Source organism: Entelurus aequoreus, linkage group LG11, assembly GCF_033978785.1.
Source record: "Entelurus aequoreus isolate RoL-2023_Sb linkage group LG11, RoL_Eaeq_v1.1, whole genome shotgun sequence".
Taxonomy (NCBI): Eukaryota; Metazoa; Chordata; class Actinopteri; order Syngnathiformes; family Syngnathidae; genus Entelurus; species Entelurus aequoreus.
In genome coordinates this window covers 34,504,334-34,648,512 of record NC_084741.1, presented here as the reverse complement: position 1 = coordinate 34,648,512, position 144,179 = coordinate 34,504,334, and the positions used below count along the sequence as shown (strand labels likewise).

At 39.8% G+C, this 144,179-nt stretch overlaps 2 protein-coding genes across 5 annotated transcripts in view; both read right to left on the bottom strand.

The window, feature by feature from the left end:
- limd1a (LIM domains containing 1a) overlaps window positions 1–1,286 on the bottom strand; it is a 69,747-nt gene extending 68,461 nt beyond the window's left edge. Inside the window, exon 1 of one of the 2 annotated variants that reach the window (XM_062063070.1) lies at window positions 1–1,286. This exon is cut by the window's left edge and continues 186 nt beyond it. In XM_062063070.1, coding sequence (XP_061919054.1) covers window positions 1–814 — 814 coding nt within the window. In that variant the 5' untranslated portion in view covers window positions 815–1,286. The other variant, XM_062063071.1, reaches the window with a different exon arrangement.
- A 22,804-nt stretch (window positions 1,287–24,090) lies between these two features.
- On the bottom strand, window positions 24,091–132,514 carry lars2 (leucyl-tRNA synthetase 2, mitochondrial). Of its 3 annotated transcripts, XR_009827757.1 has the most exons (22): window positions 132,376–132,514; window positions 115,380–115,614; window positions 111,563–111,694; window positions 99,293–99,384; window positions 99,159–99,219; window positions 98,993–99,082; window positions 98,606–98,749; window positions 86,556–86,663; window positions 80,595–80,754; window positions 77,936–78,040; window positions 77,533–77,648; window positions 77,163–77,446; window positions 59,304–59,402; window positions 50,382–50,519; window positions 49,529–49,632; window positions 46,479–46,658; window positions 46,213–46,382; window positions 45,541–45,618; window positions 45,334–45,445; window positions 37,229–37,356; window positions 32,735–32,819; window positions 27,312–27,457 (listed from the first exon to the last, which is right to left on the bottom strand). XR_009827757.1 is itself a non-coding variant. In XM_062063068.1 (21 exons), the coding sequence occupies exons 2-21, from the start codon at window positions 115,608–115,610 to the stop codon at window positions 27,278–27,280; spliced, it is 2,712 nt and encodes a 903-aa protein (XP_061919052.1). In that variant the 5' UTR covers window positions 115,611–115,614; window positions 132,376–132,514; the 3' UTR covers window positions 24,091–27,277. The 3 variants fall into 3 exon arrangements, 2 of the variants coding, with proteins under 2 accessions (XP_061919052.1, XP_061919053.1); XM_062063068.1 differs by lacking the exon at window positions 32,735–32,819 and having other exon boundaries at window positions 24,091–27,457; XM_062063069.1 differs by lacking the exon at window positions 27,312–27,457 and having other exon boundaries at window positions 32,585–32,819.
- Between the last annotated feature and the right edge of the window lie 11,665 nt (window positions 132,515–144,179).

The window sequence follows — 144,179 nt, the reverse complement described above, 5'->3', positions numbered from 1 at the left end:
CATTACTGGGGTTTATGGCCGCAGATGTGACCTGGACTTTGGTCTGAGGTGTTTCACAAGCGACCACAGGACCATTCTGGCTGGTTCTTGAAGATGGAGAAGGTGGCGCTGCATAGTGAGTAGAAGACTGAATGGCGGTTCCAGTGAAGGCGCTGAGAGGCAGCGAGGGAATCAGGTCTGGTGGACTCCTGTTAATGGACAGGGGGACATCCTGGCTCTGCAGAAGACTGATCATGGTCGGAGATGGAGACCGGCGCCGGTGTGAAGACGCACCACTGCCCTCAGACAAAGATGGGGAACCTTCTCTGGATGAGGCCCAAGGAGCACTATGAAAATGGTTTCCTGGGCTGACAGCAGGAGGGGAGTTGTTCTGGTACGAATGTGGCTCCGAGCGCTCCTTGGTATCGTAATTGTTTCCGTAGCCATATGGCCTGCAGGCTGGAGGTTCAGACTGGTTCCTCTGACTCTCAAGCGGCGGTGGCGAAGGCAAAGGAGCAGACAACATAGGCGGCTTTGCAGCAGCTTCCCCAGGCTGCCTGGAGCTATTGATAGGAGGCCTGTCTTTGGTGTAGTACGTGTTGTTTAGACCCCCGTTCATTCTTAGAGCCTGGCTGGTTTTAGCCATTTCCTCTTGGTGCTTCTGCATGTGGATTTTAGTCATTTTGGAAGCAAAAACTTTCCTGGTCTCCTCAAAGTCAGGGTTGTTCCCTGCATCCCTCCTCATCCTGAATAAACCATCCCTGGATGCTTCATACATGTTTAAATCCTCGATGAACTTACTTGCCTCCAGTCCTAAATCCTCGTATTTATCCATTTTGAAGAGGGAAAAAAAAGTTAGTTTTTTTTTTTTTTTTAAGTCCGATTGAAGTCCAGCAGCTAGCGGTCCACGTTCAAACTTTTCATTCGTTATATCCAATTCCTCTTGTTTCGGGAATGAACCAACAAGCTTGCTCCTCTTTCGGCGAGTCCAACTGAGGTCTGCCGCCAACAAGCCGCCGTCCGTCTGCTGGGAGATAAGATTTGATCCTTGTTCTTTCTGGAAGTCCAGGACCGTGAAGTCCACTCATGTCCCGCCTCCCGCCTCGCGCTTCCCGCTGCACTCACTCCAAGCCTCCTCCTCCTCCTCCAAAGTCCTCCAAAGTACTTGAAACCGCAGTAAAGTTGCGACAAAGTGGTTATATTTGGCTAAAAGAAGCAATACCGGTAGCTAGTCGCCTCCCGTACGTGGCTGCCGGTGAACGGTTAGGACTGGACACAGGAGCAGATTGCTTTTTAAAGGGGCAGTACTGCTTTTTACTGGCGACCGCAAACGCAGCATATGTGCAATGTGTCTGCGCGGGCGCATGTCAGTTATAGGAAAATAGCAACAATATTAATATATTTTCCTCTATTCTGTCAAAACTGTCTAACTGTGTTCACAACTGAAGCGAGCACATCACCAGTGACAATTTCATGTTTACTCCAAAACAACACGTTTAAAGTGTTTATTCAAACCATATTTACCATGTTGGATTAAAAAAAATTTTTTTAAACATTTACAGTCCGGTAAAATGGCCATTATACACAGAATTCTAACCAATTTTAACTTAAACTAATAATTATATATTATATTATAATTATATATATAATATATTTTAAATAATTAGCTTACTTTTTATATAGTATATTACGTTTCTCTACATTTTAAGTAGACATATATAAATTAGAAATGCCGATAAATGCTTTAAAATCTAATATCGGAAATTATCGGTATCAGGTTTTTTTATTATCGGTATCGGTTTTTATTTTGTATTTTTAATTTTTTTATTAAATCAACATAAAAAACACAAGATACACTTACAATTAGTGCACCAACCCAAAAAACCTCCCTCCCCCATTTACACTCATTCACACAAAAGGGTTGTTTCTTTCTGTTATTAATATTCTGGTTCCTTCATTACATATCAATATATATCAATACAGTCTGCAAGGGATACAGTCCATAAGCACACACGATTGTGCGTGCTGCTGGTCCACTAATAGTACTAACCTTTAACAGTTAATTTTACTCATTTTCATTAATTACTTGTTTCTATGTAACTGTTTGTATATTGTTTTACTTTCTTTTTTATTCAAGAACATGTTTTTAATTTATTTATCTTATTTTTTTTTTTTTTAAAGGACCTTATCTTCACCATACCTGGTTGTCCAAATTATGCATAATAATGTGTTAATTCCACAACTGTATATATCAGTCTCGGTTGATATCGGTATCGGTAATTAACGAGTTGGACAATATCGGATATCGGCAAAAAGCCATTATCGGACATCCCTATTATAAATTGATATAAATGGTAAATCTGAATAATGTTACATCTGAATTTCAAATCTAAATTTTGCATCTAAATGTTAAATACAAATGTTTAAGTGTATATAGCAACAGTATTTGGAAAATAAGCTAACACCCCACTGTTCCACACCATTCAGAGTAGTTTGATCTTAGATTTATAATTTTGATTTAACATATAGATTAAACATGTAACATTCAGATTTAAATTAAAATTTAACATTGAGATTTAAATTCAACATTGATATTTAGTTCTTAAATTCAACATTTAGATTTAACATGTACTGTATATTTAGCAATGAGATTTATATTAAACAATATTTTTTAACATTTAATATTTATATTTTGCATTAATATTTTGATTTAGCTTTAACATTTAAATTAGATATAACATTTATATCTAGCATTCATATTTAAATTCAACATTTAGAGTTAACATGAGATAGGCTCCAGCACCCCCGCGACCTCCAACGGGACAAGCGGTAGAAAATGGATGGATAGATGTATATAAAACATTTAACATTTAGATTTAGATTTGATATTTATTGTTTAGATTTGGCATTAACATTTAGACTTAGCTTTAACATTTAGATTAGGTTTAACACTTATTTACATTCATATTTAACATTTAAAATTAATATTTAAAATGTATATTTAGATTTACCATTTAATGTCTACCTCAAATATGCTAAATGTAAGAAAAGTGAGACATATAGTCAAAATATATCAGCTAGAGAAGCATAGTTGAATTTTAACATTCGGCACCCCAAAGCTGGGGTCATTTTCGGCCTAACTTTTCTTTTTTTTTTTTTACACGAAATGTACGAAAATGGCCTCCATATCCAAAAACTTTCTGTGTGACAATATATAAGCATAATTATTATTCAATTTGTGGATCACTTCCTTTCATAATAATTAAATAATTTCCTCTACTTTTAACATTATTTTGTGTTCTTATGGTAACTTTGATGAGGTGGCGACTTGTCCAGGGTGTACCCTGCCTTCTGCCCGAATGCAGCTAAGATAGGCTCCAGCACGCCCCGCGATACCGAAAGGGACAAGCGGTAGTAAATGGATGGATGGATGGTAACTTTTGGAAGTGGTTTAATGGCGCAATCTATCTACAGCGAAAAAAAGTGATGCAGCTATGAAACCAGCAGAGGGTGCTGTTTCTCAAGTCAATTCACCCAACATACTCCAGCAGGAAGATGCTTGATGTTACGCAACTACACTTTCTGTAAGTACAATGCTTTATACTGTATGTCTAAAATTGTTTCCTAATGTGTAAACAGAATATAAAATGCATTTACATAACACTCCACTGTACTGGCTTTCAATCTTTCATTTTATATTTGTCCACCAGATGGTGCCACATTTTCCTATTCCAAGCATGCAGCACAGTTTTCTTGCTCTCTTGCTTCTGAAAGGATAGGTGTGTCTTGACTGATGGATGGAAAAAAGGGCGTTTATGTGATGTTTTTCTTTAGCTTATTTTTATTTTTTTAAACCTAGTAGAGTTGGTATGTGGGCTTGTATTAAGCCTCAGGGAGTTGAACGCCCCTGCCTTACATAGTTCCGGGTCACCCTTGGGCAAGGTGTAGCACCCGAATGCCCCCCCCATCAGGGTTACGATACCCCCCATGAACTACCCTAAAAGAGGATGCGTTACCCGGCCCGGAGGAAGCCCGGGGCCCTCCTCCGGAGCTAGGCCCGGAGGTAGGGCTCGTCAGCGAGCGCCTGGTGGCCGGGCTTGCCACGGAGCCCGGCCGGGCACAGCCCGAAGAAGCTACGTGGACACACCATCTTCTCTGCCACGTGGGCCCACCACCCGCGGTCGGAACCAGTGGGGTCGGGTGCGCTGCCAAGTGGATGGCGGTGAAAGTGGAGGCTCCGGACGGACCAATTCAGGGCAGCAGAGGCTGACTTTCGGGACGTGGAACGTCTCTACGCTGGTGGGGAAGGAGCCTGAGCTGGTGCGAGAGGTGGAGCGCTACCGGTTGGATCTGGTGGGGCTTACCTCTACGCATAGCAAGGGCTCTGAAACCACACTCCTGGACAAGGGATGGACCTTGTTCACTTCTGGAGTTGCTCAGGGTGTGAGGGCACAGGCGGGTGTGGGGATACTCACGAGTCCCCGGCTGAGTGCCTGTACGTTGGAGTTCACCCCAGTGGACAAGAGGGTCGCCTCCCTTCGCCTTAGGGTTGGAGGGGGGAAAACTCTGACTGTTGTTTGTGCATACGCACCAAACAGGAGTTCAGAGTATTCAGCCTTCTTGGATACCTTGCATGGGGTCCTGTATGGGGCGCCGGCAGGGGATTCCATAGTCTTGCTGGGGGACTTCAACGCGCACGTGGGCAATGACAGTGATACTTGGACTGGCGTGATTGGGAGGAACGGTCTCCCTGATCTGAACCTGAGTGGTGGATTGTTATTGGACTTCTGTGCTAGTCACGGACTTGCGATAACAAACACCATGTTCAAGCATAAGGATGCTCATAGGTGTACCTGGTACCAGAGCACCCTAGGCCAAAGATCAATGATCGATTTTGTAATCGTATCAGCTGATCTGAGGCCGTATGTTTTGGACACTCGGGTGAAGAGAGGGGCTGAACTGTCAACTGATCACCATCTGGTGGTGAGTTGGGTTAGATGGCGGGGGAAACCTCTGGACAGACCTGGCAAACCCAAGCGTGTAGTGCGGGTGAACTGGGAACGTTTGGAGGAGTCCTCTGTCCGGAAGGACTTCAACTCCCACCTCCGGCGGGACTTCTCTGCCATCCCTGTGGAGGTTGGGGACATTGAACAGGAATGGGCAATGTTCAAAGCCTCTATTGCTAAAGCTGCAGATGCGAGCTGTGGCCAGAAGGTCTTAGGTGCCTCAAGGGGCGGTAACCCTCGAACACCCTGGTGGACAGTGGTGGTCAGGGAAGCCGTCCGACTGAAGAAGGAGTCCTACCGGGGTATGTTATCCCAGGGGACTCCGGAGGCAGTTGCAAGGTACCGACGGGCCCGAAGGGCAGCGGCCGTGGCTGTGGACGAGGCTAAGCAGAGGGTGTGGGAGCAGTTCGGGGAATCCATGGAGAAGGACTATCGGGCGGCACCAAAGCTGTTCTGGAAGACCATACGGCACCTCAGGAGGGGGAAGCAGGGAACCATCCAAGCTGTGTACGGCAAGGATGGGACTTTGCTGACTTCAAGTGAGGAAGTCGTGGGGCGTTGGAAAGAGCACTTTGAGGAACTCCTGAACCCAAATACATCAGACACACCCTCCCTGATAGGAGCAGGGCCTGAGGATGATGGGGGATCGACGTCGATCTCTCGGAGTGAAGTCACTGAGGTAGTTAGACAACTCCACAGTGGCAAAGCTCCGGGGGTTGACGAGATCCGTCCAGAAATGCTGAAGGCTCTGGGTGTTGATGGGCTGTCTTGGTTGATACGCCTTTTCAACATTGCGTGGAAGTCTGGGACAGTGCCGAGGGAGTGGCAGACTGGGGTGGTGGTTCCCCTTTTCAAAAAGGGGGACCAGAGGGTGTGTGCTAATTACAGGGGTATCACACTACTCAGCCTCCCTGGGAAAGTTTACGCCAAGGTACTGGAAAGGAGGGTCCGGCCGATAGTGGAACCTCAGATTCAAGAGGAGCAATGTGGATTCCGTCCTGGTCGTGGAACAACTGACCAACTCTTTACGCTTGCGGGAATCCTGGAGAGGGCCTGGGAGTATGCCTATCCAGTCTACATGTGTTTTGTGGATTTGGAGAAGGCGTATGACCGCGTCCCTCGGGAGATCTTGTGGGAGGTGCTGAGGGAGTACGGAGTGAGGGGAACCCTGCTGAGGGCCATCCAATCTCTGTACAACCAAAGCGAGAGTTGTGTCCGGGTGCTTGGATGTAAGTCGGATCCGTTTCCAGTGGGGGTTGGTCTCCGCCAGGGCTGCGCTCTGTCACCTATCCTGTTTGTGATTTTCATGGACAGGATTTCTAGGCGGAGTCGTGGCCATGGCGGAGAGGGTATACGTCTCGGGGGGCTAAAGGTTGCGTCACTGCTGTTTGCAGATGATGTGGTCCTGATGGCACCTTCGGTTCGTGACCTTCAGCTCTCACTGGATCGGTTCGCAGCCGAGTGTTCAGCGGCTGGAATGAGGATCAGCATCTCCAAATCTGAGGCCATGGTTCTCAGCAGGAAACCGATGGTTTGTACAGTCCGGGTAGGGGACAGGACTCTGTCGCAGGTGGAGGAGTTTAAGTATCTCGGGGTCTTGTTCACGAGTGAGGGAAAGATGGAGAAGGAAATCAGCCGGAGAATCGGAGCAGCTGGGGCAGTATTGCAGTCTCTCTGCCGCACTGTTGTGACGAAACGGGAGCTGAGCCAGAAGGCAAAGCTCTCGGTCTACCGAGCTATCTACATTCCTACTCTCACCTATGGTCATGAAGTGTGGGTAATGACCGAAAGAATAAGATCGCGGATACAAGCGGCCGAAATGAGTTTCCTCAGAAGGGTGGCTGGCATCTCCCTTAGAGATAGGGTGAGAAGTGCAGTCACCCGAGAGAGACTCGGAGTAGAGCCGCTGCTCCTTCGCTTGGAAAGGAGCCAGCTTAGGTGGTTCGGGCATCTCGTGCGGATGCCTCACGAGCGTCTCCCTAGGGAGGTCCTCGTTGCACGTCCCACTGGGAGGAGGCCCCGCGGCAGGCCAAGGACCAGATGGGGGGATTACATCTCCTCTCTGGCCTGGGAACGCTTCGGGATTCCCCAGGAGGAAGTCGCAAATGTTGCTCTGGAGAGGGAAGTCTGGGGGTCTCTGCTGGAGCTGCTGTCCCCGCGACCCGATTCCGGATAAGCGGTTGAAGATGGATGGATGGATAGTAGAGTTGTGCAAATATTCTGACCTTTAAAGGGTTGCATCTCCAAAATCTAATAAGGGATACTTTATGTATGTCTTGGTCATAAACAGATTTAAAAAAAAAAAAAAATGTGTATAATAATTTTACAGCAGTTTTGTGAAGCTGACTTTTTATGTCATTCAAATGCCAAACAAATGTTACTAACAAATGTTGATTTTAAGTGTTGGATCAGTTTACTAAATCTTTAAAGACAGACAGTATAGTGTTTGGATTAAAATGTTAAACTTTACTGTACAATATACAATACAATTCAAATACTTATGCAAAATTCTGCCACAAAAGTAAAAAAAATAAATATATTTAGCTTTTTTTAGTGATGCCACCACAGAAGTGTACCAGTGGGAGAAAAGTGTGATGATAACCATAGAACCAGAAAAGTGAACTCACCGTGAAATACACTATCAGGACACCACTTGCATTTTGCCATCAATTGTTGCTACAGTACAAACAGTAAATTCTCAAGTAACAAAACTTTGATACGCTTCAGAGTAGTCAGTGTACAGCTATCAGTGGATTTACTATATCCACTGAAAATACACAGCCTATTGTCTAAAGAGCTGGTTAAACAAGTGAATACTGAGATAAATGTGTCTTCGAACATGGTGGTAGTGATGTCGAGGTCTAAGGGTGCATGAGTGCTCCTCAGCACCAAGGAGCTGTGGTTCATTGAGGGAAACACAATGTTTCATTTCTGTTGTATTGTCCCCTAAGACGATATAAAGTGGGTTGCACTTGTGAGATTGTGTAGATATTGTGTAATTGTGTCTGCATCATTTACCAGCATTGCTGTACATAATGATGCATGGGCGGGGTTGACATGTGGCGGAGTTGGGCTATTAACTCTATTAAGTCTGTTTTGGTCGAGTGATGTCATACATTCCATGCCCCAGAACCCCTGGTGGACTCTTTGTCCGCAAACTAAACCATGTTGGTGTCATACCTTGGAATATTCCAGCTGATATTATGATATGCATGAGCTTGAATTAAAACAAGGTTTATGTTTTTATGGAGGGGAAGCAAGCAGCACTGTGCAACTTCACCTTCCAGCTACAAACTAACGTCAACAAGGAAGGACGTGGATATAAAAGCAGAGTTATTAGCCAAGACAAGATGTATTTTATACCATCCGAACAAAAATATAGAAGTTATGTATTTATCATAAAAAGGTGTAATAACTGAAAATTATTTTATATTCTAGTTTCTTCAAAATAGCCACCCTTTGCTCTGATTACTGTTTTGCACACTCTTGGCATTCTCTCAATGAGCTTCAAGAGGTAGTCCCCTGAAATGGTTTTCACTTCACAGGTGTCATAGTTTTGTTGCCTTCAGTGACAATCTACAATAAGTTAAAAGTTAAAGTACCAATAATTGTCACACACACACGCATTAGGTGTGGCGAAATTATTCTCTGCATTTGACCCATCACCCTTGATCACCCCCTGGGAGGTGAGGGGAGCAGTGGGCAGCAGCGGTGGCCACGCCCGGGAATCATTTTTGGTGATTTAACCCCCAATTCCAACCCTTGATGCTGAGTGCCAAGCAGGGAGGTAATGGGTCACATTTTTATAGTCTTTGGTATGACTCGGCCGGGGTTTGAACTCACAACCTACCGATCTCAGGGCAGACACTCTAACCACTAGGCCACTGAGTAGGTATAGTATATGTAAACTTTTGGCCTGTACTGTACACCACATTATATATATATATATATATATATATATATACACTGTATACACATGTATACTATATATATATATATATATATATATATGTATATATATATATATATATATATATATATACTGTATACACATGTATACTATATATATATATATATATATATATATATATATATATATATATATATATATATATATATATATATATATATATATATACACACACACACACATACATACATACATACATAATATTATATAATAATACTGTATAATATAAAATTATATAACTTCGAGTGAACATTTTTTTCAGCGGGGTCAAACATATCTTTAAATGACTATTTTATTTTCACATGAAATAACAGTGGTACCTGCAATTTGGTTCCAAATAATCCCACTGAAAACTAAATACATTTCCCCCCCACAAAGATATCATGTAAATCCAATTACTCAACTCAAAAATATGAACACAAAACACATTATACAGAGAATAACTGAAGTATAGTTTCACATGCCGAAAACAATGTGAAAAACCTATAAATGAGGATTTAAATGGATCCATGAACATTTAACATAATTTTTTAGATTAATCGAAGACTCTTGTTGGATAAGACAGTGAGTGATGTGTTTCTCACCTTCTTTATCAAAGTGCTGTCACAACTTTCTTTCAACCCCATCAATTAAAAAATGTTGGATTCTTTGGGCACCCGATTCTGCACAATGTTTGCCCGTACTATAACTGAGTCAGTAAACTTGTTGAAAACTTTGTTGAAAAGTGAATCCTACAAAAAGTGGGGCAAACGAAAACAGTTGCAAGCAAAACATTTGAGTTCCAAACATCACCGGCAATAGTTTGGGTAGCAACTTTCACAGTCAGCCCCTATGAGATCATACCAAAACACCTGGTCTTACTCGCTAGCATTAGCTTACAGTTAGAGAAGGACATGACTTTGTTTGTCCAACCACAAAAATGAGAGAAAGTGTGAAGGACAGTGCTAAATAAATAAATGATAAATGGGTTATACTTGTATAGCGCTTTTCTACCTTCAAGGTACTCAAAGCGCTTTGACGGTATTTCCACATTCACCCATTCACACACACATTCACACACTGATGGCGGGAGCTGCCATGCAAGAAGCTAACCAGCAGCCATCAGAGGCAAAGGGTGAAGTGTCTTGCCCAAGGACACAACGGACGTGACTAGGAAGGTAGAAGGTGGGAATTGAACCCCAGTAACCAGTGAGAACAAGAAGTTATCCATCCATCCATTTTCTACCGCTTGTCCTTTTCGGGGTCGCGGGGGGTGCTGGAGCCTATCTCAGCTGCATTCGGGCGGTAGGCGGGGTACACCCTGGACAAGTTGCCACTTCATCGCAGGGCCAACACAGATATACAGACAACATTCCCACTCACATTCACACACTAGGGACCATTTAGTGTTGCCAATCATCCTATCCCCAGGTGCATGTCTGCAGAGGTGGGAGAAAGCCAGAGGACCCACGCAGTGACGGGGAGAACATGCAAACTCCACACAGAAAGACCCCCGATCCTGAGGATCGAACCCAGGACCTTCCTATTGCGAGGCACACGCACTAACCCGTGTTCCACTGTGCTGCCAGAAGAAGTAATTCATTGAATTAATGAAAGAAATCACCCAACAACATGACAATGTGTCACAAACTTGGCAAAGCAATTGGAGCGTCTGCACCCTACTGAAGCAGAATGAGTCTACAGCCAGCCAAGAATGTTAAAACAGTATTTAAATGGTGGACATTTATCCATGAAAATACATAGAAGCTGCTGATGGTGTGTTTGACAGAGAAGCAGCTGGAAGGAGGTACATGGTAAATGGGTTATACTTGTATAGCGCTTTTCTACCTTCAAGGTACTCAAAGACCTTTGACACTATTTCCACATTCACACACTGATGGCGGGAGCTGCCATGCAAGGCCCTAACCACGACCCATCAGGAGCAAGGGTGAAGTGTCTTGCTCAAGGACACAACGGACCTGACTCGGTTGGTAGAAGCTGGGGATCGAACCAGGAACCCCCAGGTTGCTGGCACGGCCACTCTCCCAACCGCGCCACGCCGTCCCCATGAAGTCTGCCCCACAGAAGTCTGCTCTCCAAAGTAAATGCTGTACACTTTAATTACATCATGCTTCAAAAACCACTGTAGTTATAGTTTTTATACAATAATTCTTATTTAAACATTTTAAGTTTTTTTTTTTTTAAAGGCATGTTACATGTCCAAATTGTGCTGTTTTGGTGGGACAAGAACCAATATAAATCTATTTCAATTGATTTCAATGGTAGACAGTGATTTGAGGTACAAGTGTTTTGAGTTAAGAGCTCCGTCACAGACACAACCAAGCTCACAAACTGAGGAGCTAGAGTACGGTGATATATTGTATTTGTAAGCTCACTTTAGATCAGGGGTGTCCAAAGTGCGGCCCGGGGGCCATTTGCGGCCCGCAGGTAATTTTTTAACGGCTCCACGGCACATTCTAAAAATACGATGAAAAAAAAATAAAAAACATAAAAAGTAGTATAAAAGAGCAAACAGGTGAAATGTAACAAGAAAATGTTGCATTATTTACTCTAATAACACAAAGCTGCCATGCAGGCTGTTTCTTTCTTTAAAAAATAATAATGAATCAAAATCAATGTCATTATGAATTATTGACCTATTCAAGGCTCCATTTACTTCACATTAAATATTCCACTTTGAGATATTTTGGGGGGAAAATGTTGCATATTTTTTGGTTGCCATTTAAAAAACAAAGTTTTTTAAAGAAGGACCTAAAACAAACAAACAAAAAACATAAACAACAATAAAACTTATAATTGACAGATAGATCTGAAGTTGATCTTGAGACTATTGTGGTAAAAGTTAAAAAAAAAAAGATTTATTTTTTTAAACTTTACTGAGCAGTACCCTTTTTTTTTTTCAGTGTCATTGCTCAAAAAAAATAATGAATTAAAATCAATGTTGTTATGAGTTATTGACCTTTCTAAGACTCCAATTATTATAATCTCCAATATTGCACTTTAAAATTTTATTGGGGGAAAATATTGCATATTTTGTTTTTTTCCATAAAAAAACACGGTTTTCCTTGACAAAAATGGCATACAACTTAAATCTTTAAAAGCGTTATATTGACAGATAGACCTAATGTTGATCTAGAGATTTAAACCTTGAATATTAATAATAGCAGCTGACCTCGAAGTACACTGGAGGAGGTGCGACAGGCAGAGTTGCCAAGCAGTTAGGTCTGTACTTATTAATTGACACTTCTGGGGAACCAAAGACTAGTGTGAAAGAGCAGTTGGCAGCCAGGAAAGTCTGGTGGGCAACCGGGAAAGACCGGTGGACGACGGGAGAGACCGTACCAGGAGTGGGCGGTTAGTCACCTTACCCACTTGCTTCCTCATGAGGAAGCACCTACAAACTGACTACGAAAAGGCATAAGAAAAAACAACCCGAAGGCCCTCCGAGAGGCGGGATGGAAGATGGGCCTATTCTGACGGATCAAACGGTGACAAACGGAACGGAAAACGACAATGAGAAGGTTCTCCGGAAGTGTAAATGCGGGTGGCAGAAGGTGACTTCTTTTAAAGGACTGCGGATTCATCAAGGGAGAATGAAGTGTGGGAGTACTCCCGACCAGCATAACCGGGCTGCTTCGGCAGGTCAGACGGAAGAGACCCAATGCCAGGTGACAAACCACAGTGCAGAGGGTCCCAGCAATGCTGAGGGGGAAACGGCAGTGGAAGCAGGAGGGGAGATGAATGCAGCACCCGAGAGAGTTGCACAGTCAGAGAGCCAACGCAAACATCCAGAAAGGCGCAAGAAGATCAAGTGGCCGAAGGCAAGCAACCAAGCAGAATGGCGCAAGCTTGACGATCACCTGAGAGGGGTACTGGAGCATTCCCTGCGAGGGACGGTTGAGCGTAAACTAACCTCGCTGAGTAACATCATTTATGAGGAGTGCAGAGAGAAGTTCGGAGAGAGCGCGACCAAGCGAGCCACAGCCCAGAGGCACAAAGAACGGAGGGAGAGGGACATCAAGGGGCTTATAACCAACAGGCGCCAGTTGCGTAAGAGGTGGAGGAAAGCAGCTGCGGAGGAAAAAGAAGGGCTCAAAGTGCTATGGGATGATCTCAAGCATCGTCTTGCCAAGCTGCGTCGGGCAGAGAGACTCAGAAGGCGCCGGAAACGAAAGGAGAAGGAAAGAAAATACTTCTTCAAGGATCCTTTCCGGTTTGCCCGTCAGCTCCTGGACGAAAAGCGAAGTGGCAAGCTGTCCATCGCGAAAGAGGATCTGGAACAACACATCAAGGACCAGTATACGGATACAGCCAAAGATACACCACTTGGTTCACCAGGCCATGTGCCACGTCCAGAGCCCCCAGAGACCCCATTCGACACTTCCCCACCTAGGCTGAGCGAGATTAAAGAAGTCCTTAAGAAAGCCAGATCAGCCTCTGCACCAGGACCAAACGGACTTCGTTACAAGGTGTATAAAAACTGTCCGCAAGTGACCACAATCTTGTGGAAGCTCATGAGTGTTGTGTGGAAGAAGCAATCCATTCCAGCGGAGTGGCAAGAGGCAGTTGGAATATTCATCCCCAAGGAGCAAAATTCAACCAACATCAGCCAGTTCAGGTCAATCGCTTTACTGAACGTGGAGGGAAAAGTATTTTTCTCTGTCCTGGCAAAAAGGATATCCAGCTTCCTCAGCAACAACTGCTACATCGATACAAGCTGTCAAAAAGCCGGACTGCCAGGCTTTCCGGGGTGCATAGAGCATGCATCCGTGATTTGGGATCAGATACAGCGTGCCAAAAGAGAGAGGAGCAACCTCCACGTGGTATGGCTCGACCTGGCAAATGCCTATGGCTCAGTACCACACAAGCTGGTTGAGTTTGCCCTGAATTTCTTCCACGTTCCTGTGTGTGTCAGTAACATTATAGCCAAGTATTTCAACAACCTACACATGTGCTTCTCAGTAGATGACTACATGACAGGATGGCAGCGGTTGGAAGTGGGAATTGCCATGGGCTGCTCCATATCACCAATCCTCTTTGTGGCTGCATTTGAAGTGTTACTCATTGGAGCAAGGCAAATGGTCAGAGGCCTGAAAACACAGTCAGGAGGAAGACTCCCCGCTCTGAGAGGTTTCATGGATGATGTGACAAGCATCCTACAGACCGCCCCATGCACAGCACGACTCCTCAAGCGTTTCGACGAACTGACCGTCTGGGCGAGGATGAAGATAAAGCCTGCTAAGTCCAGGAGCCTGTCCATCAGGAAGGGTGTGAGAGATGACAGGACAGTCTTCACAGCAGGAGGTGAGAAGATTCCACTCCTGGCAGAGCAGCCCATCCGAAGCCTCGGGAGGGAGTATACAGCAGAGCTTTCGGACAGGCAGATGGGGAGGGTGGTCCAGAAACAACTAAAAGAGGGGCTCGTAAGGATCGACGGAAGCCAACTTCCTGGGAAGCTGAAGGTTTGGTGTTACCACTTCACACTTTTCCACCGCGTAATGTGGCCGCTGAAAGTAGCCGAAATTCCATCTTCTCAGGCCAGCAAGATGGACAGCATCGCCAACGGTTATATCAGGAAGTGGCTGGGCCTCCCCCGCTGTTTCTCGGACACAGGTCTTTTCGGCAAGAACATTCTGCAACTTCCTCTGAAGTCAATCAATCTGGGTTACAGGCAGGAGAAGACTCGCCTTGTACTGGAGTTGAGGGAATCAAGAGACGAAGCTGTGAAGAGTGCAGCGGTGACTGTCCGCACAGGACGAAAGTGGAAGGCTCAGGTGGAAGTGGACCAAGCTGTCTCAAGGCTGAAGTACAAGGAGATTCTGGGAAGAGTCCAAGACAGCCGGGCAGGACTGGGATGGGGGCAACCAGTCTAGTTCTGGTCCAAAGCCACGAGACAGCAGAGGAAGGCCATGGTGGTGGAAGAGGTCACACAAGTGGCGCAAGACCAGTATTGGATCAAGGCCGTATCCCAGGGAAAACAGGGGGCATGGACTCGCTGGGAGGATACCATCAAAAGAGTCATAACCTGGGCCGACATCTGGCGAACTCCTCAATCTCGGCTTAGCTTCCTCGTGAGGGCAGCGTATGACACCCTGCCATGCCCTCGAAACCTCGCCCAATGGTTCGGAAGCGAGGGCAAGTGCTCCCTGTGCAGCAAAGACAATGCAGGACTGAAACATATCCTTTCAGGTTGCAACGTCGCGCTGACGCAGGGGCGCTTCCGGTGGCGACACAATCAGGTGCTGAGGAAGTTGGCAGAGCTGTTGGAGAGATGCAGAGTCGGGGCAAACAACGCCACAGATCGCCATCGGCCAAACATCAATTTCATCAAACCAGGAGAGGTAGGACAGAAGACAGAGGCGGGAAGATCATCACTTCTGCTTACCCCTGGTAAGGGCTGGGAGATGCGCGTTGACCTGGACAAGCTGCTAGTCTTCCCAACTGAGGTAATACAGACAACGCTAAGACCAGACGTTGTGATGTAGTCCTCAGCTGCTAAGAAAGTCCTCATCATTGAACTAACCGTGCCATGGGAGGAGGGAATACCAGTAGCACATGAGTTCAAACGGTCAAAGTACAGCGACCTGGCAGAGGACTGCAAGGGGGGAGGCTGGTCTGCGTCCATTCACCCCGTGGAGATCGGATGCAGGGGCTTCGTAGGAGGTTCTGCGACCCGGCTCCTGCGTGCGTCGGGAATGACCGGTTACAGCCTGAGGAGGGCCATTAAGGAGTTGGCAGAGGAGGCAGAGAAGGCAAGTTTCTGGATGTGGCTAAGAAGGAGGGACAACACTTGGGGCTCAACACCCCATTGAGGTCAGTTGCAGGGAGTGGCGCGGGGAGACGTCCCCGCTTAGCCACTGCCCCCCCACCGCGAGGTGTCCTGGCTTGGGGGCGAAACATCAGTGAACGGTGGCACCAGCTGACGACGCTGCAGCTGACCTCGAAGTGCACTGGAGGAGGTGCGACAGGCAGAGATGCCAAGCAGTTAGGTCTGTACTTATTAAAATAATACTACTACTAATAATAATAATAATAAATAATGACACATTTGTAATATTTTTTGGACCAAAACCTTTTGGGGTCCCCGGGATCAAGTCTGAGTAGAGGCCTAAATGTATCTTTTTTATACATATATTGTATTGGTTTTTAAAATAAAAAATATCAAAATGGCCCTGCTTGCTTTGATTTTTCAGTGTGCGGCCCTCAGTGGAATAAGTTTGGACAACCCTGCTTTAGACCATTGATTCTCAAACTGTGGTATGTGTACCACTAGTGGTACACGGGGTACATCAAGAGGTTCGCCAAATAATTAAATATTCAAACATTCATCTTCTACCGCTTGTCCCTCTCAGGGTCACGGGGGTAGCTGGAGCCTATCCCAGTAGCACTCGGGTGGAAGGCGGGGTACACCCTGGACAAGTCGCCACCTCATCACAGGGCCAACACAGATAGACAGACAACATTCACACACTACAGTGTTACTGTTCAAACTGCGTATAATGTTACAGTGGCCAAAATATTAAATGTAATTGTTTAATAAAACCTCGGCCTTGTTTTTAATGAATATTTAGCCCTACTACGCTGCTGTATTTTAATGTTGGTCATTATGCTGGCACTTGCAGAGCCAAGTGTTTTCAGAACCACTTATTTAAACAATAAAAATAATCACAATAGAGAATTCACAAGAAAATAAACCACAAATCAAACACAAAGACAATGCTAATTGAAGACAAACTAGTAGTTTTACAAGCGTGTTTTGAGTTGTGATTTAAAAATGTAGGACCGGTTTCAGAAGGACAGAAAATATGAATTAAAGGACAAATTGTTTGCTACGGACGGTATGCAAAATGTTATCAGTTTCCCTACTAGGGAAATAAAAATTCTATTAGTCCTTTCATAAAAGGGTACATATTAAAAAGTCAAGGTTGATAAAAGGTATTTATAACATTTGTACCTTTCAAACATTGCAAATTTGATTTTTTTATACATCAATATACCGTATTTGAAACTGGATTGGTTTGATGAAGGACACACTTTTTGCTCTGTGTTTCCTCCGCCGGAAGACTTTAAGAGGAAATGAAAAGATTTTGCAATTCATCATGGACAATTCATGCTGCACATTGCAAGAATAAGCAGAACTGAACGAGTCACACCGCGTGCTGTATACTGTAGAGTTGTTAGCTTATGATGCTGGTCGTCATGGCAACTGCAGAGCTGACAAAAATGAGTAAAAAAAAAAAAAGACAAATGTGAAGCAGTGTCCACCCTCTCTCCCCAAAAAAATCATTATTCGAAAACAAGTTTTACGTATTAAGAAACTATATTCACATAGTAGAACATGTTTTTATCATTCCATGTCTAAGAGAGGTCAAGTGCAGTTTTTAAATCATGTTGCTTGCATTAAGAGAAGTAACCGCAAGATACGAGTTATGGCCCCGGATTTACTACTGATGGGTCAGATGATACTGAAACTTCGATGCACTATGAAACACAAGGAGTGACACTGTTGCCTCGATGGATGTATCACTTTAAGAAAACTGCATGTGACCGATACAGCTGCTGTATCATTTGACTGCGAAGTATCATACAAAACTACTTATTAGAATACCTATTTATTTATTTTTTCCCCCAATGTCGTATGTTATTTTGTGCTGTCTTTTCTTTTGTTGTATTATTTTTGTCTGTTTTGGTGGAAAAAATGCATATATACATATATAACTATATACTGTATATAACTAAATATATATATATATATATATATATATATATATATATATATATATATACATATATATATATATATATATATATATATACATATATATATATATATATATATATATATATATATATATATATATATATATATATATATATATATACATATACACATACACACATACATACATGGTCAAAAGTTAACACTTACACTTGTAAAAAACATAATGTCATGGCTGTATTGAGTTTCCAATAACTTACACAACTATTTTTTTGTGATAGAGTGATTGGAGCACATACTTGTGACAAAATCATTCATGAACTTTGTTTTTTTATGAATTTATTATGGGTCTACTGAAAATGTGACCAAATGTGCTGGGTCAAAAGTATACATACAGCAATGTTAATATTTGGTTACATGTTCCTTGGCAAGTTTCACTGCAATACTGCACTTTTGGTAGCCACCCACAAGCTTCTGGCAAGTTTCTGGTTGAATTTTTGACCACCCTTCTTGACAAAATTGTTGCAGTTCAGCTAAATGTGTTAGTTTTCTGACATGGACTTGTTTCTTCAGTATTGTCCACACGTTCAAGTCAGGACTTTTGGAAGGCCATTCTAAAACTTTATTCTATCCTGATTTAGCCATTCATTTACCACTTTTGATGTGTGTTTGGGGTCATTGTCCTGTTGGAACACACAACTGTGCCCAAGACCCGACCTCCTACAATACATATTGTATTTTACATACATTTATGTAATTACTGTGGAGACGTTTTATTTTTAATGTGGTGTTATTGTCATATATGAATGTGTGTATTCCCTTTTGCCTTAACGTTACAATCACGACTGTCAAAATTAACAAGTTAACTCATGTGACTAATCACAAAAAATTATCACATTAATCATGTACCCACTTTTAAAAAATCATGCAGTTTATTTTGACCGTGCAACCTCTTTTACCTTGATCATGATCAGGTCAATGCACACATTAGTACAAAAATGTTTTGTGCAAATAAATTACATTCAATTAAAACGTATAAAAAATGTTCCTGGATGACATTCTGACAATAAAATTGCATTTGCGTACAAATACTTTCCTCAGCAAATTTTAATTATGCAAGTGAGTAATGACCTGTCATTTAGTCATGATTAATTCAAATTCCAAAATGTGATTAATCTGATTAAAATGTTTTATCATTTGATAGGCCTTGTTATAATGTATCAGAGCATTGTTACTATGTTAAACCCCATATAGCCACTGCTATTGCAGCAGATAACATTATAAACAAGCCAACTATTAGTTTTATTTGCAGGTCAAATGTAGTGACCAGCGTCTTCTACAGTAGACATTTGATTTTGGTCTATTTATTTTCTCAGAGATACAGCAGGAATGTCTGCATAAAAGCTAGTCAAAGATCATCTCTATGACAGCACTCGAGTGTTTTTAGGAATCTGTTGCAAAAATGTGAGTCTCTCACGTTTTGTTTTTTTAGGTGAACCAGTTGAATAACTCACATAATGAAAACGAGAGGACCTAAAATGGAACCTTGAGGAAGACCTCAAGTATAACTGAAGAAGTTCAACAAATGACTACTGACTGCAACTGAAGTAAACAAGCTAAAGCAACACCTTCTTCATATAAATCACTTTACTTTAAACTTTACCCTCCTGCACTTTTAACCAAACCAGCACCCAAGGAAAGTAACACCACATTGCTGGCGTTTCGTCCTGTTATTTCCTCCTGTCTGCTTTTTCCCGTCACTCACAGATACAACTCGGACATATGAGGAAAAAGTTCACATGCAGGATCTCTGAGGAATGTTTAGTTTCTCCTCCTGTGTGCACTTTTTTTTAATTCCCCATGACTTCCTAAGCAAAACAAGCTTTCTGTATAAAATGCTGATACAGCGCGACAGAAAATAGAAGCACGTCCTCATTGAAGAGCTGCTTGACGACCATTTCTGACCGCAAGGCAGCTAAAAGTTCACCTTCACAGATTGATGTAAAAAAAAAAAAAAAAACGACCTTGGGTTGTTCAGGAAGTGCTTACACGTAATCAGCTGGCTATTTAAAGATGAGCTAGTGGGAGTACACATGAACACACTTTAGTGCTGCTGCCTGCGTCACATTTTGAAAAAGGAGCTGGTGAGTAATGCTATTGAGCTACAAACTCTTCTCACTGTAAGCGAGAGGCCTCGTGCCCTTCAAGTCTAAACAGCGGTGAGCGGAGACGACAACTAGATCATCTGTGATGAGGCGGCATCACACTTGACTCAGTGGGCGCTAAGTGGAGAAACCATGACTGGAATCTAAAGCGGTGTTTGGTGGGCGAGAGGTTGACAACAAAAAAAATCCCCTAAAAACAAAAACCATTACATAACTCCATTTACTAATTCCGATAGGAATTGCATGTGAATGCCCTATTTGCGCAAGTCCCCAAACCGCCAATACGCATGAGTGGAAGTGAAATGCTTGCATATCCAGGGCGAGTGGAGTGTGTGGATGTTGGAACGGTTCGAATCGGTTGAGAAATGTGGGCTATAGAGAGGTTTGTATATTGCCCATTCATTTTCAATGGAGGGAAATTCCTGGTAATTCCGGGTAATCAAGGAATTTTCGGAACCAGGAAGCTGGCTTGAATGTCCAGGGTGAGTGGGGTGTGTGGATGTTGGAACGGTTCGAATCGGTTGAGAAATGTGGGCTATAGAGAGGCTTGTATATTGCCCATTCATTTTCAATGGAGGGAAATTCCTGGTAATTCCGGGTAATCAAGGAATTTTCGGAACCAGGAAGCTGGCTTGAATGTCCAGGGTGAGTGGAGTGTGTGGATGTTGGAACGGTTCAAATTTGATAAGAAATGTGGGATATTTAGTAGATTGTATAATGGCAATTCATTGTAATGGAGGAGAAAATTCCAGGAATTTTGGGAAAGGTAAAACTTGTTTTGCGTTCGATATATCAGAAGAGTAGTGTGGGTGGATGGTTGAAATGTCGGAAGCGGGTTTAAAAATGGCACAAAATTTCATTTAAATGGGAATTTCCTGGAAATTTCGGGAATAACGGAAGTTTTTGAAAATATTGATACTAGCACAATTGTCCGAGACGATATGAATAGGTTGGTGTTGGAATATTTCTAAATGGTGATGAAGTAACAGTTTGAATTTAAATTGGTATTTCGGAATGCCTAAAATTTCGGGAAAACTGGGAATTTGTGTAGAAAAAAAAGGAACATTTGTTGTCTCAACTAAGAGGAATGTTTTGAAGGTGGAATGGTGAACAGTTGAAAAATGTGGACTGTGAAACTTTCCAGGAAGTGGTGACAATAGGGCTTTGGAAAACCGGGAATTCCTGGAATTTTTTTGAACTTGGAAAATGGTTTGATTGTTCAAGTTGAGTGGAGTGTGTGGATGGTGAAACAGTTTGAATCGGTTGAGAAATGTGGGCTATAGAGAGGTTTGTATATAGCCCATTCATTTTCAATGGAGGGAAATTCCTGGTCATTCCGGGTAATCAAGGAATTTTCGGAACTAGGAAGCTGGCTTGAATGTCCAGGGTGAGTGGAGTGTGTGGATGTTGGAACGGTTCAAATCGGATAAGAAATGTGGGATATTTAGTAGATTGTATAATGGCAATTCATTGTAATGGAGGAGAAAATTCCAGGAATTTGGGGAAAGGTAAAACTTGTTTTGCGTTTGATATATCAGAAAAGTAGTGTGGGTGGATGGTTGAAATGTCGGAAGCGGGTCTAAAAATGGCACAAAATTTCATTTGAATGGGAATTTCCTGGAAATTTCGGGAATAACGGAAGTTTTTGAAAATATTGATACTAGCACAATTGTCCGAGACGATATGAATAGGTTGGTGTTGGAATTTTTCTAAATGGTGATGAAGTAACAGTTTGAATTTAAATTGGTATTTCGGAATGCCTGAAATTTCGGGAAAACTGGGAATTTGTGTAGAAAAAAAAGGAACATTTGTTGTCCCAACTAAGAGGAATGTTTTGAAGGTGGAATGGTGAACAGTTGAAAAATGTGGACTGTGAAACTTTCCAGGAAGTGGTGACAATAGGGCTTTTGAAAAATGGGAATTCCTGGAATTTTTTTGAACTTGGAAAATGGTTTGATTGTTCAAGGTGAGTGGAGTGTGTGGATGGTGAAACAGTTTGAATCGGTTGACAAATGTGGGAATTGTGCAAGTGCAAAAAAACTGCCCATTCATTTTCAATTGGAAAAAATGTCCCGGACAACCAAGAATTCTGGGTAACCTACAATTTTTTTTTTTTTAAATTTGTTTGGGGATCTTACGATTTCCGGTCGGACCGAACGTTCCCATTGGAAAAAAACAGTGGGCTGTGGCCTCCGGCAAACTTTTGCAGCGGGATAATAAGAATAATAGAGGATTTTTTGGTGACCAAAAAAAAAAAGCTAAAGAAAAAGTTAACCACATCTGTGAAGTTAAAAAAAACTAAGAAAATCTGAAAAAGACATCTTATATTCAGGGTCCAGAGATTTATACATGCAAATTATCAGGTGACACCAAATGTATTTTACCTTAAGCAAGTCAGAGGTTTTCTTCCTGTCACTCTCTCACTTACACACCAGTAGTGTAAACTGTTGAGATAAAAGCGTCTCGAAGGTTGTTAGCATGCTAGCAAACAACAGGCGAGTTATGATGCCAATTGTCAGATAATGCTAATCAATCAAGCTGTCAGGCTTTCGATCAGCTAAGAAATATGATGAATAAAATATGCCAAACATTGATTTCACTGCCACCGAAGACGTGATTTAAAAAACAAGATTTATTTTACAAAAAACTGAATTGTTTTCACAGATTCAGTAACAGGTCTTAAAAAAAGAAGCTTTGCCTTATATTCACGTCAATATTGTATATCAATCAATGTTTACTTATATAGCCCTAAATCACGAGTGTCTCAAAGGGCTGTATATGACAGCTTATGCAATTTTATAAATATAAACACATTGGAAATGGATAAGTCACATCTGAAGATCCTGTAATAGACTTTCACACAGAACCCAACCCACATTGTGCAACAAGGCATCCTGCAATTAGACATTATATGTATGGCGTAGACCAGGGGTCCCCAAACTTTTTGACTCCGGGGCCGAATTGGGTTAAAAAAAATTGGCCGGGGGCCGGGCTGTATATATATACACTACCGTTCAAAAGTTTGGGGTCACCCAAACAATTTTGTGGAATAGCCTTCATTTCTAAGAACAAGAATAGACTGTCGAGTTTCAGATGAAAGTTCTCTTTTTCTGGCCATTTTGAGCGTTTAATTGACCCCACAAATGTGATGCTCCAGAAACTCAATCTGCTCAAAGGAAGGTCAGTTTTGTAGCTTCTGTAACGAGCTAAACTGTTTTCAGATGTGTGAACATGATTGCACAAGGGTTTTCTAATCATCAATTAGCCTTCTGAGCCAATGAGCAAACACATTGTACCATTAGAACACTGGAGTGATAGTTGATGGAAATGGGCCTCTATACACCTATGTAGATATTGCACCAAAAACCAGACATTTGCAGCTAGAATAGTCATTTACCACATTAGAAATGTATAGAGTGTATTTCTTTAAAGTTAAGACTAGTTTAAAGTTATCTTCATTGAAAAGTACAGTGCTTTTCCTTAAAAAATAAGGACATTTCAATGTGACCCCAAACTTTTGAACGGTAGTATATATTCAAAAGATTTCCGAGCGCGATGATGTCACGTTATCGATGGGAAAATGCATTTTGAGACAATATGATTTGCCTGAGCGGCTAGGAGACCCCGAGAGTAACAAGCGGTAGAAAATGTATTAGAAAGGACAGATTTAAAAAAATAAAAAATAAAAATAAAATAATAATAATAATTATTTGTTCATTTTTTTACTTGGGACTTTTCGCGGGCCGGATTTTGGATGCTGGCGGGCCGGAGTTTGGGGACCCCTGGCGTAGACATACTGTACATTTTTCCCTCGCCACACTACACTTCACATACTGTTGTTTCACCACATTGCAGATTTTTGGGGATATTTTTCAAAGCATATTTCACAATTGGATTAAATAAACCTAAGCCTTCTTCCTACCCTTTTTCGGACGTGCTGTAATGAAACTGGAAATATGTGATGCATTACATTGTATCGTATGCATGTTCGAAATAAACTGAAACTGAACTGAACAACTTATTATTCGTAAATTGAATCTCTAATATTACCTCCTAAAGGGGAGAGTTGTCAGGTCAGTTCTGGTCCTCCTTATACAAGTTCTGCTCCAAGAGGCATTGTGAAAGGGCTTCTGTAACTGAAGATGTGGAAATATGTCTTCTTGCACAAAAAGCATACAAAATAAATGAAGAAATGCAATAATTTAATACAAAAATAAAAAGGGTTTTGTAATAATAGTTGCATAATAGCGGTCTGATTTGACGCTGTTTTTTATTTCAGAAGTGAGAAAAACCTGATTTACAACTAACCAGGGTAGAAATTTCACAGCGGCCTTGGCTCTCGTTGCACCTCTGTTTGGCCACGTGGCCCTCGAAAAATGACGGATGCATCTCTTTTCATTCTCATGTCATCACAGCTTCTTTGACCAGGGGGGTTTAATTCTTCCCCACGCGCAGCACAGTGCTATACAACATGAGGCATCACTGGGCCAAACATGAGTTCAATCCAACGCACTCCTCAAAGCCCAGTGCACTGAATGAATAAATCGGATAAGCTAAGCTAAGGTAAGAAAGTGTGATACATTTGTGAAAGCATTAGAAGACAATAAACTCTCAACATATGAAACACACTTTATATTTAGTGACGCGACATGACAATTTGTGCAAGTTCTGCGGTTTTATATCACCCACTAGACCACGCTAGTTTAACTTGAATGAAAACTGCATGGAGAATACACTCCTGGGCCTGGCTGTGCACTAAATGATATAAAGCCCCAACATGTTATCGCCATTGTGGGCAAAAGGAACACCCAGCATAAGCATGGGTTCTATTTTGAATGCACTGTAGGCTATTTCAGACTTTGTTGTTGTGGTGTGACTTGACTCATTGAATCGAGTTTGACTGGAGAACTGAAGACAGGCAACAGTACCAAAGTTAAATATAAATACTTTCCCCATTAGCAGCTGGAAATGTAGTAGTTAGTGATGGGTAAAATATGTCTCAGTGAGTGTGTGGCACAGTCATTAGCTGTATTGACACTGCACTGATACTGTTGTTGTTGTTGTTTCATAAAAGTCATCCAAAATCAATAGCTAGAAAATATATTTGTTTTTGTAATTTACTTTTTTAATGCATAGTCACCCAGAAAGGAAAATGATATGCACAACTCTGAATTACATTGTAAATTAGAACATTTCTTTCGACTCGTACTAAATAAAGTCGGAGAAGTGGTGTGCCATGTTGGGTTTTTGTCACCATCATCAATTTATTGGAACTAAGAAAAAAGACAAATGGTGGGATCATGTTGATCTTATGGTGTTTCATATTCCTATTTGTTTAAAAATACCAAAAAAATATAATTATATTTGCTAACATTTTATTTTCAGTTAAAATGTAGTTACTTTTTTTTAACCCGGTAGATGACCATTATGAAACACCAACAAGGTATCAGTGCAGTGTCAATACAGCCAGTGAGTGGGCCACACACTCACTCAGGCGTCATTTACCAATCACTACTGTTTACTCTCTCACTGTACTGGACTTAAACCCAATTGAATTTAGGTTAGCAAGGTTGAAACAGGTCTTTCTTTGTTTTTTCTCAAGCTGCTACCACCTTCCCGAAACTCCCTAAAGGCCCACCTCACACTGCAAAAACTGAAATCTAAGTAGGATAAAACATCTCAAATAAGGGTGATATTTGCTTATTTTCTGTCTGATTAGATAATTCTTCTCACTAAGCAGATTTTATAGAGTGTTTTACTTGTTTTAAGGCAGTGGTTCTTAACCTGGGTTCGATCGAACCCTAGGGGTTCGGTGAGTCGGGCTCAGGGGTTCGGTGGAGGTCAAAACACACCCGACTCATCATGTAAATAAAAACTTCTCCCTGTCGGCGTATTACGGATACGGCAACAGCAGAAGTCACACTGATTTGCAGGTGCATGTGTAATTTGTTGTGAGTTTATGCACTGTGTTGGTTTTGTTGTTTGAACAAGGTGATGTTCATGCACGGTTCATTTTGTCCACCAGTAAAAAAAACATGGTAACACTTTAGTATGGGGAACATATTCACCATTAATTAGTTGCTTATTAACATGCAAGTTAGTAAAATATTGGCTCTTAACTAGTCATTATTAAGTACTTATTAATGCTTTATTCGGCATGGCCTTATTATAACCCTAACCCTCTAACCCTGGCCCTAACCCTAACCCTAACCAAATAACTCTAAATTAAGTCTTTGTTACTTAGAATATGTTCCCCAAACTAAAGTGTTACCAAAAACATATCACTTTGTCTTGAATTTGAAAAAAAAAAAACATTTTATTTTTCACTAAAGAAGGGTTCGGTGAATGCGCATATGAAACTGGTGGGGTTCGGTACCTCCAACAAGGTTGGGAACCACTGTTTTAAGGGTTTTGGTCTGAAATGATCTCAGTAAGATATTACAGCTTGTAGCTGAGATTTTATGACCTATATTGAATAAAACATGCTTGGAACTGGAATATCAACTGTTGCAAAGCTGTGTCATTAACACTCACAAGTATAAAACTACTTTTTTTTAAAGTAATAATTTCTTATTTCAATCATGGAAAAAAAAAATCATGATGCCGAGCGCATATCATTATGTCAAGATAATGGCACTAGCATTTACTTATTTAAGAATATAATTCAACATATTGAGCAAAAAGGTCTAATTTTTTTTTTCTACCAAGAAATGCGCACTTGTTATTTGTAAGAATATACTTATTTTAAGGTATTTTTGGGTTCATTGAGGTTAGCTAATTTTACTTGTTTTGGAAAGTCTTGACAAGCCAAATGTTCTTGTTCTATTGGCAGATAATTTTGCTTACGGGTAGTTCAAGTAAAATACCCCTAATTTATTTTGATTTTTTTTTCTTGTTTTTGAACACTGACTTTTTGCAGTGCACACTTTGAAAAGTTTGTATGTGGAACTTTTTTTCTTTAACAAACTTTTTGTGTTCATTTGATCAAAATATAACTACAAATTTAACAAAAAATTGTTAGCCTGATTTTGTTTTGTTTTTAATGATAGCCAGCCCAGTAGAAAGACACGTTATTATAAAGGTTATGATATTCTCAATACATTTTTTTTTACATTGAAAACAGAATAATATTCATGATTTTGACTTGCGTGTATAAGTCACACTATGTTTGTTCAGCAACTTTTGAAGATTATTAAGTTGTTATTAAAACGTGCCTGTTGATCGGGTCTGTGTTGTCAAAACAAGATGAAAGGAGCGTCGAGCAGCCAAATAAAAGTAACACGTAATGAAACATGATCTGACACACGGAAATTCACATACAATTAAATATGATCGCACTTCCTGCTGATATTGGATGCTGGCGTATTGACACTCTACTGTACATGCCGCAGACAAAAATACAAGAGACAATACCAAAGCGGCGTTGAAAGGTGAAAGGTCACTCCCCAACTAGGAAATTGATGAGGGCAGTCCTTGGAGAGAGGATGACTCTCTTGATGCTTGCCTCTCTGAGGACTGTCTGTCCCAGGGGACTCTCCATGACCAGCTTCTCCACTTCATCACAGTCCTTGGACACCTGCAGAGGCACCGTTATCCTCCCGCAGGCTTTGTTGTTAATCTGAGAGTGAGAATCCAGAGGCAAATGAAAACGTCAAGATATAAAAACTATAGCAAAGATGGAATGAAAATAAACACATGCGGTGGAGCCACAGAAGCTGTAGTTAGTGGTAGTTATGGGGAGTGTGCTCAGGGTGACAGCTTTAGAAGCAAGTGTACACAATGAAGGGGGATGTCAAGACTTCCTGTGTGTGATGGTGACTTTGGAAGCGATTAGGAACGGTGGTGTGTGTGCGTGTGTGTCAAAGACGTCTCAGGCACCTCATGGGACAAACGTGATTAGCGAACGGATAAGGAAGCTCCTGTGAGTCAAATCATCATCAGCCAGCTTGTAAGCTCCAATAGATGTACAGCACAGGCTAGCACGCCAGAAAGTAAACATGAAGTATACACACTGCAGTGAAGATATGTCAAGGCAGATTATTTTCAGGTAAAACACAAACAACTTTAAAAACACCAAAAAGTAAACATATATTGGTGCCTCTGTTGTTGTGCATTACATATTTTTTATGAATTGATTAACAAACAATTCTGCCATGGGTTTTTGTACACAACATCACATGTAACTACAAACCCTGTTTCCATATAAGTTGGGAAATTGTGTTAGATGTAAATATAAACGGAATACAATGATTTGCAAATCCTTTTCAACCCATATTCAATAGAATGCACTACAAAGACAAGATATTTGATGTTCAAACTCATAAACTTTATTTTTTGTGTGCAAATAATAATTAACTTAGAATTTCACGGCTGCAACATGTGCCAAAGTAGTTGGGAAAGGGCATGTTCACCACTGTGTTACATTGCCTTTCCTTTTAACAACACTCAGTAAACGTTTGGGAACTGAGGAGACACATTTTTTAAGCTTCTCAGGTGGAATGCTTTCCCATTCTTGCTTGATGTACAGCTTAAGTTGTTCAACAGTCCGGGGGTCTCCGTTGTGGTATTTTAGGCTTCATAATGCGCCACACATTTTCAATGGGAGACAGGTCTGGACTACAGGCAGGCCAGTCTAGTACCCGCACTCTTTTACTATGAAGCCACGTTGATGTAACACGTGGCTTGGCATTGTCTTGCTGAAATAAGCAGGGGCGTCCATGGTAACGTTGCTTGGATGGCAACATTTGTTGCTCCAAAACCTGTATGTACCTTTCAGCATTAATGGCGCCCTCACAGATGTGTAAGTTACCCTTGTCTTGGGCACTAATACACTCCCATACCATCACAGATGCTGGCTTTTCAACTTTGCGCCTATAACAATCCGGATGGTTCTTTTCCTCTTTGTTCCGGAGGATACGACGTCCACAGTTTCCAAAAACAATTTGAAATGTGGACTCGTCAGACCACAGAACACTTACCCACTTTGTATCAGTCCATCTTGAATGAGCTCAGGCCCAGCGAAGCCGACGGCATTTCTGGGTGTTGTTGATAAACGGTTTTCACCTTGCATAAGACAGTTTTAACTTGCACTTACAGATGTAGCGACCAACTGTAGTTACTGACAGTGGGTTTCTGAAGTGTTCCTGAGCCCATTTGGTGATATCCTTTACACACTGATGTCGCTTGTTGATGCAGTACAGCCTGAGGGATCGAAGGTCACGGGCTTAGCTGCTTACGTGCAGTGATTTCTCCAGATTCTATAAACCCTTTGATGATATTACAGACCATAGATGGTGAAATCCCTAAATTCCTTGCAATAGCTGGTTGAGAAAGGTTTTTCTTAAACTGTTCAACCATTTGCTCACGCATTTGTTGACAAAGTGGTGACCCTCGCCCCATCCTTGTTTGTGAATGACTGAGCATTTCATGGAATCTACTTTTATACCCAATCATGGCACCCACCTGTTCCCAATTTGCCTGTTCACCTGTGGGATGTTCCAAATAAGTGTTTGATGAGCATTCCTCAACTTTATCAGTATTTATTGCCACCTTTCCCAACTTCTTTGTCACGTGTTGCTGGCATCAAATTCTAAAGTTAATGATTATTTGAAAAAAAAAATTGTTTATCAGTTTGAACATCAAATATGTTGTCTTTGTAGCATATTCAACTGAATATGGGTTTTTGATTGAGACTTTTATTAGTAGGTTGCACAGTGAAGTACATATTCCGTACAATTGACCACTAAATGGTAACACCCGAATAAGTTTTTCAACTTGTTTAAGTCGGGGTCCACTTAAATTGATTCATGATACAGATATATACTATCATATATACTATCATCATAATACAGTCATCACACAAGATAATCACATTGAATTATTTACATTATTTACAATCAGGAGTGTGGAGGGGGGGTGGGGTGGGGGGGGGGTATGGACATCAAGTAGTGGACATAGAGAGAGAGAGAGAGAGAGAGAGAGAGAGAGAGAGAGAGATCAGAAGGCATAAGAAAAAGAATCTGCATTTGATTGTTTACATTTGATTATTAGCAATCCGGGGAGGGTGTTAGTTTAGGGTTGTAGCTGCCTGGAGGTGAACTTTTATAGCGGTTTTGAAGGAGGATAGAGATGCCCTTTCTTTTATACCTGTTGGGAGCGCATTCCACATTGATGTGGCATAGAAAGAGAATGAGTTAAGACCTTTGTTAGTTCGGAATCTGGGTTTAACGTGGTTAGTGGAGCACCCCCTGGTGTTGTGGTTATGGCGGTCATTTACGTTAAGGAAGTAGTTTGACATGTACTTCGGTATCAGGGAGGTGTAGCGGATTTTATAGACTAGGCTCAGTGCAAGTTGTTTAACTCTGTCCTCCACCTTGAGCCAGCCCACTTTAGAGAAGTGGGTAGGAGTGAGGTGGGATCTGGGGTGGAGGTCTAGAAGTAACCTGACTAGCTTGTTCTGAGATGTTTGGAGTTTAGATTTGAGGGTTTTGGAGGTGCTAGGGTACCAGGAGGTGCATGCGTAATCGAAAAAGGGTTGAACGAGAGTTCCCGCCAGAATCCTCAAGGTGCTTTTGTTGACCAGAGAGGAAATTCTGTAGAGAAATCTCGTTCGTTGGTTAACCTTTTTGATTACCTTGGTTGCCATTTTATCACAGGAAAGGTTAGCCTCTAGAATGGAACCTAGGTAGGTGACCTCATCTTTCCTGGTGATGACACTGTCACCTACTTTTATGGTGAAGTGATTGACTCTCTTAAGTTTGATGTGGGACCCAAACAGGATGGATTCTGTTTTACCCAAGTGGATGGATAGCTTGTTGTCAGCGAGCCAGGTGCAAATTCTACAGAGCTCAGCACTGAGGATTTTCTCCACCTGTGACTTGTCCTTGCCGGATACCAGCAGGGCAGAGTCATCCGCAAACAAAAACAATTCACAGTCACATGCCGATGACATGTCGTTTATGTATATTAGGAACAGTAAAGGTCCCAATATACTGCCTTGGGGGACTCCACAGTTCACCGAGAGGGGGGGGGACACGGTGCCGTTCACCTCTACCACCTGCTCCCTCCCCTCCAAGTAAGACTGCATCCAGCTCCAAGAGGTTTTGTTAAATCCGATTGCTCTGAGCTTATCCAACAGTATAGCGTGGTTAACGGTGTCAAAGGCCTTCTGAAGGTCCAGCATGACCATGCCGCAGTATTTGCCCGCGTCCACCTCATGTTTGATGTGGTCGGTCAGATAGAGAAGGCATGTGTCAGTGGAGTGGTTAGTTCTGAAGCCGGATTGGAATTTGTACATGAGTTTATTAGTGGCAAGGTAACTATCGACCTGTTCATAAACTATTTTCTCCATTACTTTCGAAATGGAGCTGAGAATAGAAACAGGTCGGTAGTTGCCAGGTTCCAATTTGCTTCCTTTTTTAAAGAGGGGAGTTACTCTTGCTATCTTAAAATCTTTTGGTACTTGGCCTTGTGTAATTGATAGGTTTATTATGTGCGTGATGATCGGGGCAATGATGGAGGCAGAGTCCCTGAGGAATCTGGAGGGAATATTATCAAGACCGGTGGCCTTGTTAGGGTGGAGCGCGCTCAATTTTTTAAACACCTCATCAGCTGTGACCATTTCTAATTTGAAATCATTGTTGGATACTCCTAGCTTTCTGTAGAAGGCTTTAATGTGTTCTACACCAAAGCGACCAGAGTGGTGGGACAGCTTGTTGACAAGAGTTGCAGCTATGCTGGTGAAAAAGGCGTTAAGTCTGCTAGCTACCTCCATTTTGTCTGTAATGAGGGAGTCACCCTCCTTGATGCTGATGTTGGTGAGTCTTGTTTTAAGTTTCTGGCTGCAACCAGGAAGCTGGTTGTTGAGAATTTTCCAGAGCTCACGTGGCTTATTCGTGTTTTCCTCTATTTTGTCGTTAATGTAATTTTTTTTTAAGGATTTAGTCAGGTTGGTTGACTTATTTCTTAATTTATTGCATTGCTTTTTGAGAGTTGAAAGGAGTAATTTGAGGTTGATATTATTGGGTTGTTTATCTACTTCTGTTTTACATTTTTGGTATTCAGAGTATTTCCTGTCTCTGTCTTTTATGGCAGCTAATAGGTCCGGATTCATCCATGGTTCCGAGCGGGCTTTGATCCTGACTGTTTTCACGGGAGCCATGTCATTTAGTATCTTTAGGAACGCCGTTTTGAAGCGATCCCAAGCGACATCGACCAGGTTGCTCGCGAGCACAGGGGACCAGTCCCACTCATCTAATTTTAAATTGAAATTGTCATTGGAGTATTTTTTGAGTGATCTGGATTGGGCTGTTATGTGGCCATTGGCTTTAGGTTTAGCTATTTTACGGGTGCAGAAGGTTAGATAGTGGTCGCTAAGACCACAGATCATGACCCCACTATTTTTTATTTTAGGCCGGTCTGAAGTGAGAATGAGATCTATGGTTGATTGGGTGGAATCACACACCCTTGTGGGTAGCGCTATTAGCTGGGAAAGACCGTGGAGATTACAAAACTTGCTGAAGGATCTGAAGACAGGCGCATCTTTGCGTTGAATATCTGTGTTCAGATCCCCAGTTATAATTTTCTCCATGTTGTCTGTCCCCGCCAAGCATTCTTCCAAAGCCCCATAGAAATCACTCTGATTAGGGGGTCTATAAACAGTCCCTATTAGTACCGGCTTAGCATTTTTAAATTTGATTTCCGCCCACACAGATTCCAGGTTATTTTGGTTAAGATCAGTGCGAGTTATGTATTTAATATCTTGGTGAATATACATACAAACGCCCCCACCGTGTTTATTCCTATCCTTTCTGATAACCGAAAAGTTTTGTATTTCTATCTCTGAATCAGAAATACTTTGATCAAATTTGGTTTCAGAGAAACACAAGATTTTTACCTTCGTGTTGAGGAACATTTCTCTGATTTGGTCGAGTTTGGCTCCAGAGAGGCTGTTCACATTAAGGTGGATGATGTGTAGTCCACTGGAACCAAAAAGAGCATCAGAGTCCGCTGTGTTGTGGTACTGACCAGAAAAATTGTTGGTTATTATTGCTGTTGCAGTTGAAGAGCAAGGAGAGAGAGGAGAGAGAGGCATATTGATCGTCCTCCAGGTGAAGGGGGAGGGAGAGAAAGGGGGAGGGGAGGGAGAGGGAGGAGGAGGCCAGGTAGGGTTGCTGGGGGATGGGTTGGGTTTCCTTTTGGCGGGCTTTTTTGAAGACAAAGAGAAAGAGAATAACGATTGAAAAGGATTTGCAAATCATTGTATTCCGTTTATATTTACATCTAACACAATTTCCCAACTCATATGGAAACGGGGTTTGTATTATGGTTGTTGCCTCTCAAAGTCTGCAGTGAGCAGTAATCAGTGATAAAAAAAAAAGCAAACGTGATGCGTTTTTTAAATTAATGTGCCGCGTATGCTTAAAATTATCAAAATACGTAAATACTAAATGTTACATCATGTTAAACTTACATCATGTATATAAAACCCTAATAGAGGTGTTAGGATGTTTTTTTAAGGGCTTTATAGGCAGAATTGAACGACTCCCATAAGCTCCATTGTAAACGTTGATCGCATTTATTTAATATTTAGAATGCATAAAATAAATAACATCCATAGTCATGTCTCTCATAATGATTGTGAACGATAGGCATGGGGTAGTGGGTAAAGCAGCCGTGCCAGAAACTTGAGGGTTGCAGGTTCGCTCCCCTCCTCTTGCCATCCAAATCACTGCCGTTGTGTCCTTGGGCAGGGCAGTTCCCCCTTGCACCCTTGTCAGTCTAGCCCAGGGCAGCTGTGGCTACAAATGTAGCTTACCACCACCAGGTGTGAATGAATGATGGGTTCTCACTTCTCTGTAAAGTGCTTTGAGTGTAGAGAAAAGCGCTATATAAAACATCTAGTCCATTATTATTATTATTATTATTCAAATTCCCAAAAAAGTACCCCTTTAAATACTTTGTAACTGGAACTGGTAGCAAACAGCTATTTAACAGATATGGAGCATTTAAGGCCCATTTTGAATAGCTCACTTGAAGGAAAATGTTGCGGAAGAATATTTGTGAGTTGTCCAGTAAAAGGTTGTACAAATACTTTCAAGTTAAAATCTTCATGTACTGCTCAGATGTCACAAAAACACAGGCATTTTGCAGATACGAGTATTGGTGACAGGGCAGCACAGTGGTACTTGTACTTCACAGTGAGAAGGTCCTAGGTTATTTCTGTGTGGAGTTTGCATGTTCTTCCTATGACTGCGTGGGTTCTCTGGGTACTCCGATTTCCTATCACCTTCAAAGACATGCACCTGGGGATAGGCGGATTGGCAACACTAAAATGGTCCCTAATTTGTTTTAAAGGCCTACTGAAACCCACTACTACCGACCACGCAGTCTGATAGTTTATATATCAATGATGAAATCTTAACATTGAAACACATGCCAATACGGCCGGGTTAACTTATAAAGTGCAATTTTAAATTTCCCGCCACACTTCCGGTTGAAAAACTCCTTTGGATATGATTTATGCGCGTGACTTCACAAAATCCACGGAAGTGGTTGGACCCCGTCGAACCCGATACAGAAACATTTTGTTTTCTTTGACAAAATTCCACAGTATTCTGGACATCTGTGTTGGTGAATCTTTTGCAATTTGTTTAATGAACAATGGAGGCTGCAAAGAAGAACGTTGTAGGTGGGATCGATCGGTGTATTAGCGGCTAAGTACAATACTTACAGCAACACAACAAGGACTAGCAGACGCCTAGCCGATGCTTGCCGCCAAACCCAAGGATGAAGTCCTTCGTCGCGCCGTTGATCGCTGGAATGCAGGTGAGCACGGCTGTTGATGGGAAGATGAGCGCTAATGTTTTTATCATAGCTCTGTGAGGTTTCAGGCACAACACCGGTTGCTAAGTTGCTAAATTAGCCTTAGCGTCGTTAGCAACAGCATTGTTAAGCCTTACCAGGCTGAGAATTTTTAACCGTGTAGTTACATGTACATGGTTTAATATTAGTGTTGATTTTCTGTCTATCCTTCCAGTCAGGGATTTATTTATTTTGTTTCTATCTTCATTTGAGAACAATGCTATCACGTTAGCTCAGTAGCTAAGTGTGTCACCGATGTATTGTCATGGAGATAAAAGTCACTTTAAATGTCCATTTCGCGTGCTCAACTCTCATTTTCAAGAGGATATAGTATCTGAGGTGATTTAAAATACAAATCCGTGATCCACAATAGAAAAAGGAGAGAGTGTGGAATCCAATGAGCCAGCTTGTACCTAAGTTACGGTCAGAGCGAAAAAAGATACGTCCATCACTGCTTCTCTAATACTTCACTGTAACGTTCCTCATCTACGAATCTTTCATCCTCGCTCAAATTAATGGGGTAATCGTCGCTTTCTCGGTCCGAATCTCTCTCGCTCCAGTGTAAACAAAGGAAAATTGTGAGGAATATTGCCTCCTGTGACGTCACGCTACTTCCGGTACAGACAAGGCTTTTTTTATCAGCGAGCAAAAGTTGAGAACTTTATCGTCGATTTTCTCTACTAAATCCTTTCAGCAAAAATATGGCAATATCGTGAAATGATCAAGTATGACACATAGAATGGATCTGCTATTCCCGTTTAAATACATTTTTTTTATTTCAGTAGGCCTTTAAGGTGAATTCCTGGATACCACGGCTGCCAGTATTTTGCCTTAAATTATATAATTTTATTGCGGAAGTTGCAGTTGGGATAGGCTCCAGCACTCCCCGCGACCCAGTAAGGGACAAGCGGTAAAAAATTGATGGATGGATATTGCGAAAGTGATATTTTGACGTGGCGATGAATGTTCGCCAAAACAGTTTAAACAGTAACACTGTGTTTGAATATTGGAAAAAAAACACTAATCACTTAATGAAGTGATTATTTGGCTAGATGAAGTCTGCGTACCATAGTTTGAGAATCACTGAATTAGTCCATTTACTGCGTATCATAGAGCAGAATCAGTGGCCAAATAAAGAATCCCATGCGTTGGTGACTCAGTCTCTTCACCTTTTTTTTATTGAGTACGACTGCAAAATAAGCTCACATGGGACTTAATAAAGTTATGATTAATAATTGCAGTTACCGATTATTTTAATAATCAAGTAATCTATGGATTAGTTTGTTCGATCAATCGAGTAATCGGATAAAACACATTTTTAGCCTCAATTGTTGAAATGAACAAAGATTTTTCTGCTTGCCATAACTTTCAATCATTTTTTCCAATACATACACATAATAAACATTAAAATTGCATGTGTGCAATAATATAATTATTAGCGGTGCTAAATTTTTTTATTCAAAACCAAATCGCGATTTTTATTCATTACGATTCTAAATCGATTCCTATATTTCAAGAGAATATTTTCATTTTACATATTTTTCCCTTAAGATTTTTTTTAATGAATACATTTAAACAACTATTATTGTTATTATTAATATTTTTGATACTGTTGCTTTTTCAAATTTTTGGTTACCTTTTTTTTTAGTATTTTATCTGATAAGTATTGTATTCGTATACAGTTTCTTCTCAATTGCATTGTACATTTATATCTTAAGTATTTTAAAGCTGAGATTGGGTTGGAGTTTTTGTATTTTCTTTTACAAGACTGATTAACATTCTGTTGTTTTTGCAAATGAAAATACATTTATAAAAACAATGTGTTTTGGCTAATAAAAGTTGTACATCAGCAGCCAAGAGGAGCTTTTGCAAAACTAAATCAGATTTAAAAACAATTTAAACTGTGATCCTTTTTTATCAGTAATCAAACACTGTAAAAGCGGATACTTGTGTATGTGTGTCTGTACTTGTCATTGTGTGTCAGCTAATCCACATTTATTGTGTGATTATCTGATGAGATAAATTAGTAATGTGCAGGAAATGCCTTTGAAAGCAATCAGACAAAGAAAAACACCCCTTTCTCACTGCCAAAAAGACTAGTTAGTACTTGTGTTTTTTAAATGTAAGTTATTTTACATTCATATGTATTTATTTATTTTTGTTTAAAAACAAAATAGGGATATATATTTTTTTCTTTTAAATTTGTGTGGATTTGAACATGACATGCAGACGCATAATACACACACACTCGCAGACGTGGGCACGTACTGACTAATCATAGGCTCTCTTCAAAATTACAGCGCATGGATGTATTCATGGACTCTGACTTTAAGAATGGAAATGCTGCTGGATTAGAGAACAAATGTTCTATGTTAACAAAGGAAACAATGCCTTCATCTCCAGGATGAAAACAATTAAGATGTGGTGTTTAGTTGGGCGTTTATCCATTTTGTCTTTTGGAAACGAGACAGAAGGCGATGTTAACAGTAGTCTGAGGGTGTGTGCGTGTGTATTGGTGTGAGCCTACCAGCACAGAAATGTCCACAAAGTCGGGGGTCTCCAAGTACTTGGGATCCACAGTGGGCCAGGACTCTGACAGGACGTCTCCTCCCCGCTGGAGAGTGCTGCTGATGGGGTTGTTCACCTTACAAAGACCTGAGCATTAGAAGGAAAGATGGAAAAATACCAGTTTTGTCACACACTATTGTCTTTACCAAATAGTGGGCTGGGGCGTTTATTTACTCAACTGCAGACAATACCAGGTGTTTTTTGTGTATTTGGCATCTATTTGAGAGGCAGCCTGGCTGTTTGCATATTACCCATACTGTAGGTGTGAGTGTGAATGATTGTCTACACCAGGGGTGTCAAACGTACGGCCCGAGGTCCGGATCAGGCCCCCGAAAAGGTTTTATCCGGCCCGCGGGATGAGTTTGCTAAGTATAAAAATGTACCTGAAATTTTTGAATGAAAGAAAAAGCTGTTCTAAATGTGTCCACTGGATGTCGCAATAGCAATTATTTGTATCTTTGTAGATGATGCTACATATGTACAAAATAAACCACATGATGTTATAGTACATCAGCCGAGGAAAATGATCAAACTACATAAATAACATCCTGTAATTTGATTTTGATATAATTTTTTTATCTTGATAGATTGAAAATTAACACCAATGTGTTGACTCATGAACATTATCACATAATTTATTCAGAAAATATAAATAGCGACAAATAAAGTATATATACTATTAACCGCAACTGATAACTAAAAAAAAAAACAACATTATAATTTGTACAATTTCAGAATGTGCTTATTCTATTTTTAAACAACAAAAAACAAATCATTGATACAGTTATAGCAATGTGTCCCAACTTAAGAATGGATGGAAATTACAGCTGTCTCTCGACTAATTGTTACGCTTTAAGTTGCAAGCAAACATTTAAGTTACAAGCATCCCCGCCATCAGTTGGTGTAGTAAATGTCACAGTAAACCCTGTAAAGCCTGGTGTATACTCTTGCGTCACGTACCTTGCGTAAGCGACTGCGTTTTGCCCACTGCCCCTGTGTACCTTCCCGCAAGACTTGGGTGCACTTCCCAAAAACCCTAGCTTTGCGACAATGGCGACGCGGATCACAGAACTGTGATTGGTCAGCTTTTGAAAAGGAGGGTCCCTGACCACAGGAGAGCAGACTTTTGTGATTGAAATGCACAAATTATTGTAAGAATAAAGCAACAGTGAATAAACATTTGCATGCAAACTGATATTAATATATTGGTGCGCCATAAAGATATATTTATATAGCTAGCTCAATCGTCCAATGTCCAGAACGGCCCAATAGTATTGCAAATGTGCCCGTTCTCGTTCAGGGGTTACACAGTCCATCTCCACCAATGTATTTTCTTCTGTAAATATAATTCACTTCACACTTCTGGCTTATGAGTAAAACGTCCATTAAAGTAAATTAATGTTTCTGAATGATAAGTTTTAGTGTCAACAAAAATGTCGATGTTGTGGTTGTCTTTCGCTCGTCACAAGATGGTAAATATCTTGCCAATGACAGCAGCTGTCACGCTTTCTGGAGACACTCTGGTTGGGCGATATTATAAATCTACTTTGGCCTATTTTTTGTATTATCCGTTCTCAATTACCGTAGTATCACAATTTTATTTGTATTATTATTTTAGCGGATTGTCCCATGCAGGATTATACTGAGGACCGCATCCCTACTGTTTACTTTTGCAGTATCTTGTAACAGACATTTCCGCCATGTTTGATTGAGGTGATATATGCTAACAGCTGACCACTGTCATTTTGTTCATACAGTCGTGGTCAAAAGTTTACATACACTTGTAAAGAACATAATGTCATGGCTGTCTTGAGTTTCCAATAATTTCGACAACTCTTATTTTTTTGTGATAGAGTGATTGGAGCACATACTTGTTGGTCACAAAAACATTCATGAAGTTTGGTTCTTTTATGAATGTATTATGGGTCTACTGAAAATGTGACCAAATCTGTTGGGTCAAAAAAATATACACAGCAATGTTAATATTTGGTTACATGTCCCTTGGCAAGTTTCACTGCAATAAGGTGCTTTTGGTAGCCATCCACATCACGATGAAGCAGAATGAATCAAACGCCAGTCAAGGACGACAAAATAATATCTAAATGACAGATATTTATCCATGAAAATATGGAGAAGCTGCTGATGGTGTGTTTGACGGACAAGCAGCTGGGTAGAAGTGAGATACTGTAGAGGTCCACTCTCCAAGGTAAATGTTGTACGTTATTATTACATTACTTTGCAAAACTATTGTGGTTGTAAGTAGCACATTTATTGCATAAAAAATAGCTTTTCTTTTTAAAAGGCATGTTACATGTTAAAATTGTGCTGTTTTGGGGGTGGGGGGGGCAAGCACCAATTAAATTGATATTAATTCATATCAATGAGCGATTTTGATTTGAGATGCAAGTAGGGATGTCCGATAATGGCTTTTTGCCGATATCCGATATTGTCCAACTCTTAATTACCGATACCGATATCAACCGATACCGATATATACAGTCGTGGAATTAACACATTATTATGCCTAATTTGGACAACCAGGTATGGTGAAGATAAGGTCCTTTTAAAAAATAATAATAAAATAAGATAAATAAATTAAAAACATTTTCTTGAATAAAAAAGAAAGTAAAACAATATAAAAACAGTTACATAGAAACTAGTAATTAATGAAAATGAGTAAAATTAACTGTTAAAGGTTAGTACTATTAGTGGACCAGCAGCACACACAATCATGTGTGCTTACGGACTGTATCCCTTGCAGGCTGTATTGATATATATTGATATATAATGTAGGAACCAGAATATTAATAACAGAAAGAAACAACCCTTTTGTGTGAATGAGTGTGAATGAGTGTAAATGGGGGAGGGAGGCTTTTTGGGTTGGTGCACTAATTGTAAGTGTATCTTGTGTTTTTTATGTTGATTTAATAAAAAAAATAAAAATAAAAATAAAAATAAAAAACGATACCGATAATTTCCGATATTATTATACATTTATCGGCAGATAATATCGGCAGGCCGATATTATCGGACATCTCTAGATGCAAGTATTCTGAGTTAAGAGCTGAGTCATATAACCAATTGTTAGTTGAGGTGCTACTGTAGTTGACTGTTTTTCTTAACCATATTAGAAGAAAAGTAAACCAACAGACATACAGTGAGTACATCCAGCAGCGGAGACAAAAGGAAGGATGTGAACTTCCTCAAACAAGCGAGCGAGAAAAGAGAGTGAAAGTGTGGTAGCGAAGATTACGTGTGAGGTTGTGTCCTGTGTACTATAAAACGTGAAGAACTTGTGTGCGCGCATACATGTGATATGAGCACAAACTGTACTGTACTTCTCACAACTTGCATCCAGCCACCATCACCATCATGTGACACTGGGGTGGAAAAATATATTTTCTTGAAAGCCGTGTGCGGACATTGTGTACGTGTGTTGTCGACAATGAAGGGATGTTGAGAGGCTCCACGTGAGGCACCGAAGATGACGCTCTGTCTTCCTTCCTGCTGTTTGTTTTCTACACTGAGCCAAGAGATCACAGCGTGGCTTTCATTAGCTGGACACTTAGTGCATGTACTTCAGGTGAACTCCTAACATTTAAAACTCTATCACTACTAAATTGATGGAGCGCGGAAGAACGTTAGTTACATCACAGTTGTCCTGAATTAAAAAACGGTGTCAACACTTCCTCTAACGGGTGTGTGGAACTGCTCAAATTTCAACTGTATTTAGAGACTTTTATATATACACACTTTATAGAAAATTAAGATTTGGAAAAAGTCCATTATAAATATTATATAGACAGAAAAACTACTTAAAGCAAATAATTAAACGTAAATCTTCAATCTTTATCGTTGCAAGACCATGTCAATAATTCAACGCTTTCGCAATGTGGGGACCGTTTGGAAAAGACCTTTAATTCACAAATGTTGTCCTTTAAGACAGGCTTGGAAAGGTTTGGTGTGGAAGAACTTGCACAGAACCCTGACCTCAGGCCCATCAAACACCTTTTGGATGAAGCAGAACAGCAATGTTGAACAAGCAGACCCTCTCACGGGTCCAAAATCAATGACTTCTGACCATTCTAAATAGTCCTTATGAAGGAATGTACACAAATTCCAAAACCCCCCACAGACACATTCCAAAATCTAGAAAGTTTGCTCAGAAGAGAATATGCTATTATTGTTGGAATACAGTCGTGGTCAAAAGTTTACATACACTTGTGAAGGACATAATGTCATGGCTGTCTTGAGTTTCCAATAATTTCTACAACTCTTATTTTTTTGTGATAGAGTGATTGGAGCACATACTTGTTTGTCACAAAAAACATTCACAAAGTTTGGTTGTATTATAAATTTATTATGGGTCTACCGAAAATGAAACATATTGCTGGGTATTGTGGCCAAACAGCTCAAGTTTTGTTTCATCTGACATCACATGGACAAAGATAAGACCTTCTGGAAGAAAGTTCTGTGGTCAGATTAAACAAAAATTTAGCTTTTTGGCCACAATACCCAGCAATATGTTTGGAGGAGAAAAGGTGAGGCCTTTAATCCCAGGAACACCAGGCCTACCGTAAAGCATGGTGGTGGTAGTATTATGCTCTGGGCCTGTTTTGCTGCCAATGGAACTGGTGCTTTACAGAGAGTAAATGGGACAATGAAAAAGGAGGATTACGTCCAAATTCTTCAGGACAACCTAAAATCATCAGCTCGGAGGTTGGGTCTTGGGCGCAGTGTACCAGTACGTGTATTTGTATTGAACCGTTTCGGTACGGGTGTTTCGGTTCGGTTCGGAGGTGTACCGAACGAGTTTCCACACGAACATATTAAGTAGCCGCCTCCGCTTCCTTCTGCCTCTGTTTCTGTCAGTACTCTACACAGCACCCAGCATTGTCCCACCCACACAACCATCTGATTGGTTACAAACAGAGCGGTAACAGCCAATCAGCAGTGCGTATTCAGAGCGCATGTAGTCAGTGCTGAGCAACAACTTGAGGCAGTTTAATGTCGATCAATGTGGACAGAATTATTATAGTGTTTCCAATGTTAAAAGTATAAAGCCATTGTTTAAAAATTTGGTAAATAAATAACCAAAAAATTTATATTTTGTTGTTTTCTTACTGTACCGAAAATGAACCGAACCGTGACCTCTAAACCGAGGTACGTACTGAACCAAAATTTTTGTGTACTGTTACACCCATACCCCAAGCACACATCAAAAGTGGTAAAGGAATGGCTAAATCAAGCTACAATTGAGGTTTCATAATGGCCTTCCCAAAGTCCTGACTTAAACGTGTGGACAATGCTGAAGAAACAAGTCCATGTCAGAAAACCAACAAATTTAGCTGAACTGCACCAGTTTTGTCAAGAGGAGTGGTCAAAAATTCAACCAGAAGCTTGCCATAAGCTTGTGGATGGCTACCAAAAGCGCCTTATTGCAGTGAAACTTGCCAAGGGACATGTAACCAAATATTAACATTGCTGTATGTATACTTTTGACCCAGCAGATTTGGTCACATTTTCAGTAGACCCATAATAAATTCATAAAAGAACCAAACTTCATGAATGTTTTTGTGACAATGAATGTTTTTGTGACAAAGAAGTATGTGCTCCAATCACTCTATCACAAAAAAATAAGTGTTATATATATATATATATATATATATATATATATATATATATATATATATATATATATATATATATATATATATATATATATATATATATATATATATATATATATATATATATATATATATGACATTATGTTCTTTACAAGTGTATGTAAACTTTTGACCATGACTCTAGGTGGACCAACTTATTTTTCCTCCATTTTCATTTCCTCCCTATGCAGAAATCATGTGGCCAATTATTTTGTCAATGTAGATTAATAATGACAACATTTAGCTGAGAAAATGCGGAAATACTAATGGAACTTTAGAGGAATTTGTAGAAATGAGTACCATAGAGACACTGGTGTCGAAGTAAATAATAGTGACCAGACCCAATTATGGGTCAATGCCATTCCTAATTTCTGTTGTATTTAATTTCATATTGGTCAAATTATTAGTCATTTTATTTACAATATAAAGTAAGTCGGACCCGTTTCCAGTGAGGGTTGGACTCCGCAAAGGCTGCCCTTTGTCACCGATTCTGTTCATAACTTTTATGGACAGAATTTCTAGGCGCAATCAAGGCGTTGAGGGGATCCGGTTTGGTGGCTGCAGGATTAGGTCTCTGCTTTTTGCAGATGATATGGTACTGAGGGCTTCATCTGGCCAGAATATTCAGCTCTCACTGGATCGGTTCGCAGTAGAGTGTTAAGCGACTGGGATGAGAATCAGCACCTCCAAGTCCGAGTCCATGGTTCTCGCCCGGGAAAGGGTGGAGTGCCATCTCCAAGTTGGGGAGGAGATCTTGCCCCAAGTGGAGGAGCTCAAGTACCTCGGAGTCTTGTTCACGAGTGAGGGAAGAGTGGATCGTGAGATCGACAGGCGGATCGGTGCGGCGTCTGCAGTAATGCGGACGCTTTATCGATCCGTTGTGGTGAAGAAGGACCTGAACCGGAAGGCAAAGCTCTCAATTTACCGGTTGATCTACGTTCCCATCCTCACCTATGGTTATGAGCTTTGGGTTATGACCGAAAGGACAAGATCACGGGTACAAGCGGTCGAAATTAGTTTCCTCCGCCGGGTGGCGGGGCTCTCACTTAGAGATAGGGTGAGAATCTCTGTCATCCGGGAGGAGCTCAAATTAAAGCCGCTGCTCCTCCACATCGAGAGGAGCCAGATGAGGTGGTTCGGGCATCTGGTCAGGATGCCACCCGAACGCCTCCCCAGGGAGGTGTTTAGGGCACGTCCGACCGGCAGGAGGCCACGGGGAAGACCCAGGACACGTTGGGAAGACTATGTCTCCCAGCTGGCCTGGGAACGCCTCTGGATCCCCCGGGAGGAGCTGGACCAAGTGGCTGGGGAGAGGGAAGTCTGGACTTCTCTGCTTAGGCTGCTGCCCCCGCGACCCAACCTCGGATAAGCGGAAGAAAATGGATGGATGGATTTCTAAAACAGACTACTGCCCCAAAGTGCTGTACATATTAAAACAAATATAAAAAAAGAATCATCAACATCACAATAAGCACAACACATTAACCCAACTTAAGAGTGTTTTGAGGTGATAACTGTCTCTCCGGTAATTGTTATGTAAGCAAAAGTTTGACTTACAAGCATCTCTGCCATTAGTTGGCTTAGGGAATGTCACAGTGATCCCCGTCAGATGCGACCAAAACATCTGGGGCCACATATATTCAGTGTGTGTACGCATAAAACCAACCAACTCTTAACACATAAGGCCCCTGGTCTTACTTGCTAGCATTAGGTTACAGCTAAAGATCACCATACCTTTGTTTTTCTAACCATAAGAAGGAAAAAGTGAGAGTGAATGACATTACTGAGAAGAAGTGGATGATTTTCAGTTTATTAAAGAAAGAAATAATCAAAAACATGACCGAGCGTGCAGTTCACTTGGCGAAGCAATTTGAGCGTATCACAGCTAATCTGCACCATACTTACGCAGAATGAGTCTGACGCCAGCCGAGAATGTTAAAATAATATATAAATGGCAGACATTTGTCTATGAAAATATGCAGAAGCTGCACATGGTGTGTTTGACAGATTAGCAGTTGGAAGGAGATACTGGAGAAGTTCCCTCTCCAATGGTAAATGCTGCTACTGTACATTATTATTATTACATTACTTCATAAAACTACTGTAGTTGTTTGTAGTACATTATATTGTATTGTTATTTATACAATATTACTTATCTACAATTGTGTTTTTCTATTTGAAAAGGCATGTTTCATGTTAAAATCGTGCTGTTTTGGGGGGGCGAGCACCAATTAAACTGACTTTTAAACCATTCCAACGTTGATTTGAAATACAAGTGTTTAGAGTTAGGAGCTCTGCCATAGAACCGTTATACAATGCTTGTAGAAATCTCAGGGTAGTGGGTGTGTGTGTGGGGGGTGGGACGACAGTAACTAAAATTGTGCATATCACTCGCCTGCCCAAAGTTCAGAGGCCAGGAAGGGTGCCATGGGAGCTGTCATCAGAACTAGTGCGGCCAGGGCATCCTCAAATTCCACACTGTGCTGCACCACCCTGACCGTTGCAGTCTGGAGACACACGTGTACACACACACACACACACACGGAATGGTAATTAGAGGGTGCTGATTGAAATCAGAGGAGGTGCTACAGTGATCACTCACACTCAATGTATTTGTGAGGCCCATGAGACGAGAAATGGCCGCATTGAACAGGAAGTCTTCCGTGAAGTAATAAGTGACCTGAAAAGAATAAACAAATTACTATTTGGAATAAAGCCCATCATCAGTTATTTACTTGGTTGATGAGGAGAAACCAGCAACATGCCCAGTGGACACACATGCTGTCAGAGTATGTCAACAATTCCCAGCTTAGCCTTCCAAGCGGAGAAAGCCCTTTGGGGAAGGGTCTTAGTGAAGAAGAGGCTGATGACTGAGGGGTGAATCAAAGCACAGCCTTGGCTTTGAGAGCTTAAGGCTAACATGCCTGATGTCCTATAAAAGCACCGGCCTTGAGGGGCGGAGAGAGAAAATCCAACCTGGCAGCTATGGATGTCTATTTATATCGTGTGGGAGAGACAGAGTAGGTTTTAAATCAATTCTTCCTTTACTCTGGTGGGCTCAGGTTCAAATGTAAGATCAAGCTGCAGTGCCTTGTGATGATTGACATATTAATCTTTTCATAACATGTTAACTCATCTCATGACAGACTTCAAGTTCAAATCAAAGGTGAAAGTGCGAATCAGTCATCTAGCCAAAAAAATAAAAAGATATGAGAAAGTTGAGACTTTGAAAACAGGCCATGTACTGACCCCTACTGGTGACAACTGTTCCTACCTCTTGGATTGCAAAGTTCTTGTTTTCCCAGATCTTTTTTGCCTCTACCAGCTCCTTCTTCTTCAGCACGGATGGAGAAGGCGCGTCACAGAGTTGTCGAGCCTCTCGTAGCTTTGTCACCAGCTGCCATATTCTGGACTGCCAGCGCAAGACCCCAGGAAGAGCGTCCTCTGGGGTGAAGTCCATTGCAACATATGATAGATTAGCATATTTTGATAGAAAACAACCATATAACCAGTATGACTCAGATTGTAACAATATCTCACTTTTAAGATTCCAGAGGATGTCCTGTTCAGGCGGTGCGGCATAGAGGATGTAGAGACGAACTGTGTCCACGCCGTACCGCTGTACCACCTCTTGGGGGTCCAGACCATTGTGTTTAGACTTGCTCATCTTCTCCCAGGTCATTTCCACTTGACCACCTCCCAACACCGCTAGCTCTTCTCCTAACAAGGACAGAAGTAAAAAGTCAGTTCACAGTCTCACCGCCAGCATTAGCTTCAAAAGCATTTAACAACTAACAAATGTGTGTAAATCCTGAGCTATGCTAAGATAAGCCGAATACATACATCAGGGCTATTCAACTGGCGGTCCGGGGGCCAAATCCATAACAGCCCCTAGGTTCAGTTCACAACTTGGGAGACAAACATTTTTGCAGCAAATACCTAAAACCCTAGAGTGCTCCTGTTGTATAGAGGAACTTGGACCACGGTAAACACATTGGCAGATCTTTGCATCGACATACCTTGTTAGCAAACATAGAACACTGGCGCCCAAACTTGTGATTTACGTAACTGAGTCGTTTCTCAAAAGAACCCCTTTAAGTCATCTTCTTTTTGGAAGTTACAATTCTTTTTCATAATGTGATTTATGTAACTAAGGTGCTGCTGTAGCTTGTTGACTTGGGATGCAATCAGTAATCATTTGTTCAACTTCTTTAGTTATACTAGTGGTGTTCCTCAAGGTTCCATTTTAGGTCCTCTTTTTTTCATTATTTGGGCTATTCAATTGTTGGGCCGCGAGTTTTTATAAAAAAACTTGTGTGGGAGTCACATTTTTGCAGAAGGCACTTAAAAACAGCAGAGTGCTCCTGTAACTTTGACAAAATAGACCAAAATCAAATGTCTACTGTAGAGGACACTGGTTCTTTGGAACATACAAAATAAGACTTATAGTGAAAGGAGTCCTAAGCTTTCTGGAAATGTAGTATCCGAAACATTTTAGTTAGGTCCCTGGTTTGCCAGAAACTAAGCTCAGGTAAAGGGAGGGATCAGTGTTGCCAACTTTGCAAATTTGTTGCTAAATTGAGCCAGTACTTAAACCACTCTAGAATGAATTTTTTTTACATTTTTTTAAATTACTCAAATAGCAGTTGTTGGCTGGCCAAAGGGTGACTTCCCAAATGTAATACATATTCATACCGACCTCTTCCAAGATCACATAAACACTGATGGTATTTTCGCAATGCTATTTACTTACTTACTTAGACTTAGTTCCTCCCATTCCTGTTGGAACATTGGGCAACGAGTCCCTCCATTTGTTCCGATCACTGGCGACCCTTCTTGCTCCATTTACTGGCCATCTATCAAATGTGATGATTTCTACTAACTTATACTGTATACTGTGGTATAGGGCCCATTGACTAGAGATGGGTATCGAGTATCGATTGGAACCGGGACTAACTTTCCAATTCTCCCGGAATCGTTCAAAAGTTTAAATTTCGATTCCTAGTTTCGATATCCAGTCCACCGACCGGAAAAAAAGAATAAGTCCGCCGACCGGGAGAAGAAGCCGCTAAACACCAACGAAGAAGCGCCCACCGCCGGAAGTGTTAGCATAGCCGAGCCTATGTAGCCGAGCGAGTAAGTCAAGCATGGATAGCGGGCGTCGGCGGTCGAAGTGTGGCTTTATTTAAAGCCACACAAGCGAAATGTAACACTTGCGACAGGACTGTTTCGTGCTTAGGAGGGTGCACGTCGAACATGATGAAGCACCTCCGAGTACAAATAAATGCGTGTCCCGTCTTCGACGCGCTGCGCCGACCGTCCTCCTGTGCCTCTTCCTCTGGCTTCGACGCCCAGCCTGGCACCTCGGTGACTGCATTGCAGTCCGAATCCGGTAAGTAAAACCATATATATGCAATAAATAATGTGTTTTGCGCCAACGTCGAGGCAGCTAACAAATTAGCCCGCATATTTTTTCATAGACAATTTACAACCTGCTAGCCAGGCTCCGCGATGTGCTCAGCGTACTCCGTTCACCGTAGCGGCAATGGGGAAGATGTCGGTGCCACAGACGGAAGAGTGCCACAGAAAGGTCACTGCACACACAGTCAAAAGACTGCATCCCTTTTCAGAGGTGGAATCTCCAACATTTAGGTTAGTTAAGCAATAACGTTAGAGCTAAGCTAATTGATACTGGGCTAAACAGTAACAGCAACATTACATGTTTGTTTATGTTTGCAGGGATATGGTGAAAACTCTCAACCCAAAATACATACCACCTTCCAGGGACTTGACAATGTCAAACACATTGATCCCGGCATGGTACAAGAATAATCGGAATCGAGAATCGTCAGGAATCGGAATCGAAACAAAGAATCGGAATCGGAATCGCTCGAATTTAAACGATACCCAACCCTACCATTGACACATGTATACTTTGACTCTTGGATGCAAAAAGTTTTGGCATTCCAAAGCCCATATCGCTCTTCTCAACAAGCAGCGGGACAAACTGTGGGCTCCAACCAAAAAGCACTTACACAAGGTTCCATCTTGCTTGTGACATAAAAAAAATCACAATATACATACCAATGCGTCATGGCTAATTATGCAAATTAAGTGATGGCATCTTCTACCCCCCAACTAGTGTTTTTCTTTATTATATAGAATGTAGGAGAGCATTAAGCCGTGTGTAGGCTTCAATGTGATAAGTTTTCCAATAAAACAAAAAACTTAGCAATCCTAAATGAGCAGCACATGTTGTTAAACAATAGCACTACTATTATGCCAAAACCAGCAGAATAATAATATTAAAGTCCTTATTGAATAAATCGACAAGAGCAGATCTTTGAAGAAGATCACTGTTAAGTGTACAGAGACGTGTAAGGAAATATTATCTGTTTTTATCCTTAGACCAAGTTATAGAGAAAAACAAAAAAATCCTCGCATTTTAATTGAAAAAAAACCCACCTTCTAATTAGCACTGCTACTTCAGTTGTCACTCTGACAGAAAAAAAATAGACCAAAATCCTTATTCTTTGTCTCTAATTCATTATCGACAAAGTCACCTTTAGGGAAGCTCAGTCTACAAGTACCTGTGAAGTCAATCTCCTCTCTCGTTAAGTACTGGCCACTGTCTGCTCGGCGGAAAGTCTGGCCCTTGATCAGACCCTGGACGAGCAACTTCCTAAAAGGCTCCCTAGAAAAAGAAAATAGTGAAATCATGCACATAATTAAATTGTGTATGCACTAACACAGGGATTCTTAACCTTTTTGACCTCGGGGCCCAACATTTCCACTGCAGAGCGGCCTGAGACCCACTCAAATATTAACACTGAATTTGTAATCTTACTTTTGATTTGAATTGTATTCAATAATTATATAACCTAACCTACTTACAGTTCAACAAGTTAAACCTTGTCAAGTGACATAAAACCATGAACCATGAAAACCAAAGGACTCCTATAAAAGGATGAAAAAATAAATGCTCATACAATTACGCAGTGATAAAATAAATACATTGTAACTTAATTCCATCCATCAATTTTCTACCGCTTATTCCCTTCGGGGTTGCGGGGGGCGCTGGAGCCTATCTCAGCTACAATCGGGCGGAAGGCGGGGTACACCCTAATAATAAATAATATTGATGTATGTTTCCTAAATAAACTGTCAATAAAGTTTAAGTGCAAATAAAAATTAAGCTTTACCACTTTAGTCATAATTTTTTGCGCTAAGAATATTCTCTGTGGCTTTAGCTCCAGATTTCTTGTTTGTTGGATATTATCATTACTACCACAAGTGGTGGAAAAGTGTATTACAACAGAGTACTGCTGCGGTGCATATGAACCACAGCTGAGAAACAGATATTTTTTGGCAGCCCTCTAATGGGCGCTCGCCCTATGGTTAAGAAACACTACACTAACAGAGGTGACAAACAATGCAGCGCACCTGTGAGCGACAAGCCCCTGGTCCTTGCAGAAGTGACAGAGGAAGCGAGCGTAGTACAAATGCATGACCGCATGCTCTTTGCCGCCAATGTACACGTCCACAGGCAGCCAGTGATCTGCTAGGCGGCGCTCAAAAGGCCTGAAAAAAAGAGTGGGTACAGGATTTTTTGGGGCTTTTAAATACCTCTTTCATGCATTTTATTGTGTAATACACATACTTGCCAACCTCGAGACCTCCGAATTTGGGAGATTGGGGGGTGGGGGTGGGCGGGGTCGGGAGGGGTGGGGCCGGGGTTAAGGGGGAGGAGTATATTTATAGCTAGAATTCACTGAAATTAAAGTATTTCTTATATATATATATATATATATATATATATATATATATATATATATATATATATATATATATATATATAGTACAGTAAACAGTAATGAAAACACAGTTAACTGTACTGTACTTGCTGCTTACTTAAAAAAAACACTTACCTTTCACTATTTGAGTAGCTTTTGTTCTGCCATTTGAGTACTGGCGAGCGATCTTTGAATCCGGGAACATATCCTTCACGGATTTGTTGAAAACATCCGCAAATGAGAACGGAATGTTGCTTGCAAGGTGGCCCATAATACTGCGTTGCAGCCGCCTTGTGCTTCTCTGACCGTTCATGAGTGACTATATCCATTCGGCCACCGTGTTATGGGTTATAGATAAACCTATGGATAACAGAGACATATATAATAGTCTCCTTTTCAGGTGAGAGATGACGCTAAAGACAGTGCCTTTAAGGAACGCCCCCAATATAGTTGTCCGGCTGGAAATCAGGAGATTTTCGGGAGAATGGTTGTCCCGGTAGATTTTCGGGAGAGGCACTGAAATTCGGGAGTCTCTTGGAAAATTCGGGAGGGTTGGCAAGTATGGTAATACATGCATGCAGCATGTATAGACAGGAGAGTAAAAAAGCTAATGTGTTTAATACAATTAAAAAGAAGTATTTAAAAAAAGCCACTTTACTTATTACGGTTTTAATGTGAGCAGCAATGTCATTTTAGACCATATGAGGTAAATGAGGGTTTTTAAAGTCACCCAGAAGCGCCAGAAGACGTCAGGGAAGGATGTTAAGTACTTGAAAAATTCAGAAAAACATCAATTTAAACATATTTTACAAAACTCCAAACAAACTTGCTAAGCAAGCTTCGATAATGTCAAAAGGCAAAACAATAGATTTTTAGTTTCTATGCCGAGAAAGAAAACGAAGCAACATATTATATTCTTTGAGGGGAGGCTGAGTGTGCCACACCATGACAAAGAAATCATTACGCTGCAGGAATTAATTTTAAAATGGTATTTAGATTTACCACCCAAAGACTAATCTAAAATAAATAATGTACCATAAAATATCAAAACATAATCTTAGGGCTCCACTAATGTTACTGTTTTAATGAACTTTTTCACAGCAAACATATTAATACATTGGCATAATTATCTGAAAATTACAAAACTATTTCCATTAACGTTTGATGAGGATCTGGATTGGAGGCTAATAAGGGTATTTACAGTCCACCCCTGAGTATCATAATGGCACCCCACTTCAGTGGATCCGAAAGTAGCCTAGTAATTAACAAACAAACAGACAAAAACACAGACTACGCAATTGTTTAGCTTTTTAAAATTTTGTAAACAATTCAGCCTTGGTACAAAGTCTGCACTCTGTTAAAGGCCTACTGAAACCCACTACTACCGACCACGCAGTCTGATAGTTTATATATCAATGATGAAATCTTAACATTGCAACACATGCCAATACGGCCGGGTTAACTTATAAAGTGCAATTTTAAATTTCCCGCTAAACTTCCGGTTGAAAACGCCTTTGGATGATGACATATGCGCGTGACGTAGCCAGTGAAACAGAAGTATCGGTAACCCATTGAATCCAATACAAAATAGCTCTGTTTCCATCTCATTATTCCACAGTATTCTGGACATCTGTGTTGGTGAATCTTTTGCAATTTATTTAATGAACAATGAAGACTGCAAAGAAGAAAGTTGTAGGTGGGATCGGTGTATTAGCGGCGGACTACAGCAACACAACCAGGAAGACTTTGACTCGGATAGCAGACGCGCTAGCTGACACTAGCCACCGACCGCACGGATGATCGTGGTGAAGTCCTTCGTCCTTCCGTCGATCGCTGGAACGCAGGTGAGCACGGGTGTTGATGAGCAGATGAGGGCTGGCTGGCGTAGGTGGAGCGCTAATGTTTTTATCATAGCTCTGTGAGGTCCCGTTATACTAAGTTAGCTTCAATGGCGTCGTTAGCAACAGCATTTTTAAGCTTCGCCAAGCTGGAAAGCATTAACCGTGTATTTACATGTTCACGGTTTAATAGTATTGTTGATTTTCTGTCGATCCTTCCAGTCAGGGGTTTATGTATTTTGTTTCTATCTGCATTTGAGCCCGATGCTATCACGTTAGCTCCCTAGCTAATTTAGCTTCAATGGCGTCGTTAGCAACAGCATTGTTAACCTTCGCCAGGCTGGAAAGCATTAACCGTGTATTTATATGTCCATGGTTTAATAGTATTGTTGATCTTCTGTCTATTCTTCCAGTCAGGGATTTATTTATTTTGTTTCTATATGCAGTTAAGCACGATGCTATCACGTTAGCTCCGTAGCTAAAGTGTTTCGTCGATGTATTGTCGTGGAGATAAAAGTCACTGTGAATGTCCATTTCGCGTTCTCGACTCTCATTTTCAAGAGGATATAGTATCCGAGGTGGTTTAAAATACAAATCCGTGATCCACAATAGAAAAAGGAGAGAGTGTGGAATCCAATGAGCCAGCTTGTACCTAAGTTACGGTCAGAGCGAAAAAAGATATGTCTTGCACTGCATTCTAGTCCGTCACTCTAACGTTCCTCATCCACGAATCTTTCATCCTCGCTCAAATTAATGGGGTAATCGTCGCTTTCTCGGTCCGAATCGCTCTAGCTGCATTGAAAACAATAGGAAAATATGAGGAGGCGATCAACTGACTACGTCACGCTACTTCCGGTAGGGGCAAGGCTTTTTTTTATCAGAGACCAAAAGTTGCGAACTTTATCGTCGTTGTTCTATACTAAATCCTTTCAGCAAAAATATGGCAATATCGCAAAATGATCAAGTATGACACATAGAATGGATCTGCTATCCCCGTTTAAGTAAAAAAAATCATTTCAGTGGGCCTTTAAGAGACATTCTAGTTACATATGGTACTGCTACAACAACATACCTTGCGGTGGCCTATACTGTATGTGCACACAATAGCATGTCAACCTGATACACATGCTTCCTATCTGTCTGTCCAAACAGTAATGAGCTTTGAGGACTTCACCAACACCCATCTTATTAGCTGGGAAGTGGTGATGGAGAAAGACAGTGTATAAGATGATGGCTTGAGTCAGGACATTATGTCACCAGTTACACAGGTCTGATGGTCAGCACAAGGCTGCTATCTTCAACATGTGTCACACATGGCTCTGGTAATTACCCTCCTCCTCATCTCTCTGCCTGTCTCTGGAGACTGGTGTCTGGTGATAATTGAACCTCGGGATAAAGTTAACAACTGGCAAGGCTGAAAATAATTCGGCCTTTGAGCTGGCATCAGGCCGGCACTCCTCTAATACATCACAAAACACACACACACACTTCTATTTCCTCCCTTCTCTGGCTTTCTCAGCACGCCAGGCTTTTCATCATTTCCGTACACGTAAGACTCAGCAGGCCCACTGAAATACACAAATAGTGTAATTGCTTTTTCTGTTGTGCCAAATCTGCCCTGCTAAAAAAAATGATGGGTTGACGGAAGTCCTTTTAAAGCGGATTTACAGCTTGGTCAAGAAGCTGGGGAAAATACTTCTCTTTTGTTAAGCTTTGGGTATCACCAGCATCCCAGCAGGTGACAGCCATGGCTCCATAATCTAATCGCTGTGGGCAATGATTTCAAGCATGTGTGTTTTTGTGGGAGTGTGTGCAAGGGGGTGGAGGAATATCCACACGCTATAATATGCATGCTTGAAATAGCAAAGTGGGTGAGTGGGTGATATTAGACATAATCGTGTGCTTGAGTCTACGTTTCCTTGTGCATGCACAATCTCACTGACGGGATACAATAAAAAGTTAAATCATGAATAATAATAATTTAACACCGTCAGCAAGTCAGTGATTTACCAATATGTTTTTGACTGTGGGTGTGGTTTGTAGTGGCATGCAACTGTTGGGAACAGTTTCCTGTTTGTTTTAGAAACATTTGAACTCAATCATTAACGAGCATTCTAGTGTAAAAATAGGTCAACCAAAGTAAAACACACCTAAAAGTATTTTCTGAAGGCGATTTCATGGTATTGCCTTCTTGCATATCCTTAACTGTCTGTTTTGAAAATATCTGCTAAAAGTTGATTACCGTATTTTTCGTAGTATAAATCGCAGTTTTTTTCATAGTTTGCTATATACTCCGGAGCGATTTATGTGTGAAATTATTAACACATTACCGTAAAATATCAAATAATATTATTTATCTCATTCGCGTAAGAGACGAAGCAAATGTCCGCAATCGTCACACACACGTCAACCAATAAGAATTTGGCGGGGGCGGGTCATGGCAGAAGTGCATTGTGCGTCATGGCAGAAGTGCATTGTGGGTCATGGGATGCTAACTGCTGCTACATCCGTAGCTATTAAAATGGATTATTTCAACATTGGCGGTAACTTATAAAAACTGAGAAGGGCTGAACTAAAATGGCACCGAAAAGGAAATCATATACTGCAGATTACAAGCCGGACGTAGTGATATGTGCAGCAGAAAATGGCGATCGAGCAGCAGAAAGAAAGGAAACGGCGCATACCAGAGGCGACACCGGGGAGGAAGATTTAATAATTAAGATAAGATAATTAAAATAACTAATTAAGATTAGGAGTGACAGATTGTTTGGTAAACGTATAGCATGTTCTATATGTTATAGTTATTTGAATGACCCTTACCATAATATGTTACGTTAACATACCAGGCACGTTCTCAGTTGGTTATTTATGCGTCATATGGCGTACACTTATTCAGCCTGTTCACTATTCTTTATTTATTTTGAATTGCCTTTCAAATGTCTATTCTTGGTGTTGGATTTTATCAAATAAATTCCCCCCCAAAATGCGACTTATACTCTAGTGCGAGGTATATATGTTTTTTTCCTTCTTTATTGTGCATTTTCGGCCGGTGCGACGTATACTCCGGAGCGACTTATAGTCCGAAAAATATGGTAATCAGTTTAGAAAAAATATTTTAAAAACATCTGAAAGCACGTTTGGGTGGGACACTATCATCTTCTAGTAATCCTGGAAGTACTGCAAGTTGTCCAATTGAATACAACAGGAAGTAAACAACAATCATTCAATTCTAAGCTATAATTATTAATTGGTCAAACCACACCATTTTTCAGTGGCTTTTGAAGAAACATTTTATTAATGGGTCATTCCATCTAATTGTAACTATTTGCGTCCTCTGGAAATTAAGTTAAATCTAAAATTATTTTTGTTATAAAGCTGGGTTTCCTTTCACATTGTATTTATTAAATATGCAATCAGATCAATTTAAAAGCTTGATGTACAATATTTATTTCCGGAAGAAAAATATACATAAACTGTCCTGTCGGTGATTTGAATGGTGCAACTTTATTAACCTCTGTGCAAAAGGCAGTCCTGATCTTCTTATACATTTTCTTTAAGTTTCCAGTGTCTGAAGCCTGTTGTATCTTCGTACAAAGATTCACCAAGTAGTTGTTGGCACATTTTCTTATCTCCGGCTGTAGTTTGGACTTAACTGCTTTTAGGTGACTGATAGTGCTGTCTCTCTGTTGGATCCTTTCTGTGCCCATGGGGGTTTAAACGTTTCTCCTCTAGTAAAGGCAACAGTGTTGATGCGTTGATTTCAATCCAGTCCTCTAGTGATGTTCTTGTGATCCCATAAGTGTAAGAAGCTGACTCATAGATGGCTGTTCTTAAACCAGACAACATCATGTCAAGTGCGAAGTCATCCATGTCTTGTAACAGTACCTCTAAATGCCTTTCAAATGATACATTTGCCTCTTGGTTGCTTTTCTTAGTGTTGAGCTTCAGTTTCCTCTATGTCTTTGTTTTCTGTATGTTTCTTAAGCATCACTTTGCCCACGCGACAATAAGCAAGTGATATGTGTTGCAGTCTGGACTGTGATATGACCTTGTAAATTTGACGGTGTTGATGTAAGCTCTTTTAACAATTAATTACGAAATCAATTTGGTGCCTGTGGCCCGATCTTGGGTGACGCCACGCAAAGGACGTATCATGCAGATCCTTTGCAGGCCACAGGAAGGTCAAAGGTCCATCCATCCATCCATCTTCAACCGCTTATCCGGAATCGGGTCGCGGGGACAACAGCTCCAGCAAAGACCCCCAGACTTCCCTCTCCAGAGCAACATTAGCGACTTCCTCCTGGGGAATCCCGAAGCGTTCCCAGGCCAGAGAGGAGATGTAATCCCCCCATCTGGTCCTTGGCCTGCCGCGGGGCCTCCTCCCAGTGGGACGTGCAAAGGTCAAAGGTCAGTTCACTTATTTATTTATCTGAACATTCAATGATACTAATATTAGGGTGGTGCAAATCTCAGCACATTTCTGTTACCTAAATTTGTTTTTTGTTGAATTACTGTAATGTGCTTAGTGTCAACATACTTGCTTAAATGCCATCTGGCTATATTTCACATATTTTTGAAGTGAAGTGGGAAGGTAATTATATTTATATAGTTATTTTTCTCTGGAGACTCAAAGTGCTTTACATTGTAAAACCCATTATCTACATATTTAAGCTACATTTAAACCAGTGTGGTTGGACTAGAACCTTCAAGTTGCTGGCACGGCAGCATTACCAAGCAAGCCATGCTAATTATATGGTAAAAATTCACACCTGTTACTTTTTTTCTGAGTAGTCCAATATGTGAGATGGCAAAAAAGGCAGAAATGCAAGTTTATTTTGGGGGAGTTACAACGAGCAAATGTCATCGATTCAGTGGAATGGCTTTTATACAGACAAAAAGCCAACAATTTGAAACTAGTGGACAATTTGAAAGGCATTTAGCTGACTGTGGCCCTCACCTATGGAACAGCCGGCCGGAGAGCCTTAAGACTGCAGAGACCATTGATATTTAAAGGGGAACTGCAATTTTTTGGTAATTTTGCCTATCGTTTACAATAAATTATGTGAGACAAGAAGGGCTTTTTTTCCAGATAAAAAAAAATACGCTTGAAAGATGCAGCTAATGGGAGTCACCATTGTAGCCTTCAAAGCTCTCTAAAGCAACTTCAAAACCCTCCAACAATGTTTTATAAACCCAGTGCAAGTCTATATATAATGTAGTAACAAACATGTTCACAACAATATGTAAAATATGTTCAATATTTACAGTATTTTCATCATTTCAATCATTGAATGATTTATTTTGCGCATTGGTTTGTGTTTCCATAGCAGCACGTCTGACTTCTGGCAACATGTGTGTTCCTACTTCCGGAATCAAACACAAGTGAGTTTTCTAATCATGGCAGACTTGTTAACAGACACCGAAGACGACCATTTTTAGACAAATGAGGATTCACAACCTTATACTTTTTAATGTAAATATACTGCTGCTTATAGAAGCGAGCATGAAGGAAGAGTGAGACATTGGAGCAGACGGAAGCTGAGAGAGAGGGATGAAAGCCATTTTGACGATATAAAGATGGAACTTGGAGCTAAACTATTTTAACATAAATGGATTGCTTACCTAAAATCAACAGGAAACTTCCCAGGCCAGCTGGACCAGACAAACAACTGTGCATCCAGGGAGCCACTTTTAATATCAATCATGATACACCATGCGTGTTATTACAACTACAGTACATACACTGTCTGGCTAGATGTGTACAAACAAAACATGAAATGTGGGCTAATACTTTACAAATACTGTAATATGATTGTTCATGTTTTTCAGTCAGTAAAAATTGGTGTTGAACGCAGTGTTGTGCATTACAAACTATGCATGTTTTGTGTTGTTGTAGAAGCTAGCTTATCTCTTGCCGTAGTTAGTTGTGTTGTTGTAGAAGCTAGCTTATCTCTTGCCGTAGTTAGTTTTTACGGCTAATAGCGCAGCACGCCGACGTGTTAGCACGCTAGAAAAGAGTTCCTCAGTGTTCACTTTTACAATAACAATGCCGCTTTAGATTGGTTATTATACAGGTTACAAAGAGTAAATGAAGTATTGTTGACTGTTTTTTAATGCAGTTTTACAGTGATTCAGAAGTAGAATTGATTGCTCCCATTAGCTGCATTGCTAGCCACCTAGATTGAGACAATTTTTACATGTTAAAAGGCCAAAAAAACAAGCTTTTGTCTTCTTGTCTCTCATAATGATTGTGAACGATAGGCAGAATTCCAAAAAAAGTGCAGTTCCCCTTTAAGGGAAAAAAAAAACGTTAAAGGCACACTTTTTGATAAGGCTTTTTAATTTTAATGATCAATTTAAACTTTAATTTGACTCCTAATTTTTATTCTGTTATTTTATTAATTAATATTAATTATATTAGTCTCACTATTTTATGTTCTTATTAATGTATTAATTATTTTTACAAATATTTTAAAACATGTTTTTTATATTATGTTAAATTTTAGTTATTCTCCAGTGTGGCGTTTTTCCTCACTCCTCAGTGCCATGCTGTGTTTTGTTATTGTCAACAGTGCTATGGGTGCCTCAGTGCATGTTTCTTCTTTTTTTTACTGGTGTAAAGCCCTTTTTGTGTTGCAACTTGCCTGTGCATGAAAAGTGCTATACAAATAAAGTTTGAATGATTGGATGGATAAAAACAGCAAAGTGAAGTCATAGAAGGATGCTGTCCGTACCTTGTGGTGTTATGTGGGTCGGTGTATCTAAAGTAATACCAGGCTGAGTCCACAAAAGTGTCCATGGTGTCAGTCTCTCTTTTTGCTGGGCCATTGCATCTGAAAGCAGTTGAAGGAGACAAATAAATAGATATCAAACTGTCGAGTTAGCAAGCCAACACATGAGCGACATTGTTTGCCTGCAAAAATGTCAAATCTGTGTGATATTTATATGTGATAATTGTGTGGGTGTGACGTTGCCTCCATCTGGCTGCAGAGGTCATGTCCCTGCAGACAAGCACAGCTTAAAGCGGACTGGCACTGGAACATTGGTCTCATACCCCGACTAGCAGGCTGTGCTAACAAGGGATTGGCTGCCAGGCTAAACACACACCATCATGTATTTGTATTGGAAATGTCACCCTCTGCCCCCTTTTTACCCAAGCCAGACACAGTTTGGTTCATGATGCGAATTTGCCAACAAAACTTTTGACAGTATACAGAATAGAACATTTGACAAAACATAGAAAACAAATGTTTGTTTCTTTTTATATTTAAATCAGGAAGAGGAACAGTGAAGTCATCTGCTTATCGCTTCATAATGAGTCTCAACAGAGTTAAAAAAAGTCCCAGGCTGCAAAAAACAACAGATGCAGCTCTTTCTGTACTTTCCTGAACCATATGTCTGGTCTTATTTCTGTCTACCTGGCTAACATTTTACTAACACAAAATAACTTTAGCTCTACATGCATCCATCCACACACACACACACACAAATACACACTATTTAGTTAAACAAGATTCATCTGCTGTATTCCCCAGATTTACTTTTCTGTAAAAACGGCACCTACACAGAATGGGGAAACAAGTTCATCCTGTCAATATTTCACACCAAACACAGGCGGGACGTCGTCTGTGTAAAAGGAAATACACTCCACACTCTTCCACCTTGTTGTGTTAAAAGCAATGTTACTGTCTGACAAGCATGTTATACTTTACACTCACGTTTAATAATAGACATTATTGATATAAATGTGTCCCGCAAATTTGAAAGCAAAAAGCCAACAAAGGAGTCCTCAACAAAATGTATCATCCTTGCTGGCAAGCTAGCAGCTAACGTCCCTCCACAGTGCAGCTTCTAAATCACCAATCCTCACCTCCATGGCGCAAATAAACTATGTTTCTTACATGTACGACTATCACTAGAAGACGAGGAATGACTAAACATGTTACACACGACACACCTTGGGAGGAGTTGCTAAATATAAACAGTAGTGGGCGGGTCGATACAAACATCGACAGTCAGGATACCAAAAATAGCATCAGTATATGGTGAAAACTATAGTAATTAGATCACTATTTTTCAATATCAAAATACGTTTTTGGCGTCTATTTTATTGTTTTCAAACTCAGCAAGTAAGTCCCTGGACACAGGAGGACTTTAAGGGAAAAAACCAAAGGATTTAAATCAGAGCCAATGGTAGTTGTTGCTCTTTTTTTCCCCATTTATTTTGAAGCATTAATTTAATTTAAAAAAAATTATGTAATGGAAGTGAATAAGGTAATAACATAAATATTAATTGATCTTGTTACACTGCCATTCTGTGTTTTTGTCTGATTATAATTTAAAATAATTTACTCATTTAGTGATCCTGAATATTTTAGGTAGGAACATTGTTATTGCCAATCATCATCATCGGCGGTCACTCGAACGAGTATGACGATCCTCCTGGTAGGGGTGTATCCCTTTATGGAGGATGCCTGTGCGTGGCTTTGTTTAACGTGGGGAGACTGGTGCACAGACAGTCACCACACGATCCTTGACAGAATCGGGTCAGGGTCCAGTGGCATGGAGTCCAAGACGACTGGGCACCCTTTTGTGCTGCAGCCTTCTTCCGCCATCGCAGCCGTTGTGGTAGTTCTTAAATCTACCGTCTTCCGTCTGCTCCGCCGTTGATGTCTTCACCGTATCCCTGGTTAGGGGGCAGTCACGTACTAGGCCTTTGCCAAGGGCCACCTGGGGTAACAGTAGTAAAGGGGTTAACCTCCTGGTGCCCCAAGACCCCATAGAGGAGCCTCCACTGCCGGATGCACTTTAACGTCATGCCCAGGACATATTGCCAATACTGCTCCAGTAACTACTTGGTATTGGATAGATACCCAAGTTTGTGGTATCGCCCAAAGCTAATTTAAAGTATTCAAACAGAAGAATAAGTGCTTATTACATTTGAACAGAAGTGTCGATAGTAACATGTTAAAACAAAAATAACCAGATACTAAGAGTACATTAACAAGTAGATTGATAATAGTTTTGATAAAATAATCCAACTGGAAATGACTAAATCTATTACCGCATACGTCAGCAGCCAGATTATGAGCCTTTGTAACCCATTTTGAAATGGTTCTTTTGTAATTCACATACCAACATACTGTATATCGTTACCACGGGAGGCTACAATATACAGTATATTGCGACATACAGTAGATTCACATCAGACACTGGCTCTGACATCACTACATACAGTATCTAACTGTCTGATTGCGGGATGCTGTGTTGATAAGTGTGAGTATATTCCGCCTTCGCTAGTTTTTGTTTTTAACTGTAAAAGTGGCTTATAATATTTACATCTTCTGTTATGGCTGTGATGCAGCTATTTAATGGGAATGTGTTAGGCAACTTGGTCTCTCCATTTGTGTCAGTGCTGAATATACACAACAGCGACAGAAAAAACCCCACAAGGGTTAGTATCAAGGCTGTGATTACGAAACAAGAGCATGATGTTGCCTAGCAACAATACTAAGGTGCAGCAAGGTTAATATTTGGAAGGTGGGCATTATTTCATTAAATTGAAAAGGCAGGAGCCACGCAAAGGCTATCACCAAAGAAAGCAGGAATAGGAAAGAAAGCAGAGACACCAGTTAGGTTTGCTGCTCAAGATTTCACACATTTCGCCTCACACCAGACTGGCCAATAAGAAGCCAGGGAGCGGTGAGTGGACAGCTGGAAAAATTGTTGGCCCTTCTTGAGCCATGAGAGAAGAGCAAATTTGCCTCCTAAAGTGGAAATTCAATAAATTCGGAATAACCTATATAGGCCAAAAATATGCACACACAGAATGCTATGGAACTACATTAGGAGGATGAGGGTTCTGCACCCTGAGGCAACACTGAGTAGTTGTGGATAGCATGGGACCTCAGATGTGGTCAGCAAGCAAAGTTGCCCTTGTCGGGCACCAAGCCCCAATTCCCATATTAACCTCTGCCAAGTGTGAAAGTGAGAGGTACTGTATTGTAGGTTTGTGGTTTAGCAGTTATCAGGTTTGTGCAAACATACAAACACACAACTGAAATCAAATGTGGTGTATATATGTATATATGAATACAAATGTGGATAAATGAATTCATCCTTCACCCCAAAATGCATATAGTAAAGTCTCAAAAAGTATACATCTAGAATAGTCGGTGTATAGAAAAAATAAAACGAAAATAGAAATGATCACAATAAATAAATGTGAATGTGAAATTGTACTCACTTCCCTAGTGAGTGAACACCTAAATTAGGTTACTTATAGAGGACCTATTATGATCTTGATCTAAATTTAAAACACTTCCTTGTGGTCTAGATCAGTGGTTCTCAAACTTGTTTTACGAAGTACCACCTCAGAAAACACTTGGCTCTCCAAGTACCACTATAATAACCAATACAGTAGCATAATAGGCCTAATGATTCATTAAAAACAAGGCAGAAGTTTTATTTAGCAAGTATATTTGATCTTTTTGGCCGCTGTAATATTACACACAGTTTGACCAGTAACACTGTGTTTGAATACATTGGAACATCGATTCACGAAAGCCTCTATTTGCATCCTTTTCGATTTACAAACGTTTACATCGCGCCAAAATATGCCTCTGTGTGTGGGCCATGACTTGTCATACTAAAGCTTCATTCATTTATTCATTCATTTTGTGTGCAGCTGGAAGCCCTTACGAGGCTGCCATTTTGATGACATCACTTCCTGTACATGCGGGCACCCGTGCGTCATATCCTGTTACATCCTGCGCACTCTAGTGCGACCATTTCGAAGAGCTTTGAGACTAGTGGTACTTCTGACTAGTTATTTCCACATTTGTGGTATCCTGCCCCGGTCAGAGCAGATTCAGCCGGACTTAGAGATCACTTGTTGAATCACGTTGTTTGAGTCTGTATGCAAGCTGTTCAATTGTGGAGGCGTACCCAACCCTCTAAAGCCTCAATTTATTTTTTGAAAAACTACACTTTAATCCCAATACAGCCCATCACTCACTACCACAAGCCCTCAGCCACTACACTCTCAAAATGAAGCAACAAGGGGTAGCACTTTGTAATCTGCCCTAGGATTTGGGACACCACTTGCAGCATTACTGCATAGTTTACATTCGGGCACCTAAGCGACTATGTAGTAAAATTTGCACATCCGTCCCACCTAGAGTTGTCCCGACACCAATATTTTGGTACCAAAAATGTATATTGCTGTTCGATACTTTTCAAAATAAAGAGCACCACAAAAAATTTCGTTATTGGCTTCATTTTAACAAAACATTTTATGATAAAACTTATGATCAAACATGTTTCTTATTGCACCCAAATAGCAATTTTAAAAGATTGGAAATCAAATAAAAGGCGCATTAAACAAATGGGCTTTTCTTATTGCACTCAAAGAAAAATTTAAAATTATTTTACATACACTACCGTTCAAAAGTTTGGGGTCACCCAAACAATTTTGTGGAATAGCCTTCATTTCTAAGAACAAGAATAGACTGTCGAGTTTCAGATGAAAGTTCTCTTTTTCTGGCCATTTTGAGCGTTTAATTGACCCCACAAATGTGATGCTCCAGAAACTCAATCTGCTCAAAGGAAGGTCAGTTTTGTAGCTTCTGTAGAGAGCTAAACTGTTTTCAGATGTGTGAACATGATTGCACAAGGGTTTTCTAATCATCAATTAGCCTTCTGAGCCAATGAGCAAACACGTTGTACCATTAGAACACTGGAGTGATAGTTGCTGGAAATGGGCCTCTATACACCTATGTAGATATTGCACCAAAAACGCATTTGCAGCTAGAATAGTCATTTACCACATTAGCAATGTATAGAGTGTATTTCTTTAAAGTTGAGACTAGTTTAAAGTTATCTTCATTGAAAAGTACAGTGCTTTTCCTTCAAAAATAAGGACATTTCAATGTGACCCCAAACTTTTGAACGGTAGTGTATTAGATATAGCCTGCCATAATCTAGAATTATGTTAGAACATAATAGAAAGCTTTTGACATTGTATTAAATTCTTCATGATTTATGGTTGCCAATTTTAATACTATTATTAGTAAGTACTGAAAATAATAAGGCTAAAATTACTCCAATTAAACAAGTAGCAGGTAAAACACACAATTTTAAAGATAATACACAAATGAAATAGTGGGGATTTGTTACGAAATTCCGTCAATTCACTTGCATTAGTTTAAATTTACGCGGGCCGTTTTGACTGCGCTAATAATTTTCAACGAGCCAATAGCTGTTGAACATCTATGTATCCGTATGTGCACAGGGGAAGCTGTTAAATACATTACCTGTCACTCTTTAAACTCCTTGTGCAGATCTGAGTGTTTGTTTGTTTGCCTAAGTTTGAAGCAAAGGTGGTAATGCTGTATTGACACATTTGGTGATTCATGAGAAGCGATAGAAAATGAATGGATGGATGGATGTTTTAAAGCATCCATATGTGTTTAAAGCGTCATCTTTTATTGATAGTTTTGAAGTCCAAATACCTCCATATTGCCTTTTACGTACCATTTTTATTAACCAGCAGAATTGCTGTTTTTTTGTCATTGACGGCGTGGCGAAGTTGGTAGAGTGGCTGTGCCAGCAATCGGAGTGTTGCTGGTTACTGGGGTTCAATTCCCACCTTCTACCTTCCTAGTCACGTCCATTGTGTCCTTGGGCAAGACACTTCACCCTTTGCCTCTAATGGCTGCTGGTTAGCGCCTTGCATGGCAGCTCCCGCCATCAGTGTGTGAATGTGTGTGTGAATGGGTAAATGTGGAAATACTGTCAAAGCGCTTTGAGTACCTTGAAGGTAGAAAAGCGCTATACAAGTACAACCCATTTATTATTTATTTATTTATTCCTTTCGACCTTTTTCTGCTTGTATGCGCTCAGTGTGTGCGTTTTGACACACGAATGCACCTTACCGCGCCTCGGCTCAGCAATGTCACCGCCACACCGCAGCATATGTGGATGAAAAATGACTACTAGTATTTTCCACAGGCAGTACCTTTTTTTTAATTCATTATTACCACTGTAGTTTATTAGTAGCGGTGCACCGTACAACCCTGTAGTCCCACCATTACACAACACACAATAGAGTTAACGGCTTAGATAGTTCGTTTTTTTTAAATTCATCATGTTTTGGTTGTTGAATATACAAAGAACTACACGGAAAAGAAGCCGCCATCGACGACCGTTGTCTCTTGTGAATTTTTTTAAGGTATATAGCGTTAATGTTTTCACATTCACAAGCTTTATAGTATTAGTATTTTAGTAATATTATTTAGTATTTTAGCCTAACGTTAAAAACTAACATGTAACTTATGCAGAAATTGTGGAATTTTCTCTGCCCCTACCTGAGCGAGTCAGCATCTGAAATGCCTCACTCTGAAGGGCTCGATTAATTTGGTATGCCCACTACCCCTACATGCAAAGAGTCATTAGGACATCACAAACTTCACGGGAACGCGCAAAATGTAGGGATAAAGCTAAAAAGTCGGGTTAGGGGGTGTATTGGGACTGGCCCTTAATGTCCAAATAAGTACGTCTACCTCGCTGTGACATCATCCCATAGCCAGACTGCAAAACTCTGCATACAAAAGCATACAAAACTGCGTGTTAGCTCACATCATAATGCATCAACTAGGGATGTCCGATAATGGCTTTTTGCCGATATCCGATATTGCCGAAATTTTAATTACAGATACCGATATCAACCGATACCGATATATACAGTCGTGGAATTAACACATTATAATGCCTAATTTGGACAACCAGGTATGAGAAAATAAAATAAGATAAATAAATTTAAAACATTTTCTTGAATAAAAAAGAAAGTAAAACAATACAAAAACAGTTACATAGAAACTAGTAATTAATGAAAATGAGTAAAATTAACCGGTAAAGGTTAGTACTATTAGTGGACCAGCAGCACGCACAATCATGTGTGCTTACGGACTGTATCCCTTGCAGACTGTATTGACATATATTGATATATAACGTAGGAACCAGAATATTAATAACAGAAAGAAACTACCCTTTTGTGTGAATGAGTGTAAATGGGGGAGGGAGGTTTTGGGGGTTGGTGTACTAATTGTAAGTGTATCTTGAGTTTTTTATGTTGATTTAATAAAAAACAAACAAACAAAAAACCGATACGATAATAAAAAAACGATACTGATAATTTCCGATATTACATTTTAAAGCATTTATTGGCCGATATTATCGGACATCTCTAGCATCAACCTTATGATTTGACACTTTGGCGTTGCTTAACAGGAGCATCCGACCTTGTAACAACATTAATAAGTCAAAAAATACTAAATTCATCATAGGTTCCCTTTTAAAAATCAATAAAACAATGAACCAGAAAAGTGCATTCAAATGTTGCTATGATATATTTTTTTAAACTTTTGATAATTTTGTGTTTTTTTTAGTCGGTGTGACTACAATCCAATCAGTTGGCGCACATATGAAGACAGCGTGGGCAATTTGAATTTAAACAAAGGCTCCCAAACGAATAGCTCGCAACTGCGAATCAAAATCAAATCAAAGAGTCTTTCGAAAGACTCAACTCCTTCACGAACGTAACATGTCTAGTTCCAACTAGGGCTTGCTAAAAGCATATTTAGCGGTCTAAATTTAAAAAACAAGGCTAGATTTAGGACAACACACTTTCAATAATTTGCCAGGAATCGATTGTGTTGATAGCAGAAGACAAATGGGCATTTAAAAAAAATAGAATCAGTCATTTGTACCAGTTGTTTTTAAATATTTCAAATAAAAGAACCAGGAGTCCAAAGGTTCTAAAACAGATGAGGCAGAGACCACCTCTTTGAAGGTGCCTTCATGGATTGTGATGCTCCATCTCTTCCATTCCACGCCTGTAACAGTGTCAACTACTGTATGTGGCCTGTCTTTACCTGGGAATTTACACAACACCACCAACTCCTGCTGCAGCCATGCCAAGCTGAGGCAGGGTTCAGTTGGCAAACCATATCACAACACTGCAGAGATTTGACGTCGTGTAGAGCGGACAGCATATGACTTCCTGAAGGACAGATGAAACTCCATCTCAGCCGCTCAGCTCTCATCAGCGTGTTCTTCTGCGTCCCACTCAAACTTTAATTGGACATGCTCGACGAGTGAAGGGAACACATTTCCAACCGACACTTAACAACGGAGGGGAGACGGGGAGTGAAGCGATAACGGAGTGTTCGCGATTGCAGCCATCAATCACCTCTGATGGGAGGAATTTTGGTGGCTTTGTGGAAGCATGTGAAAACAATCTGATGACTTGTGCCATCTGTCTCTGATTGGGCCATTGTTTTAATCTGTACGGTGCCACGGTGATCACTTTAATTCAGGAAGGGATCCTCATGTCAACAAAGGACGACAGAAGACGACGGTTTCATAGTCAAATAAAAAGAACCGTTTGTTTGTCTTACTTTATACACCGGCACAATAATTTAATAAAATATGAACACGATGAATAACAAGCATCTAAACTTAAATTTTGCAAATCCATTTGCTACGCCAACTTGGGCGCTTGCAGGTAAACAAACGAATACAAGAAGAATACAGAGGAAGACTGTACTACGATTTAAGTTACAATTATTCAGGATTTCTTCTTTTCTAGCTTAACCAGGCCAAACATTGAAGATGTAAAACATGCATTTCTACAAAGCGGAATATACATTTTATTCGTTCATAACTTTATTAAGTCATGTGGATCACCACAGGATTGTCAATGAAGGATGACGTCATTTTCAGACAAGCGATTGGTCAGTCTGCGGGGATTTTATCAGCTCTTATTTGCGAAATAGGAAAAAAAAAAGTTTTTTTTTTTTTTTTCTTGTATTGGTTTTAAATGAAAATGATGGAAAGATACACAGTTTCTTAGTAGTTGTCTTTATGGCTTTTACACAACAGGTTTACAGTTCAACAAAACAAATGTTCCCCTAAAAGCTGTGAAGTGAAAACTAGAGTTTGGATCATTATTAACTTGCTAATTTGTTCAACACGGTTGTTCAATGTGGGTCTGGTCATCATATTCTCTTTGGGGTTGGTTGTCACACACAGAAAACTCATTATGATACTGTTAGGCATCACGGTGGAACAGGGGTTAGTGCATGTGCCTCACAATATAAAGGTCCTGAGTTCAATCCCGGGCTTGGGATCTTTCTGTGTGGAGTTTGCATGTTCACCCCGTGACTCAATATGGAAGCACTAAAAACTACACGCCACACACGCCGTCTGCCATCTGCCATGAACAGTGAAAACCGGGATTCATCCGTGAAGATAACATCCATCCAATGTGCCATACGTCATTGACTGTGAGCATATGCCCACTCAAATCGGTTACGACGACAAACTACAGTCAAGTCGAGACCCCGATGAGGGCGACGAGTATGCAGATAAGCTTCCCTAAGACGGGTTTCTCAGTTTGTGCAGAAATTCTTTGGTTTTGCAAACCAATTGTTGCAGCAGCTGTCCAGGTGGCTGGTCTCAGACGATCATGGCGGTGCACTTGCTGGATGTGGAGGTCTTGGGCTGGTGTGGTTACACGTGGTCTGCGGTTGTGAGGTCGATTGGATGTACTGCCAAATTCTCTGAAACGCCTTTTCCAATTTAAGGAAATAAGGAATATCTTGGTAGGTAGGTGCTGTAGTCTTCTAGTTAAGCACAAGAAGTCTTCAAGCTAACAAATTAGTGAATGCCACCAGATTATCTTTGGATTTGCTGAGAGAAGATGACAGAGGGGATACCCCGAACAATCCACTAAGGGGATTCGGTTCAATCCTTTTGCCAATTACCAAAGACAAAGTATTACACATTTCTGTCCAATAATTGCACAGGGATCGGCAAAGCCAAAACATATGTATTAAAATATCTGTAGACTGTTGGCACCGATCCCATGATTTAAATACAAAACACAAAACCAGTGAAGTTGGCACGTTGTGTAAATTGTAAATCATTTTCAAACTATATTCAATTGAATAGACTGCAAAGACAAGATACTTAACGTTTGAACTGGTAAACTTTGTTATGAAGCCACGTGTTACATCAACGTGGCTTCATAGTAAAAGAGTGCGGGTACTAGACTGGCCTGCCTGTAGTCCAGACCTGTCTCCCATTGAAAATGTGTGGCGCATTATGAAGCGTAAAATATGACAACGGAGGCCCTGGACTGTTGAACAACTTAAGCTGTACATCAAGCAAGAAAGGGAAAGTATTCCACCTGAAAAGCTTAAAAAATTGGTCGCCTCAGTTCCCAAATGTTTACTGAGTGTTGTTAGAAGGAAAGGCCATGTAACACAGTGGTAAAAATGCCCTGTGCCAACATTTTGCAATGTGTTGCTGCCATTAAATTCTAAGTTGATCATTATTTGCAAAAAAAAATTTAGTTTCTCAGTTCGAACATGAATAATCTTGTCTTTGCAGTGTGTTCAACTGAATATAAGTTGAAAGGGACTTTCAAATCATTGTATTCTGTTTTTATTTACGATTTACACAACGTGCCAACTTCACTGGTTTTGGGTTTTGTAATATCTCACTTTGATTTATAGGATTATTAAGCCCTTTGCAAATGAAACTGGTAAGGCAATGACCACACCCGCCGGACGTCGCTGTTAAATTAGAATGGGTCATCGCAAAAAGATGCAAACATCAAATCTACAGCAGTGGAGGCTCCTCCATAGAGGTGGAGGAGGCCTGGCCTCCCCAATAATTTGAGAGAAGAGAGAGATTTAAAAAAAACAATAAATATATTTATTTTATTTATTTATTTTAACAAAAAACATATTTTTTATTTTTTATATTCATATTATTTTAGTTTTGTTCATAAATCTAAATGTCCCCATGGCTAAAACCCAATATTGCAATTGTAAAGCAACAGGCCAGATTTCCCTATCAGTTTGTATTAAGGGAGGCCAGGCCTCCCCTAGGAAATTAGCTTCTCATAGAAGTCAATGTAATGCATGCTTTTTCATGCCAATATGTGATTGGCCAGATCACTGAAAATGGGTGGGCAACGGAGGCCTGGCCTCACCATGCATTGTGTCCAGGGCTGAAAGATTGACATTTTGTTCGTCCAATCACATGCTACTGGTTCATTTGGAATCAATCCTTTCCTTTCCTAATCAACACAGAAGCCATTTTGAGAATTCGCCAGCCACTTCAGTCAAACAAACACTCGCCATAGTGGCTACGAGTGTCCTATCAACTTGTGCTTTTCAGGAAATTTAGAGAACACCCCTGGCTATCATCCGTGAAGTTTATAGCTCATATAGCCAAATACTTTTGCTTAAAACGACCTCGGAACCAGCACCAACCTGTGGAGTGGAGTCCAGGAGAGAGCATGCCGCCCCTCAGCTAAACCAGATGTGAGTTGAACTAATTAGATGTCTCTACCAGTGTTACACCACTAGTTCTCAGTAGTAATAACACTCCATTTTGTCTGTGTTTCTCAGCAGATAAAGCCAACTGGAACCATATTTTTACATATTTTATATTAAATATATTGAATAAAACTACATATGATAAAGAAAGTGTTATCTTATCTTTTTTATATGCTAAACTTGATTAAATTGGTGATTACATGTTGAAGCTGTAGAAGAATGAAAAATGTAAGCTAAACAAAATTGTTTTTAACTACATAATTAAAATTCCTGCCTTTTACACATGTTCACTTGGCGTTTATATAACATCCAAATGTCATTTCTCAGCTTAATTATCAGGCAGGCTCATAGACTTACAGCAATGTAATTTCTTCAGGAAGGCACAAGGCTAAGCTCTGCACAATGAATTGCATCAGCAAGAACTTTCTGACTGTAGCTTACACTCCAAATAGTATGCCTTTGGCCAGCACAAAGACAGATAAGAGAACAGGGAACATTCCATCGCGAGTGAAGTGAGCAAGCGGAAAAAAATGGCCTCCTCAATTCTGGAAGTCACCAGCCTCCACTGATCTACAGTATACAAAAATGCAAGTATTTTGTAAGACTATTTTGTAAGACTAAAAAACATAAGTTTGATTGATGCAAAGAAAAGAAAAACAAAACTGTGGCCCCCACTCCAAAACTCTTGGAGAAGCATATCCCTCTAAACATCTCCTCCCCACAAAAAAAAACATTGCACCCGTTCTACACTGACAAACAAAACAGTGAAATCTAGTTAGAAAATAATGTGCACTAAGGTATATGTTTGAATAAGATGAAAAAAAAGGCTGTTTTAATTACAGCTTACTATCAAAACCTATTCCTTCAATCGAATGTGCAAAAATATATAAAGAAGACCAATATACAACCGGTAAAATAGTCAATAAGATAATACAAAAAAAATACTCAGTAGTCATTTTGACAGAACACAAGAACTATACCATCTGAATAAGGTAGAACACTATTGATAAAAAAGGTAAGATGTATTACGCTTCTGGGATTTATAGTCCTCTAGCTCCAAAATGGCGGCGGCCAGCTAGCATGCCTCTTAGATCAAATCTGTGGCAACTCCCATTTTTGTATGTTTTTGTCCACATAGTCTGTCGCTCTTCTTGCATCATCAAATCTGTGAGTCTGGCCATTGGATAAAGTGATCGCCCTGCACCGTCCACGCTCAAGCGGAAATCCGACACAACAGTGGACTTCTTATTTTAAAATGTATGACTTTGTTATCAGTTATTTTTTATAAGTGAAGCATTCAAACCATTAGTTTAAGCACTGGCATCATTTTAAAGTACTGATTTGGTACTACTATTGGTTGTAATGAAAACAATATCCAACCCTAAACCCTCCAATGTGAAAACCATCAACATGATTGAGTTGGTTGCTTTGGAGCATTTAATGTTTAAAGGCCTACTGAAATGAAATGTTTTTATTTAAATGGGGATAGCAGATCCATTCTATGTGTCATACTTGATCATTTCGCGATATTGCCATATTTTTGCTGAAAGGATTTAGTAGAGAACATTGACGATAAAGTTCGCAACTTTTGGTCGCTGATAAAAAAAGCCTTGCCTGTACCGGAAGTAGCGTGACGTCGCAGGTTGAAGGGCTCCTCACATTTCCCCATTGTTTACACCAGCAGCCAGAGCGATTCGGACCGAGAAAGCGACGATTACCCCATTAATTTGAGCGAGGATGAAAGATTTGTGGATGAGGAACGTGAGAGTGAAGGACTAGAGTGCAGTGCAGGACGTATCTTTTTTCGCTCTGACCGTAACTTAGATAAAAGGGCTCATTGGATTCCACACTATCTCCTTTTTCTATTGTGGATCACAGATTTGTATTTTAAAACACCTCGGATACTATATCCTCTTGAAAATGAGAGTCGAGAACGCGAAATGGACATTCACAGTGACTTTTATCTCCACGACAATACATCGGTGAAGCACTTCAGCTACGGAGCTAACGTGATAGCATCGTACTTAAATGCAGATAGAAACAAAACAAATAAGCCCCTGACTGGAAGGATAGACAGAAAATCAACAATACTGCTATCAGGAGACACCGAACCAAACACTGGAACTGTAAATACACGGTAAATGCTGTGCCACCTGTCGAAGCCTAGCAATGCTGTTGCTAACGACACCATTGAAGCTAACTTAGCTACGGGACCTCGTCAGAGCTATGATAAAAACATAAACGCTCCACCTACTCCAGCCCTCATCTGCTCATCAACACCCGTGCTCACCTGCGTTCCAGCGATCGACGGCGCGACGAAGGACTTCACCCGATCATCGATGCGGTCGGCGGCTGTAGTCGGATAGCGCGTCTGCTATCCAAGTCAAAGTCCTCCTGGTTGTGTTGCTGCAGCCAGCCGCTAATACACCGATCCCACCTACAGCTTTCTTCTTTGCAGTCTCCATTGTTCATTAAACAAATTGCAAAAGATTCACCAACACAGATGTCCAGAATATTGTGGAATTTTGCGATGAAAAAAGAGCTGTTTGTATTGGGATACAATGTGTCCGAATACTTCCGTTTCAACCATCGACTTCACGCGCAAACGTCATCATACATAGCCGTTTTCAACCGGAAGTTTCGCGGGAAATTTAAAATTGCACTTTATAAGTTAACCCGGCCGTATTGGCATGTGTTGCAATGTTAAGATTTCATCATTGATATATAAACTATCAGACTGCGTGGTCGGTAGTAGTGGGTTTCAGTAGGCCTTTAATTACTGGTATGTCTTTGTTTCAATGAAAAAGAAAAAAGTTAAAAGTACCAATGATTGTCACACACACACTAGGTGTGGTGAGATTATCCTCTGCATTTGACCCATCACCCTCACCCCCTGGGAGGTGAGGTGAGCAGTGAGCAGTAGCGGTGGCCGCGCCCGGGAATCATTTTGGTGATTTCACCCCCAATTCCAACCCTTGATGCTGAGTGCCAAGCAGGGAGGTAACGGGTCCCATTGTTATAGTCTTTGGTATGACTCGGCCGGGGTTAGAACTCACGACCTACCTAACGCCTAAAAAATGAGAGTGACACAGATTTCAAGCCAACACCTTAAGCTTTAATTTAACGTAAGAATGATTATTAGAAGCTGTTTTGATGATGAGCCCTATAACACTAGAGAAAAAAGTGTGACAACTAACCCCGTTCTCCCCTACAGTGAGATGATACACATGTATGTCAGTGCATCTATGCAAGAACACACTCATGTGCAAAAGTAGCTTGTAAGCACCGCCATTATAATCAGTGATTTTTATCATAGACACCCTTCATTACAAACAACACTGCATAAGAAACAAAAGCATAATAACAATCACACAATTGAATGGCTACCATTTGAAGTGCTGTGCCCTCGTGCCCGAGTCCTCATTTTGTCACTGCATATCTCCTAAGGAAGCTTGTACACCTACAAGCTTATTCTGTTCACATTCTGCAATCAACATCCCATCTGCAGTGTTCCATCAAAACCAAGTAACACATCCTCTATCCTTTCTGCTTTCCATTTGCAACATCACACATTTGTGCAGAGCCACTCATCAGATAATGTGATTCCAGTCAATGAGGTGATGGTGATTCAGGGGCTGCATGACGAGCACGTCAGCAAGGCCAAGAGAGTCTTGATCTTACTTAAAAAGACTTCAAGAGTGCAAGTGCGAAGCACTGCCGTGGGGTTTGAAAAAGTAGCAGCAATTATAAAAAATGTTGACAGCTACAATGCATGGTAGAACTTTCCTCATTCCCCTCGGAAAACCTAATGATTAATGAAACACTGAAAATGAATCTTAGTATATATGTTCTATTAATTCTATACATTATGTATTTTAAACATTATGCTACAACATGGTTGGGTGCTACACCAAATCAAGGGCTAGACATCTGAAATATCTTAATTTCAATAAAATAAGACATAACATGTCTTACATTAAACATTGTGGGTGGGATATTGTGTTTCTTAATGAGGAAGTAAATTAATGTCTCTTCTATTCATATTTAAGCTACTGCCTGTCCTTCTGTGAGTTTATCAAAAGTGTGTCTATTAGTCACAGTTTTTCTGTAATTTTCATTTTAAAAAGTATTACTAACCGTCGAGAGTTTTATAGCTGTTATTAAGACCCTTCATCGTTCCATCCCTGTTAATGGATTTTTCTGGGTTCACAAGCTTCACATGCCGCCAATAAATTTTCCCTCGTCACATCAGACTAATGAAACTGTCCACCTTTATCTTGAAGGAGACACAACACAGACCCAAAACCGAAGACGATCTATTTGGCATCGAAAACGGAAGCCGCCGCTGCAGGGAACCGAAATCCACCACCACTAACGGCCCAGAAAGGCGTAAAAACCCCCTGACTTAAGCAGTTTTAACACACAGGAGAAGGAGGAGGACAAAGACTGCGCTCAATAACAATACTGGTAGGTTACTGTCTGCCACATTAAAGGCACTGTCTTTTGTTATATTTGTGAATTAACACATGTGCCAGTGTAAATATTTCATGTTTCAATGTGTACACCTGCGGCCAATATATATATACATACAAAATAATTGTTATCCAAAAATCAGGTGGTTGCAGCTTATAATTAGGTGTGCTCTATAGCCCAGATATTACAGTAAATTAATATAGTATATGGCAGGGGTCGCCAACCCGTCGATCGCGATCGACCAGTCTATCTTTGGGACCCTACCGGTTCATCGCAAAAATATTAGAATTTTTTTTTATGAATGTGAACAACAAACCCACCAACAGACACGCATTTTAACCCTTGAACACACCCGCATGCGTCTGGCCCTCTCTATTCAGCCTCACATCTCGCTGTGCTCGAGGGGTTCTCGTCCGCAACGCGCGTTGCATGACGAGCACAAAAATCATCAAGCTGCAACAATGCATTAAGGCAGACTGTTGCAATGCATCTGACATTTTCCAGCATCCAACATCCAACAACTCTTCCCTCAACCATCATCGCTCGCCTGCGACGGAAAGCTAACAAGCCAAATGATAGTCTGTGAACATTGCTCTAAAGTATCAATCAATCAATGTTTATTTATATAGCCCTAAATCACAAGTGTCTCAAAGGGCTGTACAAGCCACAACGACATCCTCGGTACAGAGCCCACATACGGGCAAGGAAAAACTCACCCCAGTGGGACGTCGGTGAATGACTATGAGAAACCATGGAGAGGACCGCATATGTGGGTAACCCCCCCCCTCTAGGGGAGACCGAAAGCAACGGATGTCAAGTATGGATTATTTCTTCGGTCAGTGGTCAACAAAATAAACAAACAGTTTTACATAAACAAACAGTTGTACATTTATAAATTGACAATGTTACAGACCAAAAGGGTTTAGGCTGAAGTTGAGCACTTATTTCGCCTAACCCCAAAATAATCTCAAATACAAGGTGAGCTTCCTAGGAATATGAAATATCCTTTACACCAGTGGTCCCCAACCACCGGGCCGCAGCCGGGGACCGATTGGTACCGGGCCACGAAGAAATTAAAAAATATATATATATATATTTTTTTTAAATTTATTAAATCAACATAAAAAACACAACATATACATTATATATCAATATAGATCAATGCAGTCTGCAGGCATACAGTCCGTAAGCACACATGATTGTATTTCTTTATGAAAAAAAAAAAAAAAAAAAAAAATCAATTATAATTGATCCCGATGGGTAAATAAATGTGTTTTAAAAAAGTTTAGTTATTTACATGAATTTGAACAATTCGCTGTCCTTGCAAAAAGAACCCCCTCACTTCATTATAATTTGCAGCAATTTTGGAGTGTCTGGCTTGCAGCTAGATAGAACTTGTGACCTCTGTGTTGCACTAAAACACATTACGTTAACATATTTTTGTTGAGCTCAGCTAATGGGTTACAGCTGACAAGTAGACCAGGCTGTTACATTTTTTTCATATAAATAACCAAGCCATCATCATATCATTAGTGTGTTCCTATGTGCGTTCGTGCGTGTGCAACGGTGAGAAACAAAACTAAGTATGTTTCTAAAACTGCAAGACTTACACAGGAAAATCCAACACCCAAAAATTATGCCTCGAAATTTAAACCATCATCCAGCAAGACTTTACCACAGTGAGTATATAAATGGCTAAAATGATCTCACCTCGGACATTTGCAACTGACCCAATCATGGGCGGCAGCCAAAGGTGATGCCCCCTTTCCTGTGAGAGCCGGCAGCTCTGGCAGGGTCACTGGTAAGTCCTCCTCAGGGACAGCAACTGGACCACAGGACCCACAATGCACCACAGGAATGGGCGTGCCCCAGTAACGCTGCCTTGATATCAGCCAATCTCTAAGTTTTGGACTTGTCAGGTGGCCACCCACCTTCAGCTCTCTGGCTTTTTGGGTAATGAAGTCAAACGCCTGCTGCCTGGTCAGTCCAGAGAACTGTAATAAATGTAAAAAAATATGAAAGCTAAAACTTGGTGTACAGTTAAATAGGATTCTGAAGTATTCTCTGTGGTTGCTTTCACCTGATCAGAGTTCATTAGAGTTTGTGTTCCATCTTCATGGTTTTGCAGAACTCTGGTCCACCTTAATTTTAACGACTTTGCCACAGACAGATGCTCGTCACTGGAGTCTGGTGTGCCTGGTAGCACAAGTACAGCATGAACATAAAACATAAAAAACACTCAAGGCACACACACACGCACATACACACACGCATGCACGCACTGCACAGTGCTCTTGAGGATGCCTGACAAGCTCTGTGCTTCGTGTTAAGTCTTTGCTGTGACGCAACTAATTGTTAGCAATCCCTTAGAGTCTATCATTGCTCACTGTGAGACAAACAAGCCAACGTTTCATTAACAGAGGGGGAAAGTGGGAAAGAATATGTTTGTCGTTTTTGGTTAATCCACAATTAAATATACTTACCAACAACGGTGTCTAGATATCCATCAAAGGCCTCCTTGTGAGATATAACTAGAGGAACCTCCAGGCCGGTGAACAGGTTGACAGCGGTGACTACTGTCAGCGAGTCTGTAGATCGAAACAAAAAATGCTGTGTTTTCCCCTGATGGCTCATCAACACTTTTACTCCCAAGATAATCTTACGGGAATCCCAGTTAACATACAGGTTTACATCCAAGTAAATACTAACTATAGAATACAGTACAGTTAGTTGTTTAAAATTTTCATACCCCTGACATTCTGAAGAATCCTGATGATTTCTGGCATAATTTAGAGTGTTCTAATCGATTATACATTTAAAAGACTGGATAAGAGTCTGCATCACACAAAGCTGGAGCCAGCATCCACAGCATGCAGCTACGAATGTCCAAACAGCAGACATTTATCTACGACAATATGGAGAAGCTACTGATGCTGTGTTTGACACGTGTCAGTTCGTTCTGTCACCTGGCTCTACGAACTGGACAATCGAGCATTGGCCCTTGTTACACAGACAATGCTTGCTGTCAACCCTGACCTCCAGTCTGTCACTCAAAGACATCCGTGTACAACATAACGAACAATAACAATTCCTATTGTTACATGACGGAGGAGCAGCCTGTGGGGGACACCTACAAAAGTCTGTTTGCCAAGGTAAATGTTGAATAATATCATTACAATTAGGGATGGGTGCCGAATCTGGTACTTTTTTGGCACCTAGCTAATCCCGCTGATCCTACTGGGCACCGATTCACGTAAAATCCAATGGTGCCATGTTACGGTACCTGGGTTAGGCATGACGTCACACCTGGTGGCCGACTGAGCTCTTCGCCCTTCTGTACTTGGCGATCACTCCAGATGCACTGAGAGCAAAATTTATTCAAAAAAGGGTCCAATGTAGGTAAAGTAATGCCCCACTTTTCTATAAATATGCCAGCTTGATGCTAATATACATTGGCTCTGCTATTGACATGCTACCTATTACCATTAGCTATTTTACATGGCAATTTTAACACTTTCAAATTAGTCATTAAAAGTTACAACCAAGATACATGCTACAATCAAACAGCTAGCACTTTATAGTGGGCACCAAAAACTAAAAAACACTCCATAAACTATACACTACTGCCGTCCAACATCTCGGACTTGCAACTGTAATTGAAACCTAATGTCATACTTTCTAATGAGACTCAGAAATGTGATAATAAAACAACATATAACAATTGGAAAGAAGTTATCATAATCAGCTCATTTTTAAATGTTGCAACAAAATCATTTATTATATTATCAAAAACAAGATTTATTAACGGGCAGCACGGTGGCAGAAGGGTTAGTGCGTCTGCCTCACAATACGAAGGTCCTGAGTAGTCGTGAGTTCAATACCGGCCTCGGGATCTTTCTGTGTGGAGTTTGCATGTTCTCCCCGTGACTGCGTGGGTTCCCTCCAGGTACTCCGGCTTCCTCCTTCCTCCAAAGACATGCACCTGGGGATAGGTTGATTGGCAACACTAAATTGGCCCTAGTGTGTAAATGCGAGTGTGACCGCCCGATTGTAGCTGAGATAGGCTCCAGCGCCCCCCGTGACCCCGAAAGGAATAAGCGGTAGAAAATGGATGGATGGATGGAAGATTTATTAACACGCACAACATTACCGGATATTGGTACTGTGGAGTACCGGTATCAATTCCCAGGTAATGGGAATTGGTACCGTTTCGGTTCAAATATGAACTGTACCCATCCCATCCATCCATCCATCCATTTTCTACCGCTTATTCCCTTTGGGGTCGCGGGGGGTGCTGGAGCCTATCTCAGCTACAATTGGGCGGAAGGCGGGGTACACCCTGGACAAGTCGCCACCTCATCACAGGGCCAACACAGATAGACAGACAACATTCACACTCACATTCACACACTAGGGCCAATTTTAGTGTTGCCAATCAACCTATCCCCAGGTGCATGTTTTTGGAAGTGGGAGGAAGCCGGAGTACCCAGAGGGAACCCACGCAGTCATGGGGAGAACATGCAAACTCCACACAGAAAGATCCCGAGCCCGGGATTGAACCCAGGACTACTCAGGACCTTCGTACCCATCCCAAATTACATTATTTCCTAAAATGATTGTAGTTGTTTGTAGTACATTTTAGTGTATTGTTTTTCATACAATATTTTTTTTATCTAAAACGTTTTTCTTTTTAAAAGGCAAGTTACATGTTAAAATTAAAGTGTTTCTGATTTCAATTTATTTTAATGGGCAGGGCTGATTTGAGTGTTTTGAGTTACAAGCTCAGTCGTGGAACCAATTAAGGTCGTAAGTTGAGGTACCACCGTACTGTATACATACCGGTAGTATATATAACCTACTGTATATTGTAGTTTTTGTAAAACAGTACATTGTAAAAAGTACAACAATTGTTTTGCTAATTACCCAGGCTGTTAATTCTGGAGCACTGTGGTATACACCTTACAAAGTGTAGGTCTAATAAATGTTAAGTGTTAAGCAGTGTACATTATCAGTTTAGAAAAAAATGTAATCTATTTATAATATGTTGCTGAAAAATTCAGCACACCAGATGCAAAAATAATACACATTTACATGAGGCAAAAACCTAAAAAAAAGTTTGGTTGAGTTTGAATTGCTGCACACCTCTGCCTGGCTGGAAAGCTTTCTCTAGCTCAGAGCGGACTGAACTGCTCCCATGCAAGAGTCTGTGGGAGGGCAGGATGGCAAGGTACGCTGCACCAAACACCGCTTCTGGAGAGGAGCTGTAGGCTGACAGAATCTCCCCTGTCTCTTTCCCACTCACCTAAGAGATGAGGGACCAGATCATTAGAGAATTTCAGCATCTGTGTGAACAATCAAATTTAGTAAATAAATGGCGTGAAGTAGTAGGACAATAATACCAAATGTCCAATATTGTCTAAATTCACTATTTTTTCCCCTTACTGTTAGTGTCAATTACATTTTTAAAGTTTTGTTTTTAAAAACACATGGGAAGTGTGTTGCACACGGTATAGAAAAGGGAACAAAATCCAAAACATAAAATGGCTTAGCTTTAGTGTAAACAGCTGGCATAATTTTGTTTGAAAGGATTACTGGCAGGTAACTATCCAATAAATATAATTTTCACATTAAAATAGTATGTTATGGTTTGATTGTTTAGGACTTGTTAACAAGTTAGATAAGGAAAATCACATGATTACATTTGCACGATTCAATGTCTGAACAGGAGTAGAAAAAGCAAAACTCATATCGGACCACCTCTCCATTTTTATTACTGATAAATCATTCTTAATATATCTTTTACACATGTTTATACTTTTATGTAAAAGTTGGATTACCAATACTATGAGATTATTATTAAATGTGCTAGACAAATGTTCCATATTAAAAAAATACCATTACGACCTGCCGTGACAACTAGGTACGGGTATCATACCCGTACCACTACCAAATCGGTACTTTAAAAAAGGTAACCACACTGGTACTTAGAGAATGAAAAACATGCAAATTAAATGTAAAATAAACATTTCCTTTTATTATTATTTATTAAGTTACTTTCATTAAATAAATTAAATAATAAGGAAGTACAGTGGTATCATCTCAACTTCAGAGTGCCCTAAATGAAGAGTGAATTGAGAGAAAATCTGTCTCTTGGCTATGATGGTGAAGCAATTCAAGCATATCACTGCTAGTCTGCGCCATACAGAAGCCAAATGAGCCTAATGCCAGCCAAGAATGATAAAATAACTTAACGGTGGACATTTATCTATGAAAATATGGAAAAGCTGTTGGTGTGTTTGAAGGAGAGTCCACTCTCCAAGGTAATTGCTGTACATTATTATTACATTACTTCATAAAACTGCTGTAGTTGTTTGTACTAAATACTATTTTATTGTTTTTATATAATATTATTATCTGAAAGTTAGTTTAAATCACTGGATCATCTAAGCCAGGGGTCTCAAACTCAATTTGCCTGGGAAACACAAGATGCAGAGTCTGGGTGAGGCTGGGCCGCAAGAAAAGATTTCTTAAAAAAAATATTTTTAAATGTCTTTATTTTTATTTTCAACACAAAATAAAATCAAAATATAAATGAACAAAATGAGAATTAAGTAAATAAATCAGTCATAAGTAATAACAAGAGAGGAGAAGTCTAGCAAAACTCCTAGCCCAGGGGTCGGCAACCTTTACCACTCAAAGAGCCATTTTGGCAAGTTTCACAAATTAAAGAAAATAATGGGAGCCACAAAAAAAAAAGTAATTTAAAATGAAAAACACCGCATATAAAGCTTTAATTGCTTTGTGCTATGTTAACCAGGGGTCTCAGACACACGCTCAACCGACGCACGGAGGGGGGAGGGGTGGGGGGGGTTGAGGGGGGGGGGGGGGGGGGTTTGTGGTAGCGGGGGTGTATAATCTAGACCGGAAGAGTTAGGACTGCATGGGATTCTGTGTATTGGTTGTGTTGTGTTTATGTTGTGTTACAGTGGGATGTCCTCCAGAAATGTGTTTTTCATTCTTTTTTGGTGTGGGTTCACAGTGTGGCGCATATTTGTAACGTAACAGTGTTAAAGTTGTTTTATACGGTACGGCTACCGTCAGTGTAAGCTGTGTGGCTGATGAGTAAGTATGCTTTGCTGTCTCCTACGTGTGCAAGTAAAAGCTACATACAACATGTGGCCGGGCTGGCACGCTGTTTGTAAATGCTATAGAGGACAATTACTGCAGTGCAATTAGGGCACGCCCTTAATTTAGTAATTACAGTGAAAATAGGATTATATTTGCCCTGGGAGTTATCTAGGAGAGGCACTGAGATCCATAAGTCTCCTGGTAAAATCGGGGGGGTCGGCAAGTATGCGGCTGAGCCGCATCAGAGTGGTCAAAGAGCCGCATGCGGCTCCGGAGCCGCGGGTTGCCGACCCCTGTCCTAGCCATTATGGACAACACCTCCCACCCACTACACTCGGACCTTGCGGAGAGAATGAGCACGTTCAGTGGAAGGCTCAGACTCCCAAAATGCAACACGGAACGACACAGGAGTTCCTATATACCGACAGCCATCAGACTGTATAATGCATATGTTCCTTCTTGACTGCACTTAAATGTAGTATATGTAGAATATATTTATATTATTTATATATTATATATATATATATATATATATATATATATATATATATATATATATATAATATATTATATATATTATATTATTTATTATTATTCTTGTCTATTGTGAGCGAACTGTGGTGCTGAATTTCCCCCAGGGATCAATAAAGTACTTTGTATTCTATTTTTATTTTATTCTAACAATAATAAATCGATTTCTCCAGTCAGCAACAATGTATACACATACACATAATGTGCAACCCGGTTCACTCTTTCATCTCCCTGGTATTTTGCATACTCCTCAGCATGTCTAGTGGTATAATGACGTTTTAAATTGTATTTCTTGTGCACTGCAACTTTCTCTGTGCAAATAAGACATGTCGGGGTGCCCCTGTGCTCAACAAAGAAATATTGCATCTCCCACTTTTCCTGGAATTGTCTTTGCTCATCACTAACCTTTATCTTCACTGCAGGCTTTGAAAAAGACATGTTTGGGGTTGTGGAATATATTTGTATTTAACCGACGCACGGAGAATAATGTTATTTCCGCAATGTGTGTCGTTCCGTTTTTCCTCCCGACAGCAACACGGCGGTCGGCGGAAAGTACCGGGAAAAAGTGACGGCTCCCGGAGTGTTATATGGCGTCATATAAAAATATATGTAGTGTTCATCGTGTGAGGCAATGCAAATGAAACAATAAAACAAACAAATAACGGTTTGAATTGGTCCAGGTTATCAGGGACTTTATTACTGACGGACAGGTGTCGCGGTGTGACTGCAGCCCGGTACGTAAGACAACCCTCGTCTCCATGGCAACGTTTATGTCGCTTTCACTCACGCTTTCACTCATTTGCCGCTTTTCCACTAACGCAGGGGTATTTTGGACCCAAATAACAAAAATCGTCTCTGTCTGGAGCCAAAGGGAGAGTGCGGGGGGCTCGCTGTGGAGTTTACAGTTACGGTAGCACAATCACGACTAACGTGTTACACGTCCAATTCGCCCAGCGACTTTCTGTCGGAGTATCAGCGCTGGGGTCCAGTGCGCCACAGTTTTGTATTGTCGCTCGGTCCTTCGGAAGCTAGCGGACCGCTCGTCTCCCCCGCCCGGACCGGCGGGAGCGACAAAGACACACACAGTGACAGAGAGCGAGAGAGAGCGAGAGAGAGCGCGAGAGAGCGAGCGAGTGAGGGAGGGAGTGAGGGAGGGAGGTAGAGCGCGTGCAGGTCTCGTGGAAAAGCAGCAAAACGTTTCTCTGCTTGCATCACGCAAGTGACGTCAATGTTCGGCCCTTGAGAGCCATATACCACACCATGATTGGTAGATTCCTTGTAGCCCGGAAAAGTTAGGGCTACAAGGGATTCTGGGTATTTGTTCTGTTGTGTTTATGTTGTGTTACGGTGAGGATGTTCTCCCAAAATGTGTGTCATTCTTTTTTGGTGTGGGTTCACATTGTGGCGCATATTTGTAACATTGATAAAGTTTTTTTATACGGCCACCCTCAGTGTGACATGTATGGCTGTTGACTAAGTATGCTTTGCAGTCACTTACGTGTGTCCGTTGAAGCCGCATACAACATGTGACTGTGAAGGCACATTATTTGTATGGAGAAAAAGCGGACGTTAAAGGCATACCATCACGGCCCGCCCTCGTGCTCTCAATATTGTAGACAAAATCGGGAGGGTTGGCAAGAATGATTCAGCTCCGCACATAGCGCTGTCAAGCGCCATTCATATAAAACTCGCGGGCCGCACTAACATTAAACGTTCATATTAAGGTGGGGGCCGCAAAATAACGTCTTGCGGGCCGCAATTGGCCAGCGGGCCGCATGTTTGAGACCCCTGATCTAAGCTAATTAGTATCTAACATATATATAAATAAAATAATAAATGGGTTATACTTGTATAGCGCTTTTCTACCTTCAAGGTACTCAAAGCGCTTTGACAGTATTTCCACATTCACCCATTCACACACACATTCACACACTGATGGCGGGAGCTGCCATGCAAGGCGCTAACCAGCAGCCATCAGAGGCAAAGGGTGAAGTGTCTTGCCCAAGGACACAACGGACGTGACTAGGAAGGTAGAAGGTGGGAATTGAACCCCAGTAACCAGCAACACTCCGATTGCTGGCACAGCCACTCTATCAACTTCGCCACGCCGTTATATATACCGGTATATATATATATATATATATATATATTAGGGGTGTGGGAAAACATCGATTCGAATCGCGATTCTCACGTTGTGCGATTCAGAATCGATTCTCATTTTTAAAAAATCGATTTTTTTTTTTAATTAATCAATCCAACAAAACAATATGCAGCAATACCATAACAATGCAATCCAATTCCAAAACTAAACCCGACCCAGCAACACTCAGAACTGCAATAAACAGAGCAATTGAGAGGAGACACAAACACGACACAGAACAAACCAAAAGTAGTGAAACAAAAATGAATATTATCAACAACAGTATCAATATTAGTTACAATTTCAACATAGCAGTGATTAAAAATCCCTCATTGACATTATCATTAGACATTTATAAAAAATTTTTAAAAAAGAACAATAGTGTCAGAGTGGCTTACACTTGCATCGCATCTCATAAGCTTGACAACACACTGTGTCCAATATTTTCACAAAGATAAAATAAGTCATATTTTTGGTTCATTTAATAGTTAAAAAAAATTTACATTATTGCAATCAGTTGATAAAAAACATTGTCCTTTACAATTATAAAAGCTTTTTTACAAAAATCTACTACTCTGCTTGCATGTCAGCGGACTGGGGTAGATCCTGCTGAAATCCTATGTATTGAATGAATAGAGAATCGTTTTGAATCGGTAAAATATCGTTTTTGAATCGAGAATCCTGTTGAATCGAAAAAAATCGATTTTGAATCGAATCGTGACCCCAAGAATCGATATTGAATCGAATCGTGGGACACCCAAAGATTAACAGCCCTAATATATATATATATATAAATATATATAATATGCTAATGCCAAGCTTCAACCAATTAGTCAGTTTAGAGTTCCCATCACAACACAATTATGGTAGCATAGCAAGACAAGCTATTATTCAATTAAATCTAACATCCATCGTTTAGGACTGATTTAAGACAGCTTGACTGTTTTGGGGAAGGAATGAAAGAAGGCAAGAGCACACTTTCTGCTTGAAAATATTACAAAAGGGATTGTTATGCGATCATTAAGGCTCCTGTTTCTGTTTAATCTGATTGAAAACTCAAACTCCAGCAAACATGTGGTACTTACACACAGTTCTTTTGTAAACTGGATAGAAATACTTTGATCGAGGCAACACACAATCCAAGGGTAGAAAGAGATGAAACACAGTGGCTGAGGAGGGGCACTGTGTTTCATCACTAAGGCTGAGGAGGGGAGGGGGCCGCAGAGAAGCCCTTAGTAAAAGAAGGTCAAGAGTTCCAAAGAAAGCAAGAATGATGAATGAATAAATAACAAGCTCAGACCCACCTTGAGTTTGAAATCAAAATAGCAACCGGAACATTCTCCAATCCAGTTTGCCTGCATGGCTTTGACCCCGTACCACTCTGGAAGGTCAGACAAGGCGTCCAGGAGAGGCTGGAGGGGCCGAAAAAACAAAAACACTTAATTAGATGGAAGTTTGTGTTCAAGAGAGATTTGGTCACAATGACTTTGAAAAACCTGAAAAACCTTTACTCTCCTTCACATTAACTGACTTTGGCTTGTGAAATACAAGCCATCAAACACATAGTTATTCTGCATGGCTAAATGGAGGCTATGCTTATCAACCAGAGTCGCAGCTGTTCTTATACTTCTCAATTTTCTTTGCGATATGTCATAAATCTATTACACAGAAACACTCTACAAGCTGGTCCAAAACACACAGCGACTATAGCTATCACTTGCATGACAGAAGAGAGAAGGAGCAAATATCACCAAAAATGACACAAACAAACAATTACTTTCCTCACTAAAACAATACATAATTTGCCACAGAACTGTAAACATAAAAGACTGTCTCCAACATTGTAGCACTATTGTGTGTGAGTCTCAGAGAAATTAAAAAACAAAAATGTTTTCACCTGTTGGAACTAAGAACCAGGTTAATTTTGTACCAATACACTCAGTAGTTAGATGGCAAACGCCACAGACATGCAAATATTGAAGACGAAAAGGCTGCTTAACTACATTCAATCATTCAATCAATGTTTATTTATATAGCCCTAAATCACAAGTGTCTCAAAGGGCTGCACAAGCCACAACGACATCCTCGGTACAGAGCCCACATACGGGCAAGGAAAAACTCACCCCAGTGGGACGTCGATGTGTGAATTTTCTGAAAATTCAAAGGTTACGTGGGCCACTTTAAAATATTTGTATATATTTTTAATTTGGTAAAAAAAATATATATATATATTTTAAAAGTATATATAACAATAAAATATAAATAATAATTTAATAAATAAACCATCCATCCATCTATTTCTACCACTCGTCCCTCTCGAGGTTGCAAGGAGGCTGGAGCCTATCCAAACCATTAAATAATAAGAACATTAGTAGTAATAATAGCAATAAACAAAATAGAACATTCATTCATTTTCAACCACTTGTCCCTCTCTGGGTTGCAGGGGGTGGTGGAGCCTGTAACAGAACAATGAATAAAGAAATAATAAATAGAGATACTATAAGTAAGTAAACAAATATTAAATACATAAATAATCATTGTCTCTCTCTTTTTTTTTAAAAGGTTTAAGATGTATAAGATAATTGTTCTTCTTTGTACTTTGTGGACATTTAGTTTGAACAGTCTCTTATACTTAATCATATTAGTGCTTTGTTTGATTTCTTTGCTTATAATCAATTCCATAATTTAATTCCACATACTGTTACGCTAAAGGACTTAAGTGTTGTACGTGTATACAAATGTTTGAAATTAGATTTTCCTCTAAGGTTATATTCTCTTCTTTTGTTGAGAATTGTTGTACATTCTTGGGTAGCAGGTTATAGTTTGCTTTGTATAAAATTTTCGCTGTTTGCAAATGCACTAAGTCGTTGAATTTCAATATTTTGGATTCAATACTAGAAGGGTTTGTATGTTTTCTATATCCAACATTATGTATTATTCTAATTGACCTTTTTTGTAACACCTTTATTAGTGAATGAAGCGCACATTTGTAGTTGTTTCCCCATATTTCTACACAATAACTCAGATATGGTAACACTAGCGAGCAGTAGAGAATATTAAGTGATTTTTGGTCCAGAACATGTTTTGCTTTATTCATTATTGACGTGTTTCTTGCTACTTTATGTTGTATATTGTTTACATGAGGTTTCCAGTTAATTTGATCATCAATTATTACACCCAAAAATGTGTTTTCTTTTACCCTTTCAATATCTACTCTATTTGTATTTGTGTTTCACTTTCCCTTAGTTTTACTGAGATTCAAAGATAGTCTGTTTTTGTCAAACCTTTGTTTAAATTTGTTAATTTCTTCTTCTTCTGTGTGTTCCCTCCTGAACAGAACGCAGTTGTGTAATCTGCAAATAATACTAACTTTAAGTCCTTTGTAACTTTACAAATGTCGTTTAAATAAAGACTGAACCATTTTGGCCCCAGTATTGATGACATACATTCTAATTTGTTTATTTAGATATGATGATAGATTGTTTGAAATGCTTTTGTTAAATCCAGAAACACTGCCTTTGCGCGCTGTTTACTATCTATTGCAGTGGTAATCCTTTCATTATTTCGATTAATGCCATCGAGGTTGAAATGTTGGCTCTGTATCTGTATTGGTTGTCTGCGAGTATTTTATTTTTATTTTTGAATGTGTCCAATCTGTTGTTAAACAGTTTTTCAATAATTTTAGAAAATTGTGGAACCAGAGCAACAGGTTTGTAGTTTGTAAACTGGTGTTGGTCTCCAGTCTTATAAATTGGTACGACTTTTGCCATTTTCCTTTTGTCTGGGAATTTGTCTGTTTGAAATGATAAATTGCTGATATATTTTAAAGGTTCTGAAATCTCTTCAATTACCTTTTTTATCGTGTCCATATTAATTCCTTTACAATCAGTTGGTTTTGGATTAAAACATTTTCACAATATTGATTATTTCCTCTTTTGTCACACCTACGAGGAACATCGAGTTGGGATTTTTGTCTTTAATGTCATTCAAGTCCTCAACTGACTTGGGATCTGGAATCTTTTCCTCCAGATTTTGTCCAATATTCACAAAGTACGTATGGAAGCTTCAAACTACTTCATTCATATTGTCATTTTTTTACATTTCCGGCTGAGAAGTATTTAAGGTAATCTTTCTTCGCACCTTTTTAAATAATGCTATTTAGGATGCCCCATTTTGCTCTCATATTGTTTTTGTTCCGGTCTAATAATTGTAGTATTCTTTCCTATGTGGTCGTAGTATGCTAGTTAGCTTGTTCTTAAACATTTTGTACTTGTTTTCTGCCTCAGTAGATTTTCGTGTTATAAATGTTCTATATAATGTATTTTTCTTGATGCAAGCATTTTTCAGTCCTTTTGTCATCCATGGGTGATTGTTTTTCTTTTGCTTCTTACTAAGTTGTTTCCACGGACAATGTTTGTCTTCAAGCATCGTGAAAGTATTAAAACAATTTCCATATGCATCATATGCATTATTTTCACTGTATACATTGTCCCAACTTTGATCTCTCAGGTCATTCTTGAAAACTGTCATACTTTGTTCAGTGAATATTCTTCTAAATGTTTTTTTTTAATCATCAATGTTCCTCTTCTTGTAGTTTCCATCATAGATTGTGAAAACTGGCAGATGATTGATCATTGATGTCAGATAGTAGCAGACCACTTGTAGGATTATTATCAAAACCATTAGTAAAAACATTATGCAGCGCTGAGATAGTCTGTTTTGCTGAAATAAGCAGGGGCGTCCATGGTAACGTTGCTTGGATGGCAACATATGTTGCTCCAAAACCTGTATGTACCTTTCAGCATTAATGGCGCCTTCACAGATGTGTAAGTTACCCATGTCTTGGGCACTAATACACCCCCATACCATCACAGATGCTGGCTTTTCAACTTTGCGCCTATAACAATCCGGATGGTTCTTTTCCTCTATGGTCCCAAGGACACGACGTCCACAGTTTCCAAAAACAATTTGAAATGTGGACTCGTCAGACCACAGAACACTTTTCCACTTTGTATCAGTCCATCTTAGATGAGCTCAGGCCCAGCGAAGCTGACAGCGTTTCTGGGTGTTGTTGATAAACGGTTTTCGCCTTGCATAGGAGAGTTTTAACTTGCAGTTACAGATGTAGCGACCAACTGTAGTTACTGACAGTGGGTTTCTGAAGTGTTCCTGAGCCCATGTGGTGATATCCTTTACACACTGATGTCGCTTGTTGATGCATTACAGCCTGAGGGATCGAAGGTCATGGGCTTAGCTGCTTACGTGCAGTGATTTCTCCAGATTCTCTGAACCCTTTGATATTACAGACCGTAGATGGTGAAATCCCTAAATTCCTTGCAATAGCTGGTTGAGAAAGGGTTTTCTTAAACTGTTCAACAATTTGCTCACGCATTTGTTGAAAAAGTGGTGACCCTCACCCCATCCTTGTTTGTGAATGACTAAGCATTTCATGGAATCTACTTTTATACCCAATCATGGCACCCACCTGTTCCCAATTTGCCTGTTCACCTGTGAGATGTTCCAAATAAGTGTTTGATGAGCATTCCTCAACTTTATCAGTATTTATTGCCACCTTTCCCAACGTCTTTGTCATGTGTTGCTGGCATCAAATTCTAAAGTTAATGATTATTTGCAAAAAAAAAAAAAGTTTATCAGTTTGAACATCAAATATGTTGTCTTTGTAGCATATTCAACTGAATATGGGTTGAAAATGATTTGCAAATCATTGTATTCCGTATATATTTACATCTAACACAATTTCCCAACTCATATGTAAACGGGGTTTGTATTTTCCCTGACATATTTCAATGGTTAGACACAGGAGTGTGGGAAAAAATCGATTCGAATTCGAATCGCGATTCTCACGTTGTGCGATTCAGAATCGATTCTCATTTTTAAAAAAATCGATTTTTATTTATTTATTTCCCATTTAAAAAAAAAAAAAAAAATTAATCAATCCAACAAAACAATACACAGCAATACCATAACAATGCAATCCAATTCCAAAACCAAACCCGACCCAGCAACACTCAGAACTGCAATTGAGAGGAGACACAAACACGACACAGAACAAACCAAAAGTAGTGAAACAAAAATGAATATTATCAACAACAGTATCAATATTAGTAACAATTTCAACATAGCAGTGATTAAAAATCCCTCATTGACATTATCATTAGACATTTATAAAAATAAAAAAAATTAGCAATAGTGTCAGAGTGGCTTACACTTGCATCGCATCTCATAAGCTTGACAACACACTGTGTCCAATATTTTCACAAAGATAAAATAAGTCATATTTTTGGTTCATTTAATAGTTAAAACAAATTTACATTATTGCAATCAGTTGATAAAACATTGTCCTTTACAATTATAAAAGCTTTTTACAAAAATCTACTACTCTGCTTGCATGTCAGCAGACTGGGGTAGATCCTGCTGAAATCCTATGTATTGAATGAATAGAGAATCCTTTTGAATCGGGAAAATGTCGTTTTTGAATCGAGAATCGCGTTTAATCGGAAAAAAATCGATTTTGAATCGAATCGTGACCCCAAGAATCGATATTGAATCGAATCGTGGGACACCCAAAGATTAGCAGCCCTAGTTAGACATTCTAAGGTAATAATAGAATCCCAGCTACAACTGGGTTCTATTAATACAGATACGACTGTATATACGACGGATACCGCCCTCCAAAATAGTCTCTCTCTTTTTGATGAAATAACATTAGAGGAATTATTACGCCGTGTAAGTGGGATAAAACAAACAACATGTTTACTTGACCCACTTCCTGGGAAACTTATCAAGGACCTTTTTGTATTATTAGGTCCATCAGTGCTAAATAGTATAAACTTATCACTTTCCTCCGGCACTGTTCCCCTAGCATTCAAAAAAGCGGTTATTCATCCTCTGCTCAAAAGACCTAACCTCGATCCTGACCTCATGGTAAACTACCTTCCGTTTATTTCGAAAATCCTCGAAAAAATTGTTGCACAGCAGCTAAATGAACACTTAGTGTCTAACAATCTCTGTGAAGCTTTTCAATCCGGTTTCAGGGCAAATCACTCTACGGAGACAGCCCTCGCAAAAATGATTAATGATCTATTGCTAACGATGGATTCTGATGCGTCATCTATGTTGCTGCTTCTTGATCTTAGCGCTGCTTTCGATACCATCGATCATAATATTTTATTAGAGCGTATCAAAACACGTATTGGTATGTCAGACTTAGCCTTGTCTTGGTTTAACTCTTATCTTACTGACAGGATGCAGTGCGTCTCCCATAACAATGTGACCTCGGACTATGTTAAGGTAACGTGTGGAGTTCCCCAGGGTTTGATTCTTGGCCCTGCACTCTGAAGTATTCACATGCTGCCGCTAGGCAACATCATACGCAAATACGGTGTTAGCTGTCACTGTTATGCTGATGACACCCAACTCCTAAAGCTGACCAACACGCCGGATTGTAGTCAGCTGGAGGCGTGTCTTAATGAAATTAAACAATGGATGTCCGCTAATTTTTTGCAACTCAACGCCAAGAAAACGGCGTTTTATCGGTTCTGCTAGACACCGACATTTATTTAATAATACCACCTTAACATTTGACAACCAAACAATTACACAACGCGACTCGATAAAGAATCTGGGTATTATCTTCGACCCAACTCTCTCGTTTGAGTTACACATTAAGAGTGTTACTAAAACGGCCTTCTTTCATCTCCGTAATATCGCTAAAATTTGTTCCATTTTGTCCACTAGCGAGGCTGAGATCATTATTCATGCGTTCGTTACGTCTCGTCTCGATTACTGTAACGTATTATTTTCGGGTCTCCCTATGTCTAGCATTAAAAGATTACAGTTGGTACAAAATACGGCTGCTAGACTTTTGACAAGAACAAGAAAGTTTGATTATATTACGCCTATACTGGCTCACCTGCACTGGCTTCCTGTGCACTTAAGATGTGACTTTAAGGTTTTACTACTTACGTATAAAATACTACACGGTCTAGCTCCAGCCTATCTTGCCGATTGTATTGTACCATATGTCCCGGCAAGAAATCTGCGTTCAAAGAACTCCGGCTTATTAGTGATTCTCAGAGCCCAAAAAAAGTCTGCGGGCTATAGAGCGTTTTCTATTCGGGCTCCAGTACTATGGAATGCCCTCCCGGTAACAGTTAGAGATGCTACCTCAGTAGAAGCATTTAAGTCCCATCTTAAAACTAATTTGTATACTCTAGCCTTTAAATAGACCCCCTTTTTAGACCAGTTGATCTGCCGTTTCTTTTCTTTACTCCTCTGCCCCCCTCTCCCTCGTGGAGGGGGAGTTACACAGGTCCGGTGGCCATGGATGAAGTGCTGGCTGTCCAGAGTCGGGACCCGGGGTGGACCGCTCGCCTGTGCATCGGTTTGGGACATCTCTGCGTTGCTGACCCATCTCCGCTCGGGATGGTTTCCTGCTGGCCCCACTATGGACTGGACTCCCACTATTATGTTGGATCCACTATGGACTGGACTTTCGCTGATATGTTGGATCCACTATGGACTGGACTTTCACAATATTATGTCAAACCCACTCGACATCCATTGCTTTCAGTCTCCCCTAGAGGGGCGGGGGGTTACCCACATATGCGGTCCTCTCCAAGGTTTCTCATAGTCATTCACATCGACGTCCCACTGGGGTGAGTTTTCCCTTGCCCTTATGTGGGCTCTGTACCGAGGATGTTATTGTGGCTTGTGCAGCACTTTGAGGCACTTGTGATTTAGGGCTATATAAATAAACATTGATTGATTGATAATAGCTAATCACATATTTTTTACCACTTTGTAGTTTAAGTTCTTCATCACGTACACAGCTACTCCCCCTCCGTTCTTGTTGGTTCTCTTGGTATAATTTAGTTAATGTCCTCCCAGGTCAAAATCCATTCCTTTTTTAGCATCTATCCATGTTTCTGAGATAGTTAACTTAATGTGTCAATAGTGCTGTCATATTTTTTCTATTCAAATCTCTCATGGAGAGAACCAACGTGCTGTTTGGAGTCTTCCATATTGACTTGTTTTCTTCTGCAGCCTCACACTATCATGTTAATTGACCATTTGTGCATGAAAAATCACAACACTACTTGGACAAAGTGCATTGCCAGACCTTTCAGGGATTGACTCATTCTGCACTTCAACTGGGTCAATTGCGTTAAAATTTTTAATCAAATTAATAATGAGGATGGATCATTTGCATTATTACATTTATTTTGACAGGCCTATGTGTATTAATATATATAAATATATGTATATGTTTTGTTATATAAAACATATATTTGTACATATATATTAAATATTGTACATACTGTACATATATACTGCATATTATATATATATATATACTATATATATATATATCCATCCATCCATCCATCCATCTTCTTTCTCCTATCCGAAGTTGGGTCGCTGGGGCAGCAGCCTTAGCAGAGAAGCCCAGACACCCCTCTCCCCAGCTACTTCGTCCTGTTCTTCAAGGAGGATCCCAAGGCGTTCCCAGGCCAGTTGGGAAAAATAATCTCTTCACCGGGTCTTGGTTCTTCCCTGTGGCCTCCTACCAGTCGGACGCGCCCTAAACACTTCCGCAGGGAGTCACCCGAGGGGCATTCCGACCAGATGCCCAGATCACCACATCTGACTCCTTTCCGTGTAGAGGAGCAGCAGTTTTACTATGAGCTCCTCCCAAATGGCAAAGCTTTCCACCCTATCTCTAAGAGAGAGCCCCGCCACTCGACGGCGGAAACTCATTTCGGTCGCTTGTACCAGTGATCTTATTCTTTCGGTCGTAACCCAAAGCTCATGGTCATAGGTCATGATAGGAAAGAAGATAAACCGGTATACTGACAGCTCTGGTTTCCGGCTCAGCTCCTTTTTACCACAACGGATGGATGCAGGGTCTGCATCACTGCACTGATTCGCCTGTCGATCTCACGATCCACTCTTCCCTCACTCGTGGTGAACAAGACTCCGAGGTACCTGTATTCCTCCACCTGGGGAAAGATCTAGTCCCCAACCCAGAGATGGGTAATAAAAATAAAACATTACAGTTACAAGTCACACTCCCAGCAGGAAGTGGAGTGCAGAATGAATATTATCTGAAGTTAATGTCTAGCAGACATCATGAACAGGCATGTGGGGAAATGGGCACCCAGGAAATCACTATCCAATTACAGGCAAACGTGCCTGTAATTTGGCATGCTCCATTTTGCCAAGGCCCTCCTGCCTCTCCATCTGCCTGTCTCACTTATTTTTCTTCACACCTTCCTCTTCCTTCCTTCCCACTTCTCCATTTGTCAGGGAATATTAGAAATGCGTGAACACATTGTCACAGTAGGCTGCTCCCACCTACAGTCATACCTCTGACATGGACCAGCATAGGCTACTCCAACGCTACTACCAAAAAAACAGAGCTTGAATGCGGAAGATATTGCCCTTTAATGATCTGACAGACCAACTAATGGGCTTTTTTTTTTTTTTTTTGTACGCACTTATTTCCACAGGTACACGAAGGGCCTGATTTACTTAAGGTTTGTGTGTACTAAAAAACGTGCAAACTCGGGGAAACCCTGATACCTCTGCCATATATCATCTGATCAAGTTGTAACTCATTGTGCGATCGTATTACATTCTCTTCCCATTGATGCAGAAGCAAATCTGGATCAGAATGAAACGTTATACCTTTTAGCTATTAGGATACTAGATCATAGTCAGCCATTGGGCACTATCCACTTGCTATGGGACACAGGTAATTTACTTTAAATGAGGTCAAATGGGACATGAGTGCACATTGTCTTAGTCATTCAGTCAGACCAGGGATGTCTAAACTATGGCCCGTGAAACGTCTCAAAATCTTTTTTTTTTTTTTAAACATCCAGGAAACGATGTTACACACACGAATACTCACGTTGGTGAGGAAAGTCAGTCAATGACTACATATATATTATGTGGGTTAGGTCTGTGCATACCTTTATATGGAGCATTCTGAACAACTTTTCTCAATAATAAAACACGCATGTGCCACTCAATGTAACATACCCACTGCTCCAAGAGGACATTACGAAAAAACGCCTTTGCACTAGGGATGTATACCGAGTACCGGCATTTTTTGGTACCGGTTCCTAATTAGGTCAGTCCAGGGGACCGTTATGATTCTGGACAAATGATACGGCTAGCTGTATTTTTATTCTTTTTATTTAGCTGATCCAAAAAAGACACTGGGTAGGATCTGATAATCAAGATTGGATTAATCACAAATAAGGAAGCAACAACACAAAAGTTTGTAACAATATTATTTCCTCCTCAAAGTCCTTGAAAGTAAAACCACGCTTAAAAGAGTTAGTGTTACTTTAAAATTTGCGTTACTCATGACTGCCATCAAACGTCCGAGCAATTCAGTAATCGACAAGCCTACTGTATATAATACACTCAAAACATTTTTAAATTGAAGGAATAAAATAATGATCCATAAAATTGCTCTAAGGCACGATAGAATCCCCTGACAGTTCATAAGTCGTCATCATTTGTCTGGCATCAAATCACACAGCTTGCCTAAATGCACACCACTTAACATGCTAAGTGATTGTATTGGTTTATATTTTATGACATATCATGTAAAAGGTCTGTGCTCTACACATGAATGCCATACATAAATATTATTTCGAGCTGAATGTAATTGTAATTAATAAGAACACAATGATGGATTTGTGTGGTCTTTGCAAGATAATGACATAACAACTGCATTGCACCTTGCACTGTAAACATAGTTGACTTGTTTAAAACTAAAAAGCAGGTTTTGATAAAAGACGTCCCTGTTGTGAGATGTTACATGATGTTGGTGGTGTACAACCTCTTGCGCTAATAAAAATGGCAATTAAAAAAAAAAGTTTTGTAACAGACTTGTGTATTGTTTTCTCATGCTCCCGATGACAGCTATCGTATATTTATGTATACTTGGTCATTCTTCCTGGTTGACCCTGTTGATTAATTTGAGAAGTGGTGCCATCTAGCTGGAGGCTTGTGTATCATTCAAGAATAAAAAGAAATCCTGTTTGGTGACTGTAGGATTAGGTCTCTGCTTTTTGCAAGTAATGTGGTCCTAAAGGCTTCATCTGGCCAGGATCTTCAGCTCTCACTGGATCGGTTTCGTAGCCGAGTGTGAAGCGACTGGGAGGAGAATCAGCACCTTCAAGTTCGAGAGCATGGTTCTCGCCCAGAAAAGGGTGAAGTGCCATCTCCAGGGTTGGGGATGAGATCTTGCCCCAAGTGGAGGAGTTCAAGTACCTCTGAGTCTTGTTCACGAGTGAGGGAAGAGTGGATCGTGAGATCAACAGGTGGATTGGTACGGCGTCTGCAGTGATGCGGACTCTGCATCGATCTGTCGTGGTGAAGAGGGAGCTGAGCCAGAAGGCCAAGCTCTCAAGTTACCGGTTGATCTACGTTCCCATCCTCACCTATGGTCATGAGCTTTGGGTTATGGCTGAAAGGACAAGATAACAGGAACAAGCGCCCGAAATGAGTTTCCTCTGTCGGGTCGCGAGGCTCTCCCTTAGAGATAGGGTGAGGAGCTCTGTCATTCGAGAGGACCTATTCGGGAGTAAAGACGCTGCTCCTCTACATCGAGAGCATCCAGATGAAGTGGTTCAGGCATCTGGTCAGGATGCCCTTCGGAATTCGGGATGTGTTTAGGGCACATCCGACCGGTAGGAGGCCACAGGGAAGACACATGACATGTTGGGGAGTCTATGTCTCCCGGATGGCCTGGGAACACCTCGGGATCCCCAGGGGATAGCTGGACAAAGTGGCTGGGTAGAGGGAAGTCTGGGCTTCTCTACTTAGGCTGCTGTCCCCGCGACCCGACTTCGGCTAAGCAGGGACAGTTGCCGTCCCTTCCCGAAAGATTGAACTGCGCTATATTTAATGGTTTCAAACAATTTTGAGACAGGTGACAAGCTAATGAAAAACACAATATACATGTGTTTAAGCACCTTTGAATATCTTATTATACATAATTCATGAATCTTCTGTAGGAAAGAAGATTCATGAGTCCAAAGGGGGTAATTTCCTCCACACCTCTGTGCTAAAAAAAAGGCCAAGGCTTCTCATCAGCCATCCAAGCCGCCTGTAGGTATTACCCCGAGTGGGCTGGGCAGGGTGCCAGACAGTAATGATCATCTCCAGGGGTCTGATTGTACAACCGCGGAGGCAGGACTGTCTCTTTATTATCAGAGCAGGCGGATGCTCAATTTGACCCACACAAAGTAGAAAAACAATGACCTGAACCTTACATGTGGCATTCATGCGCAATCACCAGCAGCAGACGTACCTTCCCGTAGTTTGTGGTCTTAATGAACCACTGGGTAAGCATCTTCTGCTCCACCACAGCACCAGACCTCCAAGAGCAACCGTTTTCATCCACCTGCTCATCAGCCAGCACAGTCTGATCTACGGGGTCCCAGTTCACTATGGCCTGCATTACACACACATTTAAACACACAAGCAAATGTGTTCATAAATGGAGGAAAGTAGGAAGTAGCATCAATTGAAAAAGACAGACTAAAGGCTTCATTTAAAGGCTGTCACACATCATTACACATTATCAAAGGCGTTCTAGACTATACCAATGCCACAATCAACTCGGTCACTGTGAAATGCCTCAAACATAAAGCAAAATCATGCAAAAGAACTTTAGTACTTTGATGAAAAGTCTTACTTCTTTTTGATATGCCAGCCCTGCTTTGAACAGCTTAATAAAAAGATACTGCGTCCACTTGTAGTAGTCAGGAAGGCAAGTGGTCACCTCCTGCGAGTGGTGGGGAGGTACATAGGTGTTAGGGAGATAAACACTTTCTGCTGTGCACGTTTTGTTTCCGACTGACCCGATCCCAGTTAAAGCAAAGACCAAGGCTGTCCAGCTGCTCCCGCATAGACTGGATGTTCCTGTTGCGGAGAGAAAGAGGAGCCATAATTGAAATTGGAAAAGATGCTGACACACAAAAACAGCTTTTCATACCTTTTAGTCCAATCTTCTGGATCAAGGCCTCGTTCAATGGCTGCATTCTCAGCCGGAAGCCCAAAAGCATCCCAGCCCATTGGGTTTAACACCTGGCGAGGAAACAAAACACGCGCATGATCGTTTCGGGTCAAGTATTGTATATTTTGAGAAAATGTAATACATTCATCATGCAGATGGACAAAGCTACACGAAGAGCTATATATAATGAGTAGAGGCAGGAATCTTTGGGCACATCACAATTCGATTACAATTCAGGTGCTACAATTCGAATATAAATCAATTACTAATACATTTATAATAATTTTTTGTTGTTTATTATTGTTACTTTGTATCTTGTTAATAATATTTACTTCCACACAATATTTTACAATAATAATAAAAGAAGTTGAGTCTGAATTAACTTCGCCGCAGCAGATTGCAGAAAATGAGTGCACTGCTTTTTACCTCAATTGCTTTATCACGCAATTCATTAGGAATCAATTCCATACAATCTACATACCGGTAACTCCTAATTGATCGATTGTTATGCAAACTAATTGTTCCCAAAAGTTTAAGTAGTATACCAATTAAAACAAGACACCAAATTTAAGAAAAAAAGGGTTTTAAAAGGGCGTTCAACGTTAATGTGTTAACGCATGTAATCAATAAAAAAAATACAAATGATCGCGTTATCATAAATAAATTAAGATTAATCAGTGTTTGTTTCGACAACACGTTACACACCAGTGTGATGATAGTTAGAGTGGTGTGTTATGTGCCCAATTTCGCTTAAAAAAAAACTTTAGATAAAACTGAGGAAAATAGTTGGTACTGCAGCGACAAACTTTCTTATCATCACAGAACATCAAGTTTGAAATAACATCTTAAAGCCAAACATGAACGTGGGGATGGCTCCGCTAGCGTGAATGCTACATCGACAGCAAACAGAGGACAACAAACTATGTGGGCTGAGTTTACCTGCGTTTACCACAGATAAGGTAAACAATGCCTTTTCCAAATGGACAGCCACCGCATGTAGACCACTTAACATCTGTGAAGACCTAGTGCTTCAAGATGTTGTCCATGTCGCCAACTAAAGAGATAGGCACTGTCATTTGAAAAGGTAAATAAGCTTATTTGTTTAAACAACTGGTTAAACTCAGGACGCGTAAATGCAGATGTAAATGGTGCACTATGTTAAGTTGTTTATAGGTGGGTTCATTACATTATCTAGTAATATACTGTACATCTGTGCATTGTTTGCTATATTATTGCAAAAAATTTCAAGATGTGCACTTAATTCTTATTATACTTACTGTCACCAAGTTTTGAACAAATCAATCACTTGCAGTTCAGTAAAATATCCCAAAAATGTTTTCCTGTATGACATTCTGACTATAAAATGTTATATGTATCCGAATATTGGGGTATTCTTTTAAGCAAATGTTATTTCACCAAGCAAATAATACCCAAGAGTGTGATTAATCTGATGAAAAAATTAATAACTTGACAGGCCTAGTTTTTAAATGATGTTGTCCATAGTACCATAAACTGTACTGATATAAGATAGTATGAAACTATGGTGAATATGTTAATAAAGGTGTTTTACATGTAATAACACGTTCAGTCACTTTTAAGGTGAAATGTTTGGTCTTTACAAGTACCGTATTTTTCGGAGTATAAGTTGCTCCGGAGTATTAGTCGCACCGGCCGAAAATGCATAATAGAGAAGGAAAAAAACATATAAGTCGCACTGGAGTATAAGTCGCATTTTTTGGGGAAATTTATTTGATGGAATCCAACACCAAGAATAGACATTTGAAAGGCAATTTAAAATAAATAAAGAATAGTGAACAGCAGGCTGAATAAGTGTACGTTATATTACGCATAAATAACCAACTGAGAACGTGCCTGGTATGTTAACGTAACATATTATGGTAAGAGTCATTCAATTAACTATAACATATAGAACATGCTATACGTTTCCTAAACAATCTGTCACTCCTAATCCCTAAATCCGATGAAATCTTATACGTCTAGTCTCTTACGTGAATGAGCTAAATAATATTATTTGATATTTTACGGTAATGTGGTAATAATTTCACACATAAGTCGCTCCTGAGTATAAGTCGCACCCCCCGGCCAAACTATGAAAAAAACTGCGACTTATAGTCCGAAAAATACGGTACTTTCAATATCAGGTTTTCAAGTTTAAGTACAAATACATGTAAATATTCCAACCAAATACATTCTGGAAAATTATTTTACATAAACAATACAATAAACATGGTATGTAACAAAAAAGGAAATTAACGGCCCCCATGGGCAGCTGTTGTCACAACAATCCTTTCTAGGGAGACCGTGTCAGTCAATAGCCCTGGGAATTGTAATGAAATGTTAGTTGCAGTGGTAGAATCCAGGTAAATACTGGGATGCTTTTATTTTGAAGCTTACTTTGCACTGAACAGAAAGCCACTGTGTGCACGTTTTAATGCGTAGCTGGATAGTTGTCATTTCATGCTGCTTCGTCATATTGTGGAAGTTGACAATACAACACATTCTTTTCTATAGAAATAATTACCCTTGTCATATGATTAAATACGTTCTTGAAAATTAGTTTACTTAACCATACTACAATAAACACGCTTATGTAACAACAAAGGAAGTAGAAATTAAAGGAATGTTCCCAAATGTACTACCTATAACACAACAGAACAATTACACTTTAAACATTTTGAAGAATGTAAAGCACCCGGTGAGACTTGTCATGAGAAAAACATAGAAATATATGATAAATACAACTGAGAGTAGAAATAGCTTAATAAACAGCGACAGCCGCTCAATAAATTTCAATATTGTGCAAGCTATTTAATTTCAGGGAATCAAATCAGACTAAAAGACCAATTAAAGGCTCGGGAAGTCTTTGCAGTTCATCTGCTGATTATAGCACAAACAAGTCGTTTATTGGAGCTTTTTGACACTTAACAATTTTCCAAGATCCCTTTTTTTTTAATTATCTGTTAGCCTAATCATTAGAAATTAATAAATACATCTTCAAATATTTTACTTTGCCTGTAGTGATCCATACAATAAGAGTTTCACTTTTTGAATTGAACTACTGAAATAAATGAACTTTTCAAAGGTATTCAAATGTTTTGAGATGCTTTGAAGTGCATCTGTACAAAAATAAATAAATACAGGAAATAAAACAGTGCATAAAAACATGTGTACACAATAACCACACAGATGCAACGATTGTAAATGGCTTTGGTCCAGATACCAGCAAACACACAATATTTAATTCTCTTTTAAGTCCTTCAGCACTTGATAGTCTATATGATAATGAGCAGTCCCATGCTGATCTCAACTCCATCACACTGTGCAGTTAGTACACGGCAAACTGCAATTTCTATGCAGCTGTTACATAAATTGATAGCAGGTGGAACTCAGAATAGAATATCATGATATGAGAGCGTTAAACACCAGCCAGACATTCACAAAACTAATGCAAGTGTCATGCAAACATTATGATGTTTTCTTCTGTATAGGCCCTTGCTCGCTCCTCCTGTTTACACCCCCAATAATTATTTTCTCTTTAGCTCTTCAGTGGTTGTTTTCTGCTCAACGAGAACCAAATGAGATAAAAGCACAGGACGAGAAGGCATGAGTAAAGAGAAGCAGACGGGCACTGAATTGAGGACCAAAGAGGATTGCCATGCAGACTTTTAACAGGCCTGATGTTTCAGATGAGTTGGTATCCTTGGTAACTGCATGGGCCTCATTTTTAAAGTGCTGGATGGTATTAGGCTAAGAGAGGTAAGCACAGTGGTCCAGTGTGGCTGCCCGGGGAGGGAAGACAGGCAGACTAAGCCAAAGATAGCCTGGGTAAATAACAAAGCACTGGGGGGATCCACCTCATTATCGTGGAGATGCTATTGTTGATTTAGTGCTGAACTCCATTAACATGAGACAGTTGCAGCCATATAAGTAAGCTCAAGGTTTTAAGAGAATGGCAACAGGAAATTATATTTTCACCTCTAATAGCTTCAGTCAGTGTAGCTTATTCTAATGGCTGCTAAAAAGGACTAGTCCCATTTTTTTTGCTGACTCATTTTAAAATCAATTCTTATGGAGACTTCAGTATTACACGGCATGAGTGACAAGAACAAGTAGTGAAAGATGGACAAGAGGGAAAGCGGAGGATGACTTTATGACTGATCTGTCGACTGTAATGTGGAGAAAGTCGGTGCCGGCCTGAGTGAGACATCCATTTACACTTCCTGGCGCCTTACTTACATTGCAAGAGGAGCAAAGAGTGAAATATTTTCTGAATTGGCAGCTGCAATCTGATATTCAAGTGTACACCAAGTGCAAAATGAAACAATCACGCCATTTTGGGTTCACAGACCATTTTATTTTAATGATCTTAGCTTTTTCTTCAACAATGTATTATGCTACCAAGAATACGTGCCGCATGAAAAAAAATTAAAATTGGCTCCAGCTGGGCTGCCGGGGACCCAGTCAGTCAGGGCCCTTGTAATTGAATTAAACATGTTAGTTGCATTTGTAGAACCCAAGATAATACTGTGATGCTTTTATTTTAAAGCTTACTTTGCACTGAACAGAGAGTCATTGTAGTAACTACTAGGGATGGAAGAGTTTGTGAAAAAAACCTGAACCGTTCAGTTGACCCTATTCGATTCGGACCACGTGTGTCGTTCGGGTCATACGTAGGCCTGGGCCGATATCCGACAGGTCAATTAATCGACGATAAATGAAAATTAAGTCTAAGTTTTCAGCGTCGATAAATCGCCCTGTTAAAGAAGGGGGTGAATCTTACATCGAGTGTCTTTGACACTTTGTGAGGGGAGGCGGGGGTTGCGGCTCTTACGTTCGTAATGAAGGTTGTGTTTTAAATGTGCATGTTCAGCGAGCGAGACGGTCTGCAAGAGCGGTCACTCTTTTGCATCGGTTTCTGCGGCTGCGGGCGTTGGTACTACAAATAACGGTAGTAATAACAACCACTGTAAAACTACTGACGGTTAGTATTATCATATTAAATTACAATAATCAAAGAACCGTCTGTAAACAACGAAACATCATTCCCCAATATAAACTTGTACAAACACATTGTGTTAAACAAGTGAACGACAGTATTCACATTAAACATAAAGGATGTGCTGTTTTTGCACAAAGTGATCGATAGACTCAACAGTGTCAAGTTGAAACAGACGGACACCAACTCAACTGATCCCCCTTTATGATTTAAATTAACACGTAAAACATATTTAAACACACAAATAAAAATTATAAGTCCTCTTGGTATTTAAAAGTTTGAATTTCATTCACAATGTAGTCACACAAATCAGAAGTGAAACAACTAATCACCCTTTACAATTTAAAATAAAAGGTTAACATTTAAAAACACAAAAATAATATGGTTCTTGGTATTTAAAAGTTTCAACTTCAATTAGAACGTTAAAATATTAGAGAAATACAAGTCACTTGCATTTGAAACTACATCAGTGGTTAAATTGGTCTAAAAAATATTGGCAATAATATCGTTTATAGGCAATAACTTCTAGGTCAAAATATTGTCGAGCAAAATTTGTTATCGGCCTAGGCCTAGACATACGCATGCGTAATGTGAGGAGAAGGATTAACTGGAAAGTTGTGGTGGCGTTTCTAATGTAGGCAAGGCAAGAGAGAGAGTATCTATCTGCTGTATGGGGAGCACTTTGGATTTAGTGCGAGCTATGACGACGGCGGTAAGAAAGTGGTGGATGAAACTACAACTGCGTGCCAGTACTGCGCAACACGTTTTGTTTATGCTAGCGGCAACACATCCAACATGTAACGTCATCACCCAGCGTGTCAATTGACAGTGCAAGAAGAAGAGAGTTAGGTGGGAAAGCACAACTTTCACGCCCCGCCACATTTAAACACTTTAAGTCATGACTCAGACAGGGCAAAACTCTCATGAAAGTACTTTGCTGTTTCTCCGCTAAGTATCAGCTGCCTGCCACAGTGGAGGTTCGTTTATAAATTGATTATTTAAACATCTACAGTATAACTATTATATTATATATTCCATCCATTTTCTACCGCTTGTCCCTCTCTGGGTTGCTGGGGTGCTGGAGGATATCCCGGCTGCATTGGGGTATAAGGCAGGGTATATCCTGGACAAGTCGATTATTGGTAAATGGTCTGTATTTACTGTATATAGCGCTTTACGATACCTGCGATATCCAAAGCGCTTTACATTATACGTCACATTCAGCCATTCACACACACATTCACACACTGATGGTGGATTAAACATTAACTATATTAACTAAATGTTTAACTATATGATGATATTGTACACAGTTAATATACTACCCCGAAAGGGATAAGCGGTAGAAATGGATGGATGGATGGATGATTAAATATTTTAAATGTATTACTTTTAATTATTATTAATGTTATGTCTACAAGGCTCCTCCTTTGACGTATGAGGTATTGTGTCATTTCCAGCACAGATGTATACAATATACAGTCGTGGTCAAAAGTTTACATACACTTGTAAAGAACATAATGTCATGGCTGTCTTGAGTTTCCAATAATTTCTACAACTCTTATTTTTTTGTGATAGAGTGATTGGAGCACATGAACTTTGGTTCTTTTATGAATTTATTATGGGTCTACTGAAAATGTGACCAAATCTGCTGGGTCAAAAGTATACATACAGCAATGTTAATATTAGGTTACATGTCCCTTGGCAAGTTTCACTGCAATAAGGCGCTTTTAGTAGCCATCCAAAAGCTTCTGGCAAGCTTCTGGTTGAATTTTTGACCACTCCTCTTGACAAAATTGGTGCAGTTTAGCTAAATTTGTTGGTTTTCTGACATGGACTTGTTTCTTCAGCATTGTCCACATGTTCTCAATGGGGTTTAAGTCAGGACTTTGGGAAGGCCATTTTAAAACCTTAATTCTAGCCTGATTTAGCCATTCCTTTACCACTTTTGACGTGTTTTTGGGGTCATTGTCCTGTTGGAACACCCAACTGCGCCCAAGACTCAACCTCCAGGCTGATGATTTTAGGTTGTCCTGAAGAATTTGGAGTTAATCCTCCTTTTTCATTGTCTCGTTTACTCTCTGTAAAGCACCAATTCCATTGGCAGCAAAACAGGCCCAGAGCATAATACTACCATCACCATGCTTGACGGTAGGGATGGTGTTCCTGGGATTAAATGCCTCATCTTTTCTCCTCCAAACATATTGCTGGGTATTGTGGCCAAACAGCTCAATTTTTGCTTCATCTGACCACAGAACTTTCCTCCAGAAGGTCTTATCTTTGTCCATGTGATCAGCAGCAAATTTTAGACGAGCCTTAAGGTGTCGCTTCTGGAGAAAGGGCTTCCTTCTTGCATGGTAGCCTCTCAGTCCATGGCGATGCAAAACACACTTGACTGTGGACACTGACACCTGTGTTCCAGCAGCTTCCAATTCATTGCAAACCTGCTTTTTGGTGGTTCTCGGTTGACTCTTGATCATCCTAACCAATTTTCTCTCATCAGCAGGTAATAGCTTGCGTTTTCTTCTTGATCGTGGCAGTGACAAAACTGTGCCATGCACTTTATACTTACAAACAATTGTCTGCACAGTTGCTCTTGGGACCTTAAGCTGCTTTGAAATAGCTCCAAGTGACTGTCCTGACTTGTTCAAGTCAATGATTATTTTTTTCAGATCTGTGCTGAGTTCCTCTGACTTTCCCATTGTCGCATTTGTAACCGAGTCAAATGACTGCATCACATGAGCCCTATTTAAATGGGCTCAGAGATGTCAACAGGTGTCGTCAATCATAATCACTCACATGAAGTTAAGAGGCCATGCCATGAAGCTAATTTGATTTAATTGTAACTTTTCTACATCACCAAAATTGATAATGTATGTTGCTGTATGTATACTTTTGACCCAGCAGATTTGGTCACATTTTCAGTAGACCCATAATAAATTCATAAAAGAACCAAACTTCATGAATGTTTTTGTGACCAACAACTATGTGCTCCAATCACTATCACAAAAAAATAAGAGTTGTAGAAATTATTGAAAACTCAAGACAGCTATCACATTATGTCCTTCACAAGTGTATGTAAACTTTTGACCACGACTGTATTGAAGACTAGATACATGCTGCCTGTTAAGTGAAAACAATAATTAAATAAATACCTACTTGGCAAGCAGATGTCCTAGATTAAATTTTTGTGCTTTCTAAAGCCACAAAATGTTGAGACACTATGGCCCCAGTCGCCATAAAACTGCGGCTCAAAGACGTGTTGCCATACTGTATGGATATTATTGTCTCTCCTGACTTATTAATCTACTTGATAATGTCCTCTTCTTAGCTGGTTACTCTCTGCTGTAAGACGGTCCCCATTTGCTTTCTGTTGAAGTGTACAAAGCATTTATTATTTTCTTTAGCTAGCCTAGCTTGTCCTCTCCTCACTCCTCTGTGTGTGTATGCGCTAACCCAGCTCACACATGAGGTTAAAAGAATGTTAGCTGATGGTTCTCACATAGTTAGTTCGAACCAAACCTAGAACATTAGCATTAAAGGCCTACTGAAATGAATTTTTTTAATTTAAACGGGGATAGCAGATTTATTCTATGTGTCATAATTGATCATTTCGCGATATTGCCATATTTTTGATGAAAGGATTTAGTAGAGAACATCGACGATTAAGTTCGCAACTTTTGGTCGCTGATAAAAAAAAGCCTTGCCTGTACCGGAAGTAGCGTGACGTCACAGGCTGAAGGGCTCCTCACATTTCCCCATTGTTTACAATGCAGCGAGAGCGATTCGGACCGAGAAAGCGACGATTACCCCATTAATTTGAGCCAGGATGAAAGATTTGTGGATGAGGAACGTGAGAGTGAAGGACTAGAGTGCAGTGCAGGACGTATCTTTTTTCGCTCTGACCGTAACTTAGGTACAAGCTGGCTCATTGGATTCCACACTCTCTCCTTTTTCTATTGTGGATCACGGATTTGTATTTTAAACCACCTCGGATACTATATCCTCTTGAAAATGAGAGTCGAGAACGCGAAATGGACATTCACAGTGACTTGTCTCCACGACAATACATCGGCGAAGCACTTTAGCTGCGGCGCTAACGTGATAGCATTGGGCTTAACTGCAGATATAAACAAAATAAATAAACCCCTGACTGGAAGGATAGACAGAAAATCAACAATACTATTAAACCATGGACATGTAACTACACGGTTAATGCTTTCCAGCTTGGCGAAGCTTAACAATGCTGTTGCTAACGACGCCATTGAAGCTAACTTAGCAACGGAACCTCACAGAGCTATGCTAAAAACATTAGCTATCCACCTACGCCAGCCAGCCCTCATCTGCTCATCAACACCCGTGCTCACCAGCGTTCCAACGATCGACGGAAGGACGAAGGACTTCACCCGATCATCCGTGCGGTATGCGGCTAGCGTCGGATAGCGCGTCTGCTATCCAAGTCAAAGTCCTCCTGGTTGTGTTGCTACAGCCAGCCGCTAATACACCGATCCCACCTACAACTTTCTTCTTTGCAGTCTTCATTGTTCATTAAACAAATTGCAAAAGATTTACCAACACAGATGTCCAGAATACTGTGGAATTTTAAGATGAAAACAGAGCTTTTTGTATTGGATTCAATGGTGTCCGAATACTTCCGTTTCAACGATTGACGTCACGCGCAAACGTCATCATACATATACGTTTTCAACCAGAAGTTTAGCGGGAAATTTAAAATTGCACTTTATAAGTTAACCCGGCCGTATTGGCATGTGTTGCAATGTTAAGATTTCATCATTGATATATAAACTATCAGACTGCGTGGTCGGTAGTGGTGGGTTTCAGTAGGCCTTTAATTCCACATTTTTAACCGTTTGTATTCTACTTTATTCTAAAAAAGGACGTTGTAATAATGAGATTTACAACCGGACACTATTACTTTTGTACCAGTTGTTGCATCCCTTCAGGTAGATACAAGTTGATTTGTTTAATTTGGACCTATTGGTTTCATTACGAGTTCATGAATGACTTTGCAAGATTTTGCCATAGAGCAGATATATTTAATTTGAGTGAAAAATAGTCGACCACAAGTGTGCACACAGGAACTGTTTCCCACAGGATGGAAATAGCAGTAGCGCGTGACTGTCTACCGAGTGTACCTTCATTAATTAACTGGGTTCGGCAGAAGCAGGTTGCCTTTCCTGACAGATGCAGAAAGAAAGTAAACTATTGTGTAGGATGTACTGTAGGTTGCCAGAGGGATTTTTTCTAAAGGGTGACAGCACGCAGTCGAAAATCCACCAGGGAAAGACATGCAAGGGTGCCAGTTATGCGCCATGTGACTCAAAACGGTAGACAGGAGAAGAACCGAACTGTCAGGAGATGCAGGGACTCCAGCAGCTTGAATCATGTGTCAGATACTTCATCAAAGGCCACAGTTTAGTGTACGCCAACAAGAGTGTGACCATTGACTGCTGTGTGTCATTTGTAACAGAATGGCGTCAATAACCCAACAGTGTGCTCAAGAATCAATAGAATAGATTTTGCGTTTACCTTAACTAGACCATCTCATTGAGATAAAAAGAAATACAGCCATATTGTCTGCTTACAAGCGTCACATTTTACTTACCGTATTTTTTGGACTATAAGGCGCACTTAAAATCCTTTTTTCCCCTTCAAAACTCGACAGTGCGCCTTATAACCCGGCGCGCCTAATGTACAGAATAATTCTGGTTTTGCTTACCGACCTCAAAGCAATTTTATTTGGTACTTGGTGTAATGATAAGTGTGACCAGTCAAACATAAGAGATACGTGTAGACTGCACTATGATGGCAATATGACTTAAGTAAACAACACCAACATTGTATATGTTCCATTGAAAATATAGAACATTACACACGGTGCTCAAAAATCTATCAAATTGTTTTAGTACGACTTTGGTAAGCTATGAAGCCGCACTGCTTGATGGATTGTCGGCGCATTAAACATACGAGTATTATTATGGTGTGTGTATAAGGTAAGACATATTATCTGGCGGATAATACAGTAAATCAATATTACAATTACATTTGCAGAGTACAAACCAATAACATATTCCATTGATAGCAATTAGAGAAAACTATGCAGCCAATAGTACATAAATACATCACATAATGTAAAATAATTCTGCATGCACCCAGACCTATTATTAGATTATAGTGCAACCTCGATTTACGAACCCTTCTATTTGCGAACTTTTCCATGTACACACTTTTTAGATTGAGCCATATATGCCTACATGTGCGAACCACGTCTCTGTATATGAACACATTACTCATTCATTCATTTTGTGTCCCACCTTCAAGCAAAAAGCAGGGTGCTGCATTTTTTATGGAGGCGGATCCCGCCACGTCACTTGCTGCGCAGTACAGCACACTAATTAGTCACTCGTCAGCGCTTTCGCTTGTGTGCCTTTTCTGTGTTTTTTCACCTTTTGACAAGTTTTGTCCATTTTGCTAACTGGAAATGAGTCCCAAAAAGACAACAAACCAGCTTGGAAAGAAGGAGGGAATCACTGTGGAGTCTACCCCAGGGCAGCTGTGGCTACAAATGTAACTTACCACCATTGGTCCCCTCCCCAATCCCTCATTTCTCTCCCTCGATCTGCCTGCTCCTTTCTCATCAGCTCCTCCTTAACCTATGTAAATGTAAGTGGATATACATTTTAAAAATGTTGATCATTGTAGCAATATGGTTCTTAAAGTTAAGGGTTTTTGTGATTTCTGATTGTTTGTGAGGGCTTCAAAGGGACTTCTGTGTGTGTGCACGTGCTGGCAGCGCATACAGAGGACAATGGTTTGTGGTGGTTGTTGTTTCGGCTTGTTTATAAAGAGAAAGTTGATCCATCAACCTCTTGTTATGTTTCTTTGCTATACAGTACTGTATAGCACTTTACATTGTGTTCAAAGTGTACAAACCTTCACTTAAATATGGACTATTTCGAGGCTGGAACCCATTATTCTTATAGACATTGTTCCTTATGGAGGAATTTGCTTCACTATACTGTACAAACTTTTCGATTTACGAATGCTGTTAAAAAACAATTAAGTTTGTAAATCGAGGTTCCACTGTACTATCGTTGAAAAAGGTTATGTTGTAGTTTGAAACAAGAAAAAGTGAAGACAGATGATTTTACAATTTTTAAGGAGGAAAGCGTCAGAGAAATAATAAGACACAAGGTAAGCAACTCACAAACCTGGTAGCCTCTCATTTTCTGAAAGTGGCCGATGACATCGCTGATGGTGTAAACCCGCACGTGGCCCATGTGCAGTCGTCCAGATGGATACGGGAACATGGAGAGAACATAGAACTTTTTCCGGTTTTGACTCTGGAATAATAACAGGTTGTCACAATCCCACATTTGGCCAAGTGTGAATATTTTGACACAATGAAATCATGATTTTGAGTCAGCTGTAAATACATTACATTACAACACAACTTAGACTCATCCATTAATCTAGTTTAAAAGAGGTTGTACAAACCCACTTTGGTGAGAAAAAAACAATTCATCAGATGCACAGAAAAAAACAATGGCTTCTAGTATATTTCTGTATGAGACGCCAACATGCTGTGATTATGGTGTCAAGTCTGCGTCTGAGCCGTTGCAACACTGGATGGATGGTTTACAGTCACAACACAGCTACCATGGCAACAAAGCAAGTGCCAGATACATCAAGCTATACATGATTACAGAAAACCTGGGACATGAATTTTTCAATAAATTAATTAGGAGCAGAGCTGTCACGAGCACACTTCATCACTGTCAGCCGCACCATCAGACCATTAGGACGTATAATCAGCCAGACCTACCAGTAATAGCTGAGCATCATTTTGCTGGATGACTAATTATCTATTAATCAAGTCATTTTAGGAAAAATCTTCAGTAGATGTATATGTATAATCTGAAATTTGTGTTTGTTACCATTTATATGTAAGAAAATTGGACTAAAAATGTACTTTAAAACTTCAAATTCATTTACTACATGAACATGTGTGCATCTGTGAAATTGCAGCAATCATGACCTTGTTTAATTCTGAGCTCTGTAACACTGACTGGACTTATACATTATACATACATTATAAGAACACAAAACAGGCTTTCACAAGAAAAGTGCACCATCATTCGCTGCTATTGATTTATTAATTAATACCTCTAGCATTGACTATTTGTAAAAGTGCAAACGTGCCAAGATGATGACCAAAAACCTTGTTAGAGAAGGGTTGCACAATTATGGACAAAATAATAGTCACTGTTATTTTGTATTAATATTGAAATGATAATCGTTATTCACAATTGTTCATTATGTTAGGTAAAACATAGTGTTGGGGGACGCATGCATGTGACGTCATGTAATTTGAAATTAAATATCAGTAGCTTAATAAAAAGGCAAAACAAATGTTATCCATACATTTAAAGACAGATTTGTGTTTTTGTTCATTATTAGTATTAAAGTTTCAGCTTTTTCTCATTACATGATGCCTTTAGTTGTATTTATTAGGTGTCCCCCGATCGGAAATTGATATCGATCTGATATCAGCAAAAAAAAACAATCGGATGATATTGTTGTGCATCTAAAATCTCCGACATAAGCTCGGATACAAGCCGTTCTGCAGAGCATTTACTTGTGCAAAGCTGGGCAGCCATTTAACATCTAAATGTCCTCTAATAAGCACGCAAGTTTGATTGGTCCTTTTTAGTCAAATAACTTACAAAAGGTAAACATGGTAGGCTATAGGCTACTAGGAGCTTGCAGCTTAAAAACAGCTAAGCCCACAATAGGACACAAGCAGTGTTTCCCACACATTCATTTATTTGTGGCGGCCCGCCACGAAAGAATTACGTCCGCCACAAATTAAAAAAAAATTTAATTTTATTTTTTTTTTTTTCCTGTCCAGCTTCTCTGGCAAATCATATAGTTGATGTAGATGCCCATATAGGCTGTTCAGATTTACTTTACAAATGAGAAGTATAGGATACTTCTCTTGTTGCCTTATTTGTATTTGACCACTACTGTTTTCTGTTTATTTGTTACTGACTGTGGCAGGACACCTCTGCCTCTGTTTCACTTTATGTTGCTGGTAAATAATATGGTTGTAGTAGTAGGCTAAAGTTAAATTATTTAATATGCACTAATTAAAGGGGCAGAGCTTTAAGAGACATTTTAGCTTTTATATTTTATAAGATATATTTTTTGTAAGAACCACAATTAATAAATATATTTCAGTGAATAACTTATTGTTCAAATCTGTACATAAATATGTACATAAAGTGTTGTAATTATATTGTAAAATGGATGCATGGATGGATGGATGGATGGACGTTTAAAACAAAACTGTTATTATTAATTAGTAAGTATACATTTTTTGAGCCTTTTTAGAGAAAATCATATCATTGTAGTAAATTATGCAAATTACTCGATGATGTCATGGTGACCACGCCCATAGCCACGCCCCCCACCCCCACCGCCACAGGTATCTTGGCAGTTTATGGGAAACACTGACAAGTGAGACATACGTAATAATTGTCCTTAATCAAACAATATTGCAGTCTGAAACACGACATTTGTCAATATAAACAAGAATATTTGCCTATTCCTTATAGATACAAAGTCTCCAACGCAGAAGCGTGTTAGAAAGTATCCAGTAACAAAATTGTCTGCATCATTCAATTTACGGCGCCATTCCCATAATTTTCTGAATGTTTATGGTAAACGGTAAATGGGTTATATTGTATAGCGCTTTTCTACTTTCAAGATACTCAAAGCGCTTTGACACTATTTCCACACTCATCCCATTCATACACACATTCACAGATTGATGGCGGGAGCTGCTGTGCAAGGCCCTAACCATGACCCATCAGCAGCAAGGGTGAAGTGTCTTGCCCAAGGACACAACAATAAAGTTGCTAGAACGGCCACTTCACCATCCGCGCCACGCCGTCCCCCATTATTACAGATTATGATCACTAGGTTTTGCCAAAACTAAGTATTTTTCATACCTAACATTGTTCTCCGAGTAATTTCACTCAATCAAACCTTTTCTAACATTTCACATTACAAAATAATAAAAGTATAATTCCTGCTGATATCGTATTGGGTTAATATCGGTATTGGCCAACACGCAAGACTCAACTGCACTGTATCAGAAGGAAAAACTCAGGACACCCCTACTACTGTATCTATTATTTTTTTATGTTTTTTTCAGGCCATAAAAAACTGACACAGTGGCCAACGCATCATCCAATGGACATCCCCGCTTGACCTTATCATACATTTCATTGTTTGTAATGCGATGTATGTACATTAATGACAAATACTAAAGGTTTAGTTTAGTGTAATGATTATATTCATGTAAAAGAGTACAGTATATTAATGTGCAAATACATTTCCAAATTACCTGGATTTAAACGCATGCACGGATGCATGGGGTGCATGAATTTTAATGGGGAACAGGTGTCACCAGAAAAATGTAGATGAATGATGGCACTAGATGGAGAAGAGTCTCCAGACTCTATTTAGCGCAATGGCTAGCGATTGTAGCTGAGATAGGCTCCAGCGCCCCCCGCAGACCCTGAAGAGAATAAGCGGTAGAAAATGGATGGATGGATGGGCTAGCAGTTAGTCCTGCTGGTGCGATGTCAAGGAGACAAGCAGCGTGTTGTGCAGGCGTTCACACCTGTCGCCATCTAATAACAGCAGTGTGATCTTTAAGGCAGAAGTGAAACAAGGCAGCCAGCTGCAGAAATGCCGGCCAGCGTGATCATGGGGGTCTGTGCGCTTCACGGGTCTTCACTACGGGCTTCTGATGCCTTCATGCCGCCGCTGGCTGTTAAAGTGCTTGACTTGATGTTAATATTGCCAACAATCACCCTCATTTAATCGTTGCAGCCAAAATCGTGAATAAAATGTGATTATTCTGCAGACTTATGTCATAGGTCTTCTCTTTTTAACCGTCAAACTACTTGCTTCTAATGCTAATGCGAGCATTCAAGTGAGTGTGGGCGGCAGCCTTACTTCCTCCTGGGTGTCCTTGGCCCACTGTGCCATAATCCGCGGGTGCCACCATTCCTCCACTCTGCGCCGGGTCTCCACACGATAGTCCTTCTCCCACACGCCAGTCTCACTGAACAAGGTGCGGCTGCTGGGGGTCAGCTGGCGGGGCACTAAATTCAGGAGCGCATTTTTGAATTGGCCAGACCGGGCGATGCCCTGGAGATGCAGTGCCCGCCTTACCGATACCTGCATGATTCTGTAGGTGAAAACACAGGCAGATGTTGTAAATTGGTAGAGTGACAGTGTGTCAGATCAAGGTTAGGGTCTGAACCTTAACCATTAAAGGGTTACGAACTGGTCTTACCCTGGGAAGAGCTTTTATGTCACATAGCCCACGTTTACAGAAAAAAAAACCTAAACAAATATATTTTTAGGAAAACACACATGTGCAGGTTTTCCCCTTGATGTAATTGATTTTGGCGGCCCGCCATAGCAAAGTCAAAGCCGACATACCTTAAAAATAAGGGTTTTTACGTGAAAACAAATTAAAGTAATATAATGCACTGTAGCCTCCAGAAAAAGTAACACACAATTAGGGTTGCAACAACTAATCGATTAAAATCGATTATAAAAATAGTTGGCGATTAATTTAGTCATCGATTCGTTGGATCTATGCTATGCGCATGCGCAGAGGCTACTTTTTTTTTTTTTATAAAACTTTATTCATAAACTGCAACATTTACAAACAGCTGAGAAACAATAATCAAAATAAGTATGGTGCCAGTATGGTGCCGGTATGCTGGTTTTTTTCAATAAAATACAGGAAAGGATAGAAATGTAGTTTGTCTCTTTTATCCGATTAATAATCGATTAATCGAAGTAATAATCGACAGATTAATCGATTATGAAATTAGTTGTTAGTTGCAGCCCTACACACAATCTGATGCTATTTTTTAACTTTTGTTGCCAATTACCGTATATGATAACAACCCGCCCAATTCCAACAGAGTTTACCTTCCGCCAATCCGCTTTCAGGGTGTGTTTGGAAAAGGCAAAAATTAAAATCAAATCAAAACCACTCCAACATAAAACCCACAGCAGCGGGTCCTTTGAAGGCCTACTGAAACCCACTACTACCGACCACGCAGTCTGATAGTTTATATATCAATGATGAAATCTTAACATTGCAACACATGCCAATACGGCCGGGTTAACTTATAAAGTGCAATTTTAAATTTACTACAGCAACACAACCAGGAGGACTTTGAGTTGGATAGCAGACGCGCTACCGTGAGTACAGCTTTGGCCTCCAAACATTTGATCGCTCGCCCGTACGTGTGTGCCGCTATGTGCATGTCACGTACGTAACTTTGGGGAAATATAGGTTTCTTGCCGACTCTGATGGCGGCCGGGGTGTCGTCGAAAGCTACAAAGCCGTCCGCCGCCGCGCCGCTGTCCTCACCTGTCTGGGTTGACTTCTTCCGTCTCCGGGCCGCCGACCGCACCGATCATCGTGGTGAAGTCCTTCGTCGCGCCGTCGATCGCTGGAACGCAGGTGAGCACGGGTGTTGATGAGCAGATGAGGGCTGGCGTAGGTGGAGAGCTAATGTTTTTAGCATAGCTCTGTCGAGGTCCCGTAGCTAAGTTAGATTCAATGGCGTCGTTAGCAACAGCATTGCTAGGCTTCGCCAGGCGGCACAGCATTAACCGTGTGGTTACAGGTCCAGGGTTTGGTAGTATTGTTGATCTTCTGTCTATCCTTCCAGTCAGGGGCTTATTTCTTCTGTTTCTATCTGCGGTTAAGCACGATGCTATCACGTTAGCTCCGTAGCTAAAGTGCTTCGCCGATGTATTGTCGCGGAGATAAAAGTCACTGTGAATGTCCATTTCGCGTTCTCGACTCTCATTTTCAAGAGGATATAGTATCCGAGGTGGTTTAAAATACAAATTCGTGATCCACAATAGAAAAAGGAGAGAGTGTGGAATCCAATGAGCCCTTGTACCTAAGTTACGGTCAGAGCGAAAAAAGATACGTCCTGCACTGCACTCTAATCCTTCACTCTCACTTTCCTCATCCACAAATCTTTCATCCTGGCTCAAATAAATGGGGTAATCGTCGCTTTCTCGGTCCGAATCGCTCTCGCTGCTGGTGTAAACAATGTGCAAATGTGAGGAGCCCTTCAACCTGCGACGTCACGCTACTTCCGGTACAGGCAAGGCTTTTTTATCAGCGACCAAAAGTTGCGAACTTTATCGTCGATGTTCTCTACTAAATCCTTTCAGCAAAAATATGGCAATATCGTGAAATGATCAAGTATGACACATAGAATGAATCTGCTATCCCCGTTTAAATAAGAACATTTCATTTTAGTAGGCCTTTGATGTTGGCTCTTGTTATCATTGTGAAACAGAATTCAACATGCGTTTGATTGTTCACCCACTAATTTGGAACGTGAGCTTGGATTAGTTAGTTAGGTTAGTTTTACCCTACTGCTGATATGTTGTTGCAATAGTAATTGCAATAGTAATATGCATTCATCTATCCATTTTGTACCACTTGTCCCTTTCGGGATCACGGAGGGGTGCTGGAGCCTATCTCAGCTGCATTCGGGTGATAGGCGGGGTACACCCTGGACAAGTCGCCATTTCATCGCAGGGCCAACACAGACAGACAGACAGACAGACAACATTCACACTCTAGGAACAATTTAGTGTTGCCAATCAGCCTATCCCCAGCCAGGTGCATGTCTTTGGAGGTGGGAGGAAGCCAGAGTACCCGGAGGGAACCCACGCAGTCACGGGAGAACATGCAAACTCCACGCAGAAAGATCCCCAGCCCAGGATCGAACCCAGGACCTTCATATTGTGAGGCACACACACTAACCCCTGTCCACCGTGCTGTCAACCAACATTACAAAAAATAATTTGACACTTAAAAATGCTTAAAATTGTGAAAATAACAATTCAAGGAAGTCATGTTACTTTTGGACTGTCAATCAACATATTCTTTTTTTTTTTTCTTTTTTTTTGTCCTGTCCAGCTTCTCAGGCAATCTGATGTAGATGCCCATATCGGCTGTTCAGATTTACTTTACAAAAGAGAAGTGTAGGATACTTCTCTTGTTGCCTTCTTTGTATTTTACTTTATTAAATGTATTTATATTATCATTTGGTGTAGCCAGGCCGGAGCAGGAGGGGATAGAAAGAGAAAAAAAGGAAGACAGAGGGGGGAATTGTGGGGATAAGAGGGGGATTAGACAGAGACAAAAACAACAACAGTAAACACAACAACAACAACAACAACAATAGAGCAACATCAGCAAATACGACATGTACAAATATGATGGTAAAAGTAACAGCAAATAAGCAGTTAGCGAAAATAAATAATATTACAGAAATGACAATGAGCATTATTACACTAAAAATGGAGCAATACAAATACCAATAGAAATAGCGCTATTGATAATGAACAATACCAATACTTTACCTTTATTATCAACAATACAGTTGTTCAAATGCAACAATACATATACGTAATGATAACTTGAGATACGAAAGAATGCAGAAAAATGGGGGGGAAGAAAGAGAAGCAACCTACATTAACCTTGTAGATTGTTATAGTAACAATAGGTTAAGCTTTGTCAGAGTGCCATGTGTTATACCCAGTTTACCCTAGGGCAACAACATTAATATATGTTAGATGAAAAGTGATTATGTGCATGAGTGTATGTGTGCATATGTACTTGTATATGTACAGTATGTGTATATCTGTGTTTGTACAGTGAATGTATATGTACAGTATGTGTATATGTGTGTTTGTACCGTGAATGTATATGTATAGTATGTGTATGTGTGTGTTTGTACAGTGAATGTATATGTACAGTATGTGTATACAGTATGTGTGTTTGTACAGTGAGTGTATATGTACAGTATGTGTATATGTATGTTTGTACAGTGAATGTATATGTACAGTATGTGTATGTGTATGTTTGTATAATGAATGTGCGTGTGGATGTACGAACTTTGAGTGTGTAAATATGTACTGTATTTGTATATGTATGTGGGAGCGTAGGTACCTATGTATGTGTGTATGTATGTGTGTGAGTATATGTGAATTTGTGTGTACAATACATTTGACTCCCAGTGTGTGTGGGAGCCAGAGTACGGCCCCAGCCTCCCCGAGAGCCCAACCCACTAACAGTAGATGTGGTGCCCAGGGAACCAGGGACCACCGCCCCCACGCAGCCAAGCCGGACAGTGACAGGAACCCCAGAGCCCGGCCCACCGCGCCGCCCACAAGGGCCAGCAGCAGGCCGCAGACAGACGCACCCGGCAGAGGACAAGGCACGAGAAAAGCAGGGGACAGCCAGCGAGAGACCACACCCCACACGGGCAGAAAGGCGGGACGCCCCACCCGAGGGGCCCAGAGACCCCCCGCTACCAGACGGGAAGACCGCCCCCGCCCCACCGGCAACCGGGCCCCCACGAGCCCACCCCCCACCCCCGGAGAGCGCGGCGAGGCCATCCCCCGGTCACCCCACCCAAGTCGGCCGCCACAGGACCACCCAGCACGGGGCCACGGGAACCACCCACCCCACCCGCAGGGACCCCAACGATGGAGATGGAACAACCAGCAACCGCCCCGCCGAGCCCCCCTCCCCTGAGGTAGGGGGAAAATAAAAAATAAAAAAAATAAAATTAATAAAATATATTGAAAAAAATAAAAAAATAAAAATAATTAAATATATTTTTAAAAAAAGAATTAAATAATATGTCAGTCAACATATTCTAATCTCAAGGGCCCACACATTAAAACAATATGCAATAAATTACTTCAAAAATATTTGGCATCATGCTCTTAAACTGAAGAAACAATCCATAAAAACTATACAGTGTATGTAATAATAATATATATAAAACTGTAATGTCTCATTGCTGTAGAATTGTGAACCATGTCATTGGAAGGTAAATAACTTTGTTATACTAAATAAATAAACAAAAATTAAATTGACTCATTTCTGTAAGCAAGAATGTAACCTAAATAAATACAGTATCTTAAAGTTGTTTTTTTATCCCAGTTGGAAACATTAGGTTGGATGTTGTCTTTTTGTTTATTGCTGTCACGTGATCAGGGCATTTTCACTCATTCGTCCGTGCTGATGGGCTCATATCACCCACTGGATTTGAAGCTGAAATATTCCCTCAACGGGACATTTGGCTTAATAATTGTATGTTTTTCCTCCTAGTTTGTGTTACTCTGCAATTCTCACTGGCTCTCTGTACTGTGGGTGTGTTGGAAGCAGCGCCCCGCTCTAGTCTCCGCCGAGACAAAGATTGTGAATGAGTGAAAACTCGCTCAGGTGCTAAAAGCGATGCACAAAGTACGACGTCTTTCTAACTGTTTGAAGCGAGAGACGAACAAACGCGAGGCTCAACAATTCTGATTGGCGAACATGTTTGTCACTCAAATGCCGGTGACGGCAATGGAAAAAAAAATTGCGGTTATTTACCTCACTAATTAAAACCTCAAAGTCGATTCAATTTTAATTAATCAGGCAGCACGAATACCGTCATTGTGACCACGCACCCACCGCCACAGGCATTATTATAAGCGGAATTACTAGGTATGTGAATCTTAAAACAACTCACAGTTTGGTACTGATTTTGGGGTGACAATTCAAACCAATTCTCTCAATATATTATTTGGCATACAAATTATAATAGCACCTTTTTAAAACAGATTACAAAAGCTACTTTTGGTTGACATATACGAGGAGCAAGTAAGGCAAAAATTATTTTCATCTAAAGTATTTATAAAGATGGATTCTTGAAAAAAAATAAAATAATAATAATATAAGGAGAGAGTTGCAGTATATATATATATATATATATATATATATATACATATATATATATATATATATATATACATATACATACATATATATATATATATATATACATATACATACATATATATATATATATATATACATATACATACATATATATATATATATATATATATATATATATATACATATATATATATATATATACATATATATATATATATATATATATATATATATATACATATACATATATATATATATATATATATATATATATATATATATATATATATATATATATATATATATATATATATATATATATATATATATATATATATATATATATATATATATATATATATATATATATATATATATATATATATATATATATATATATATATATATAGTGGCCAAAAGTTTACATACACTTGTAAAGAACATAATGTCATGGCTGTCTTGAGTTTCCAATAATTTCTACAACTCTTATTTTTTTGTGATAGAGTGATAGGAACACATACTTGTTTGTCACAAAAAAACATTCATGAAGTTTGGTTCTTTTATGAATTAATTATGGGTCTACTGAAAATGTGACTAAATCTGCTGGGTCAAAATTATACATACAGTGACATACATTATCAATTTTGGTGATGTAGAAAAGTTACAATCAAATCAAATTAGCTTAATGGCAGGTCCTCTTAACTTCATGTGAGTGACTATGATTGACGACACCTGTTGACTTCTCTGAGCCCATTTAAATAGGGCTCATGTGATGCAGTCATTAGACTCGGTTACTAACGTGACAATGGGAAAGTCAAAGGAACCCAGTACAGATCTGAAAAAACTAATCATTGACTTGAACAAGTCAGGAAAGTCACTTGGAGCCATTTCAAATCAGCTTAAGGTCCCAAGAACAACTGTACAGACAATTGTTCGTAAGTATAAAGTGCATGGCAAAGTTTTGTCCCTGCCACGATCAGGAAGAAAACGCAAGCTATCACCTGCTGCTGAGAGAAAATTGGTCAAGAGGATCAAGAATAAACCGAGAACCACCAAAAATCAGGTCTGCAAAAACACCACAGTCAAGCATGTTTTGCAACATACATTGATAATGGTTGTTGCGGTATGTATACATTTGACCCAGCAGATTTGGTCACAATTTCAGTAGACCCATAATAAATTCATAAAAGAACCAAACTTCATGAATGTTTTTTGTGACAAACAAGCATGTGCTCCAATCACTCTATCACAAAAAAAAAAAGAGTTGTAGAAATTATTGGAAACTCAAGACAGCCATGACATTACGTTCTTTACAAGTGTATGTCAACTTTTGACCACGACTGTATATATATATATATATATATATATATATATATATATACCGTAATTTCCGGACTATAAGCCGCACCTGACTATAAGCCGCACCAGCTAAATTTAGGGGAAAATACAGATTGCTCCATATATAAGCCGCACCCGACTAAAAGCCGCAGGGTTTTGATGTGTAATTACCGTAGTATATAGGGGTTCCTGCTACCACGGAGGGGATTGTCGGGACAGAGATGACTGTTTGGGAACGCAAAGCGTCCCATTTATTAACAATAAATCTTTCAATCATTCAATCAAACTTTCACATCTTTGACATGGCGAACAGCATTCGTGCAGAGTACAAATAATACAACGGTGCAAAGTAATACAAAGTGCTCGCCTGTACGTTATCAAAATAACCAGCCTACCGGTATATGAAAAGTCAGTCTTTAATCATTGTGTCATCGTCTTCCTCCTGCGTACTAAAACCACCGAAATCCTCTTCGTCGGTGTCGGAGAAGAACAGGCCGTAAATAAGCCGCACCGTTGTATAAGCCGCAGGGACCAGAACGAGGGGAAAAAGTAGCGGCTTATAGTCCGGAAATTACGGTATATATATATATATATATATATATATATATATATATATATATACATATATATATATACATATATATATATATACATACATATATATATACATACATACATACATACATACATACATACATACATACATACATACATACATACATACATACATACATACATACATACATACATACATACATATATATATATATATATATATATATATATACATACATACATACATACATACATACATACACAAACATACATATATCTACACATTTACATAGATAGAAAATAAACAATTTCAGATAACATTTTTACTTACAAAAAATATATATACAATTTTTTACATCCATTTTTGAAAATTATGGATCGATTTTGAATTGCAATAAATAAGAATCGAACTAAGAGCCTATTTTTGGTATTTCTCTCATACCTCTGCAATATAAACAGAGAAAGTAACATTGACACATATAAAAGTGAACAAAATAAATAAAGACACAGAGGCCATTAAATTATAATAATACATTTCAAATAATTAGATTTATCAATAAATATTTTTTCTAAATTCACCTCCTCGCTCTACCCAGGGTCATATTTATGAGTCGCCATCCTGCTTCTGAATATCAACACAAACTTGCATGCCTTTCAAAATAAAATGTTTTCAAATACAAAGTCTGGCATGGAATGCACATAAAAAATGCATCAAATATGTTTATTTTTTACTTACTGCAAGTAATCGAACCAGAACAGGTCTAAAACCCACTTTAGGATCATGAACCACTGGTTGAGAATCACTTGGCTGTCTCACCGTATCTGTTCTCGTTCATTCCATGTGTTCTGTTGCTGGTTTTGTTCAAATTCTTCCACACCAAACTCATCAAACATTACCTTAATGGTTTTGTGCGCAGGGGCACAGTCTTTAAAACGGTTCATACAAAATGATCAATAAGCACAGCAACAGACAACCAGTGTATATTTAATATTCAATTTTCAGCTCAACATTGTGTATTCAGTTGGACAGCTTTATATTTCGTATTCACAGGATTAAACAGTATTTGTGCATGTTGTCAAGAACAGAGTGACTGATCTTGTGACAGATGCAAGTGTGATGTCACACTCCATGTTCTGTGCACGCTGTCACTCACACAAACACAAAAACAAGCCTTTTCAAATCCATCCCTGCCTGTGTGGAAGGTAGAGATGCTGACATATGTTTTGCATCTCAGTGCTTTCTAACTACTTTGAAACGTGTCGTCTGGTAGCACTGATGAGAGAAAACAACAGTCTCTGCTGGCTGCTATAATGTGACAAGCTCAGTGTATTAATGCCACGCTGACGCAGCCGTATATCTCTCGCCGAGACCTTTATGAGAGCCGATAATCTCCACAAGCGCACACCAGATGGAGATAAAAATGAAAATGAGGACAGTAATCAGTTACTCTTGGAAATCCTGAATTATCTGAAAAGCTGACCCCCTTTTCTATGAAAATGCATTATTAGTGGAGTGCTCATCATAAAAGAGTCAAAGCTGAAAGAGTCCAGCATAAAAGCAGCAACATGTTGCACAAAATACATTTTGTTGTGCAAATCTCTGCATTCAACAAGAGTCTGACAGCAAGGAGCGTAGCAGCAGCCAAGGCTACTTCCTCAGACAGCGGCTACAAGAGCCTGTGTGGAAGTCTGGCAACGCAAAAGAGTGGGCTCGGGCGAGAGACTGTGATACTGTTTCTATGGTAACCATTTGAGCATCTCAGGATAACAAATGACTTATGTAAACTCTCAAACGCAGGCATCCCAGTGGAGGAAGAGAGCGCAATTCAATTCAGACAACTTTATTAATCCCTCAAGAGGCAATTTATTTTGAGCAGCAGGTTGTCATGGTTCATGTAGCCTACATGGCCCACGATAAATAATCAATAAATAAATAGTCAATACATCACACATCAGACAACATGGCGCTTAGAATGGATGATAATATAAAAGCTTTGCGTGTGTTAGGTCAGTGTTTTTCAACCACTGTGCCGCGGCACACTAGTGTACCGTGAGATATTGTTTGGTGTGCCGTGGGAAATTATGCAATTTCACCTAATTGGTCGGAAAAATATTTTTTGCAAACCAATAATTATAATCCGCAAACAATGTGCCATTGTAGAGTGTCTGTGCAGTCTGGAAATCAGCAGAGTAACCATGTAATATTATTTCGTACCAGTAGGTGGCAGCAGGTAGCTCATTGCTTTGTAAGCCTACTTTGAGACAAGAGAATTAATGATGGTTATGGTTTGAAGTCATATCGAACAATTGCGTCAGGTTTTTGATGAAAACAACTTTATATTGTCAATATAGGCCATTGAGTTTCGTTTGTAACATTTTCTGCTGGTGGTGTCTGTCATGTATTGGTTACTCGGGTCACAGGACAATACCGGAACCATTGTAAGGGGACACAGGATATGATGACATGCGTTGTATGTTAACACCTGGAAGTAGAAAAAGTAAGAGTGGGAATAAAAGGCAGAAAAAGACAATAAGCTTTTTATTGGTGTAATATTAAGCTTAGATTGCTAATAAGTGAACTAATAAGTGACAAGTTTGGCACACAACAATGGCGACGAGGATTTTTTCAATGAAAAAAATGTGCCTTGGCTCAAAAAAGGTTGAAAAACACTGTGTTAGGTGATACTGGTTATAGGCATGGTTACCTAATGTACAGTCATACTTGTAGGGATGATGTTTGATAAGAAATTATCGAGTTCGAGTCTATTATCGAATCCTCTTATCGAACCGATTCCTTATCGATTCTCTTATCGAGTCCAGATAGGTTGTTGTATATGGAAAAAAACACACAATATTTGGTTTAACAAAAGCTCACTTTTATTATATAAGAAAACAATTTAATCTAAAGAATAAATAAATTTTGACTGTTGCCCCCCTAAAAAAATAAAATAAATAAATATTGACTGTTGTTACCCAAAGTATATTAAGTGGGATTTTTCAGAAAAACTAATATATAAGGTAACACAAAAACAACCTGTCTCTGTGATCACTATGTGTACAAATAATACTATAGTGTTAAATAAAATCAGTCCCTTGGGCACAAAACTGGAAATAATACAGCTCTCCAAAAAGTGCACTTCTGCTGCTATTTGACATAACTGTTTGTTATGATGCTTTGACATTTTTGCACTTTATTTCTTTATTGAAAGAAAATTCTATGAAGAGAAAAGTTGTTTGCAAATGTGGTTACAATGCTAAAAAATGAAAGTTAAAGCTAAAAAAAGAAATACACTTTATTGAGTTAACATTATTTCTTTATAGGGGGAAAGATGTTATGAGCTAGGGCAGGGGTCACCAACCTTTTTGAAACCAAGAGCTACTTCTTGGGTACTGATTAATGCGAAGGGCTACAAGTTTGATACACACTTAAATAAATTGCCAGAAATAGCCAATTTGCTCAATTTACCTTTAACTCTATGTTATTATTAATAATTAATGATATTTACACTTAATTGAACGGTTTAAAAGAGGAGAAAACACGAAAAAAATTACAATTAAATTTTGAAACATAGTTTGTCTTCAATTTCGACTCTTTAAAATTCAAAATTCAACAGAAAAAAAGAAGATAAAAACTTTAACAAATAATTTATGGAACATCATTAGTAATTTTTCCTGATTAAGATTAATTTTAGAATTTTGATGACACGTTTTAAATAGGTTAAAATCCAATCTACACTTTGTTAGAGTACCTGTATATAGCAAATTGGACCAAGCTATATTTCTAACAAAGACAAATGACTATTTTTTCTAGATTTTCCAGAACAAAAATTTTAAAAAATATCAAAAGACTTTGAAATAAGATTTAAATTTGATTCTACAGATTTTCTGGATTTGCCAGAATAATTTTTTTGAATTTTAATCATAATAAGTTTGAAGAAATATTTCACGAATATTCTTCGTCGGAAAAATAGAAGCTAAAATGAAGAATTAAATTAAAATCTATTTATTATTCTTTACAATAAAAATTTTTTTTTTAACTTGAACATTGATTTAAATTGTCAGGAAAGAAAAGGAAGGAATTTAAAAGGTAAAAAGGTATATGTGTTTAAAAATCCTAAAATCATTTTTAAGGTTGTATTTTTTCTCTAAAATTGTCTTTCTGAAAGTTATAAGAAGCAAAGTAAAAAAAATGAATGAATTTATTTAAACAAGTGAAGACCAAGTCTTTAAAATATTTTCTTGGATTTTCAAATTCTATTTGAGTTTTGTCTCTCTTAGAATTAAAAATGTCGGACAAAGCGAGACCAGCTTGCTAGTAAATAAATAAAATTTAAAAAATAGATACAGCTCACTGGTAAGTGCTGCTATTTGAGCTATTTTTAGAACAGGCCGGCGGGCTACTCATCTGGCCCTTACGGGCTACCTGGTGCCCGCGGGCACCGCGTTGGTGACCCCTGAGCTAGGGAATATAACAACTACACTACCCATCATGCAACGGGAGTGACGAGCATGCGCGGTAGCCCCGAAAAGTGTTGTTGCATGTCGTCACCCGTGAAAGTAAACGTCAAGAACTCAGCCAACACGCCTCGTCTGCATTATTTATAAGTAGACAGACAACACATATATAGTGTGATTTTGTTTTGTTTACAAGGAAAGAAAAACAAAAGTTGAAAAAGGGAGATCATGTCATATATGTATGTGCTGCGGTTGCTATAAGAACGTTGCGACAGCTGCCGTAAAGGAGGTGCGTTGCTAGCCTGGTTGCTATGTTTCCGGTGGGTCGTAAAAGTGTTCGTCATGTGTTTGTACCCTGCTCAAATCTCTCAGTAATGTTATTCATTGGATTATACTTTTTGTTTTGAACTTTATTACACCTTGGAGCACTTTTTCCCGTCCATTTTTTTCCTGCTTTCGCTATCTGCGCCTAATGACTGAGCTACGTGACTGATTTCTTGTGATGTCACACGGAGCATTTCTGGTCGGGACGGGATTCGTTCCGAGGGATTCGAATAAAGAACCAACTCTTTTTCTTTACTATAGTGGTCTCGATAACGGGTACCGGTTCTCAAAAAAGGATTCGAGTCCGAGGACTCGGTTCTTTTCTTATCGAACAACCGGGAAAACCGGTTTCGAGTATCATCCCTACATACTTGAACTAGAAAATTATCTCTGTCTGGGTGGAAAGAACGACAACTTTGTTGTATCACTTGAAGCAATGCCTAGAAGTAATAGAGTAAACGTTGAAACCAGCAAGTATAAAGCATGACCAAATGCTTGCAGTGTTCTCAAAAAATGTGCTGCTTCATGGAAAAAAAATGCTATCAGTTGCATAATCCGATAGTTATCAGCATAAGTATTGGATGATTTTTTTAATTTTTTATTCCAAAATAGGTCCTGAAACAACGGCTTTTGTAGTTTTTATTATCATTCATATATGAGATTTTCAAAATACTTTTGTATTTTGACATTCGTCCTGTCACCTTACATTAAAGACAAACAACCAACGATGCATTTTAGTTTAATCAAGGTTTATACCGTTTTTGGTTTAGTTACATGCTAACATGCTACAATGCTAAAATTGACTGCAATACACCATCATTGTTTACCTTAATTGCTCTGATTATTTTGTTTGAGGAAACCCTGTGTGGAGTTTGCATGTTCTCCCTGTGACCGCGTGGGTTCCCTCCGGGTACTCCGGCTTCCTCCCACCTCCAAAGACATGCACTTGGGGATAGGTTGATTGGCAACACTAAATGGGCCCTAGTGTGTGAATGTGAGTGTGAATGTTGTCTGTCTATCTGTGTTGGCCCTGCGATGAGGTGGCGACTTGTCCAGGGTGTACCCCGCCTTACGCCCGAATGCAGCTGGGATAGGCTACAGCACTCCCCGCGACCCCAAAAGGGAAAAGCGGTAGAAAATGGACGGATGGATGGAAACCAGCTCAGTGGCCATGAATTGATTAACGTGGACCCTGACTTCCATCCATCCATTTTCTACCGCTGAATAAGTTAATTTAGCCTACTAATGTGTATTTATAAATGTTTGATTTATATAGGCTAGTAAGGTAAAGTTTTGTACCTGACAAGTTTCGGCTATCTTGCTTCTGCAGCCTTCATCAGAGGTGTCACGTGATGTTAGCGTGACATCGTCTGTGACGTGTTATATGGATTGTTCCATCCCACCTGAAGTGGTGGGATGACAGTGTCCCCTGGTGTGATGTGAAAAAGTGTGATGTGATATATGAGATCCCTTGCCTAACATGCAATAAAACATACATAGGAGAGACAGGTCGACAGTTCAGCACACGAAAAAAGGAACACCAGAAAGAATGTGAAAAGGAAACATCTGGAACGCTCACCCGTGCAACGAGAATGAAAGCAACACAGGAAAATCTAAAATCAGCCATTTCAGACCACTGCAAGAGGGAAAACCATCTAATGCAGTGGTTCTCAACCTTTTTTCAGTTATGTACCCCCTGTGAATTTTTTTTTAATTCAAGTACCCCCTAATCAGAGCAAAGCATTTTTGGTTGAAAAAAAGAGATAAAGAAGTAAAATACAGCACTATGTCATCAGTTTCTGATTGATTAAATTGTATAACAGTGCAAAATATTGCTCATTTGTAGTGGTCTTTCTTGAACTATTTGGAAAAAAAGATATAAAAATAACTAAAAACTTGTTGAAAAATAAACAAGTGATTCAATTATAAATAAAGATTTCTACACATAGAAGTAATCATCAACTTAAAGGCCTACTGAAACCCACTACTACTGACCACGCAGTCTGATAGTTTATATATCAATGATGAAATCTTAACATTGCAACACATGCCAATACGGCCGGGTTAACTTATAAAGTGCAATTTAAAATTTTACTCTAAACTTCCGGTTGAAAACGTCTTTGTATGATGACGTATGCGAGTGACGTCACTAGTTAAACGGAAGTATTGGTACACCTTTGAATCCAATACAAAAAAGCTCTGGTTTCATCTCAAAATTCCACAGTATTCTGGACATCTGTGTTGGTGAATCTTTTGCAATTTGTTTAATGAAAAATGAAGACTGCAAAGAAGAAAGTTGTAGGCGGGATCGGTGTATTAGCGGCTGGCTGTAGCAACACAACCAGGAGGACTTTGACTTGGATAGCAGACGCGCTAGCCGACGCTAGCCGCCGACCGCACGGATGATCGGGTGAAGTCCTTTGTCCGTCCGTCGATCGCTGGAACGCAGGTGAGCACGGGTGTTGATGAGCAGATGAGGGCTGGCTGGCATAGGTGGAGCGCTAATCTTTTTATCATAGCTCTGTGAGGTCCCGTTGCTAAGTTAGCTTCAATGGCGTCGTTAGCAACAGCATTGTTAATCTTCACCAAGCTGGAAAGCATTAACCGTGTATTTACATGTCCAGGGTTTAATAGTATTGTTGATTTTCTGTCTATCCTTCCAGTCAGGGGTTTATTTCTTTTGTTTATATCTGCATTTGAGCCCGATGCTATCACGTTAGCTCCGTAGCTAAAGTGTTTCGCCGATGTATTGTCCATCCATCCATCCATTTTCTACCGCTTATTCCCTTCGGGTCGATGTATTGACGTGGAGATAAAAGTCACTGTGAATGTTCATTTCGCGTTCTCGACTCTCATTTTCAAGAGGATATAGTATCTGAGGTGGTTTAAAATACAAATCCGTGATCCACAATAGAAAAAGGAGAAAGTGTGGAATCCAATGAACCATTGTACCTAAGTTACGGTCAGAGCGAAAAAAGATACGTCCTGCACTGCACTATAGTCCTTCACTCTCACTTTCCTCATCCACAAATCTTTCATCCTCGCTCAAATTAATGGGGTAATCGTCGCATTTCTCGGTCCGAATCTCTCTCGCTGCTAGTGTAAACAATAGGGAAATGTGAGCAGCACTCCAGCTTGTGACGTCACGCTACTTCCGGTACAGGCAAGGCTTTTTTTTATCAGCGACCAAAAGTTGCGAACTTTATCGTCGTTGTTCTCTACTAAATCCTTTCAGCAAAAATATGGCAATATTGCGAAATGATCAAGTATGACACATAGAATGGATCTGCTATCCCCGTTTAAATAAAAAAATATATAATTTCAGTCTTTAAAGTGCCCTCTTTGGGGATTGTAATAGAGATCCATCTGGATTCATGAACTTAATTCTAAACATTTCTTCACAAAAAAATTAATCTTTAACATCAACATTTATGGAACATGTTCACAAAAAATCTAGCTGTCAACACTGAATATTGCATTGTTGCATTGTAATGAATGGAATAGCCTACTTGATTTGATGTTCAGTTTATGAACTTACATTCATATTTTGTTGAAGTATTATTCAATAAATATATTTATAAAGGATTTCTAAATTGTTGCTATTTTTAGAATATTTTTTTAAAATCTCACGTACCCCTTGGCATACCTTCAAGTACCCCCAGGGGTACGCGTACCCCCATTTGAGAACCACTGATCTAATGAACTGGGAGGCAGCCAAGGTCATTAGAATGGAAAGCAACAAATTCCATCGGTGGATCAAAGAGGCGGTTGAAATCAGGAAGCGGGCCCCAAAGACTGTCAACAGTCGTGAGTTCAAACCCCGGCCGACTCATACCAAAGACTACAAAAAAATGAGACCTATTACCTCCCTGCTTGGCACTCAGCATCAAGGGTTGGAATTGGGGGTCTAATCACCAAAACGACTCCCGAACGCGGCCACCGCTGCTGCTCACTGCTCCCCTCACCTCCCAGGGGGTGAATATGGGGATGGGTCAAATGCAGAGGACAAATTTCACCACACCTAGTGTGTGTGTGTGGGTGTGTGTGACAATCGTTGGGACTTTAACTTTTTTTTTTAACTTTAGCGTACTCTGTAGCTTTGGGCAGAACATTTTTTATGGGATAGCAAATCGTTCCAGAACACCGGCTTTTGTATGTTATAAAAAGTTGCTAACATTTTTTATTTCTTAAGAAACTTGTCACTCACTTGACAAGGCAAATAGAGATGTGTCTAATATTTTGATTCCCGAAAACTACACTACTGCAACTAACCAAATAATGAACGCACATGTCTGACATTGTCAGTGTCCATCCATCCATTTTTCTACCGCTTGTCTCATGTAATAAGTGTAACTGGTCACATTAGTGTGTTGTGGCTGATCAGTCTATAAAAACACAAGGCAGGGGAGAAATTGGCAGCTGAAATTACCATTTTCTCACTGCTGCGTCTTTCGTGCTAGTATACATGAAGAAGCAGTTGGTTTTTACCTTGTTTGTTTGATATCCCCGTCGTCGGTGGTGTCATAGTAAACAATCCATTGTGCAAATAAGGTGTGCAGTCTTTAGTTCAGCTGTGAATGACCTGTTCCATGCAGCAAGAGCCCCGCCATCTTGGTTTTGAATGTAACTTTATTGAGCGGAAGTAGGACGATGACGTGAGGGAACAACTTAACTCTTTGCAACTTTGTCTTTGGTCGATAAAACCTACATTTTCCTACTGGCTTAATGCTTTCAAATGAACGATAAAATCTTGGAGAATGATTAAAAGTACAAAAGCCCTTCAATTAGCCCTTTTGTCTTTTTTATTTTTATTTTTATTTCATATTTTTTAGTATAATTACTCTATCTGTATTTGCTTTTGTTTTATTTTCTTGATGTTGAAAATGCTTTGACTTTTGTGTGAATTTTAACTGTATGTTTGTTGGTCAATAAAAAAATTTAAAAAACGTTGTCCTTGATCGACTTGTGAAAGCACTCGATCACTATGGCAGGGCATCTGTCCTTTCATCCTGGACAATATTCATCACAATGTGTGCTTTGTTATAAAGATGTGCTGTTTGGATATACACAGTATGAAAAGGAATGTTACCATTGCAAAGTCATTATACTATTGGCTAAGTTTTATATTAATAAATGTAAGTTTCTCAATACTCCACTTGTGTTTTGTGCCTTTAATAAAGAATTAGAAACTTTACTTTTCTACCTCTAACAACCAAAAAGCTGTGAAAACTATGATGATGTGCTCCAAATTTGGATTATTTACGGAACTTGTGTGAGCCATGGCTTTACACTTTCTTACATATATATTTAACATTTTATTTAGTTGCTTTATTGAGTTTACAACCCCCTGGCGCTGTTTTGTACTGTTTCTGTACTTGTTTTGATTATTATTATTTATTTGCTTGTATGTAAATGTCGTATATTAAAAATAAAGGGTTATACAAAAAAATTAAAATTAAAAATTACCAAAAAATTTAAAAAATAAAGTGTATCGCAGTGGTCCCCAACCTTTTGTAACTGCGGACCGGTCAACGCTAGAACATTTGTCCACGGACCAGGGATGGGGGGGTGTATGTTTTTTTTTTTTTTTGTCATAAAAAAATACAATCATGTGTGCTTACGGACTGTATCCCTGCAGACTGTATTGATCTATATTGATATATAATGTAGGAACCAGAAATATTAATAACAGAAAGAAACAACCCTTTTGTGCGAATGAGTGTGAATGAGTGTAAATGGGGGAGTGGGGTTTTTTTTGGGTTGGTGCACTAATTGTAAGTGTATCTTGTGTTTTTTATGTTGACTTAATAAAAAATAAAAAATAATTTTTTTTAATATTATTTTATTTTATTTTTATTTCTTGTGCGGCCCGGTACCAATCGATCCACGGACCGGTACCGGGCTGCGGCCCGGTGGTTGGGGACCACTGGGTGTATTGGACCCTGGCACTGTTTTGTACTGTTTCTGTACTTGTTTTGATTATTATTATTTCTTTGCTTGGATGTAAATGTCGTGTATTAAAAATAAAGTGTTATAAAAGAAATGAAAATTAAAATTAAAAACAATTAAAAAAAGAAAGTGTATCGGACCCTGGCGCTGTTTTGTACTGTTTTGTACTGTTTTTGTACTGTTTTTGTACTGTTTCTGTACTTGTTTTGATTATTATTATTTATTTACATGTATGTAAACGTTGAATATTATAAGTAAAGGTTTTTAAAAAATAAATAAAATAAAACTTTGTCCTTGATCGCATACAAAATAACATTAAAAAAAAAGTTTTAATCAAGTAATCACAAAAGAAAGACTGTACATTGTAGACATTACAACAAAAAACATTTGCACCATCATTCAACGTCATTTTAATGGGGCCTAAATCATTCTAAAAAAAAAAAAAACCAGGAAGGAAGGTAAATAGATACGCTTTTCAGGTTATTTGCTGTAAATTGTTCCTTTTTTTTTTTTTGTCCTATTATTAAAGTTTGTACCATAATAAAATAGGGGAATTTAGAGGCGGGATTTATGGCTCTTTGAAGGGAACCTGATCTCAAAGAGCCATTCCTTTCAAATAGCTATTCAAAAGAGTGGCTCGTTACTATAGTTCTTTTTAACTGTTTTTTTTATTAAAGGAAACTATCACTAGTATCAGTTAAACTATATGATGTAGATCAGAATAATTTAATGGACACACATATTACTCTATTGGTGGGATTTACTCTATTGGTGGGATTTACACTATTGTTGGGATTACTAATTTTACTTGTTTTTGTTTAAAAAACACCTACTACAATAGAATACCCTTGCATTTTTCCCAAATTGGGTAGGCCTGCCGTTTGTTTTGATTGATTGAGACTTTTATTAGTAGGTTGCACAGTGAAGTACATATTCCGTACAATTGACCACTAAATGGTAACACCCGAATACGTTTTTCAACTTGTTTAAGTCGGGGGTCCACTTAAATTGATTCATGATACAGATATATACTATCATATATACTATCATCATAATACAGTCATCACACAAGATAATCACATTGAATTATTTACATTATTTACAATCAGGGGTGTGGAGGGTGGGGGTTAGGATATGGACAGCAAGTAGTGGACATAGAGAGAGAGAGAGAGAGAGAGAGAGAGAGAGAGAGAGAGAGAGAGAGAGAGAGAGAGAGAGAGAGAGAGAGAGAGAGAGAGAGAGAGAGAGAGAGAGAGAGATCAGAAGGCATAAGAAAAAGTATCTGCATTTGATTGTTTACATTTGATTATTAGCATTTGATTATTAGCAATCCGGGGAGGGTGTTAGTTAAGGGTTGTAGCTGCCTGGAGGTGAACTTTTATTGCGGTTTTGAAGGAGGATAGAGATGCCCTTTCATTTATACCTGTTGGGAGCGCATTCCACATTGATGTGGCATAGAAAGAGAATGAGTTAAGACCTTTGTTAGTTCGAAATCTGGGTTTAATATGGTTAGTGGAGCTCCCCCTGGTGTTGTGGTTATGGCGGTCATTTACGTTAAGGAAGTAGTTTGACATGTACTTCGGTATCAGGGAGGTGTAGTGGATTTTATAGACTAGGCTCAGTGCAAGTTGTTTAACCCTGTCCTCCACCTTGAGCCAGCCCACTTTGGAGAAGTGGGTAGGAGTGAGGTGGGATCTGGGGTGGAGGTCTAGAAGTAACCTGACTAGCTTGTTCCGAGATGATTGGAGTTTAGATTTGAGGGTTTTGGAGGTGCTAGGGTACCAGGAGGTGCATGTGTAATCGAAAAAGGGTTGAACGAGAGTTCCCGCCAGAATCCTCATGGTGCTTTTGTTGACCAGAGAGGAGATTCTGTCGAGAAATCTCGTTCGTTGGTTAACCTTTTTGATTACCTTGGTTGCCATTTTATCACAGAAAGGAATGGAACCTAGGTAGGTGACCTCATCTTTCCTGGTGATAACAATGTCACCCACTTTTATAGTGAAGTCATTGACTTTCTTAAGGTTGATGTGGCACCCAAACAGGATGGATTCCGTTTTACCCAAGTGTATGGATAGCTTGTTGTCAGCGAGCCAGGTGCAAGTTCTACAGAGCTCAGCACTGAGGATTTTCTCCACCTGTGACTTGTCCTTATCGGATACCAGCAGGGCAGAGTCATCCGCAAACAAAAACAATTCACAGACGCATGCCGATGACAAGTCGTTTATGTATATTAGGAACAGTAAAGGTCCCAATATACTGCCTTGGGGGACTCCACAGCTCACCGAGAGGGGGGGGGGACACGGTGCCGTTCACCTCTACCACCTGCTCCCTCCCCTCCAAGTAAGATTGCATCCAGCTCCATGAGGTTTTGTTAAATCCGATTGCTCTGAGCTTATCCAACAGTATAGCGTGGCTAACGGTGTCAAAGGCCTTCTGAAGGTCCAGCATGACCATGCCACAGTATTTGCCCGCGTCCACCTCATGTTTGATGTGGTCGGTCAGATAGAGAAGGCATGTGTCAGTGGAGTGGTTAGTTCTGAAGCCGGATTGGAATTTGTACATGAGTTTATTGGTGGCAAGGTAACTATCGACCTGTTCATAAACTATTTTCTCCATTACTTTCAAAATGGAACTGAGAATAGAAACAGGTCGGTAGTTGCCAGGTTCCAATTTGCCTCCTTTTTTAAAGAGGGGAGTTACTCTTGCTATCTTAAAATCTTTTGGTACTTGGCCTTGTGTAATTGATAGGTTTATTATGTGCGTGATGATCGGGGCAATGATGGAGGCAGAGACCCTGAGGAATCTGGAGGGAATATTATCAAGACCGGTGGCCTTGTTAGGGTGGAGCTCCGTTGGCATGGAGCTAAAAGGGGCTTGACGTATCTGGTTATATCAATGCTAACACTTAATGCTAGGTCGGGGGTCGGCAACGCGTGGCTTTCGAGCCCCAAGTGGCTCTTTAGCGCCGCCCTAGTGGCTCCCTGGAGATTTTTCAAAAATGTATGAAAATGGAAAAAGATGAAGAAAAAAATATATTTTTTGTTTTAATATGATTTCTGTAGGAAGACAAACATGACACAAACCTTCCTAATTGTTAGAAATCCCCCTGTTTACATTAAACATGCTTCACTGATGAGAGTATTTGGCGCGCCCCATTTTGTCCTAATTTCGGAAGTCCTTGAACGCACCGTAGTTTGTTTACATGTACAACTTTCCTTGATGCTGCCACAGAAAGGCATGTCTCATGCCACTCCTTATTTGTCTCTATTTGTCCATCAGATGTTTTTATGCCGTGCGTGAATCCACAAAGGTGAGCTTGTTTGATGTTATTGACTTGTGTGGAGTGCTAATCAGACATATTTTGTCAATGCATGACAGCGAGCTAATCGATGCTAACATGCTATTTATGCTAGCTGTATGTACATAATGCATCATTATGCCTCTTATTTTATTTTGAGCGCATTTCATTTGTAGTTTCCTTTTCCTTCAACTTGAACACACCTTTGGCCATTCTTTAAGCCAGTCATTTCCAGGAGTTAACGCACCCTCTGAAAAGCCTCCATTTTAGTAATGTTTTCCAATGTTATAAAAATGTGTAGCATAAATATTACATTTCAACATTTCTGTCAACGAAGATTTGCATCAGCCTGTGACACAGTCATTTTGATAGTAGTCTAATATAGCTAACATGTCAAACTACGTCCTTAACGTAAATGACCGCCATAACCACAACACCAGGGGGAGCTCCACTAACCACGTTAAACCCAGATTCCGAACTAACAAAGGTCTTAACTCATTCTCTTTCTATGCCACATCAATGTGGAATGCTCTCCCAACAGGTATAAAAGAAAGGGCATCTCTATCCTCCTTCAAAACCGCAATAAAAGTTCACCTCCAGGCAGCTACCATCCTAAACTAACACCCTCCCCGGATTGCTAATAATCAAATGTAAACAATCAAATGCAGATACTTTTTCTTATTCCTTCTGATCTCTCTCTCTCTCTCTCTCTCTCTCTCTCTCTCTCTCCCTCTCTCTCTCTCTCTCTCTCTCTCTCTCTCTCTCTCTGTCTCTCTATGTCCACTACTTGCTGTCCATATCCTACCCCCCCCCGCCCCCCCTCCACACCCCTGATTGTAAATAATGTAAATAATTCAATGTGATTATCTTGTGTGATGACTGTATTATGATGATAGTATATCTGATAGCATATATCTGTATCATGAATCAATTTAAGTGGAGCCCGACTTAAAGAAGTTGAAAAACTTATTCGGGTGTTACCATTTAGTGGTCAATTGTACGGAATATGTACTTCACTGTGCAACTTACTAATAAAAGTCTCAATCAATCAATCAATCAAAGCTAATATAGACACTTACATCATGTGTTGCCTTCATTTTAACACTTACCGCATTTTTTGCGGCTTTAGACAGATTTTTTTTAACTTTATTTTTGGTCCAATATGGCTCTTTTAACATTTTGGGTTGCCGACCACTGTGCTAGGTGAATACAAGAGTTAGCTCAGTTATGTTGTAAGCGAGCCCAAAATGTAAGTTTAAGATACATTTACAACATATATGTTATTCTGAGATAAATAGGAAAGAACAGAAATGTATATGAATAGTGACGATACAGTTTTAAAACAATGAATGCAACTGATATGTGCTATATACAGAGTTTATACCTTCTGCTAATTTCCAACTATTGTCACTAGGTGGGCTTTTGAGTAAATAACATACTCTAACACAAAATACAATCAATCAATATGCAAAAATAACACACAGGGAAATACAATACAAAGTAAGGCCTTAAAAGACAATTACAACGGTGTAATTGTGATTATTTTGCAGCCGTTGATATACACCCTCAATGCATTTTGTTAGGACATGCAGCTTCCCTAGGTGACTTGACTGGTGTATATAACAACACCATCTGCATAAAGTTGGCACCTGGTTGCTAGGCAACACAAAGGCAAGTCATTTAGTTTTTTTTTAAAAAAGCTAACAAAAAGTGGACTTAGTATTGACCCTTAGGGTATTCCCATTTCATTATTCAAAAAAAGATGACTTTACTTTGTTAAACTTGACACACGGTTCTCCGCTGTTGACATAAGACCTAAACCAGTCAACTGCCTAAAACGTAGATAGGGGAATGTTGTGGTTGACTCTGTTAATTGTCAAGAAACACCGCTTCCATAGAACATGCCCTGAAAACATTGAAGAGCACTTCAGGTTTTCAATAAGATAGGAATTTTCTGTTTTTTAGGCTAAGACCACATCATTCTGGATTAAGAAGGTGATTGTTTATGATTTATGGTTTAAGTTTATTTTGAACATACCAGTACAATATGATACATCATATGTTTTCAGTTTCTCATTACAACTTTTTTGAAAAGGAGTAGGAAGAACCATGGCTTAATATATTATTTTCTAGATAATCAACCAACTGTGCTGCTACAATCTTCTCTAGTACCTATTTATAAAACAGGCAAAATAGAAGTAAGCAATAATTAACAAGATCATCAAGTTTGCCTGTTTTGAGTGTTGGTGTAATGATTGCTTTTTTTACTGGCCTGAATTTCATACATCTTAAAATAAGCAACATAATTTAGCAGCAGAATATGAAAAGAAAACTTACTCTTTGTAGTGCACCTGTGAAAATGTGTCAATTACAGTATATCAGTATTTTTGAGATTCACAGTAGCAGCATTTGGTATTTATTTCCTGAAGGAAAAATGGAGGCATTTAGTTGGGGAATGGTGTTTATTTGTTCAAGGCCATATATTTTCAAGTACTTCCTTCTTTACATAATATCTGTCAATTAAAGTATCGACCATTGTCGAAACTTTTTACCTGCAATGGAAAACTGCTATTGTTTTGTCAGGGCCGTTGTTGTTTTAACGACAAGTAAATGGTAAACTGGATGACCGTTAATTGATTGCATAAAAAATCCTTGCAGCGTTTGACGAGCTTCTTGGAAACAGGTAGCAAGTTACTGTTGTTGGTATTCAGGATATATTTTCTTTTGACAAGTTGTTAAAAAAACCACTGAGTAATTTAGGTCAGCTGTAATTCCAGAGAGAAGTTGATCGTGAAATTCGAAAGTAATGATAAACATGTCATTGATGTTACTACGATTAAACTGCTGGCTGAGCCCTGTATGACCATAAAATATGGGGTTCCCCAGGGATCCATCTTAGGGCCTCTCCTTTTTATCCTATACATAAATGATTTTGTAAACTCCGAAGAAACTTTTCATAAAATAATTTTTGCTGATGATACAAATGTGTTTACCTCACACAGGAGCCTCCACGATCTACAAGTAGCTGTCAATTCAGAGCTTGTGAAAGTGGATTCCTGGTTCAAATGCAATAAGCTCTCACTTAATGTTAATAAAACAAATTTTATTCTATTTCATTCTAATAAAAACCGGAAAAATACTGAGCACTGCCATGTCAACATCAATGGGCAGGAAATACAGAGAGTGTATTCCACAAAATTCCTGGGGGTCATCATTGCCGAATATCTCAATATCAAATGTCACATTAGCCATCTGGTAAACAAATTATCCAAATATGTTGGCCTGTTCTTTCACCTTTGTCATTATCTTCCTCTGTATGCTCTACTTACCCTATAAAAAACTCCATTTGAACCACATCTAAACTACTGTAATGTCATCTGGTGTAACACCTTCCCTACCTACCTTCACAAATTAGAATCCATGCAAAAGAAAATCATACGGGCCCTGTCATGGTCCAAGTTTAATTCCCCCACTCGACATCTATTTCATAATTATCATCTCTTAAGACTGACAGAGTTCAATATTTATCAAAATGCTTTTTTAACCTATCAAGTCATCCACAGGCTGAATCTTAGGCTCTGTACCTTGGTTCCTATCTACCATCCCCAGCATGCCCACAACACTCGTAACTTAGATCTGATATCAGGTAAACATCGTCTACTGGCTTGTACCGATCGAAGTGTTGTATGCAGGGGACCTAAGATTTGGAACCGGCTTAATGAGAGCCTCAAGATGCTGTATCCATTCTCGAACTTCAAAAAGAAACTGAAAACTTACCTATTAACCACCTATCTCTAATGCCTCATGTGGGGTTGACTACTGTTGGGTTTTGCATGGTCGAATGAATGTATGTGTGTATGTGTATGCTTGCTTTAGTACTATTATCTTGTGTTTATCATATAGCGTTGTTGTTGTTTTTGTTGTTGTTGTTGTGCTTGCTACCATTTTTCATCATTCCATGTATTTACTGTCCTTTGGACCCCCTGTCAAAAGCTTCTTCTAGCTTATTTGGGGGACCCTTTCACTTACCAATATCTTTAAATGATATTCACTACTATTGAAAGTGTTCTATGGTATTGTGAATAAACTTGAACTTTGAGAGATCACCTCCACTTAAACCCAACTTCAACACTGAAAGGAGGAAGCCAATCTTTGATCTGACTTTCAGAAAGAAACTGCAAAGGATCCAAGAAGCTGGTGTGGTGGGAAAGCAAAGCGTGAGACTGACAGTCTTGACGTCAGGCAGACAAACATGAGGCTTCACTGCAGCCCTGCAGTCATACATCAGAAACAATAGGGCACTTTTGCTCAGGGCAGAGCAAGATGTGGATGGAGGAAGAGGAGGAGGAGGAGGAGGAATGAGAGGAAATGGGTTTCTGCCACAGTGGAAGCTCTAACTCTCCACACAAAGCTCTGCCAGGAGACAGATAAGAAGCCTACGGATTAATAAATCTGAGACGTTCTTTCTCATTGGATTGGTATCTGATTGAGGACTGCAGTCTGTGTTAAATTGTGTTTAGCATTTGTCGAAAATAGCAAGTTGATAAAAATATATAGAGATTTGGAGTTAAACCAACATTTACTGTAAAGATTGTCACCAAAACCTAGAGTTCAAACCAGTATTGTCATGCAAGACTTCATGCATGTCCCAAGCATATAATCGGGGTGAATATAGGATTTCAACTTTAGATACAACATTGAAACATTGACCTACTGGAAAAAAATATTTCAAATTTGTTCGCAAGTTAGCAAACAATAGAGGAAGAGATATGATGCTAATTTTAACATTTCCCTGGCCAGTGGTCATGACCGTGGATATTCAAAAGCTGTTTTGTACTATAAGCATGAGTTTTAAAAGCGCCGTAGCATCCAGATGAAATACTTTTCACTAACAAGATCTTTTAATGTATTTTTTGTTCCTAATAAAGGAATAGGCAGTTATTTCTCATAATATCAATATAGTAGTCAGTATATATCTAGCTGTACTTGGAACGCCCCCTTTTCATTGCCAGACTCATTACAGAACTGAAACCCATTTTACCACATAGACTGTGTGGCTAGAGGCATGTAAAACGATTATTTTTATCACTTAATTGCATGTTTTTGTCGCACTGATCCATGATTATGGTTAACATTATGAGCAAAAAATAAATCTAAAATAATCGCTATTTGAGGACTTCTCTACACTTCCATCTCCTCTTCCATAGACATCAAAACTTGTGTTTTCTTATGCTATTTCAGCACTTTGTCAATAATCTAGAAGAAAACCTCAGTAGAAGAAAACGCAACACTTCTTTTTCTGTCGTTTTTGATCGCTGGGTGCACACTTCTTTCTCCATTTTTGTGCAGGTTTTGACTCAGTCTTTTCCTTAGATGGTGCTCCTGATTTTTGGGATCTTATTTGGCTTAAGTCGTTTACATTTTTTCATTCCAAACTCTGACCAAAACCCGTCTTCTTTGAAGTCAGAACCTATAGGCCTTTTTCCACCACAGGAACTTTTACAGGAACTTTCCCATTTAAATAAAGTTCCCCCTGTGTTTCCACCAAAAACTACCCAGGTAGATTTAGTTCCTCAGGAACTTATTTTTAGTTTCTGACAGGTAGGTGGGACTTTTGAAAGGTTCCTGGAACCCCATCGGGGCGGGGCTGTGCTGTTGAACACTGATTGGCTGAACACAGTTGGGGGCATTCTTAAAGCTTCTTTTTTGAACACAGGACCACCATTACAGAATGTTAGACAACTTGTTTATTTCCTATTTCTTGTGTATTTCTATTACAACAAACTTGACAACGAAGAGAAAGAAGAACGAAAGGAACTTGCGACTTGCAGGAACTTTTATGGGGCATCTTTGTGCTGAAGAATGCTGATCAGTGGAACTATCTTGCAGTGTTTTAACTCAGTGGTAGTCTTTAAACTATATGCAGTTTCATGTCTATTGTTTTTTACATACTTAATTTTATTACTCTGAGACTTTGTTGGAGAAATGTGAAATAAAGGAGCCAGTAAACGAGTGAAACGAAGGTAAATTACATTAAATATTAACTATTTACTTCATTACATTTTGTAAAGGTTGTCAGACACTCCATTTGTGTAGTTATAGTAACAATATGAACTCGCACCGGACTCAGCAGCCGTGGGCTCCCAAACCACAAATAAACGGCAGCAAAGACATTCATCCATTTTCTACCGCTTGTCCCTTTCAGGGTCGCAGGGGGTGCTGGAGCCTATCTCAACTGCATTCAGGCAGAAGGTGGGGTACACCCTGGACAAGTCGCCACCTCATCACAGGGCCAACACAGATAGACAGACAACATTCACACTCACATTCACATACTAGGGACCATTTAGTGTTGCCAATCAACCTATCCCCAGGTGCATGTCTTTGGAGGTGGGAGGAAGCCGGAGTACCTGGAGGGAACCCACGCGGTCACTGGGAGAACATGCAAACTCCACACAGAAAGATCCCGAGCCCGGGATTGAACTCAGGACCTTCGTATTGTGAGGCTCATGCACTAAGCCCTGTGCCACCGTGCTGCCTGTGCAAATAACCCGACAGCCAGCGACACCGCATCAAATCAAACTGACCAAAAAAACGTGACCGACAACCACATGCAGACAACACCATGGAGACCAACCAGCACCAGTCCGCTAGCCAGCCCAAATGCCAACATGCAAACAAGAGAGATCTACGCCACCCCAACCAAGAAACTCCAGTCCCCTATCCAAACCCGCACAAACACACCATTGCCCAAATAACCGAGCCACAGCACGCACACCAAAAAAAAAAGGCTGTGCTTCCCCCACACCAAACCATTGATACAAACCCCACAGCACGAAGTCGAAACAGACGGACACAGACCCCGCCTAGCAGGAAGCAAACCACGCACTGCTACATAAACCGGAAGAGATACAACCGACCACTCAATCCACATCCATCAAAAAGAAAACACTCCAAAATGTCAAAAACCAAAACAGAAGACAAACACATCAAAACACACACATTAAAACACCATGGCCCTCGTGAAGCCAGAACAACACCCAAT

What these genes read in the sequence shown, in the direction of transcription:
- lars2 (XM_062063068.1), bottom strand. Translation starts at nt 115,610, where the DNA reads ATGCAGGTATCGGTAAGGCGGGCACTGCATCTCCAGGGCATCGCCCGG. An exon ending in TTTGCTTTAACTGGGATCGG is followed by an intron (nt 99,083 to 99,158) that starts GTCAGTCGGAAA and finishes CACCACTCGCAG; the next exon opens with GAGGTGACCACTTGCCTTCC. An exon ending in AGCTTTCCAGCCAGGCAGAG is followed by an intron (nt 78,041 to 80,594) that starts GTGTGCAGCAAT and finishes TTCGATCTACAG; the next exon opens with ACTCGCTGACAGTAGTCACC.